Source organism: Aquarana catesbeiana, linkage group LG12, assembly GCF_042186555.1.
Source record: "Aquarana catesbeiana isolate 2022-GZ linkage group LG12, ASM4218655v1, whole genome shotgun sequence".
In the NCBI taxonomy this organism is placed as follows: Eukaryota; Metazoa; Chordata; class Amphibia; order Anura; family Ranidae; genus Aquarana; species Aquarana catesbeiana.
In genome coordinates, this window is record NC_133335.1 from 186,713,358 (window position 1) to 186,857,536 (window position 144,179).

At 44.4% G+C, this 144,179-nt stretch overlaps 1 protein-coding gene across 1 annotated transcript; it reads right to left on the minus strand.

Moving 5' to 3' along the window:
* Window positions 1–6,452: 6,452 nt before the first annotated feature.
* On the minus strand, window positions 6,453–8,189 carry LOC141113383 (zinc finger MYM-type protein 1-like). Its single transcript, XM_073606444.1, has one exon. The coding sequence runs from the start codon at window positions 8,187–8,189 to the stop codon at window positions 6,453–6,455; it is 1,737 nt and encodes a 578-aa protein (XP_073462545.1).
* Between the last annotated feature and the right edge of the window lie 135,990 nt (window positions 8,190–144,179).

A 144,179-nucleotide genomic window follows, 5' to 3' on the forward strand; every position in this document is an offset into this window, starting at 1 on the left:
CCACGCTCATGTGGCACAGTACCCAGGCAACAGCTTATATTAATTTCGAACAACAAAACAAAAATTTAAATAACCATATAATAAATTGCAAAATTCAAAGCATTGTGTGTACTACTCTTACTCTTTTATACTTACGTTTTGTAAAGGGCAAACAACGCAAACTGCACCAGTTTGAGAGGAAAATTAACAGGATGACAACCTTGTAAGGGAAGGAAGAAATTAGGTCTTACGTTCTATGCACTTTAACTTGGCAGAAAAGTCTTAATTTTTGAGTTCACACCTACTTGATTTAGACCTTGATGCTTAACGTACATATTTTCAACATGTCTTTTAAAAATAACCAAAGGAAAAGAAGCCATGGTTTCAACAGCCAAAAACAAGCCAAATGTAGGGCAACAGAACATTAGAAAAAGTCAACCTGAAAAAGAGTGAATCTTGATCTAAAATATGAAGATATGATGATGATAAATTAACAATATCTTACTATATTTCTTTTATTTGATTCTATCCATTTCTCTCCAAAGCTGTTTTCCAGCCAAACAGGCAGTGCAGAAGCCAAAAAACTTGCCATCCTTTAACCACTTGCCGACCGCCTAACGTATATATACGTCGGCAGAATGGCACGGGCAGGCAGAATCACGTACCTGTACGTGATCTGCCTCCTGCGGGCGGGGGGCCCGGTGCCAGCGGCGGTCGGCATTTGACTGGGAGCGTCGGGAGGCGAGGGGGAGACCATCCGATCGTGGCCCCCCCCTCGCGATCGCTCCCAGCCAATCTGAATCCTCCCCTGCCTGTGTGTAGTTTCACACAGGCAGAGGATGTGATGTCATCTCTCCTCGGCTCGGCAGTTTCCGTCCAGCGCCGAGGAGAGAAGACATGTAAGTGCACAACACACACAGTAGAACATGCCAGGCATACTTTACACCCCCGATCGCCCCCCAATCACCCCCCCCCCCGTCACAAACTGACAGCAAGCAGTATTTTTTTTTTTTTTTCTGATTACTGCATGGTGTCAGTTTGTGACAGTTACAGTGTTAGGGCAGTGAATATTACCCCCCTTTAGGTCTAGGATACCCCCCTAACCCCCCCTAATAAAGTTTTAACCCCTTGATCACCCCCTGTCACCAGTGTCACTAAGCGATCATTTTTCTGATCGCTGTATTAGTGTCGCTAGTTAGGAACGTAAATATTTAGGTTCGCCGTCAGCGTTTTATAGTGACAGGGACCCCCATATACTACCTAATAAATGTTTTAACCCCTTGATTGCCCCCTAGTTAACCCTTTCACCACTGATCACCGTATAACCGTTACGGGTGACGCTGGTTAGTTCGTTTATTTTTTATAGTGTCAGGGGACCCGCCGTTTATTACCTAATAAAGGTTTAGCCCCCTGATCGCCCGGCGGTGATATGCGTCGCCACAGGCAGCGTCAGATTAGCGCCAGTACCGCTAACACCCACGCACGCAGCATACGCCTCCCTTAGTGGTATAGTATCTGTACGGATCAATATCTGATCCGATCAGATCTATACTAGTGTCCCCAGCAGTTTAGGGTTCCCAAAAACACAGTGTTAGCGGGATCAGCCCAGATACCCGCTAGCACCTGCGTTCTTCCCCTCCGCCCGGCCCAGCCCAAGTGCAGTATCGATCGATCACTGTCACTTACAAAACACTAAACGCATAACTGCAGCGTTCGCAGAGTCAGGCCTGATCCCTGCGATCGCTAACAGTTTTCTTGGTAGCGTTTTGGTGAACTGGCAAGCACCAGCCCCAGGCAGCGTCAGGTTAGCGCCAGTACCGCTAACACCCACGCACGCACCGTACACCTCCCTTAGTGGTATAGTATCTGAACGCATCAATATCTGATCCGATCAGATCTATACTAGCGTCCCCAGCAGTTTAGGGTTCCCACAAACGCAGTGTTAGCGGGATCAGCCCAGATACCTGCTAGCACCTGCGTTTTGCCCCTCCGCCCGGCCCAGCCCAGCCCAGCCCACCCAAGTGCAGTATCGATCGATCACTGTCACTTACAAAACACTAAACGCATAACTGCAGCGTTCGCAGAGTCAGGCCTGATCCCTGCGATCGCTAACAGTTTTTTTGGTAGCGTTTTGGTGAACTGGCAAGCACCAGCAGCCTAGTACACCCCGGTCGTAGTCAAACCAGCACTGCAGTAACACTTGGTGACATGGCGAGTCCCATAAATGCAGTTCAAGCTGGTGAGGTGGCAAGCACAAGTAGTGTCCCGCTGCCACCAAGAAGACAAACACAGGCCCGTCGTGCCCATAGTGCCCTTCCTGCTGCATTCGCCAATCCTAATTGGGAACCCACCACTTCTGCAGCGCCCGTACTTCCCCCATTCACATCCCCAACCAAATGCAGTTGGCTGCATGAGAGGCATTTTCTTTATGTCCTCCCGAGTACCCCTACCCAACGAACCCCCCCAAAAAAGATGTCGTGTCTGCAGCAAGCACGGATATAGGTGTGACACTCGCTATCATTGTCCCTCCTGTCCTGACAATCCTGGTCTTTGCATTGGTGAATGTTTTGAACACTACCATTCACTAGTTGTGTATTAGCGTAGGGTACAGCACTGCACAGACTAGGCACACTTTCACAGGGTCTCCCAAGATGCCATCGCATTTTGAGAGACCCGAACCTGGAACCGGTTACAGTTATAAAAGTTAGTTACAAAAAAAAGTGTAAAAAAAAAAAACACAAACAAAAATATAAAATAAAAAAAAAATAGTTGTTGTTTTATTGTTCTCTCTCTCTATTCTCTCTCTATTGTTCTGCTCTTTTGTACTGTATTCTATTCTGCAATGTTTTATTGTTGTTATGTTTTATCATGTTTGCTTTTCAGATATGCAATTTTTTATACCTTACCGTTTACTGTGCTTTATTGTTAACCATTTTTTTGTCTTCAGGTACGCCATTCACGACTTTGAGTGGTTATACCAGAATGATGCCTGCAGGTTTAGGTATCATCTTGGTATCATTCTTTTGAGCCAGCGATTGGCTTTCATGTAAAAGCAATCCTAGCAGCTAATTAGCCTCTAGACTGCTTTTACAAGCAGTGGGAGGGAATGCCCCCCCCCCCCAACGTCTTCCGTGTTTTTCTCTGGCTCTCCTGTCTCAACAGGGAACCTGAGAATGCAGCCAGCTGCCGGTGATTCAGCCAGCTGACCATAGAGCTGATCAGAGACCAGAGTGGCTCCAAACATCTCTATGGCCTAAGAAACCGGAAGCTACGAGCATTTTATGACTTAGATTTCGCCGGATGTAAACAGCGCCATTGGGAAATTGGGAAAGCATTTTATCACACCGATCTTGGTGTGGTCAGATGCTTTGAGGGCAGAGGAGAAATCTAGGGTCTAATAGACCCCAATTTTTGCAAAAAAGAGTACCTGTCACTACCTATTGCTATGATAGGGGATATTTACATTCCCTGAGATAACAATAAAAATGATTTAAAAAAAAAAAAAAATGAAAGGAACAGTTTAAAAATAAGAAAAAAAAAAAAAAAAAAAAAAAAAAAAAAAAAAAGCACCCCTGTCCCCCCTGTCCTCGCGCAAGCGTCGGTCTGGCGTCAAATGTAAACAGCAATTGCACCATGCATGTGAGGTATCACCGCGAACGTCAGATCGAGGGCAGTAATTTTAGCAGTAGACCTCCTCTGTAAATCTAAAGTGGTAACCTGTAAAGGCTTTTAAAGGCTTTTAAAAATGTATTTAGTTTGTCGCCACTGCACGTTTGTGCGCAATTTTAAAGCATGTCATGTTTGGTATCCATGTACTCGGCCTAAGATCATCTTTTTTATTTCATCAAACATTTGGGCAATATAGTGTGTTTTAGTGCATTAAAATTTAAAAAAGTGTGTTTTTTCCCCAAAAAATGCGTTTGAAAAATCGCTGCGCAAATACTGTGTGAAAAAAAAAAATGAAACACCCACCATTTTAATCTGTAGGGCATTTGCTTTAAAAAAATATATAATGTTTGGGGGTTCAAAGTAATTTTCTTGCAAAAAAAAATTATTTTTTTATGTAATCAAAAAGTGTCAGAAAGGGCTTTGTCTTCGAGTGGTTAGAAGAGTGTGTGATGTGTGACATAAGCTTCTAGATGTTGTGCATAAAATGCCAGGACAGTTCAAAACCCCCCCAAATGACCCCATTTTGGAAAGTAGACACCCCAAGCTATTTGATGAGAGGTATAGTGAGTATTTTGCAGACCTCACTTTTTGTCACAAAGTTTTGAAAATTGAAAAAAAAATTTTTTTTTCTCGTCTTTCTTTATTTTCAAAAACAAATGAGAGCTGCAAAATACTCACCATGCCTCTCAGCAAATAGCTTGGGGTGTCTACTTTCCAAAATGGGGTCATTTGGGGGGGGTTTGTGCCACCTGGGCATTCCATGGCCTCCGAAACTGTGATAGGTAGTGAGGAGTAAAATCAAAAATGTACGCCCTTAGAAATCCTGAAGGCACTGATTGGTTTTCGGGGCCCCGTACGCGGCTAGGCTCCCAAAAAGTCCCACACATGTGGTATCCCCGTACTCAGGAGAAGCAGCTAAATGTATTTTGGGGTGCAATTCCACATATGCCCATGGCCTGTGTGAGCAATATATCATTTAGTGACAACTTTGTGCAAAAAAAAAAAAAAAAAAATTTGTCACTTTCCCGCAACTTGTGTCAAAATATAAAACATTCCATGGACTCAACATGCCTCAAAGCAAATAGCTTGGGGTGTCTACTTTCCAAAATGGGGTCATTTGGGGGGGTTTTATGCCATCTGGGCATTTTATGGCCTTCAAAACTGTGATAGGTAGTGAGGAGTAAAATCAAAAATGTACGCCCTTAGAAATCCTGAAGGCAGTGATTGGTTTTCGGGGTCCCGTACGTGGCTAGGCTCCCAAAAAGTCCCACACATGTGGTATCCCCATACTCAGGAGAAGCAGCTAAATGTATTTTGGGGTGCAATTCCACATATGCCCATGGCCTGTGTGAGCAATATATCATTTAGTGACAACTTTTTGTAATTTTTTTTTTTTTTGTCATTATTCAATCACTTGGGACAAAAAAAATGAATATTCAATGGGCTCAACATGCCTCTCAGCAAATTCCTTGGGGTGTCTACTTTCCAAAATGGGGTCATTTGTGGGGGTTTTGTACTGCCCTGCCATTTTAGCACCTCAAGAAACGACATAGGCAGTCATAAATTAAAGGCTGTGTAAATTCCAGAAAATGTACCCTAGTTTGTAGGCGCTATAACTTTTGCGCAAACCAATAAATATACACTTATTGACATTTTTTCTACCAAAGACATGTGGCCGAATACATTTTGGCCTAAATGTATGACTAAAATTGAGTTTATTGGATTTTTTTTAGAACAAAAAGTAGAAAATATCATTTTTTTTTTTAATTTTCGGTCTTTTTCCGTGTATAGCGCAAAAAATAAAAAACGGCAGAGGTGATCAAATACCATCAAAAGAAAGCTCTATTTGTGGGAAGAAAAGGACGCAAATTTCGTTTGGGTACAGCATTGCATGACCGCGCAATTAGCAGTTAAAGCGACGCAGTGCCGAATTGTAAAAAGTGCTCTGGTCAGGAAGGGGGTAAAACCTTCCGGGGCTGAAGTGGTTAATTTAATTGACTAGAAAAGGTGTCATTTGTCATCAAAAAGGAAGATTTAGATGGGTAAATGGGCAAGGTCTACACACACTTTACAAAAGAGTGTATGCAGAAAACTAATTTTGACTGGATTAAAAAAAAAATATTTGATTCACATAGGATGAAATTTTGCCTGATTTGCAATGCTCAAAGTGGGCACGTGGGGCAGCTGTGGACAGGTATGAAAAAGGAAAGTATCGGTTAACAAGCCAATTCAAGAACCGAGGCTAGTTAAACGAGTAAAGTGGAACTCTAGTCAACACAACAAAGTACAAAGCTGACATACATATAAACATTCAGACAAAATATTTGCCAAATACTTATAATTCAGTTCAGCCAGTTTTCAGTTTTACACATCAAAGCGATCTTAGAAAGCCAGCCAGGTTTGCACCATTGTACCTTTACTGCACACTCAAACATAAGCTGCCAATTCTACCATGTATTTATTCAAATATTTGCCTAAAGTTCCACTTTATTATTTGCCAAACTGGAACCAAAGGGTTCTATTTATAACATATTTCCCATGCTCCTCAGCTTCATCTAATAGTCAAAATACAATATTATATTTCATAAGTTTGACCTGAAAAACCAAAAAACAAAGAACATATCTTTTTGTGCCAAGTGGCAAAAAAGAAATGTTTTGACATTTTCAGAGGGTGAATGGCTCTGTGAATAGGTTATAAATAGACCCCATGGTTTAACCCAAAGAAGAAGGGCTATGGCTGGCAACAAAACCAAACATGAACTTTGAAAGCTCTTCCAACTTGTATACTCACAAAACACCACATCTTAGAAAACACGTCTGCGTGCCTTCAATTCTGCAAAAGTGTCCACAATGTGGTTTAGGTCCAGCTGTTTTGCTCTAGCATTTTCAATGCTTAGGATAGCAAGCCCAGAAAGCCTTTGCTCAGACATAGTGCTTCTGAGATAATTCTTTATTAGTTTTAGTTTTGAGAAGGATCTTTCTGCTGAGGCCACAGTCACAGGTAGTGTTAGGAATAAAAGCAATGCTGTGCACACATCTGGCAGATTTGATGAAAGAGCACTATTCTCAACTAAGAGCAAGTGTGCAAGATCCTTCACAGAGGACAATTTCTGAATGTCCTCTTTAAGTGCTGATCTAAAACTTAGAAGCTGACCAGCAAAAGTTGATGAGAGGTCTTTTTCATACTTTTGTTGTAGATTTGATGCAGCTTTAAACAAATCATCATCCGATGCTGATACTAGAACTGCAGGTTGAATTATTTCAAACCGCTGAACAACACAATTAAGTCCCTGGAACCTGTTTGACAACTGGTTTACTATTATGTCTAAACACCTATAGAAAACGTTGATTTTGAAACGTTCAAGGTCCTCTAATCTCTCATCAATACACAATGCGTCAAAATGCTTTTTGACAGTGCGAATTCGTTTTGCTTCAAATCTGGGGGTAATATTCCATTTTTGTGCAAGCAATACAGCATTATTTCTGGCTTCCCCAAAACTGCTTCTGAAATTGGATAGCTCATCCAAGGATGTCTTAATTAAATGAGAAGCTTTGGACAAGTCCATGCTCTCTGATTGGAGGAGTTTAGACAGAGAATTTATGCTTGAGAATATTTTGGTTTGTAGAACAATTAGAAATATAGTTTGGAAGGACTCTATTTTTTTTTTCAGCCCCATTGCCTCTTCTCTTTCACTTTTTTTGGTAGCTACAAGGGTAATTTTTGATAGCGCTTTAAGTACATCTACAAAACGAAAACGCAAGGCAAGCAGCGACTCATAGCGAGATGACCAGCGTGTGGGACACAATTTCTTCAGTGTAACAGAGGATTCACTGGTAAATGAAGACAGGATCTCCCACTGCTTTCCACTGTCCCCAAAAAAATTGTGTAAATGTTGAACCACACCCATGAAGTTTGAGACCTCCGTAATCTCTGCCACAGCATCTTGGAGGACAAAATTAAGATTGTGTGCTGCACAATGAACATAAAGTGCATTTTCCTCTCTCTGCAAAATTCGAGTCTGCACACCAGAATAGATTCCACTCATTGTGGCAGCACCATCATAGCCCTGACCATGGCACTTATCCAGAGAAATTCCTTTATCATCAATAAATGCAAGTATTTCTTTTTCTATACCTGCAGCACTTTGGTCATGAATAGCATGAAATCCAAGAAATGCCTCATGTATGTTAATTTGTTTTGCTCTCGTATTTGTATCTCTTTCAATAGAAACATATGGGAGCACCTGGCTCATTTGATCACATTTAGAGATATCCTGAGTAGTATCTATAATCAACGAGTAAAACTGTGCGTTTTGCACTTCAGACAAAATGTCATTCAGAACTTGCTTTGACAAAATATCTATAACTTCGTTTTTAATTTTTGGACTGAGGTATTTGACTTTTCCCTGTGGTAACTGTAGCAATTGCTTTAATATGGGATCATACTCAGCTAGCAGTTCAATTATTGCCAGGAAGTTTCCACTGTTGACTTCTCCTATTTTTTCTCTGTGGCCACGGAAGGCCATGTTATTCATAGCCATAGTCAAGGTGACATTCACTATTCTATTTAACCACTTCAGCCCCGGAAGGATTTACCCCCTTCCTGACCAGAGCACTTTTTACAATTTGGCACTGTGTCGCTTTAACTGCTAATTGCGCGGTCATGCAATGCTGTACCCAAACGAAATTTGCGTCCTTTTCTTCCCACAAATAGAGCTTTCTTTTGATGGTATTTGATCACCTCTGCCATTTTTATTTTTTGCGCTATACACGGAAAAAGACCGAAAATTTTGAAAAAAATTGATATTTTCTACTTTTTGTTCTAAAAAAAAAATCCAATAAACTCAATTTTAGTCATACATTTAGGCCAAAATGTATTCGGCCACATGTCTTTGGTAAAAAAAAATGTCAATAAGTGTATATTTATTGGTTTGCGCAAAAGTTATAGCGTCTACAAACTAGGGTACATTTTCTGGAATTTACACAGCCTTTAATTTATGACTGCCTATGTCGTTTCTTGAGGTGCTAAAATGGCAGGGCAGTACAAAACCCCCACAAATGACCCCATTTTGGAAAGTAGACACCCCAAGGAAATTGCTGAGAGGCATGTTGAGCCCATTGAATATTAATTTTTATTGTCCCAAGTGATTGAATAATGACAAAAAAAAAATACAAAAAGTTGTCACTAAATGATATATTGCTCACACAGGCCATGGGCATATGTGGAATTGCACCCCAAAATACATTTAGCTGCTTCTCCTGAGTATGGGGATACCACATGTGTGGGACTTTTTGGGAGCCTAGCCGCGTACGGGACCCCGAAAACCAATCACTGCCTTCAGGATTTCTAAGGGCGTACATTTTTGATTTTACTCCTCACTACCTATCACAGTTTTGAATGCCATAAAATGCCCAGATGGCATAAACCCCCCCCCCCCAAATGACCCCATTTTGGAAAGTAGACACCCCAAGCTATTTGCTTTGAGCCATGTTGAGTCCATGGAATGTTTTATATTTTGACACAAGTTGCGGGAAAGTGAAATTTTTTTTTTTTTTTTTGCACAAAGTTGTCACTTAATGATATATTGCTCACACAGGCCATGGGCATATGTGGAATTGCACCCCAAAATACATTTAGCTGCTTCTCCTGAGTATGGGGATACCACATCTGTGGGACTTTAGGAGTCTAGCCGCGTACGGGGCCCCGAAAACCAATCACCGCCTTCAGGATTTCTAAGGGCGTGAATTTTTGATTTCACTCTTCACTGCCTATCACAGTTTCGGAGGCCATGGAATGCCCAGGTGGCACAACCCCCCCCCCCAAATGACCTCATTTTGGAAAGTAGACACCCCAAGCTATTTGCTGAGAGGCATGGTGAGTATTTTGCAGCTCTCATTTGTCTTTGAAAATAAAGAAAGACAAGAAAAAAATTTTTTTTTTTTTTCCTTTTTTCAATTTTCAAAACTTTGTGACAAAAAGTGAGGTCTGCAAAATACTCACTATACCTCTCAGCAAATAGCTTGGGATGTCTACTTTCCAAAATGGGGTCATTTGGGGTTTTTTTTTTTTGCCACCTGGGCATTCCATGGCCTCCGAAACTGTGATAGGCAGTGAAGAGTGAAATCAAAAATTTACGCCCTTAGAAAGCCTGAAGGCGGTGCTTGGTTTTCGGGGTCCCGTGCGCGGCTAGGCTCCCAAAAAGTCCCACACATGTGGTATCCCCATACTCAGGAGAAGCAACAGAATGTATTTTGGGGTGTAATTTTACATATTCCCATGGCATGTTTGAGCAATATATCATTTAGTGACAACTTTGTGCAAAAAAAAAAAAAAAAAAAATTGTCTCTTTCCCGCAACTTGTGTCACAATATAAAATATTCCATGGACTCGACATGCCTCTCAGCAAATAGCTTGGGGTGTCTACTTTCCAAAATGGGGTCATTTGAGGGGGTTTTGAACTGTCCTGGCATTTTATGCACAACATTTAGAAGCTTATGTCACACATAACCCACTCTTCTAACCACTTGAATACAAAGCCCTTTCTGACACTTTTTGATTACATGAAAAAATTATTTTTTTTTGCAAGAAAATTACTTTGAACCCCCACACATTATATATTTTTTTAAAGCAAATGCCCTACAGATTAAAATGGTGGGTGTTTCATTTTTTTTTTTTTTTTTTCACACAGTATTTGCGCAGCGATTTTTCAAACGCATTTTTTGAGGAAAAAACACACTTTTTTAAATTTTAATGCACTAAAACACACTATATTGCCCAAATGTTTGATGGAATAAAAAAGATGATCTTAGGCCGAGTACATGGATACCAAACATGACATGCTTTAAAATTGCGCACAAACGTGCAGTGGCGACAAACTAAATACATTTTTAAAAGCCTTTAAAAGCCTTTACAGGTTACCACTTTAGATTTACAGAGGAGGTCTACTGCTAAAATTATTGCCCTCGATCTGACCTGCGCGGTGATACCTCACATGCATGGTGCAATTGCTGTTTACATTTGACGCCAGACCGACGCTTGCGTTCGCCTTTGCGCGAGAGCAGGGGGAACAGGGGTGCTTTTTTTTTTTTTTTTTTTCTCTTTATTATTTTTTTGCTTTTTTATCTTATTTTTAAACTGTTCCTTTCATATTTTTTTTTTTTTTTTAATCATTTTTATTGTTATCTCAGGGAATGTAAATATCCCCTATCATAGCAATAGGTGGTGACAGGCACTCTTTTTTGAAAAAATTGGGGTCTATTAGACCCTAGATTTCACCTCTGCCCTCAAAGCATCTGACCACACCAAGATCGGTGTGATTTAGGCTGGGTTCACACTGCTGCAGTGCGAATTTACCGCGATTTTACCGCGAATTTACCGCGATTTTACCGCGAATTTCAGGAGTTGGATATAGCTGCGATTGATAGTCTAGCCAATGGAATCATAATGTAAAAAAAAAAAGGGTCTTAACTTCCTGTGTACTTCCTGGTTTTTGTGGAGAGTAGTGTGGTGGAATTCGCACATATGTGAACCAATCAATGCGATTCAAGAACGATTTACATTGATGTCTATGGAGACTAAATTCGCAACGCAACGCAGTAAACTCGCACAGGACCTTTTTTTCACGCAGGTTATATTCGCAACGCGTCGATGTGAACGGCACTAATGTTAATCTATGTAATTTAAATGACTTGCGAATTTGAGCGATCGCAATGGCTCAAATTCGCAATAGAATTCGCAGCAGTGTGAACCCAGCCAAAATGCTTTCCCAATTTCCCAATGGCACTGTTTACATCCGTCAAAATCTAAGTCATAAAATGCTCGTAGCTTCTGGTTTCTTAGGCCATAGAGATGTTTGGAGCCACTCTGGTCTCTGATCAGCTCTATGGTCAGATGGCTGAATCACCGGCTGCATTCTCAGGTTCCCTGTTGAGACAGGAGAGCCAGAGAAAAACACGGAAGACGGTGGGGGGGGGGGGGGGATTCCCTCCCACTGCTTGTAAAAGCAGTCTAGAGGCTAATTAGCTGCTAGGATTGCTTTTACATGAAAGCCGACTGCTGGCTGAAAAGAATGATACCAAGATGATACCTTAACCTGCAGGCATCATTCTGGTATAACCACTCAAAGTCGTGAATGGCGTACCTGAAGACAAAAAAATGGTTAACAATAAAGCACAGTAAACGGTAAAGTATAAAAAATTGCAGACCTGAAAAACAAACATGATAATAAACATAACAATAAAACATTGCAGAATAGAATACAGTAAAAAAGAGCAGAACAATAGAGAGAGAGAACAATAAAACGACAACTATTTTTTTTATTTTATATTTTTGTATGTGTTTTTTTTTTTTTACACTTTTTTTTGTAACTAACTTTTATAACTGTAACCGGTTCCAGGTTCGGGTCTCTCAATGCGATGGCATCTTGGGAGACCCTGTGAAAGTGTGCCTAGCCTGTGCAATGCTGTACCCTGCGCTAATACTCAACTAGTGAATGGTAGCGTTCAAAACATTCACCAATGCAAAGACCAGGATTGTCAGGATTGGAGGGACAATAATACCGGGTGTCACGCCTACATCCGCGCTTGCTGCAGACACATCTTTTTTGGGGGGTTCGTTGGGTAGGGGTACTCGGGAGGACATAAAGAAAATGCAGCTGACTGCATTTGGTTGGGGATGTGAATGGGGGGAGTACGGGCGCTGCAGAAGTGGTGGGTTCCCAATTAGGATTGGCGAATGCAGCAGGAAGGGCATTATGGGCACGACGGGCCTGTGTTTGTCTTTTTGGTGGCAGCGGGACACTACTTGTGCTTGCCACCTCACCAGCTTGAACTGCATTTATGGGACTCGCCACGTCACCAAGTGTTACTGCAGTGCTGGTTTGACTACGACCGGGGTGTACTAGGCCGCTGGTGCTTGCCAGTTCCCCAAAACGCTACCAAAAAAACTGTTAGCGATCGCAGGGATTAGGCCTGACTCTGCGAACGCTGCAGTTATGCGTTTAGTGTTTTGCAAGTGACAGTGATCGATCGATACTGTACTTGGGTGGGCTGGGCTGGGCCGGGCAGAGGGGCAAAACGCAGGTGCTAGCAGGTATCTGGGCTGATCCCACTAACACTGCGTTTTTGGGAACCCTAAACTGCTGGGGACGCTAGTATAGATCTGATCGGATCAGGTATTGATCTGATCAGATACTATACCACTAAGGGAGGTGTACGGTGCGTGCGTGGGTGTTAGCGCGACTGGCGCTAACCTGACGCTGCCTGGGGCTGGTGCTTGCCAGTTCACCAAAACGCTACCAAAAAAACTGTTAGCGATCGCAGGGATCAGGCCTGACTCTGCAAACGCTGCAGTTATGCGTTTTGTAAGTGACAGTGATCGATCGATACTGCACTTGGGTGGGCTGGGCTGGGCCGGGCGGAGGGGCAAAACGCAGGTGCTAGCGGATATCTGGGCTGATCCCGCTAACACTGCGTTTTTGGGAACCCTAAACTGCTGGGGACGCTAGTATAGATCTGATCGGATCAGATATTGATCCGTTCAGATACTATACCACTAAGGGAGGCGTATGCTGCATGCGTGGGTGTTAGCGGTACTGGCGCTAATCTGACGCTGCCTGGGACGACGCATATCACCGCCGGGCGATCAGGGGGCTAAACCTTTATTCGGTAATAAACGGCGGGTGCCCTGACACTATGAAAAATAAACGAACTAACCAGCGTCACCCGTAACGGTTATACGGTGATCAGTGGTGAAAGGGTTAACTAGGGGGCAATCAAGGGGTTAAAACATTTATTAGATAGTATATGGGGGTCCCTGTCGCTATAAAATGCTGACGGCGAACCTAAATATTTACGTTCCTAACTAGTGTCACCAGCGACACTAATACAGCGATCAGAAAAATGATCGCTTAGTGACACTGGTGATAGGGGGTGATCAAGGGGTTAAAACTTTATTAGGGGGGGTTAGGGGGGTACCCTAGACCTAAAAGGGGGGTAACACTCACTGTCCTACCACAGTAACTGTCACTAACTGACACCCTGCAGTAATCAGAAAAAAAAAAATACTGCTTGGTGTCAGTGTTACAGGGAGGGGGGGGTGATTGGGGGGGGGATCGGGGGGCGATCGGGGGTGTTTTGTGTGCCTGGCATGTTCTACTGTGTGTGTGTGTTGGTGCACTTACATGTCTTCTCTCCTCGGCGGTAGAACGGAAACTGCCGAGCCGAGGAGAGATGACATCACATCCTCTGCCTGTGTGTACTATACACAGGCAGGGGATGTTCCTCATTGGCTGGGAGCGATCGCGAGGGGGGGGCCACGATCGGATGGTCTCCCCCTCGTCTCATCGCTCCTAGCCAAATGCCGACCGCCGCTGGCACCTGGGGGGGGGGGGTCCGATCGGGAAGGCAATCACGTATGGGTACGTGATTTTGCCTGCCCGTGCCATTCTGCTCACGTATATATGCGTGAGGCGGTCGGCAAGTGGTTAAAACATCTCTCCAAAAGTTTTTTTTCTTTTCTTAATTGTTTTTCGCTTTCCTCATCAATTGTTCCCTTTTTACGCCACTGATCATAGATTATGCAAGAATCTATATGAGTTTGAGATGTTTCATGAACCTGTATTTTTGTTGACAAGCCTTTCCATTTCTGTATCCCCTTTGCCCATGCTGGTTCAGAGCCTAGTTTTTTATGGTCACCAAATAACCAGCATGGTTCACAGTATGCAACATTTAATTTGGGGGAATAACAGAGCCAGGTAATGGGGAGTTTAAGTCCTGTTTTTGTTTTTTCATATTATTTTATTGAAAAACACCTCTGTTCCTCATCATTGTCTCTCTTAAAGGGCCCTGTAGGTCTGCAAGGACCATTTGTGATGATAAATCTCTTCACATGTGCATCTGTAATTGTAATGGGAAAGTTTTCCCTGTCTGTGACATATTTTGTAGATGCAATGTCAGTTAACATAGCTATGTCACTACTAGGCAAGTGAACATCGGCTGCTGCAAATGGCTCAGTTTCAGGATTATCTTTTTCAATATTCCCCATAGTAACACCACCTAACTCCTGGCTTGTACTTGGTTCGTTCAGGCTAAGTAGCAATTGCTCCTGTACTGGCATGTCAGTAATTGTGGGGTCAAGGCTTTCTGGGCTTGCCTCAGCAACTTTTTCTGCATCATGGTCTGCTGTAGAGCTCTGACCAACATTGGGCACATTAAAAAAATGTGTGATTTTTGGAAGTTTCTCCGTTTTGTAGGTGTCTTCCCTTTTCTTTTTACGCTTGTGAGCGCCACTTTGATGATGGTAACTGGACATTATGGCTGAAACTGGAAAATACAGTACAAGGAAAGACCCTTACTCCTCAATTACATAGTTAACAACAAAACAAAAACGCTGCCAATAAAATTCATTCATCAGTGACCGTCCGTGACCATGACTATTGTATAACAGATGACACTTGCTTACCCCCTTTTATCAACTACTCCCATCACTGCATAACCCAACCTTCTACCACAATAATTGAGACCACAACCATATGGAGTAAAATATTGGCCGTAGCAGCCAATAATCTTTATTAAAACTAGGGCTGAAACAACTAATCGATTAATCGACAACTAATCGATTATGAAATTAATCGATTACTATTTTCATAATCGATTAATCGGCCAGTAACATAATGGGGTTAAAAATAATAAAATTAGCCCTTTATAGTACAAAAAGAGCAAATAATCGCTACTGTAAATATTACTTTCACAGTTCTACAGTAAAAAAAATGAACCCCTTACAGTAGTGATCATTTGCTTTTTTTGTACTATAAAGGGCTCATTTTAGTTTTTTTTAACCCCATTATGTTACTAAACATTTTAGACCTGGTTTACATCTTTGTGTTTTTTGGTGCTTTTTTCAGAAACACACTACAATTCATTTAACATGGTTTTCTATGGGACACGTTCACAACTATACTTTTTTTCAGCCGCTGCGTATTTGGAAAGGGTCAGGGACTTTTTTTTTTTTTTTTTTTAAACGCAAAACGGTGCTTTTTTGGTTCAATATACTTCAATGGAGAAGCTGCAGAAAAGCATGTAATGCGTTTTTGCAGCAATTTGTATTTTTTAATCTGCCCAACAACAAATTGGCCAAAAAACTGTATTTCTCTTCTAATAGTGTATATATAGTATATCTCTTCTGTCTGTTATTCTCAGAGTGGATTTAATATTTTGCTCCGTAACCATATAGTTGGTTGTTTATATTTACCACTGCATAGAGATATTTAAGAATACATTGTTTTTTTTTTTAAAAACTTTACATACTAACTAAATTATACACCACACTTTTTTTTAAGGTTATTAACCGATTAATCGATTAATCGAAACAATAATCGACCAACTAATCGATTATGAAAATAATCGTTAGTTGCAGCCCTAATTAAAACATAAACCAATAATAATAATAATAATAATAATAATTTAACTCAACAGTAACATAATCCTGTAAACACCTGAAACATCCTTATTTCCTACAAAATCCCGTTGGTCTTTGCAGGGAAAAACCCCACCAAACTTAAAACTCCAAAACACTCAGGCACTGCGGTACTATACTAAAATTAGGCCTCTAGCTGACAAGCTAGCTCAGAGACAAACAACCAATAGCCCGCCGTGCCCCAATAACCAATTCAAGCTAAAACCCTTGTTAGCTGAAATCTCACCAACGGGCCTCATACTAGCGATGGGTCCCGATCTCTTAAATATCTGGGGTTTAATCCTTCGCCCGCAAAGACCAACATCACGCCACAGCACACACCAGGGTAACACCTTACCCTTGTGTGCCCTGCCACACCCTCAAAGCTCGTTGTATCCCATCTTGCAGGCCCAATGACCACAGATCAATCCCCACATCATTCAGGTGTACCCCATCGCTCTTCAAATATCTCCATGTATCTACCTCTAATTCCAGGTGCCGTATAGCCAGCCCTCCATTCCTCACTACAAAACTGCTAACCTCCTTGTTGACCTTCTTCCTGGCCCGGTTGATCTTAGCGACCGACCTGGCCATTCTCCAAGTTGTACGCGCCACAATGTCCGACCACACAATAAGCATGTGTGGAAAAGACATCCTGAGCTGCCAAAAATCGAACTTCATGTCTTTGACCAAGTCCAACATTGACCTTAACCCTAGATCATTACCCCCTACATGTAACAGCAACACGTCCGGCGCTCTGTCCAGGCGTGCAAACTTATTAACTTCTGCTGCCGTCCTACCCCACAGCATACCTGGCACCCCAAACCACCTAAGACACACTTCCTGCCTGGAAAACCCCAATTGTCTCCCATCCCTTCTGGCATCGCCTCTCCTGGCCCCCCAACACACATACGAGTGGCCCACTATCCACACCAGGCATTGTTGACGACCTGCAAAAGAACAAAACAAAAAAGACCCCCAATACATCAATAACTCCCACAAATTATAAACAATCACCACATATCTCAATGTATCCGCATTACATCTAACAAGATTATCAGTCTTTCCCATAATAATAGTATTTATTCTAATATATATATATATATATATATTTTTTTTTTTAAACAATCAATAACTGTGGGCGAACATAGGACCTAAACCGCCTGGATTCCCATCTCCCAATCCTCTTTACCGCTGCATCATCCAATCCCCACCGGACTGCTTCCGTAGCTGCCCCTATCCGAAATGAATGGGATGAAAACTTTTCACCCTCTAAACCTAATGCCCCCAAACATCTTTTGAAAATTGCATTAAATTGAAATCGTGATAAAAACAAGCCATCCTGGTGTCTTAAAAAGGGGGCTTCCCCCCCCCGGGCGTACAGCTACAAACTCACTCACCAATTTAACTGGGCACAAGGGAGAGCCAGGCAACGCAAAAACCTGCACGGTCTTACCCTTGCCCCGCTGATCCGTTTTTGACTTCCTAATTAATATGGACAACCTGTCCTCCCCACATCGAACGTCAGACTCCCCCAATCCCCCTTTTACTCTTTTTGAGGGACTAACCAACTCACTGATCCTAAATGCACCAAAGAACGCTAATGCGAATGCCGCCCTGAACAACACCACTTCATATCCAGTCGAGCAAACATTGCCCAAACATCCAACTAACTGACCCAACAACTGGAACGAAACAGGCCGCCTGGAGTCCCTCCCCGGCTTGGCCCGCCTATAACCCTTCATACCCTGCCTGACCCAAAAATCTTTCGTAAAGTCCGGCAAACCTTGAAATTTCAACCAAAACGCCAAACCTGCCAACTTCTTTTCCATCCCCGACACCGACAACCCATCTTCTAAATTTCTGGAAACGAAGTATAAAACTAACAACCGGAGATCATGTTCTTCCTGTCCTACCTGCACCTGTCTCAGCAGAGATACCCATTCCTGCCATACCCTGTTGTATGCAGCCCACGTCGTATCGCTCACCGACCGTTTTATCCAGTCTGTTAGTCCTCCAAGGCAATCTTCCACAGCCAGTCTGGACACGGGACACCTTCTTCCTCCGCCCCAGGCGCCAACTCCCGGAACCTGTCCCACTGAAAGCGAGACAGTGCATCAGCCACTACGTTTTCCACTCCTGGGAGGTGCACAGCATATATAAACACATTTAGCTGTAGGCATCTCAAGACCAGGTGTCTAAGTAACCTAATCACCGGCGGTGACGCTGCCGATACCTTATTAATCACCTGTACCACTCCCAAGTTGTCACCATGAAACCTAACTTTTAAATTCCTGAACAACTCACCCCATAACTCTACTGCTAACACCACCGGGAACAGTTCCAACAGGAGCATGTTCTTCAGCAGACCTGCCTCCTTCCACGACTGTGGCCATGGCCCCGCACTCCACTTACCCTGAAAAAAGGCTCCGAAACCAGCTGCCCCCGCCGCATCTGTAAACAACTCCAGATCAAAGTTGCTCACTGGCCCTGACATCCACAGCGCCCTGCCGTTGAACTTAGCCAGGAACGTGTGCCAAACCTTCAGATCATCCCTGTGAGCTTTCAACAAACGAATATAGTGTCTTGGCGAAACCACCCCCGACGTACTTGCAGACAGCCGCCTGCAAAATACTCTCCCCATAGGCAAAATTCGACACGCAAAGTTCAACTTACCTAGTAATGATTGTAACTCCCTTAGTTGAACTTTTTTCTTTCCGATTAGACCCCGAATTTCCTCCTGCAACGCCAACAACTTGTCCTCGGGTAGCCTACACTCCATCGCTTTTGTGTCTAGAATAATACCCAAAAAACTCAATTCCGTAGTTGGTCCTTCCGTCTTCTCCGGGGCCAGCGGTATGCCAAATTTTTCCGCAACATGTTCCAACGTCGCCAACAAGACCGCACAGACTGTCGATCCAGGGGGACCCACGCAGAGAAAATCGTCCAAGTAGTGGATGATAGAGTTCAATCCTGCGACGTCCCGAACTACCCACTCAATGAAGGAACTAAACTTTTCAAACAGAGCGCAGGATATCGAACACCCCATAGGTAAACAACGATCCACATAGAATTTGTCCTGCCAACAACAACCCAAAAAACGAAAACTCTCCGGATGCACCGGTAACAAAACGGAAGGCCGACTCTATGTCCGCCTTTGCCAACAACGCCCCCTGCCCATACTTTCTAACCCAAAATACCGCTGCATCAAAAGACGTGTAAGATACCGCACACTCCTCTGGGTCAATGGCGTCATTCACCGACCCCCCTTTTGGGTATGACAAGTGGTGTATCAACCTAAACTTATTAGGCTCCTTTTTCGGCACCACACCTAGCGGGGACACCACTAACTCCGGAATCGGTAATTCTGCAAAAGGGCCACTCATGCGGCCCAACCTAACTTCTTTTTGCAACTTTTCCCTAACCACGTCCCCATGCAGCAAAGCTGATTTCAAATTCCGAGCCAGCGGTGGTGTATCGACCAAGCGAGAAGGGATTCTAAACCCTTCTGAAAAACCCTGGGCTAACAACTCCGCTGCCACCTTGTCAGGGTACCTATCGAGGAAGGGCTCCATCCTTCCCACTTTCACCGGCGTTGTCCCCTTTTGCAACAGACTCGCCGGCGCGGCCCTTTCCATGTTTGAAACACCGCGACACCGGGTGTCCCCCCCCCCCCACAACCGGAGCATTCATGCTTGTACTTGCACGACCCTCCAAATCTACAGGACCCCTCATTAAATTGCCAACAAACCCCTTTCTTTCTTGTGGCCGACTGTCCGGAGTTGGCTGATCCACCGCCCCCCCCCTGAAAAAACTGACCCGTCGGCCTAGCCGAAGTCATGAGGCGCATCCATAGGCTGATGTCTTTATGATCCCACCTCAATGCTGGGCGAATGGCCCACCGCTGTCGGAATTGCTCATCGTAACGCAGCCATGCCGTGCCCCCGTAGACTCTGTAAGCTTCTCCCACGGCGTCCAAATAGCAAAACAATGCCGAACAGTGCTCAGGATTCTTCTCCCCTATCACACTGGCCATGATCGCGAAAGCCTGTAGCCAATTCGCAAACGTCCTGGGTATCAGCCTATACCTCCTTTTTTCCTCATCCTCTTTTTTATTATCCTCCGGCTTAACTCTATCCAAATTAAACTTCTCCAGGGGTAAGAGCGAAAAAATCTCTACATACTCCCCTTTCCAAATTTTTTCCCTCACGTCTAGCTTCAAATGCGCCCCTAGCGGCCCCTCAAAGCACACATACACCTCACATTTTGCAGCATCTGCTAAACGCACTAAGTCTTGTTTTTTCGCACCCTCGCCCGTTACCCCTTCGGATGTCTTGGGAACCTCCGCCTGTACTGCCACCCCCGCGACCACAGTCGCCGGCGCTGCTTGCTCCTCCATGGGCCTTGACGTAGTCCCGGTGTCTGGGACCGAGCCTTCTCGGCTCCCCCGCCCCTCCCCTGGGTCAACCCATGCCGCCGCCGGAGACTGACTCCCGCTTGGCCCTGGCTCAAACCTTTTCAATAACTCCTTCAAACCCGTTACAAACCCTTGTAGCCCTGCATCCACCTATGCGCGGTCTGCTACCTGCGTGGCCGGATTCACAGGCACGGTCATTACCGACCGCCCCGCTGAGCCCAACCCTCCCCCACTACCCCCCGCCCCCCCAACACACCCCACCACACATGTATCATTACAATTCTTCTTACCCCGCTGCCTGGGAGGAAGTCCACCAGCCGAGGGTCCCGTCTCCAGCGCCACCAACTCTTCTCGCTGCCCATCGCTGTCCGACTGCGACAGCTCACCTTCCGATCTGTATTCACCCATCTCTTCACCAATCACTGATGGCCCTCCAGCCGCTTCGTCACTGGATGCCGAGGATCTGCTGTGCCCTTCCCTCCTCCTCCGCGCTGAAGATCCGCCCGCCGATTTTTTGCTCGCCTTTCTTGGCCGAACGACCTCATCCGGGCAGTGCCGCCCGCAGCCACTGCCAGTGTCCCCCTCCTGCCTGTCTCTCCGCTTGGGGCCACCGGCCCTCGCACGTGAGTGACCGGCTGCCGCGGCCACGTTCTTCCTCCGCTGTAGACCCGCCCCTGCCGTATGGTGGCCTGGGGCCTGGCTATCCGAGCTTGAACCTTCTTCACCAGCATCCGCAAAAGGACTGCTGGCTCTCCTATCTGCTGTGTTGCTGTCACCGCCCTGGCCGATGCCCCCCCTTCCCACCGCCTGCACCGCCGTGCGCTTAACAGGCAGCCTTGCAACAGGCCGACCCGCCCTGCCCTGCTGTCCTGCATGTACCGATCGTGGGGGACGGGGACTGCTAGACTGTCCTCTTCTGTGCTGTGCCGCCTTCGCTTCTGTGTTGTGCCGCCGCCGTCTTCACGGGCGGCCATGCAGCAACCTGACCCACCTTCTCCCGCTGTTCCTCAGTCCCGCGTGCCATAGTATAAGGGAGGGTGGCCGTAGTATGACCCCCCCCCCGGTCCGTGTTGCTACCCGCTTCGCGGGAGGCCCAGAGACCGGCCTACCCGCACTCGTCCTAAGCCTCTGTGACTTCCCAGGGAGGGACCTCGTGACGTCGGGCGAGAAGCGAGTAGGCGGCCTGGATCGCCTGCCTCTCACAACTGCGCTCTCCCCTCCCAGGGCCGCTGAGTCCGACTCACCCAACGCCGCCACCAACCGACCCTCCAGCCATCCAGGCCCTCTGGACGCCGCCTCTGCCTTCAGTCGGGCAAACAGATCTTCCACCGCTGCCATGCTGCACGCTTGTTCCTCTCCACACAACTGAGCTGGGGCGGGATCTCTCACACAGCTCAATAAACTCTGCTCCACCCCCAACCCTAAACTAGCCAATCACACGCCCCCTTTTCAACTAACTTCTCCTTACCAAGTTCCCCTGTTAACCCTGTCATGCCCGCCCTACGCTTATTATTTTTGTATATTGCTCCGGGCTTCCTGTAACATCATTCCTCAGTGACCGTGACCAGTAACATCATTCATCAGAGACTGACTAGTAAATTCATTCATCAGTGACTGACTAGTAGCAGTACATTAATACTCAAAGACAAAACAGTCAGCGCAAAAACCATCAGATAAGAAAAGCTGCTGAACACTAAAGGCAAATATATAAGTCCTTTCATATAATACAGTAACAAATATAGTGCAGCGCTGAAATTACTAATCAATTATCATAAAAGTCCATAAATGAATAAAAAAACCAGAGAGTATAAACGGTGATGCAGGGTGCTTTCATGCAAATCCAAAGTGCTCTTAGATACGTGCTCCCCTCTCTTGCCAATCAAACCGCTCACCTTTTTGCTGTGACCCCTGAACTAACAGGAAGGTCTCATAAGCATTCACCACTTAATAGTGGTCAGGGTAATATCTTGACTGGAAAGCCGGAAACCTCTTCCTTAATATGACTTAAAAGATTTCATCCAAATTCGCATGAAATAAAGAAATAATATAGTGCTCTCTGTATAACTTAAAACAATTCCTTTTATTATAAGACAGGTACTCACATCTGTAGCACTATACCCAGTGCTAGGAAATAAGGCGCATGTAGTTTACAAGTGACAGTGAATGATAAGGCAGCTGCAGCGACGTAGTTTTATCCCGTTTAGACGTCGCTGCAGCTGCCTTATCATTCACTGTCACTTGTAAACTACATGCGCCTTATTTCCTAGCACTGGGTATAGTGCTACAGATGTGAGAACCTATAGTATACAGATGTGAGTACCTGTCTTATAATAAAAGGAATTGTTTTAAGTTATACAGAGAGCACTATAGTACATTAATACAGCAGTTACTATGACCAGTGCAAGACATTTACCCCCCTCCCCCTGCCATGCTACATATTAGAAAAATCACAGTTCATAATCATCACCATCAGTGACCATGATCAGCAGTGGCAGTACAGTAATTCATTAGAGACCGAGACCAGTACATTCATTCATCAGTGACCGTTAGGGCTGGGGAAAAAAAATCGATTTAAATCTTGAACTGAGTTGGAAGGTCATATCGATTCAAAATTTAAGCAAATCGATTTTTTTTAGATTTTTATTTTTTTCACAGCACCGGTCCTGAGGAGCTGCAGGCAGGAGTTTTTAGGCGAGGCCACAGCTTCGGCCTAGTCCGGGAGGCCGGACGCCGCGGACTAGGCCGAAGTAGTGGCCTCGCCTAAAAAATCCTGCCTGCAGCTCCTCAGGACCGGTGGGGTGTCCAAAAAAATAAATAAATTTGAATCGTGAATCGAGTTTTATTTTTTTAAATCGCAGTTTTTTGTTGTTTTTTTTTTAGAAAATTGCCCAGCCCTAGTGACCGTGACCAGTAAATGCATTCATCAGTGACCGTGAGGGGACCAGTACAATCATTTCTCAGGGACCATGAGGTGACCGGTACAATCATTTCTCAGGGACCGTGAGGTGACCAGTGCAATCATTTCTCAGGGACCGTGAGGTGACCAGTGCAATCATTCATCAGGGACCGTGACGTGACCAGTGCAATCATTCATCAGGGACCGTGACGTGACCAGTAAATCATTCATCAGTGACCGTGACCAGTAAATCATTCATCAGTGACCGTGACGTGACCAGTGAAATCATTTCTCAGGGACTGTGACGTGACCAGTGCAATCATTTCTCAGGGACCGTGACGTGACCAGTGCAATCATTTCTCAGGGACCATGAGGTGACCAGTACAATCATTTCTCAGGGACCATGAGGTGACCAGTGCAATCATTTCTCAGTGACGTGAGGTGACCAGTGCAATCATTTCTCAGTGACGTGAGGTGACCAGTAAATCATTCATCAGTGACCGTGACCAGTAAATCATTCATCAGTGACCGTGACGTGACCAGTAAATCATTCATCAGTGATCGTGACGTGACCAGTGCAATCATTTCTCAGGGACCATGAGGTGACCAGTGCAGCCTGCAGGACATTAATACAGCAGTTACTTGACTTCAGTGCAGGACATTTACCCCCCTCCCCCCACCATGCTGCATATTAGAGAACACAGACACTGAGACAGTTAGTTTATATTCCTCAGTCTGGCCGTATGGGATCACTGAATCATCTCAGATTAATTTAGCCATACCTCCCAACATTTTGAGATGGGAATGAGGGACACCTACTACCAAAACATATGTAGGCATAGGACACGCCCCCTGACACACCCCCTTAAAAGGAGAATTAACCAGAAAAAAAAAAAAAAAAAAAAAAAAAAAGGTCAATTAAATCCACAAGGGATTTTTGTTACCACTACTATTCCTTTATATTGGCTTTTAAAATGTACAAATGCAGCAATTTAGAAATTGGATGAAAGGTTTAGCACTGGGAAACACTTTTTGAAAGATAAAAAGTGCATTTTATATACATCTATATGGATCAGACCAAAATGAGGGACAAATGAGGAGGAATGAGGGACAGAGGGACATTGCTCCAAATCAGGGACAGTCCCTCCAAATCAGGGACAGTTGGGAGCTATGATTTAGCTGTGTGTGGATGGAGTGTACTGCTGCATTCTTTTACTTACCTGTGAAACGGTCGTGAATGATCTTCTCTCAGTCTGAATCTGTCTCTGGCGCTCTGCAATACAGTTGGTTGGTTCCTTCTCAGCGGCGCTGCCTGGCTCGGCTCCTCTTCGTTGCAGGCTCTCTCTCTCTGCAAGTCTGGACGCTTCTCCCTCCTCCGGCCAAGTGACGTCACGCGGCTCACGCCGCTGGGATGGGGATGCGTCGGCCGGTGTTCTAGCTTTTGTGCAGCACTATGGACAGACACAGGAGCTTGCCGATGCCACTCGGCAGCGGGCCCCCGGCTGAGGGAGCATGCCGGGGCCCCATAGCGACCGCGGGCCCCATAGCGACCGCGTGTGTCGCTATGGCGGTAGTTCCGCCACTGTACCTGAGCCCGTAATTCCCATGACGGTAACGAGCACACCAGCTCCGGCCGCTGTCTCGTGTCCTGATTGGATAGATTGATAGCAGCGCAACCATAAGCTCCTGCTGCTGTCAATCAAATCCAATGACGCAGGCCCCAGGGTGGCGGAGCCGAGTCCTGCTATCTATGTCTATGGACTCAGCAGCAGGACACGGGAGTGCTTTGGAGAGCGCTTCTCCGGCAGGACACTTGAGAAGAGGAGGAGCCAGGAACGCAGTGGAGGGACCCCAGAATAGGAGGATCGGGGCCACTCTGTGCAAAACCAACTGCACAGCGGAGGTAAGTATATGTTTGTTAATTTAAAAAAATAAAATAAACCTTTACAACCACTTTAACCACTTGCCGACCGCCTCACGCAGATATACTGCGGCAGAATGGCACGGGCAGGCAAAGTAACGTATGGGTATGTTACTTGCCTCTTGCGAGCGGGGGGGTCCTGTCGGACCCCCCCCCCGGTGCCCGAGGCGGTCGGCTTCTGTCCCCGAGCGATCAGAGGTGAGAAGGAGGCCATTCATTCGTGGCCACTGCATTGGTGACAGTTAGAAGTGGTAGGGCAGTTAGTATTGGCCCCCTTTAGGTCTGGGATACCCCCCTAACCCCCCCCTAATAAAGTTTTAATCTCTTGATCACCCCCCCGTCGCCAGTGTCACTAAGCGATCGTTTTTCTGATCGCTGTATTAGTGTCACTGGTGACGCTAATTAGGGAGGTAAATATATAGGTTCGCCGTCAGCGTTTTAGAGTGTCAGGGACCCCCATATATATTACCTAATAAAAGGTTTTAACCCCTTGATTGCCCCCTAGTTAACCCTTCCATCAGTGATCACCGTATAACTGTTACCGGTGATGCTGGTTAGTTAGTTTATTTTTTATAGTGTCAGGGCACCCGCCGTTTATTACCCAATAAAGGTTTAGCCCCCTGATCGCCCGGCGGTGATATAACTTAGGTTTTAGGGTCAGATAGGGTCTGCGTCGCCCCAGGCAGCGTCAGGTTAATGCCAGTACTGCTAACACCCACGCACGCAGCATACACCTCCCTTAGTGGTATAGTATCTGAACGGATCAATATCTGGTCTGATCAGATCTATACTAGCGTCCCCAGCAGTTTAGGGTTCCCAAAAACGCAGTGTTAGCAGGATCAGCCCAGATACCTGCTAGCACCTGCGTTTTGCCCCTCCACCCGGCCCAGCCCACCCAAATGCAGTATCGATCGATCACTGTCACTTACAAAACACACATAACTGCAGCGTGCGCAGAGTCAGGCCTGATCCCTGCGATCGCTAACAGTTTTTTTGGTAGCGTTTTGGTGAACTGGCAAGCACCAGCGGCCTAGTATACCCCGGTCGTAGTCAAACCAGCACTGCAGTAACACTTGGTGACGTGGCGAGTCCCATAAGTGCAGTTCAAGCTGGTGAGGTGGCAAGCACAAGTAGTGTCCCGCTGCCACCAAGAAGAAGACAAACACAGGCCCATCGTGTCCACAATGCTCTTCCTGCTGCATTCGCCAATCCTAATTGGGAACCCACCACTTCTGCAGCACCCGTACTTCCCCCATTCACATCCCCAACCAAATGCAGTCGGCTGCATGAGAGGCATTTTCTTTATGTCCTCCCGAGTACCCCTACCCAACGAACCCCCCCTACCAAAAAAAAAAAAGATGTCGTGTCTGCAGCAAGCGCGGATATAGGCGTGACACCCGCTATTATTGTCCCTCCTGTCCTGACAATCCTGGTCTTTGCATTGGTGAATGTTTTGAATGCTACCATACACTAGTTGAATATTAACGTAGGGTACAGCATTGCACAGACTAGGCACACTTTCACAGGGTCTCCCAAGATGCCATCGCATTTTGAGAGACCCGAACCTGGAACCGGTTACAGTTATAAAAGTTACAAAAAAAAAAAAAAAACAACACACACACAAAAAAAAAAAATATATAGAATAAAAAAAAAAAATTGTTGTTGTTTTATTGTTCGCTCTCTCTCTCTCCTCTCTATTGTTCTGCTCTTTTTTTACTGTATTCTATTCTGCAAGGTTTTATTGTTATTATGTTTTATCATGTTTGCTTTTCAGGTATGCAATTTTTTTTATACTTTACGGTTTACTGTGTTTTGTTGTTAACCATTTTTTTGTCTTCAGGTACGCCATTCAACTGCAGCGAGGATTTATTTATCTTGACAGCAACAGCGTTTGCTCCCACGATATATAAAGCAGTGACTTCAGTGGAGGTGATATATGCCGAAGCATGGGGGCAGCAAGGGCGGAGGAGCGATTTGCTCCTAACTTTTGGGGCAGATGCCCCCATGCTTCGGCATATATAAATGGTGCATGTATGCCCATCATTAGAAGTGGGTGGATGAAGGGAGGTATTCTAATGGTGGGCATACCCACCGATCAATCTCTTTTTCGTTCAGCCCACAAGCTGCATGGAAAAAAAAAAAAAAAAAAAAAATAGATTACAATATATGCCCATACCAGCATACTGGTATGTTGCTGGATTTTGAATGGTTATACCAGAATGACGCCTGCAGGTTTAGGTATCATCTTGGTATCATTCTTTTCAGCCAGCGGTCGGCTTTCATGTAAAAGCAATCCTAGTGGCTAATTAGCCTCTAGACTGCTTTTACAAGCAGTGGGAGGGAATGCCCCTACCGTCTTCCATGTTTTTCTCTGGCTCTCCTGTCCCAACAGGGAACCTGAGAATGCAGCCGGTGATTCAGCCAGCTGACCATAGAGCTGATCAGAGACCAGAGTGGCTCCAAACATCTCTATGGCCTAAGAAACCGGAAGCTACGAGCATTTCATGACTTAGATGTCGCCGCATGTAAACAGCGCCATTGGGAAAGCATTTTATCACACCGATCTTGGTGTGGTCAGATGCTTTGAGGGCAGAGGAGAGATCTAGGGTCTAATAGACCCCAATTTAAAAAAAAAAAAAGAGTACCTGTCACTACCTATTGCTGTCATAGGGGATATTTATATTCCCTGAGATAACAATAAAAATGATTAAAAAAAAAGGAAAGGAACAGTTTAAAAATAAGATAAGAAAAAAAATAATAAAGAAAAAGCACCCCTGTTCCCCCCCCCCCCTGCTCTCGTGCAAAGGCGAATGAAAGCGTCGGTCTGGAGTCAAATGTAAACAGCAATTGCACCATGCATGTGAGGTATCACCGCGAAGGTCAGATCGAGGGCAGTAATTTTAGCAGTAGACCTTCTTTGTAAATCTAAAGTGGTAACCTGTAAAGGCTTTTAAAAATGTATTTAGTTTGTCGCCACTGCACGTTTGTGAGCAATTTTAAAGCATGTCATGTTTGGTATCCATGTACTCGGCCTAAGATCATCTTTTTTATTTCATCAAACATTTGGGCAATATAGTGTGTTTTAGTGCATTAAAATTTTAAAAAGTGTGTTTTTTCCCAAAAAAAAAAAAAAAAAGCGTTTGAAAAATCGCTGCGCAAATACTGTGTGAAAAAAAAAAAAAAAAATGAAACGTCCACCATTTTAATCTGTAGGGCATTTGCTTTAAAAAAAAAAATATAATGTTTGGGGGTTCAAATCAATTTTCTTGCAAAAAAAAATAATTTTTTCATGTAAACAAAAAGTGTCAGAAAGGGCTTTGTCTTCAAGTGGTTAGAAGAGTGTGTGATGCGTGACATAAGCTTCTAAATGTTGTGCATAAAATGCCAGGACAGTTCAAAACCCCCCCAAATGACCCCATTTTGGAAAGTAGACACCCCAAGCTATTTGCTGAGAGGCATGTCGAGTCCATGGAATATTTTATATTGTGACACAAGTTGCGGGAAAAAGACAATTTTTTTTTTTGCACAAAGTTGTCACTAAATGATATATTGCTCAAACATACCATGGGAATATGTGAAATTACACCCCAAAATACATTCTGTTGCTTCTCCTGAGTACGGGGATACCACATGTGTGAGACTTTTTGGGAGCCTAGCCGCGTACGGGACCCTGAAAACCAAGCACCGCCTTCAGGCTTTCTAAGGGCGTAAAGTTTTGATTTCACTCTTCACTGCCTATCACAGTTTCGGAGGCCATGGAATGCCCAGGTGGCACAAACCCCCCCCCCCCCATGACCCTATTTTGGAAAGTAGACACCCCAAGCTATTTGCTGAGAGGTATAGTGAGTATTTTGCAGACCTCACTTTTTGTCACAAAGTTTTGAAAAAAAAAAAAATTTTCTCTCGTCTTTCTTCATTTTCAAAAACAAATGAGAGCTGAGCTGCACAATACTCACCATGCCTCTCAGCAAATAGCTTGGGGTGTCTACTTTCCAAAATGGGGTCATTTGGGGGAGGGGGGGGGTTGTGCCATCTTGGCATTTTATGGCCTTCGAAACTGTGGATAGGTAGTGAGGAGTGAATCAAAAATTTACGCCCTTAGAAATCCTGAAGGTAGTGATTGGTTTTCGGGGCCCCGTAAGCAGCTAGGCTCCCAAAAAGTCCCACACATGTGGTATCCCCATACTCAAGAGAAGCAGCTAAATGTATTTTGGGGTGCAATTTCTTATATGCCCTGTGACCAATATATCATTTAGTGACAACTTTTTGTAATTTAATTTTTTTTGTCATTATTCAATTACTTGGGACAAAAAAATGAATATTCAATGGGCTCAACATGCCTCTCAGCAATTTCCTTGGGGTTTCCACTTTCCAAAATGGGGTCATTGGGGGGGGGGGTTGTACTGCCATTTTAGCACCTCAAGAAATGACATAGGCAGTCATAAACGAAAAGCTGTGTAAATTCCAGAAAATGTACCCTAGTTTGTAGACGCTAGGCATGTGCATTTCGTTTCGTTCCGAATCGAAATTCGGACAAATTTTTCATTATTCGGAAATTCGGATGCATCCGAATTTCCGAATGACAAAAGTAAAGAATTTAAACGAATCCGAAAAAAAACGAATGAATTCGAATCGAATTCGAAAACATAATCAAATTAAAAAAAAATAGAAAACGTTTTTCTAAAAAAAACAATAAGGTAGAATATAAAATAATAAAGCAATAGAGTATGTATGTATGTATGTATGTATGTATGTATGTATGTATGTATGTATATATATTTTTTTTTTTTTTATTATTCTCTTCTATTGTTTTTTTATGCTTTTCTTTTCTATTATTTTATATTCTATAATAGTATTTTCAATTCAAATTCAAATTCATTCTATACGAAATTCGAATTTCGGAACATGGCTTCTGAAGTTTGAATTTCGTATAGAATGAATTCGAATTTGAATAGAAAAAATTAGAACAGAAAATAATAGAAATGTATAGACTATAAAAACAATAGAACAGAATAGAAGAAAATGTAATATATATATTATATTTTCTTCTATTATGTTCTATTGTTTTTCTAGTCTATTCTTTTCTATTCTATTCTAATCTTTTACATTCAAATTTGATTTCGGTCTATATGAAATTCGAATTTTGGAAGATGTTTATATATATATATATATATATAATTTTCTATTCTGTTTCATTGTTTTTCTATGCTATTCTTTTCTATTCTATTCTAAACTTTTCTATTCGAATTTGAATTCATTCTATACGAAATTCGAATTTCGGAAGATGGCTTCTGAAAGTGGAATTTCGTATAGAATGAATTCGAATTTGAATAGAAATGATTAGAATAGAAAATAATAGACTAGACAAACAATAGAACAGAACAGAATAAAATATAATATATATATATAATTTATTCTATTCTGTTCTATTGTTTTTCTAGTCTTTTCTCTTCTACTCTATTCCAATCTTTTCTATTCAAATTCGAATTCATTTTATAAGAAATTCAAATTTCGGAAGATGGTTTTATATATATATATATATATATATATATATATATATATATATATATATATATATATATATATATATATATATATATATAAAACATCTTCCAAAATTCGAATTTCATATAGACCGAAATCAAATTTGAATATAAAAGATGAGAATAGAATAGAAAAACAATAGAACAGAATAGAAGAAAATATAATATATATATATATATATATTATATTTTCTTCTATTCTGTTCTATTGTTTTTCTAGTCTATTCTTTTCTATTATTTTCTGTTCTAATCTTTTCTATTCAAATTCAAATTCATTCTATAAGAAATTCAAACTTCAGAAGCCATGTTCCGAAATTCAAATTTCGTATAGAATGAATTTGAATTGAAAAGACTATTATAGAATATAAAATAATAGAAAAGAAAAGCATAAAAAAACAATAGAAGAGAATAATACAAAAAAAATTACCGTATTTATAACACGCACAGGCGTATAACACGCACCCCAAGTTTAGGAGGGATTTTTAAGGAAAAAAAAACTTTTAGGAGGGAAGTTTAAGGGAAAAAAACATTTAAATGCCCATCATTGCAGCCTTCTCAGTGCAGCCTTGCCCCAGTGCAGCCTTGTCAGTGCAGCCTTGTCAGTGCAGCCTTGTCAGTGCAGCCTTCCCAGTGTCCATTGCAGCCTTATCCCAGTGCAGCCTTGCCCCAGTGCAGCCTTGCAGCTCGCAGTTTGAAAATCCTGTGATCCCCTGCGATCCTGAGCTTCAAAATCGCCGACCGCGATTTGAAAATGGTGCCGCCGGCGCCAAAATACACAGAGCCAGTCCTCGGCGGCTCTCGTTCACTTTTGGCTCCACTCGTAGTCCCGCCCGGGATGGGCGTGACTGTGAGCGGAGCTATCCGAACCTAGCCGAGTACACTCGGCTAGGTTCGGGCGGCGCTCGAGTGAAGCCGAAAGTGGCCGAGAAGAGCCGAGGACCGGCTCTGTGTATTTCAGCGCCATTTTCAAATCGCGGTCGGCGATTTTGAAGATCTGTCAGCTCAGGATCGCAAGGGATCGGCGTACAACACGCACCCATGATTTCCCTGATTTTAAGGGGAAAAAAGTGCGTGTTATATGCCGATAAATACGGTATATATATTTATATATATTTTTTTTATTTTTATTTTTTTTCTATGCTGGTCTATTGTTTTTCTATTCTTTTCTATTCTTTTCCATTTTATTCTAATCTTTTCTATTTGAATGTGAAATCATTCTATACGAAATTTGAATTTCCGAAAATGGTTATACAGAAACAGAATGAAATCGAATTCTAATAGAAAAGACTAGAACAGAAAAAAAAAATTTACACACACACACACACACACACACACACACACACACCTTCCGAAATTGGAATTTGGTACAGAATGAATTCAAATAGAAAAGATTAGAATAGAACAGAAAATAATATAAAAGAATAGCATAGAAAAACAATAGAACAGAATAGAAAAAAATATAAAATATTTCTTTCTATTCTGTTCTATTGTTTTTCTATTCTATTCTTTTCGAATTTGATTTCATTCTATTTCTATATAACTATTTTCTGAAATTCGAATTTTGTATAGAATGAATTTGAATTCAAATAGAAAAGATCAGAATATAATAGAAAAACAATAGAAAAAAATATTTATATATATATATATATATATATATATATATATATATATATATATATATATATATATATATATATATATATATATATATATAACCATCTTCCAAAATTCGAATTTCGTATAAAATTAATTTGAATAGAAAAGATTAAAATAGAGTAGAAAGAATAGACTAGAAAAACAATAGAACAGAAAAGAATAAGATATAATATATATATTATATTTTATTCTGTTCTATTGTTTTTCTAGTCTATTCTTTTCTATTCAAATTCGAATTCATTCTATACGAAATTCTAATTTTAGAAGCCATCTTCCGAAATTCGAGTTTCGCATAGAATTAATTCAAATTCGAATAGAAAAGTTTAGAATAGAATAGAAAAAAATAGCATAGAAAAACAATGGAACAGAATAGAAAAAAAATATAATATATATATTTAACCATCTTCCAAAATTGGAATTTGGTACAGAATGAATTCGAATTCAAATAGAAAAGCTTAGAATACAATATATTATATTTTTTTCTATTCTGATCTATTGTTTTTCTATGCTATTCTTTTATACTTTCTATTCTATCCTAATCTTTTCTATTGGAATTTTATTTCATTCTATACGAATTTCAAATTTTGCAAAATGGTTATATATAGTTTACTTTTTCAAATTCAGTTATTGTTTTTTTCGAATTTGATAGTTTTTTTCGAATGTGGTAGAATTTTTTCGAATGCGGTCGAATTTTTTCGAATTCGAATACGAAACGAAACGAATTCCGAAAACGAATGTAATGAATGCAATGAATTTAACTAAACGAATTAAGTTAAATAACGAATCGAAACGAAACTAAACTAAACAAATTTTTTTCATCCTGCACATGTCTAGTAGACGCTATAACTTTTGCGCAAACCAATAAATATACGCTTATTGACATTTTTACCAAAGACATGTGGCCGAATACATTTTGGCTCAAATGTATGACTAAAATTGAGTTTATTGGATATTAAAAGGAACCCCGCACCAAAATTAAAAAAAAATGGCGTGGGGGTCCCCCTCAAAATCCATACCAAACCCTTCAGGTCTGGTATGGATTTTAAGGGGAACCTCGTGCCAAAATTTAAAAAAAAAAAAAAAAAAAAAAAAGGAGTGGGGTCCCCCCAAAAATCCATACCCGACCCTTATCAGTGCATGCAACCTGGTAGACCGCAGAAAAGATAATGAACTTTTATCAATGAACTTTTATCTGTATTGCCGGAACTTGGGTCTTCTCGTCCGGCATCTTCCTCTGCGGCTTCTTCTTCCCCGCTTCGTTCTCTGGAGAGTCCAGACGAGCCGCCTCAATGGGAGGCTTGCGCTGTGTGACGCTTCTGTTCTTCTGACAGTTCTTATATAACTCAGGGCAGGGAATTCTCTATGGCTTTCCCCGTGGTCAGAGGGGGGCGGGGTCACCCGTTACGTAATCGGGTGACCCCGCCCCTCTGACACCATGGGGAAAGCTATAGTTCCTGAGCGTCAGAGGGGGTGGAGTCACCAGGTCGCCCCGCCCTCAGTTATATAAGAACTTTCAGAAGAACAGAAGCGTCACACAGCGCAATGCTCCCATTGAGGCGGATCGGGGACGAAGCAGGGAAGAAGAAGCCGAGGAAGATGTCGGATGAGAAGACTGGAGGAAGAAGCAGAGGACTGGAGCAAGAAGCAGAGGAAGATCAAGGAAGAAGCGGGAGAAGAACAAGATGGAGGAAGAAAACCGAATGAAGACCAGAAGAAGAAGCGGGGAAAGAAGAAGACATTAATAAAGGAATTGTCAAAAACCGTCTAACATTTTTGACACTTTTTGTGAAAATGGTAGGGGTACATTTGTACCCCATTACCATTTCACACGGGGGGGGATCTGGGGGTCCCCTTGTTAAAGGGGGCTTGCAGATTCTGTAAGCCCCCCGCAGACCAGGTTGTGGGGATGAGGCCCTTGTCCCCATCAACATGGGGACATCCTCCCCATGTTGAGGGCATGTGGCCTGGTACGGTTCAGGAGGGGGGGGCGCTCTCTTGCCCCCCCTTTTCCTGCGGCCTACCAGGTTGCATGCTCGGATAAGGGTCTGGTATGGATTTTTGGGGGGACCCCACTCCATTTTTTTTTTTTAATTTTGGCGCGAGGTTCCCCTTAAAATTCATACCAGACCTGAAGGTTTTGATATGGATTTTGAGGGGGACCCCCACGCCATTTTTTTTCAATTTTGGTGCAGGGTTCCCCTTAATATCCATACCAGACCTGAAGGCCCTGGTATGGAATTTAGGGGGACCGCCACGCTTTTTTTTTTTTTTTTTTTAATTTTGGTTCGGGGTTCCCTTGGGGGAATCCCGTGCCGTTTTTATCAATGAACTTTTATCTGTATTCCCGGAACCGACAATTCATTATACCCGCGAGTAGTTTTAAATGACTTTTTCCTTTAGAAATGTCATTTTGCTCTCAGACTGTTGTAAACCCGGGAAACATGCGCTATTTTACAGGCATACTATAGACACCCCCAGGTACGAAATTTAAAGGAATATTTAACTTTTATTGTTTCACTTTAAGCATTATGAAAATCACTGCTCCCGAAAAAACAGCCGTTTTTAAAACTTTTTTGCATTGATACATGTCCCCTGGGGCAGGACCCAGGTCCCCAAACATTTTTTCTGTCAATTTGCATATTAACCTTTAAAACTAGCACTTTTGATTTCTCCCATAGACTTTTAAAGGGTGTTCTGCGGATTTCCGTTGTAATGGAATTTGGATCCAAAATTCGTCAACGAAATTTCGTATAAAATTCGGAAGCATAGCAATTTGTATTTCGGATGCTTCCGAAAATAGGTTTTTTTGGAAATTTGTACGAATTTTCGATTCATACAAAACTAATCGCACATGTCTAATATGGAGCAAATCTTGGCATTAAAGACAGAGTGTAGGAAATAAAGATGTCTATACACAGTGTCTGTTAAATTGGGCAATCACCAGCTCACCACCCTATAACAGGAGACAAGGATGACTCTGATGAGGATGATGATGACTCTGATGAGGATGAATACAACTCCTCAACTGTATGGCTCAAGGAACGACCTCCGGCCTCTGCTGCATGGCTCACACCGATCTGATCACTCTGCAGGATGGATTGGATAGGAATGACCTCCGGGCCGTCACCGAACAGTACAAAGAGGCTGTCCACAGATTTCCTTCCAGATATTGGCTGGGTAAATCTGTTAAAAGTAGGCCGCAGCATCTGCAGCTCCTCAGTAGCAGATTCCCTGCTCACAGATCCAGCCCGGTCCCAAGAGAGCCCACCAGGCCCCAGCCTTGCTTCTTATAGTCCCTCCCAGCAATCTGCTCTTCTCCATCAGCCTGCTAGTAGTTGTAGTTTCACACCATGCAGCCAGTGGGCGAATCCCTTCCAGATGGACTACATGTCCCAAGATGTCTTGCTTCTTCCTCTAATCAAAGAGTCACAGAGCAGCTAAGCTGGAACACTAGGGGGAAACAACTCCTTGTTAACAGCATTACATAGCGTCTTCTGATTGCAGAAAATGTAAATGTAAGTATCCAGCTCCTGACTACATCTATAAACCTGAAATGATTCAAATTAAATTGACCCAAAACTATTATAGTTTTCATTTAGAGTGAACATATTTATCAGTTAGTATAAGTGTTCAAATATTTCTATAAATTCCCTGATACACTGATACACTTCCCTGATCCCTGATGCACTGATAAGCTGCACTGATGAGGAGGCACTTATAAGGCTGCACTGATGAGGAGGCATTGAGGGGTAGGGATGAGCCGAACACCCCCCGGTTCGGTTTGCAACAGAACATGCAAGTTTGTTCGAACACGCGAACACCAATAAAGTCTAAGTAGAAAAAAAGAGACCTCCACCATGACAAATGTAGAGTATGGTGGTCCCATCCCTGGTGCAATGGAACAAGAAAAAAGTACCCCCTGAATGGGATTTTAACAGACCATCAACTCTATGATAAAAAATATCTTTTAATGATATAGAGTAAAAAGATGTGTACCATCTACACATTACATAGGTACATCAAAACAAAAAACAAAACAGAAAATGCACAGTTACAGATCATCATATGTACTCTCCAAGGGGAGGTGTACCCTGATACCCGACTCGTTTCCAGTATTCTGATACCTTCATCAGGGGCTGAGAGTTGGGTATATTTACATATGATTTAATTCAAATGGAATGATTGCAGAGTACATATGATGATCTGTAATTGTGCATTTTCTGTTTTGTTTGATGTATCTATGTAATGTGTAGACGGTACATGTCTTTTTACTCTATATCATTAAAAGATATTTTTTATCATAGAGTTGGTGGTCTGTTAAAATCCCATTCAAGGGGTACTTTTTCTTGTTCCATTAAAGTCTATGGGACACGAACGTGAAAAATCAAAAGTGTTAATTTTAAAGGCTTATATGCAAGTTGTTGCCATAAAAAGCGTTTGGGGACCCGGCGGGTCCTGCCTCAGGGGACATGTATCAATGCAAAAAAGTAATCTAACACGGCTTGCAGCTGTAATGTATTGTCGGGTCCTGGCAATATAGATGAAAATCATTGAGAAAAACGGCAAGGGCCCCCCTCCCCCAGCCCATTACCAGGCTTTTTGGGTCTGGTATGGATATTAAGGGGAACCCCGCACCCAAATTAAAAAAAAAAAAAAGGCGTGGGGGGCCCCAGGCACTATATACTCTGAACAGAAGTATACAGTATATACTATACGGCCTGCCCTATATATTCTGCAGAAAATTGGGCCTTAGGTGTTGGTGGTACAGAACACTGTAACCCCTCACAGTTACTCTTTGTGGGTGCAGAAACGGGCCCTGCTGTGAAATATTACATCAAGAATTGTAATTACATGCCCCTGTTAAACAGACAATTGCTGGTGTTCTCTTTCTAATAATACTACAGGCAGGCGATTCAGCTAGCTGCAGTAATATATATATATATATATATATATATATATATATATATACACACACACACACACACACACACACACACACCCCAGCTTTGTGCAGCTACATCTCACTGCAGGCCATTCCTTGTGTACCTATTCCAATACATCAAAGACAATATGTAATATGTATGGAAGGCCAACAAGGAGAGGCAGACAGTCACAGGCCAATAAAAGAGGGCAAGCAGGCTCTGTGTCAAGTGGCAACAGTGCTAGTCGTGAACATGGTGCATTCTCATCAGCACGTGGCCGTGGGGCATGCTTGTCCTTTTTCTCGGCAGCTGGCCATGTTGAGCCACAACATGCCGAAGAGTTGGTAGAGTGGATGACCAAGCCGTCCTCATCCTCTGTCACCCAGGCTACCTTGGCTGCCAATTCAGGTGCCAAAGCGGCCTATTCCTTGGACTCAAGGTCATCATCAGTTACTCCTTCCCTAGCCCCACCGGAGGAGTCCCCCGAACTGTTCGACAACAGTGTTGGGTTTATGCTGCAGGAGGATGTGCAGCATTTTGAAGGCTCCGATGATGGTACCCAGCTTGAGTAAGGCAGTAACGTGAGCCCAGAAAGAGGGGTTGCCCAAGAAGGACAACAAACTGGCAGTCATGTTCCCCCAGCTGCAGCATACTGCCAGGTTTGCTCCAGTGACGAGGAGGGAGGGGATGATGAGCTCACTGACTCTACGTGGGTGCCTGATAGGAGAGAGAAGGAGGAGGCACAAATTCAACGAGGCAGGATGCCCTCCAGGGGCCAGCTTAAGGGCAGCCAACCGACTGCATAACACCGCAGAGCTCCGCAAATGCAGGGCGCTGGTGACTCCACGCGTTATTCCAAAAGTTCTTCTGTGTGGGCCTTTGAGACATGTGCAGCAGATCGCACCGTTGCTATTTGCAACATATGTCTGAAGCGTATCAAGTGTGGACTAGACAGCAAGCGCTTGGGCACCCCATGCTTAATCAGATATATGTCAAGCTCCCATGCAGCCCGTTGGCAACACTACCTAAAAGACCCACACCAAAAGAACAAGGCGGACCTCTCCTTGCTCCTCCTTATCAGCTGGGATCTCCAACCCCACTATACCTTCAGTCCTCTCAGAAACCTACACTGAGAGAAATGAAGGTGTAGAATTAGGTGTGCCACTGCCAAGTACTTGCGGGCAATCTGCTATCGGTACACCAACGTCCGATTCTAGCAGGCAGATTTTCCTACCTCAGTTGCTCCACCGGCAAAAGAAGTTCGCTTCCAGCCATCCACATGCCCAGCGGTTGAATGCTAGCTTGGCTAAATTGCTAGCACTTCAACTGCTGCCTTTTCAGTTGGTAGACTCTGCCCCCTTCCGTGAGTTTGTGGAATGTGTGGTACCTCAGTGGCAGGGTCCCAAACGCCACTTTTTTTCACAGAAGGCAATTCCGGCTCTCTACTAGCATGTGGAAGGCCATGTCCATGCCTCGCTGGACAGGGAGGTCAGCGGTAAGGTGCATATTACCGCTGACTCATGGTCCAGCAGGCATGGACAGGGACGTTACCCATCTTTCACCGTGCACTTGGTGACTCTGCTGGCAGCTGGGAAGAATGCAGGACAGGGTGCAGTAGTGTTGGAGGTTGTTCCGCCACCACGCCTCCAAAATTCTACTAGTGGTGATTCTGCCACACCTCTCCTCCACCCCCTCCTCTTCTTCTTTCTCCATGGTCTTCTCCTGTGCTGATTTGTCCTCAGAACTAGCGGTGCTCCGTAGGCGTTCAAGGGGCTACGCAAGCACACAGGCAAAAAGATGCCATGCGGTGCTTGAGCTGGTGTGCTTGGGGGACAGGAGCCACACTGGGGCAGAGATTCTGTCAGCTCTGCAGGGGCAGGCTCAGAGGTGGTTGACGCCACGCCAGCTTAAGGCAGGAATGGTGGTTTGCGACAATGGCACCAACCTCCTCTCCGCCCCCTGACAGGGACAACTGACCCATGTGCCCTGTTTGGCTCACGTCCTTAACTTGGTGGTGCAGCTGTTCTTGGGCAGGTACCCGGGCTTACAGGATGTCCTGAGGTAGGCCAGGAAAGTCTGTGTGCATTTCCGCCAGGCATATAATGCCAGTGACTGGTTGGCTGACCTCCAAAAGGAATTTAACCTGCCCAAGAACCGCCTTATCTGTGACATGCCCACCAGGTGGAACTCAACATTGGCCATGCTGCAGTGGCTGCACACGCAGCAGAGGGCCATCAATGAGTACCTGTGCGACTATGGCACCAGGACAGTCAGGGGAGCTTGGTTTTTTACCCACGTCAGTGGGCCATGATCAGGCATGCATGCACTGTCCTGTCACCATTTGAGGAGGCCACGAGGATGGTGAGCAGTGACAGTGCATGCATCAGTGACACTATCCCTCTTGTCCACCTTTTGGAGCACACGCTGTGTGGAATAATGGACAGGGCACTTGAGGCAGAACAGAGGCAGAAAGAGGAGGACTTCCTTACCTCTCAAGGCCCCCTTTGCCCGCCGATCACACAGGAAGAGGAGGATTGTGTCAGTATGGAGGTGGGGCCTATCACTCAGCATCAGCAGCAGTCTTCAAGGGATCATTTACAGTCCGAAGAAACCCATGGACTTGTACGTGGCTGGGAGGAGGTGGCTGCGGATCATGTCGTCCTTAGTGACCCAGAGGACTCCGGACCGAATGCCTCAGCAAACCTACGCTGCATGGCCTCCCTGATCCTGCAAAGCCTGCGGAAGGATCCTTGTATTCGTGGTATCAAGGAGGGGGGGGGGGGAATCATTACTGGCTGGCAATCCTCCTTGATCCACATTACAAAGGTAAGGTTGCGGACCTTAATCTTGCTGTCGCAGAGGGAGCAGAGGATGAAACATCTTTGGGAGGCCTTGCAGAAAGGTTTGTGCAACGCGTTTCCAGAGCCTGGGAGGTTACAATTTCCTGGTCCTCCTGGACAACGTGTTGCTGAGGCTTCGGTCAGTCACAGAAGGAGCGGTGGAGAAGGTGGCCGTCTGATGCGTTAAGACAATTTTTTAGTCCGCATCCCCAAGGTATGATCGGTTCTAGCAACCATCGCCAGCGTCTGATTCACATGGTGCAGAAATACCTAGGGGCAAGATCTGACTTGGACACCTTTCCCACCGAAAATCCTCTGGGTTACTGGGTCTTGAGGATGGATCACTGGCCAGAGCTTGCACAGTATGCAATTGAGCTACTGGCCTGTCCTGCATCCAGCGTTCTTTCGGGACGCACATTCAGTGCTGCTGGAGGCTTTGTAACCGATCACAGGGTGTGCCTGTCCACCAAATCAGTCAGTCAATCGGCTGACCTATTGCAAACGGAAGGAGACAACAAGAAGTGAGAGGAAATCTACCCCTAGGAAGGGAAATTCTCTCCTGTAAGAGTTCCTTGTTTCACTAAAAAACCCAAATTTTCAAAATCCAATTGTCATTGGGACAGAAAGTGAGGTGAAATCTTCTGAACAGGTGAACAGACAGCAAAACAAATGTTACAGGGATGTTAATCCTTCCCCATCTTTTCCAAAAAGCTTAAAAATAGATTTTTTTGGCTGGAGCTACATGGAAAGAATGTACCAGTTCAAAATTACAAACAGATTCTACTTAAGAACAAACCTACAGTCCCTGTCTTGTTTGCACCGCCTGTATACTGCTGTTCAGCATATATAGGGCCTGGGGGCCCAACACCTTTCCTATTTTTTATTTGGGTGTGGGGGTGTTTCAGTGATTTTCATCCATATTGCCATGACCAGACATGACATTAAAGCCGCAAGCAGTTTTAAATGACTTTTTTCCTTTAGAAATGTCATTTTGAGCAGGGAAGGTTCTAAACACGGGAAACACGTGCCCCCCCAGGAACGATATCTAAAGGAATATTTCACTTTTATTTTTTTCACTTTAAGCATCATTAAAGTCAGTGCTCCTGATAAAACTGCCTTTTTGAAAACTTTTTTTGTGTTGATACATGTCCCCTGGGGCAGGACCCAGGTCTCCAAACCCTTTTTAGGAAAACAAACTTGCATATTAGCTTTTAAAATTTGCACTTTTGATTTCTCACATTCGAGTCCCATAGACTTTAAATGGGATTCAAAAGTTTGCGCAAACTTTCGGTCCATTCAAATGTTCTGATGCGAACCTAACTGGGGGGTGTTCGGCTCATCCCTACTCAGCATAGGCAGTCTTCAAGGGATCCCACATCCAAAGAAAAATCAATCAGTTACAACAGGTGCTTGATAGCTGCTGTTGATCCAAGACTGATTCATTTTTATGAATGTGACCCTTTTAACGGAGTCTGTGGACAGGCACACTATGATCCGTTCCAAACCCTCCAGCAGCACTGAATGTGCGTTCAGAAAGAACGCTGGATGCAGAACAGGCCAGTAGCTCAATTGCATATTGAGCAAGTTCTGGCCAGTGGTCCATCCTCAAGACCCAGTAACCAAGTGGATGATCTGTTGGAAAGGTCTCCAAGTCTGCTCTTGCCCCTAGAAATTCCTGCACCATGTAATGCAGACGCTGGCGACGGTTGCTTGAACCGATCAGATCTTGGCGCTGAGGACTGAAAAATTGTCTAAAGGCATCGGTCAGCTGGCCACCTTCTCCACCACTCTTCCTCTGAACGAAGCCTCAGCAAAACGTTGTCCAGCATCAGGAAATTGTAACCTCTCAGGGTCTGGAAACGCATTGCACAAACCTTTCTTCATGGCCTCCTGAAGATGTTTCATCCTCTGCTCCCTCTGCGAAGGCAGGATGAGTTCTGCAACCTTACCCTTGTAACGTAGATCAAGAAGGGTTGCCAGCCAGTAATGATCCCTCTCATTGATACCACGAATCCTAGGGTCCTTTGGCAGGCTTTGCAGAATCAGGGAGGCCATGCAGCGTAAGTTTGCAGAGGCATTTGATTGAGTCGTCTGGGTCACTAAGGATCACATGATCCGTAACAACCTCCTCTCAGCCACATACAACTCCTTGGGTTTCTGGGGACTGAAAGCCATCCCTTGAAGACTGCTGCTGAGTGTTATCCTCCACGTCCATGCTGACACAATCCTCCTTCTCTTTTACCTGTGTGTTTGGTGGGCCCGCAGGAATACTATCTGGATAAAGAGGGCCTTGAGAGGTAAGGAAGTCATCCTTTTCTTCCCGCTGTTCTTCCTCAAGTGCCCTGTCCATTATTCCATGAAGCGTGTGCTCCAACAGAAAGACAAGAGGAACAGTATCACTGATGCATGCATTGTCGCTGCTCACCATCCTCATGGCCTCCTCAAATGGTGACAGGACAGTGCATGCATCCTTGATCAGTAACCACTGGCGTGGCGAAAGGAAGCCAAGCTTAATGAAAAGAAAAAGAGCGCACCAGCCTAGTGCATTATCCTTGACAGATTTATTAATTAAAAACAAGATAAAAACTACTCACAAAGGTCGAAGAAAAAAAAAAAAAAAAAAAAAAAAAAAAAAAAAAAAAAAAAAAAAAAATCGCATAGTATATGGCACAGAGGCAAATATTCCAGTGGTAGCAGTTTTCCAGGTCCCAGGAAGGAGGCATACGGACTACTGCTGGCTAACGCGTTTCGAAGGTTACCCTTCTTCATCCATAGTCCTCCTTGAACCCTTGGGACTTTCTAGCCAATACACCTGTGCGCAAGAGTATTTTTGCTTCTTTTTAAGAAGCCAAGCTTCCCTGACCTTGGCCTGGTGCCATACTCCCACAGGTACTCATTGATGGCCCTCTGCTGCGTGTGCAGCCACTGCAGCATTGCCAACGTTGATTTCCACCTGGTGGGCATGTCACAACTGAGGCCGTTGGTGGGCAGGTTTCATTCCCTTTGAATGTCAGCCAGCCGAGCACTGGCATTGTATGACCGGCGGAAATGAAAACAGACTTTTCTGGACTGCCTCAGGAGATCTTTTAAGCCTGGGTACCTGCTCAAGAACCACTGCACCACCAAATTCAGGACGTGTGCCAAACATGGGACATGGGTCAAGTGTCCCTGTCGGAGGGCGGATAGAAGGTTGGTGCCATTGTCGCATACAACCATTCCTGGCTGAAGCTGGCGTGGTTTCAACCACCTCTGAGCCCGCCCCTGCAGAGCTGACAGAATCTCTGCCCCAGTATGGCTCCTGTCATCTAAGCAGACCAACTCAAGCACTGCATGGCATCTTTTTGCATGAGTGCTTGGGTAGGCCCTTGAACGCTTATGGAGCACCGCTGGTTGGGGTGAAAGAGAGAGCTGTGGCAGAATCACCACTAGCATTTTGGAGGCATGGCGATGGAACAAGCTCCAACAATACTGAACCCTGTCCTACATCCTTCCCAGCTGCCAGCAGAGTTACCCAGTGTGCCGTGAAGGAAGGCAACGTCCCTGCACATGCCTGCTAGACCATGAGTCAGCGGTAATATGCAGCTAACTGCAGACCAACTTAAGCACTGCATGGCATTTTTTTGCCTGAGTGCTTGCGTAGGCCCTTGAATGCTTACAGACCACTGCTGGTTCAGAGGTCAAATCTGAAGAGGCCATAGGAGGAAGAAGAAGAGGGGGTGGAGGAGAGAGCTGTGATAGAATCACCACTAGAATTTTGGCAGAATAAGCTCCAATACTGAACCCTGTCCTGCATCCTTCCCAGCTGCCAGCAGAGTTACCCAGTGCGCTGTGAAGGAAAGGTAACGTCCCTGCCCATGCCTGCTAGACCATGAGCCAGCGGTAATATGCACCTTACTGCTGACCACCCTGTCCAACTAGGCCAAAATATTGCCTTCCACATGCCGGTAGAGAGCCATAATGGCCTTCAGTGAAAAGAAATGGTGTTTTGGAACCTGATACTGAGGTACAGCACATTCCACAAATTGATGAAAGGGGGCAGCGTCTACCAGCCGAAAAGGCAGCAGTTGCAGTGCTAGCAATTTAGCCAAGCTAGCATTCAGACGTTCAGACGCTGAGCACGTGGATGGCTGGGACAGAATTTCTTTTTACGGTTTAGCAACTGGGGTAGGGAAATTTGCCTGCTAAAAATCAGATGGAGGTGAACGGATAGCAGATTGGCTGCAAGTACTTGGGACACCTATTGCTATACCTTCATTCCTCTCAGTGCAGGTTTTTAAGAGGACTGGAGGTATAGTGGTGTTGGAGATCCCAGATGAGGAGCAAGGAGAAGTCTGCCTTTTTCTTTGATGTGGGTCTTCCAAGTGCTGTTGCCAACAGACTGCATGGGAGGTCATCATATGTCTGGTCAAGCATGTGGTCCCCAAGTGCCTGCTGTTCTGGCCACGCTTGATCCGCTTCAGACATAGGTTGCAAACAGCAATGGTGCGATCTGCACACGTGTCAAAAAAAGGCCACACCAAGGAACTTTTCAAAATCAGCGGGGAGTCAGCAGCACCCTGCACCTGCGGTGCTCTGCGTTGTGATGCAGTAGGGTGGCTGCCCTTAAGCTGCCCCCTAGAGGACATCCTGCCTCGTTGGAGTTGTGCCTCCTCCTCCTCTCTTCTATCAGGCACCCAAGTAGTGTCAGTGACCTCATCATCCCCTCTCTCCTCGTCACTGGAGCAAACTTGGCAGCATGCTGCGGCTGGGGGAACATGACTGCCAGTTTCTTGTCCTTCTTGGGCACCTCCTCTCTCTAGGCTCAAGTTACTCCCTTCCTCAACCTGGGAACCAACATCGGAGCCTTCTAATTGCTGTGCATCCTCCAGCAGCATGTACCATACACTGTGGTCGAATAGTTCGGGGGACTCCTCCGTGCATGATGGTGGGGCTACGGAAGGAGTGACTGTGGACAAGGACCCAGTGGCATAGTCAGCTTTGGCAGCTGCATTGGAAGCTGCATCTGGGTGACAGAGGATGACGACAACTTTGTTATCCACTCCATCAACTCTTCTGCATGTTCTGGCTCAATAACTTGGCCAGCAGCAGAAAAGAAGGACAAGCGTGCCCCATGGCCACCTGCAGAGGATGCACCATGTCCACGACCAGCACTGTTGACTGTAGACACAGAGCCTGCTTGCCCTCTTTTAGTGGCCTGTGAGCGTCTGCCTCTCGTTGGTGGCCTTCCGGACATGATGTATATTTTGTTTTGCAACACCACACTGCACTGTATTGTGTACTGTGTACACCACCAGAAAAGTAGTAGCAACTGCACTACGGCTGCACTGTATTGTGTACGCCACCAGAAGTGTAGTAGCAACTGCACCACGGAATGCACTGTAGATATAGGCTACACTGGATGCTGCAGAATATATATATATATATAGCGGCACAGCAATAGGAGTCGCTGGTTCGAATCCCAACCACAACACTACCTGCCTGGAGTTTGCATGTTCTCCCTGTGCCTGCGTGGGTTTCCTCCCACACTCCAAAGACATGCTGGTAGGTTAGGGACCTTACATTGTAAGCTCCTTGAGGGTACGGACTGATGTGAATGTACAATGTATATGTAAAGTGCTGCGTAAACTGAAGGCGCTATACAAGTACCTGAAATAAATAAAATATATATCAAATACACCACCTGAAATATATTATATATATATATATATATATATATATATATATATATATATATATATATATATATATATATATATATATATATATATATATATATTCATATTCGAAATAGTACACCACAGAATGCACTGTAGATATAGGCTACACTGGAAGCTGCAGAGTATATAATATATAGCAGATGGAAAGTATTCAGACCCCCTAAAATGTTTCACTCTGTTATATTGCAGCCATTTGCTAAAATCATTTAAGTTCATTTTTTTTCCTCATTAATGTACACACAGCACCCCATATTGACAGAAAAACACAGAATTGTTGACATTTTTGCAAATTTATTAAAAAAGAAAAACTGAAATTTCACATGGTCCTAAGTATTCAGAACCTTTGCTCAGTATTTAGTAGAAGCACCCTTTTGATCTAATACAGCCATGAATCTTTTTGGGAAAGATGCAACAAGTTTTTCACACCTGGATTTGGGGATCCTCTGCCATTCCTCCTTGCAGATCCTCTCCAGTTCTGTCAGGTTGGATGGTAAACGTTGGTGGACAGGGCTGCAGTGATGGTGGACTTTCTACAACTTTCTCCCATCTCCCGACTGCATCTCTTGAGCTCAGCCACAGTGATCTTTGGGTTCTTCTTTACCTCTCTCACCAAGGCTCTTCTCCCCCGATAGCTCAGTTTTGCCGGACAGCCAGCTCTAGGAAGGGTTCTGGTCGTCCCAAACATCACATTTAAGGATTATGGAGGCCACTGTGCTCTTAGGAACCTTAAGTGCAGCAGAAATTTTTTGTAACCTTGGCCAGATCTGTGCCTTGCCACAATTCTGTCTCTGAGCTCTTCAGGCAGTTCCTTTGACCTCATGATTCTCATTTGCTCTGACATGCACTGTGAGCTGTAAGGTCTTATATAGGCAGGTGTGTGGCTTTCCTAATCAAGTCCAATCAGTATAATCAAACACAGCTGAACTCAAATGAAGGTGTAGAACCATCTCAAGGATGATCAGAAGAAATGGACAGAACCCGAGTAAAATATATTAGTGTCACAGCAAAGGGTCTGAATACATAGGACCATGTGATATTTCAGTTTTTATTTTTTAATAAATCTGCAAAAATGTCAACAATTCTGTGTTTTTCTGTCAATATGGGGTGCTGTGTGTACATTAATGAGGAAAAAAAAAAAAAAAAAAAGAACTTAAATGATTTTAGCAAATGGCTGCAATATAACAAAGAGTGAAAAATTTAAGGGGGTCTGAATACTTTCCATCCCCACTGTGTGTGTGTGTGATAGATATATATATATATATATATATATATATATATATAATGGATTAGCATCAAATGTAGAGCTTGAAGGACACCACCAGCTTCTGGCTCCCTGGGACGCACACAGCTAACAGCCTCTTGCTGCACTGGCTCCCACGTGGAGCCCTCCTGACTCCTGGTACTCAGACTTCCTATCTGCCGGGTGGAGCCCGGAACCATGGCCAGGTTACTAATAAAAGCCCAGCACACACCTGACCAATCAGTATGCTGGCTGTTCTCAAAATCAGGACCCAGGACTAGGGATTTCATCCCACCCGAATCTCTCAGAAATCCCCGAGCTCCAGGTCCCAAAGTGGACTTTACAAAACACTGAGGAAACTGAAAGGCCAGTTTCCTCTTCATGGTACATGCTCCCTGGAGCCCCTCAACCCGTCTGGTTGAGAATTCTGGGTCACATCCATCCTCCTTCTAGACCCTGGCAGGGCAACGCTCTGCCACATATCCTCCCCCCGTTTCGACCCTGGAGGGGGCGTAACACACCAGCCAAACCTCTTCAAAATGGCACCTCTGTGCCAGTTACCACCAAGGGCCAAACCCAGTCTTATCAGGAGACTTTCCCTATGTCCCCCTGCTACATTAAAAAGCCCCCCTAGTGACTTTTTACGGGTGCGCTTCCAGAAACGCCATCTGCCCATTTTCCTTGGGGGTCACACCTTCAAACACTTTAACACTAAGGGACTTACCAAGGACTTGGATATTGTTCCTCAACCTTTTACTCTTTACTTCTAAAGTGGTCACATTTTTAAACACCTTTTTAGTCATAAGTGTGGGCACTTTTATTTGGGAATTAAACTCTTTTAATGACACCTTGTTAAGCTTTGGGCCAGTATCCTCAGACCTTTTACTCTTGCAACTTGGGAGGGTCCTGGACCGCTGGAAATCCCAGAATTCCCAGAATTACACCCCTGAACCTGTAGAGGGCTCAATTCTACTGCACCTATTCCCTCTTCTGTGTCTGTCATACCATTCATCTTCCTGTATTTTTTAAGATCAAGAGCAACCATGTCACCTTGACCATCAGGTCTTCCCTTATTTTTGCTGTTACCCATGGTAACCAAAACATTTATCAGTGTGTTGCACTTTTTCCTCATTGTCCAAAGTATCGCCACATTTATCAGAACTCTTTTCACCAGTGTTCTGCAAGGCAGTGTCTGGAGGAGAATCGCACAAAGCGGAGTGGTTGTCTACCATGGCAACGTCACCACCAGCTCCACTGCCACATGACGCTCCTCCAGCGACTGTCCTGAGACCTGATCCTCACTATCCAATTTCACCTTTGGATTGATGGCCCCAAAAACATTACATGTACTTGTGCCCTCTGGCACTTCCGCCCAGGATTTCTGTCCTGTCCAACAGTACTCCAGAGTGCATCTCATACAGAACCTCTGTATGACACCATCCAGCACACTGGGACAATTTTCCATAACAACAACGATTGCATTACGTGCTTCCAAAATTGCAGAGATTGAGATAGTACAGCCTGTAATATCCAGCTCCATTTATGCATACCCCATGGTACAAGTTCTCCAAACGCAGGAGAGGATGACAGGATATACACTCCAGCATTCTAATATTTCTCTCAGCAGATCTGTCATACAAAGGCAGTGTGATTCCACACCCAAGACCTTCCTGGGGTCCTTCATGTCTTTAGGGATGTGGAAAGACTCATTTACTGATGCCTTAGAGGTGGCGCTTCTTAAATGGGCTTCCTCCCCACTGGAGGTATCCAATGCAATAACCTGGTGCTCTCCTAGAGCGCAGCCAGGTGCGGGAGTCACCACAAAACTCTTAGTCTCAGTGTCAATGATCTGTTCCTTGTCTTCTCTATGGACATTAGTTTGGTATGCCACACCAATAACTCCTTTATGGGTTGTGGACACAACCTTTGCTACGCGCTCAATCTCTTTTAGCCCTTCCATTTCCTGAGGAATATTCTCTGCAACAGCAGCAAGTGAGCCCTGGTCCCTCCATTTAGCACAGCAGAAATGGGGTCCGCTCCATTGTTACACATTGAGACTTCTCTCAATAAAGCCAACAGACTTGTTGCCCATCTGTCCCAGTCTATTTTCTCTGGGCTCCCATCAGAGGTACTACGCAGTACCGCTCCAACTGCCAAAGGAGACACAGGACAGAGTGACTCCACAGCAGGCACACTGCACATATCACTTTTGTTTAAACGAACCCGTGGCAAAACATTTTTAAACACAGCAGGCTGCAATACCATAACTTCACCACCTTGCTCGGATGGCGCTTCACTAAACTCGCAAAGATCTTTGCTGTCAGATGCGACAGATCGCAGTAACCAATTATCACCACAAGTAATTTCAGACATTTTTGTTTTACTATTTGACACATTCCCATCACCAAGGTCAAGTAACCTCTTATCCATCAGAGCGGCACCACAGTTGTCCCAGGCAACCTCTGGCTCCAACACACAGAGCTCCCTTGAGGTTTCCAGGGACACCTCTGCAGCCTTATATACTGTTGCTAAGGGGAATAGCATATCCTGCTTAGCGATCACCCCTATCCCATTAAGCATCACATCATCATTATTAGTTAACTCAATACCAGTATGAACATACTCCTCAGTAAGTTTCACATCATCACATTCAATTTTAACACTTGCCTCCCCACTGGACAGGGCACTGCAGTGAGGCAAGTCCTTTTCTGCACCAATAGTGGATCTCCCCTCTGGGATCACTTCCACTTCAGTGTGAGCAGTCCCACAGTCAGTCTTTCCCATGACTTCAACATCAACAGTTTACCCATCCGAGTAACAGATCTTGCCATGTTCATTTGAGTACGTTGACTTTCTTTTACTGCACTTCTACTAGCCGACTCCCTCTGGTGGCCACGGGATGAAACTACAGCAGGCACAACAGGAATTTCCTCTCTGTTGCCAGGGGTGACTGCAAACATTGTAACACAGGAATCCGGGCTTGCAGGCAAAGAGTTAAACCCAGCAACAATATCAGCAGCTGTATTCCACAAACTGGGACAAGAAAAGATCCCATGCCCCAGTTGACCACATTCCTGGCATGTTACTTGGCGACTTTCTCCTGTTGCTAAGGGAGATGGCACTCTCCCAACATGCAGAATCTTACTGGCATCTTTATGAGGATGGTGGGGCACCTCTTCCCTGTAGCTCCTCATTCTCATTGGCACATGTTCTCTAGTTGCTAATGGAAATGGTGCTTTCCCAGCTGCACTTTTCTGGTTCTCCCAAACATGTAGACTTCTCTCTCTATGAAGCGGTGTCACTTTAAACTTGCCACGATCCTCTATAGGCAAAATCTTTGTCTTGCGGTCCTCCGACCTGACATCATAGGCGTTGCTATGGGCAACTGCACTCCTTTTAAACTTCTGGTAAGCCTGTTGCTCACTCCTGGCACTCAGAGCAGGCTTCTCAAACACAGATGCAGACCTTTGCTTTGCTAGGTAGCTTTGCACTGGAGCCTGGGACAAAGGGCACTTGGAGACTGGATGCCTCCACTCACTGCACCGCAAACAGCACACTTGGTTCCATATCTTGTCAGGGCTTCCCACACTGCATCTGCTTTCAAGATTAGGCCTCTGAACCTTGATAGCTGGCCTACTTGCACCAGCATTGCCAAGGGCAACAACATGCCCTTCCCCTTTAACTTGGTCCAGTGCTGCCAGGTGTCGCTTGCACCAATCTACTGCAGACTCAGACTTTGGTGGACTCTCCATACTTGCAGTCACCTGTTCAATCATTGCACCAGTGTTGCTAGGAACAACACCAGCCCTCTTTCTCCTTGGCAAACTCTGTTCAGGCATGTATGGGGTTCTCTCAGGTGGTAACAACCCCTCCAGCCACAGAGCTCTATCATCTCAGCCATCCTTGCTTCTTTTAGGCGATTTGATCGCCCCATACTCACAGTCGCTCCAGAAAACTCTGCACAGTTCAGCAATAAATTGGAGCACTGTCACCTTTCTTTTGCAGGTTCTCCTCACCTGCACACACAGATTATGCAGTCTCATGCATCAAAACACAGTTCATATACCAGATGAACTTACTTGATTGTAGGGATCTCAGATTGTGCCCACAGCACTTCTCCACCACGTGTAAAGGATTAGCATCAAATGTAGAGCTTGAAGGACACCGCCACTCGCTGGTTCTTCTTTTTAAGGGCTTTATTTGCCCATTTTTATTAAAAGAAAGTTTGACAAAGATATGTTTCCCTCGCAGGGGTTTCAGCATTCCTTTTCATCAACAAAACTACATTCAGCCTAGTTGGCTCTTACTTGTAGCACTGCAGCTCTGGCCTTACACTCCAGGCCCTTGTCTGTCTCATACAGACTGTTTCACCGACCACCTTGGTGCATACAGCTTTGAAGCCCTTCAACGGACACAGCTTCTGGCTCCCTGGACGCACACAGCTAACAGCCTCTTGCTGCACTGGCTCCCACGTGGAGCCCTCCTGACTCCTAGTACTCAGACTTCCTATCTGCCAGGTAGAGCCCGGAACCATGGCCAGGTTACTAATAAAAGCCCAGCACACACCTGACCAATCAGTATGCTGGCTGTTCTCAAAATCAGGACCCAGGACTAAGGATTTCATCCCACCCGGATGTCTCAGAAATCCCCGAGCTCCAGGTCCCAAAGTGGACTTTACAAAATACTGAGGAAACTGAAAGGCCAGTTTCCTCTTCATGGTACATGCTCCCTGGAGCCCCTCAACCCGTCTGGTTGAGAATTCTGGGTCACATCCTCCTTCTAGACCCTGGCAGGGCAACGCTCTGCCACAATATATATATATATATATATATATATATACATATATATATATACACTAGACTGTCTGTCTGTATATATATATATATATATATATATATATCAAATACACCGCCTAAAGTAGATTAGAAATAGTATACCACGGAATGCACTATAGAATGTAGATCTAGGCAGGCTACACTGACTGGATGCTGCAGAGTGTGTGTGTATATATATATATATATATATATATATATATATATATATATATATATACACATACTAGACTGAATATATATATATATATATATATATATATATATATATATATATATTCAATACACTGCCACTAACTGAATAACCTGCCTGCTTAATCTAAATCACACTAGCTCTGTGTTCATGCCAACAACACTACACAGGGCCGCCATGTGAGCAGCCTTATATAGTGTGGGGTGTGGACTTAGCCCCCCTGAGCCATGATTGGCCAAAGGCACCCTGCCTTTGGCCAATTCTGGCTCTCTTAGCAGAGGGCGCTGGGATTGGCCAAAGCATGCAGGTCAAGTGTATGCTTTGGCCAATCATCATACAGCAATGCACTGCGATATCGCAGTGCATTATGGGGCGTTCCACGGGTGCTCGATTTTCTTGCGAACTCCCCATAATGTTTGTTCTTCGGCAAACAGGCAAACACCCACTTATGTTCGACCCAAACATCGAGCTCATCCCTATTGATGGGCACTGATAGGCGGTACTGATGGGGCTGAACTGATAATCAGTGCAGTCAAGTTGAGAGGAGGAAGTACAGGGATTATAGCGGTGCCAAAAGATAAACAATTATACTTAAGTAAAAAACATGAATATTTTATTAACAAAATTCTTAAAAAATCAACAGAAGATTCACAAGGACAAGGTGTGCATAGTAACTAATACATTTAAAAACAATTTCGTAGCGAGATTTTACGAGGCTTGGCCTGAGAGGCGTAGCGGCCAATTCCGTAGATAGGCATTTAAAAGTCCGACATGTTTCGCCAGTGATGGCTTCCTCAGGGACAGATGTTTTATACCTATAATGCTACAATTCAATCTATAAAGTAAAATTGACAGAACAATTATATGATAATTGGCCAAAGGTTAAATCAAAGATGCATATGATTTAAATGGATAATTAAATATGTTTGCGAGCTGTCAGACATGAACCACAAGCACCGACCCAGAGTCCACCCCCGGAAACCCCACGCACATAGAGACGCTAACCCAGCCTTCCACCCGACCACCACAACCTAGCCCCCATAAGATGGTAAATGACTACCTGTAGGTCACCAGGGATAGGCGCAGCAAGCCCCTGGAGCAGCACCACAAACACAGGTTACAATAAATAGCTGCAGGGGGCAAATAGGAGGACCTGGCAGAATATATCCTATAAAGAAAAAAGCAACAAGTAAATCAATTATAGTGGGTCCCCAAGAGAGGTCTCCCCCATTAATGCAGCTCACCATCTCTCATATGAAATCACCGAGCCATCATCTGTTTCCTCAGCTCTCAGTCTGCAGTCACATACACAGCCCCGCCTCCGCCATCGGCATTGGATCAGCTCCTGTGATAGACAGAACACTGGTCCTATGCCAGTGGTGGAGGCGGGACTGTGTGTGTGACGTAGGTGCCGAGTGAGAGCCGAGTGGAGAGGAGATAACAGCTCGTGATTTCCGGCGGCACTCGTCTCCCTCCTTCCCCTCCGAGGTACGCTGTCGGCGTATAAAATGATTTTTCCCCTATTTTCAGGGCAGAAAAGTGCGTGTTATACACTGATAAATAAGGTAACTAGTCTCTATTCTTCAATCCCACTTGCCCTAGATCTGAGAGCCGTATCCGTTTTTCTGGCTAAATCAGGTCGGTTTTTCCTCGCCCTCCAAGAATTTATTTTGATGAGTTTGGAATTTTTACTTACCCATAATTTCTTTATGTTCGACGGGGACTACTACCTCCAAAAGTGTGTTGCCTCTATGGGAGTCAAGTTTTCCCCATCTTTAGCCAATCTCTACATAAGATGGTGGGAGAGGTCCTGCATTTTTGGACCAAGTAGTCCCCGTTAGAAAGATACCATGTTTTACGCCTCTAGTCTCTATAGAAAGCCTTCCATGGGTAATGATCTTGCGCAGTAATGAACTATCACATACATTAAAATATATGCAATAGTGATGCGCCAAAATAAAGTTCAAATGATGTGCAAAAATATTCTTGATGATTAAACTATGGGAGCATCCAGCCTTCAGGCTCCAAGCCATATGATACAATAAATCGCCACAGATGATGTGTCATCAGCTTCTCAAGACACATATATTAACTCCGATATCCAATAACAACCTCAGGACGCCAGGCTTCAAACTTACAGTGCCTTACAAAAGTATTCACCCCCCTTGGCTTTTTACCTATTTTGTTACATTACAGCCTTTAGTTCAATGTTTTTTTAATCTGAATTATATGTGATGGATCAGAACACAATACAAAGTCTAAGTTGGTGAAGTAAAATTAGAAAAATATATACATAAAACTATTTTTCAGAAATAAAAAACTGATAATTGGCATGTGCGTATGTATTCACCCCCTTTGTTATGAAGCCAATAAAAAACTCTGGTGCAACCAATTACCTTCAGAAGTCACATAATTAGTGAAATGATGTCCACCTGTGTGCAATCTAAGTGTCACATGATCTGTCATTACATATATACACACCTTTTTGAAAGGCCTCAGAGGCTGCAACACCTAAGCAAGAAGCACCACTAACCAAACACTGCCATGAAGACCAAGGAACTCTCCAAACAAGTCAGGGACAATGTTGTTGAGAAGTACAAGTCAGGGTTAGGTTATAAAAAAATATCCAAATCTTTGATAATCCCTAGGAGCACCATCAAATCTATCATAACCAAATGGAAAGAACATGGCACAACAGCAAACCTGCCAAGAGACGGCCACATACCAAAACTAATTGACCAGGCAAAGAGGGCATTAACCAGTGGCTGACCACCGCACGCCGATGTACGTTGGCACAATGGCACGGGCAGGCATAAGGGCTTACCTGCACGTCCCTGCCTGCCCGCAGGCGGGGGGTCCAATCAGACCCCCCCATGCCTGCGGCGGTCTGATTAGCTCCAGGAGTGATCCCTGCTGAGGGGGAGGCCACTGATTCATGGCCACCCCCTCGCGATCGCTCCTGGGGAATAGAATGCTTCCTCTGCTTCTGAACTGTAAACAGAAGCGAAGGAAGTGATGTCATCTCTCCTTGTGAAGCCTTTTCGTTCCGGCTTCCGAGGAGAGAAGACATCAAGTAAGTTTGCACCAACAATACACTTACAGTAGAACACGCAGGCACACTAATCACCCCCCGATCACCCCCCCTGCACCCCCTGTTACAGTGACACCAATAGCAGTTTTTTTTGTTTTTTTACTGATTACTGCATTGGTGTCATTTGTGACTGTTATATGTGGTAGGGCAGTTAGTGATAGGCCCCTTTAGGTCTAGGGTACCCCCCTAATAAAGGTTTAACCCCTTGATCACCCCCCAGTTAACCCCTGTCGCCAGTGTCACTAAGCGATCTTTTCTCTGATCACCGTATTAGTGTCACAGGTGACGCTAGTTAGGCAGGTAAGTATTTAGGTTCAGCGTCAGGTTTTTATAGCGTCAGGTACCCCCATATACTACCTAATAAAGGTTTCACCCCCTGATTGCCCACTAGTTAACCCTTTCACCAGTGATCATCGTATAACTGTTACGGGTGACGCTGGTTAGTTAGTTTGTTTTTTATAGTGTCAGGGCACCCGCCATTTATTACCTAATAAAGGTTTAACCCCCTGATCCCCCCGCGGGTGATATAAGTTAGGTTTTAGGGTCAGTTAGGGTCTGCATCGCCCCAGGCAGAGTCAGGTTAGTGCCAGTACCGCTAACACCCACGCACGCAGCATACACCTCCCTTAGTGGTATAGTATCTGAACGGATAAATATCTGATCTGATCAGATCTATACTAGCGTCCCCAGCAGTTTAGGGTTCCCAAAAACGCAGTGTTAGCGCCACAGGATCAGCCCAGATACCTGCTAGCACCTGCGTTTTGCCCCTCCGCCCAGCCCACCCAAGTGCAGTATCGATCGATCACTGTCACTTACAAAACACAACACACATAACTGCAGCATTTGCAGAGTCAGGCCTGATCCCTGCGATCGCTAACAGTTTTTTTGGTAGGGTTTTGATACAGTTGCTGACAGTCAGGAGCTTTTTTACCTGTGAGTCTCACTACTGTACCACTAAATTTAGAGCCCAAAATGGCAAATCGAAGGTACAGTAGTGAAGAGGCCTACACGTTTCTGAGCATGACAGATAGTGAAGTGGAAGTCACTCATGTGTCAGATTCAGGTTCAGAATACGAACCTGTAGACAGCAGCGGCTCCATGACAGATAGCTCTGACGACGGAGTTGTGGTCCCTGCCAAGGTCTTGCGTACCAGACCCCAATCTTCTTCTGCTGTTGAGGTGCAAGAACTGCAGGGCTCTCGTATGGAGCAGAGAAGTACTAGCGCCGCTATTCCTTCTGGTGAACTGGCAAGCATCAGCGGTCTAGTACACCCTGGTCGTACATCCAGCACTGCAGTAACACTTGGTGACGTGGCGAGTCCCATAAGTGCAGTTCAAGCTGGCGAGGTGGCAAGCACAAGTAGTGTCCCGCTGCCACCAAGAAGACAAAGACTGGCCCGTCGAGCCCATAGTGCCCTTCCTGCTGCATTCGTCAATCCTAATTGGGAACCCAATATAAAATATGTTGGTGCGCTTATCAAACTATCCCCATCAGGGCCGGTCCTGGACAGGGTGAACGGGGTGCAGTGCACCCGGGAGCCACAGAGGTGGGGGCACTGATGCGCCAGAGTGCTCTCCTCCTCCTCTCCATGTCCGTAGGCGGCTCTTTCCGCCTGTCACCGCAGCCGCCGCCGTCGCTGCGTCTCTTGCCGAAGCCCATCCCCCCTCCCTCCTCCTGTCAGAGGAGGAGAGCGGAGATAGCTGGAGATCGGAGCAGCTGTGTCTCTGTGTGCAGAGAGAACAGCCGTGCAGTGATGTCACGGGGGGGGCGGTCCGTGCCCGTGTTCCAGTTCTTCTCATCCTGTGTGTAAGTCCCGCCTGTTGCCCAAGCCTGACATGCTCTGTTCTCCACCCGGGCGGCGCGGCTGCACACTGTCCTCTCTTCTCCAGCTGCCGCCCGGGTATTTTTTAATTAGCTCAATGGAGGGGGGGCTGCTTTGTCAGGGGTCTATACTAATGAAGGGGGGGTTGTCCTGGGGGGTCTATACTAATGAAGGGGGGTTGTCCTGAGGGGTCTATACTAATGGAGGGGAGGGGTTTGTCCTGGGGGGGTCTATACTAATGAAGGGGGGTTATCCTGGGGGTCTATACTAATGAAGGGGGGGTCTATACTAATGAAGGGGGGGTTGTCCTAGGGGGGTCTATGCTAATGAAGGGGGGGTTATCCTGGGGGGTCTATACTAATGGAGGGGAGGAGTTTGTCCTGGGGGGTCTATACTAATGAAGGGGGGTTATCCTGGGGGGGTCTATACTAATGAAGGGGGGGTTGTCCTGGGGGGTCTATACTAATGGAGGGGAGGGGTTTGGGGGGTCTATACTAATGAAGGGGAGGTTATCCTGTGGGGTCTAAACTAATGAAGGGGGGGGGTTGTCCTGGGGGGTCTATACTAATGAAGGGGGGTTATCCTGGGGGGTATATACTATTGGAGGGGAGGGGTTTGTCCTGGGGGGGTCTTTTCTAATGAAGGGGGGTTGTCCTGGGGGGTCTATACTAATGAAGGGGGGGTTATCCTGGGGGGTCTATACTAATGAAGGGGGGTTGTCCTGGGGGGGTCTGTACTAATGGAGAGGGGGTTTGTCCTGGGGGGGTCTATACTAATGGAGGGGGGTGGTTTGTTCTAGGGGGTCTGTACTAATGGAGGGGGGTCTATACTAATGGAGGGGGGGGTTTGTCCTGGGGGGTCTATACTAATGAAGGGGGGGTTATCCTGGGGGGTCTATACTAATGAAGGGGGGTTATCCTGGGGGGTCTATACTAATGAAGGGGGGGGTTGTCCTGGGGGGTCTATATTAATGAAGGGGGGTTGTCCTGGGGGATCTATACTAATGGAGGGGAGGGGTTTGTCCTGGGGGGTCTATACTAATGAAGGGGGGGTTATCCTGGGGGTCTATACTAATGAAGGCAGGATTGTCCTGGGGGGTCTATACTAATGAAGGAGGGGGTTGTCCTGGGGGGTCTATACTAATGGAGGGGAGGGGTTTGTCCTGGGGGGTCTATACTAATGGAGGGGGGTGGTTTGTTCTAGGGGGTCTGTACTAATGGAGGGGGGTCTATACTAATGGAGGGGGGGTGGTTTGTCCTGGGGGGTCTATACTAATGAAGGGGGGGTTATCCTGGGGGGTCTATACTAATGAAGGGGGGTTATCCTGGGGGGTCTATACTAATGAAGGGGGGGGTTGTCCTGGGGGGTCTATATTAATGAAGGGGGGTTGTCCTGGGGGATCTATACTAATGGAGGGGAGGGGTTTGTCCTGGGGGGTCTATACTAATGAAGGGGGGTTATCCTGGGGGGTCTATACTAATGAAGGGGGGGTTGTCCTGGGGGGTCTATATTAATGAAGGGGGGTTGTCCTGGGGGATCTATACTAATGGAGGGGAGGGGTTTGTCCTGGGAGGTCTATACTAATGAAGGTGGGGTTATCCTGGGGGTCTATACTAATGAAGGCAGGATTGTCCTGGGGAGTCTATACTAATGAAGGAGGGGGTTGTCCTGGGGGGTCTATACTAATGGAGGGGAAGGGTTTGTCCTGGGGGGTCTATACTAATGGAGGGGGGGTGGTTTGTTCTAGGGGGTCTGTACTAATGGAGGGGGGTCTATACTAATGGAGGGGGGGTGGTTTGTCCTGGGGGGTCTATACTAATGAAGGGGGGGTTATCCTGGGGGGTCTATACTAATGAAGGGGGGTTATCCTGGGGGGTCTATACTAATGAAGGGGGGGGTTGTCCTGGGGGGTCTATATTAATGAAGGGGGGTTGTCCTGGGGGATCTATACTAATGGAGGGGAGGGGTTTGTCCTGGGGGGTCTATACTAATGAAGGGGGGGTTATCCTGGGGGGTCTATACTAATGAAGGCAGGATTGTCCTGGGGGGTCTATACTAATGAAGGAGGGGGTTGTCCTGGGGGGTCTATACTAATGGAGGGGAGGGGTTTGTCCTGGGGGGTCTATACTAATGAAGGGGGGGTTGTCCTGGGGGGTCTATACTAATGAAGGGGGGTTATCCTGGGGGGTCTATACTAATCGAGGGGAGGGGTTTGTCCTGGGGGGGTCTATTCTAATGAAGGGGGGGTTGTCCTGGTGGGGGGTCTATACTAATGAAGGGGGGGTTATCCTGGGGGGTCTATACTAATGAAGGGGGGGTTGTCCTGGGGGTCTATACTAATGAAGGGGGGTTGTCCTGGGGGGTCTGTACTAATGGAGAGGGGGTTTGTCCTGGGGGTCTATACTAATGGAGGGGGGTGGTTTGTTCTAGGGGGTCTGTACTAATGGAGGGGGGGTCTATACTAATGGAGGGGGGGTGGTTTGTCCTGGGGGGGTCTATACTAATGAAGGGGGTTTATCCTGGGGGGTCTATACTAATGAAGGGGGGGTTGTCCTAGGGGGTCTATACTAATGGAGGGGAGGGGTTTGTCCTGGGGGGGTCTATACTAATAAAGGGGGGTTATCCGGGGGGGTCTATACTAATGAAGTGGGGGGGTTGTCCTGGGGGGTCTATATTAATGAAGGGGGGGTTGTCCTGGGGGATCTATACTAATGGAGGGGAGGGGTTTGTCCTGGGGGGTCTATACTAATGAAGGGGGGTTATCCTGGGGGTGTATACTAATGAAGGGGGGTGTCCTGGGGGGTCTATACTAATGAAGGAAGGGGTTGTCCTGGGGGGTCTATACTAATGGAGGGAAGGGGTTTGTCCTGGGGGTCTATACTAATGAAGGGGGGTTGTCCTGGGGGGTCTATACTAATAAAGGGGGGGTTATCCTGGGGGGTCTATACTAATGGAGGGGAGGGGTTTGTCCTGGGGGGGTCTATTCTAATGAAGGGGGGGTTGTCCTAGGGGGGGTCTATACTAATGAAGGGGGGGTTATTCTGGGGGGTCTATACTAATGAAGGGGGGGTTGTTCTGGGGGTCTATACTAATGAAGGGGGGTTGTCCTGGGGGGTCTGTACTAATGGAGAGGGGGTTTGTCCTGGGAGTCTATACTAATGGAGGGGGGTGGTTTGTTCTAGGGGGTCTGTACTAATGGAGGGGGGGTCTATACTAATGGAGGGGGGGTGGTTTGTCCTGGGGGGTCTATACTAATGAAGGGGGGGTTATCCTGGGGGGTCTATACTAATGAAGGGGGGGTTGTCCTAGGGGGTCTATACTAATGGAGGGGAGGGGTTTGTCCTGGGGGGTCTATACTAATGAAGGGGGGTTATCCGGGGGGTCTATACTAATGAAGGGGGGGTTGTCCTGGGGGGTCTATACTAATGAAGGGGGGTTGTCCTGGGGGATCTATACTAATGGAGAGGAGGGGTTTGTCCTGGGGGTCTATACTAATGAAGGGGGGGTTGTCCTGGGGGTCTATACTAATGGAGGGGAGGGGTTTGTCCTGGGGGTCTATACTAATATAGGGGGGGTTATCCTGGGGGGGTCTATACTAATGAAGGGGGGGTTGTCGTGGGGGGTCTATACTAATGGAGGGGGGGGTTTGTCTTGGGGGGGTTTATACTAATGAAGGGGGGTTATCCTGGGGGGGTCTATACTAATGAAGGAGGGGGTTATCCTGGGGGGTCTATACTAATGGAGGGGAGGGGTTTGTCCTGGGGGGTCTATACTAATGAAGGGGGGAGGTTATCCTGGGGGGGTCTATACTAATGAAGGAGGGGTTGTCCTGGGGGTCTATACTAATGAAAGGGGGGTTATCCTGGGGGTCTATACTAATGGAGGGGAGGGTTTTGTCCTGGGGGGGTCTATTCTAATGAAGGGGGGGTTGTCCTGGGGGGGTCTGTACTAATGGAGAGGGGGTTTGTCCTGGGGGGTCTATACTAATGGAGGGGGGTGGTTTGTTCTAGGCGGTCTGTACTAATGGAGGGGGGTTTATACTAGTGGAGGGGGGGTGGTTTGTCCTGGGGGCGTCTGTACTAATGGAGGGGGGTTTGTCCTGGGGGGTCTGTACTAATGGAGGGGGGGTTTGTCCTGGGGGGTCTGTACTAATGGGCGAGGTTTGTCCTGGGGGGTCTGTACTAATGGTGGGGGGTTTGTCCTGGGGGTCTGTACTAATGTAGGGGCATGGTTTGTCTTGGGGGGTTTGTACTAATGGAGGGGGGTGATTTGTCCAGGGGGTCTGTACTAATGGAGGGGGGTGGTTTGTTCTGGGGGGTCTGTACTAATGGAGGGGGTGATTAGTCCTGGGGGGTCTGTACTAATGGAGGGGGTGGTTTGTCCTGGAGGGTCTGTACTAATGGAGGGGGGTGGTTTGTCCAGGGGGGTCTGTACTAATGGAGGGGGGTGGTTTGTTCTAGGGGGTCTGTACTAATGGAGGGGGGTGGTTTGTTCTGGGGGGTCTGTACTAATGGAGGGGGGTGGTTTGTTCTGGGGCTCTGTACTAATGGAGGGGGGTGGTTAGTCCTTGGGGGTCTGTACTAATGGAGGGGGGTGGTTTGTTTTGGGGGGTCTGTACTAATGGAGGGGGGTGGTTAGTCCTGGGGGGTCTGTACTAATGGAGGGGAGTGGTTTGTTCTGGGGGTCTGTACTAATGGAGGGGGGTGGTTAGTCCTGGGGGGTCTGTACTAATGGAGGGGGGTGGTTAGTCCTGGGGGGTCTGTACTAATGGAGGGGGGTGGTTTGTTCTGGGGGGTCTGTACTAATGGAGGGGGGTGGTTAGTCCTGGGGGGTCTGTACTAATGGAGGGGGTGGTTTGTCCTGGGGGGTCTGTACTAATGGAGGGGGGTGGTTTGTCCCAGGGGGTCTGTACTAATGGAGAGGGGGTGGTTTGTCCCGGGGGTCTGTACTAATGGAGGGGGTGGTTTGTCCCAGGGGTCTGTACTAATGGAGGGAGGTGGTTTGTTTTGGGGGGTCTGTACTAATGGAGGGGGATGGTTTGTTCTGAGGGGTCTGTACTAATGGAGGGGGGGGTGGTTTGTTCAGGGGGGGTCTGTACTAATGGAGGAGGGGTGGTTCTGTACTAATGTAGGGGGGGTGGTTTGTTCTGGGGGATCTGTACTCATGGAGGGGGGGTGGGTTGTCCTGAGGGGGGTCTGTACTAATGGAGGGGTGGTTGGTTTGTCCTGAGGGGGGTCTATACTGATAGAGGGGGGTGTTTTGTCCTGGGGGGGTTTATACTGATGGGGGGTCTGTACTGAGGAAGGGATTTATAGTTAGTGGGGGGTCTGCACTGACGGAGGGGAGTCCATACTTAGTGGAGGGGGGGTCCATACTTAGTGGAGGGGGGTCTGTACTGAGGGGCGACTATAGTTGGTGGAGGGGGGGTGATACCATGTTTTACTGCACCGGGTGACACCCCTCTCCCTCTCCTCTTCGCGCGCGCTGCTGTACTAGTAGGCGGCGCACTATGTTTCTTCCCCCCGCCTTCATATCGGCCAGGGAAGAAAAAAAAATGGAGCAAAGAAGAGGATTGTGGGACATGTAGTCCCGAGGACTGGCAGCCCCACTGTAACACGGAAACTGCAGCCCACACAGCATGCTCAGCTGAATGGGAGAGAGAGAGCCAGGAGCCCGGGAAAGCTTTTAGGGAAGTACACCCAGGACTCCAGAGGGAGAGGTCAGTACTGAGAGAACACCATCAGAGAGAGAACCCTGCTGCCCTGCGCCACCAGAGGGAAAGCCACACAGCCTAGCGCCATCCCTGGCGGAGAAAGGAATGGAGTCATTGCCAGAATACAGATCTAGGTGCTACTCAGCGGACTCACCACGGGCAATTCAGAGTGAGCTGACTCCTGATCAGAGGAACCGTTGTTGCTGTATCGCTGGGTTAGGTGAGAGGGCCGATTGGCCATTATCTACTGACGTCCATAGGAACTGCAGTCTCTGACCATCTCTTGTATCATGTCTGCAGTCTCTGATCATCTCCTGTATTAAATCTCCAGTCTCTGACCATCTCCTGTATTATATCTCCAGTCTCTGACCATCTCCTGTACTATGTCTGCAGTCTCTGACCATCTCCTGTAGTATGTCTGCAGTCTCTGACCATCTCCTGTATTATGTCTGCAGTCTCTGACCATCTCCTGTATTATATCTCCAGTCTCTGACCATCTCCTGTACTATGTCTGCAGTCTCTAATCATCTCCTGTATTATATATCCAGTCTCTGACCATCTCCTGTAGTATGTCTGCAGTCTCTGACCATCTCCTGTAGTATGTCTGCAGTCTCTGACAATCTCCTGTAGTATGTCTGCAGTCTCTGATCATCTCCTGTACTATGTCTGCAGTCTCTGATCATCTCCTGTATTATGTCTGCAGTCTCTGACCATCTCCTGTATTATATCTCCAGTCTCTGACCATCTCCTGCAGTATGTCTGCAGTCTCTGACTATCTCCTGTAGTATGTCTGCAGTCTCTGACCATCTCCTGTAGTATGTCTGCAGTCTCTGACCATCTCCTGTACTATGTCTACAGTCTCTGATCATCTCCTGTACTATGTCTGCAGTCTCTGACCATCTCTTGTAACATGTCTGCAGTCTCTGATCATCTCCTGTATTATGTCTGCAGTCTCTGATCATCTCCTGTATTATGTCTGCAGTCTCTGATCATCTCCTGTATTATGTCTACAGTCTCTGATCATCTCCTGTATTATGTCTGCAGTCTCTCATCATCTCCTGTACAATGTCTGCAGTCTCTGATCATCTCCTGTATTATGTCTGCAGTCTCTGATCATCTCCTGTACTATGTCTACAGTTTCTGACCGTCTCCTGTACTATGTCTGCAGTCTCTGATCATCTCCTCTATTATGTCTGTAGTCTCTGACCGTCTCCTGTATTATGTCTGCAGTCTCTGATCATCTCCTGTACTATATCTGCAGTCTCTGATCATCTCCTGTACTATGTCTGCAGTCTCTGATCGTCTCCTGTACTATGTCTGCAGTCTCTGATCATCTCCTGTACCATGTCTGCAGTCTCTGACCGTCTCCTGTATTATGTCTGCAGTCTCTGACCGTTTCCTGTATTATGTCTGCAGTCTCTGATCATCTCCTGTATTATGTCTGCAGTCTCTGATCATCTCCTGTATTATGTCTGCAGTCTCTAATAATCTCCTGTACTATGTCGGGGGGCTCTTTCTAACAGACTCTCTAACAGAAGCCCTCTCTGTGTGCATCAGAGAGACTCCCCTCCAGGTCTCATTAGTGTACTCTCTTCCTGTATTTTCTTTATTGTTAAAAGATCATGGGAAGATCCTAGGGTAATGGAGACTTCTTAGGGGAGCATCTCTGTGTTTGAGTTGTTGCCATAGTAACATTTGTAAAGGGGAGGAGTTGGTAAGATGACCACACCCACGTTGGGGCGCCAGAAATATTTCTGCACCCAGGCATCTGTTACCCTAGGATCGGCCCTGATCCCCATCTGTTGGAGTGGTGCTTATATATAAAATCCTAAACCATAAAACACCCTGATATAATCAGTAAAGTGAATAGGTGCAAATAAATATAGCAATCAATAAAGTGAATAAATGCAAATAGATGCATCAAAAACATATAAGGGATCACACATCCCTAGATATATGTAGATGGGAAAAAAAAAAAAAAAGCAATAAGTAGTGTCTGTTTGTGTTAATCCAGCTGAGGTCTGAATGTCCAATCACTTGCCATTGATGAACTTGCTTGTATTTTAATTCTCACAGATCACAGTTGCATGATGAATTACATTTGAAAGGTGATGATTCACATAAAGATAGAAGAAAACCATCATTGTGCAGTGTTTTTAAATGCTACAAGACTGGGCAAACAATGTAATCCACTCACATATTTGCAGTAGCTGAATCGCTTTTGTTATAATGGTCAGACAGCTTCACCACTCATACAGCTATCGCTGTGTTTGCCGAACACTATGCAAAGACGTCACTGACTCCTTCTCCCCACGTGTATCATCACATGTCACGTGACTTTCTCAAGAGTACCCTTGAACCCACCACTTCTGTAGCACCCGTACTTCCCCCATTCACTGGCCAACCCGGCATTCAGGTAGATTTTACGTCACTTGATTTTTATTCGCTGTTTTTCACTTAAGATCTCTATAGATCTATTGTGGACCAAAGCAATTTGTATGCTGGTCAATACATCGCCACTAATTCCCAGTCCTCCCTTGCCAGAGATTGGAAACCAATTACGGTTTTCGAATTTAAGATCTTTCTGGGCCTATCCCTCCTCATGGGGAGGGATAGGCCCAGAAAGAAGGGAATGAAAAGCGGCTTTCAAATCCCTGGACCACCACATCAGCTGCATGGGCACTGACAGCTCATCACCCACAGAGAAACGAGTGTTGTTAACCAGGTGGTGGTGAAGCATAGGCGTCGACACCGTCTTTGAAAACGTCCTATGATGAAACGCGTAAGGCGGAGCCACGCTCACACGTCATACCCGGAAGTGGACGCTGGAACGCAAGCTGGGACGCATGCTCGCAGATCGCTGCTGGTCCCTTCCTTGCACACAGCGTTGTCTGTTTCATTATTACTTACACTGTGGCTTGTATCTTTTGGACTTTCTTTGCTTATATGGAATAAACAACTTGACATACTTCACGAAGGCAGCCCCTTGTGTTTCTCTTTTCTCTGGATCCCTGGAGAGTTTAACAGATTAAGGTGGTACACTGCTGGAGTAGCAAGGTCATATTAGAGCACATATTTTCCCTGGAACAGTCGTAAGGATCACACAGAGCAGAGGAATGGAAGCATTTTTGGAGTGAACATCATCCGCCCTGAGGCACCCACTTTTGTCGCTTGGTACCACTGCAGGGGTGATTATCTCTGGTGAGCGGGGTAGCAATGGGGGGCGAGCACTTCAAGTCACCTTATGAAAAATCGCACAGAAGTCACTGCGGTGTACCCTCTAGGGTGAAATAAACAGCATTTACAGTTGAACTCTGTTCTCCCCACCTGGTTAACAACACTCGTTTCTGCATGGATTATATAAAAAAAACTTTTTAGAATTTAATTATATCACTTGGTACAAACAAAAGAAATTGGAATCAATTGTATACATCTTTTTATTTACTGTAATTTATGCACAGGGAATGGTTTAATTGTATTATAATTTAGTTTGTCACTCAGAAGGACATCTCACGTTTCACACAGAAGGACACCTTACGTTTCACAAGCGCCATACTGTCCCAATATTTTTGAATATTGGGGTCAAACACAACCCTATTCAATTCTTTGCATATATTATGGAAGGGGCAACATGGACATCACACTGATAATAATATGCACACATACTTTTTCACTATCTAATCATTTTTTTCTTGGTGCCATTCTGTCCCAATATTTTTGAACTCTGGGGTTAAATTCTTAATTTTTTTTTTTTTCTATTTTGCACAGTCCTTTGTTCGCACTGTTCACCATAATTTTTTCACTCATTTATTATATATTCCACTTTGGATGACACTTTTATCCCGCTGGGGGGACTCATTTTATTTAGCAGCTTCTAAAGTACTGATGTTTTTGAATTTTTGTTTATCTCCAAATATATGGTCCACTCTGGTTTAGACCGTATTATGTTTTGATATTGGTGGAGCTTTTATGCATCGGAGTCATCTGGATTCAGATTGGATCTTGTGACATTTTCACCCGTTACTTAATAACAATATAGTGGGCAGCGCCATTTTCATTCTCATCTTACTTATTTACTATTGAATGTCCAATCACTTGCCTTTGATGAACTTGCTTGTATTTTAATTCTCACAGATCACAGTTGCATGATGAATTACATTTGAAAGGTGATGATTCACATAAAGATAGAAGAAAACCATCATTGTGCAGTGTTTTTAAATGCTACAAGACTGGGCAAACAATGTAATCCACTCACATATTTGCAGTAGCTGAATCGCTTTTGTTATAATGGTCAGACAGCTTCACCACTCATACAGCTATCACTGTGTTTGCCGAACACTATGCAAAGACGTCACTGACTCCTTCTCCCCACGTGTATCATCACATGTCACGTGACTTTCTCAAGAGTACCCTTGAACCCACCACTTCTGTAGCACCCGTACTTCCCCCATTCACTGGCCAACCCGGCATTCAGGTAGAAACAGTTGATTTTACGTCACTTGATTTTTATTCGCTGTTTTTCACTGAAGATCTCTATAGATCTATTGTGGACCAAAGCAATTTGTATGCTGGTCAATACATCGCCACTAATTCCCAGTCCTCCCTTGCCAGAGATTGGAAACCAATTACGGTTTTCGAATTTAAGATCTTTCTGGGCCTATCCCTCCTCATGGGGATAATTAAAAAGAGTGAGTTGCGGTCAAATTGGTCCACTGACCCAATTGACCATATGCCTGTGTTCTCTGCTTCCATGGCCAGGGCACGATACCAGCAGATCTTGCGGTTCATGCACTTCAACAACAATTAACTCTGTTGTCCTCGTGGAGACCCTGGATACGATCGGCTCTACAAAATTCGGCCCCTCATAAACCACTTCAACTAATGTTTTGCAGACTTTACTCCCCATCAAGTTGTCTGCATTAATGAGTCCCTGATTACATTTTTTGGCCGCTTGACATTCAAACAGTATCTTCCCAGCAAGCGTGCCAGATACGGGGTCAAGATGTATAAGCTCTGTGACAGGGCCACAGGCTATACATGTAGTTTTATGGTTTACGAGGGAAAAGATAGTCACGTAGAGCCGACAAACTGCCCTGACTACATAGGAAGCACTGGCAAGATTGTGTGGGACTTGGTGCCAACCTTATTCGGAAAGGGGTACCACTTGTACGTGGACAATTATTACACAAGCGTGCCACTTTTTAGTCACTTGTTTGATCATCAGATTGGAGCATGTGGCACCGTACGATCTAATCGCCGGGGCTTTCCCTAGCGGCTTTTAGATTCCCGTCTTAGGCTGGAGGAGAGAGCCTGCTTGAAGTATAATAATTTGCTCGCTATGAAGTGGAGGAATAATAAGAATGTTTTCGTTCTTACCTCCCTTCATGCAGACACGACGGTCCAAATTACTACGGCGACTGGTGTTGTGGAGAAACCTCTCTGTGTCCATAAATATCACCAAAATATGGGAGGGGTGGACCTCAACGACCAGTTGTTGGCGCCGTACCTAGTTGCCCGTAAGGCCAGGCGCTGGTATAAAAAAGTGTCTGTATACTTATTTCAATTGACTTTGCTGAACGCTCATGTGCTATACAGAGCTTCAGGACGGACTGGATCCTTCCTTAAATTCCAGGAAGAGATCGTCAGAGCCCTTCTGTTTCCAGACGGTGCTCCACCTCACCTTTCCAATCCAAATGCAGTAAGCCGGCTGCATGAGAGGCATTTTTCTTATGTCCTCCCGAGTACCCCTACCCAACGAGCCCCCCAAAGAAAATGTTGTGTCTGTAGAAAATGTGGAAATAGGCGTGACACCCGTTATTGTCCCTCCTGTCCTGACAATCCTGGTCTTTGCATTGGTGAATGTTTTGAGCGCTACCATACACTAGTTGAGTTTTAGCATAGGGTACAGCATTGAACAGACTAGGCACACTTTCACAGGGTCTCCCAAGATGCCATTGCATTTTAAGAGACCCGAACCTGGAACCGGTTACAGTTACAACAGTTACAGTTACAAAAAAAAAGTGTAAAAAAAATAAAAAACACAAAAAAATAAAATAAAAAAAACAAAAATAGTTGTTGTTTTATTGTTCTCTCTCTCTCTATTCTCTCTCTATTGTTCTGCTCTTTTTTACTGTATTCTATTCTGCAATGTTTTATTGTTCTTATATTTTATCATGTTTGCTTTTCAGGTATGTAATTTTTTTATACTTTATTGTTTACTGTGTTTTATTGTTAACCATTTTTTTGTTTTCAGGTACGCCATTCAGCTGCAGCACGGATTTATTTATCTTGAAAGCAACAGCGTTTGCTGCCACAATATATAAAGCTGTGACTCCAGAGCTGTCGGAGGTGATTTCACCACCATAGTTAAAAAAAAGAGCATATATGCCGAAGCATGGGGGCAGCAGGGGAGGAGGAGCGATTTGCTCCTAACTTTTGGGGCAGATGCCCCCATGCTTCGGCATATATATATTTTAGGCACGGGTTGCGTTAAAAAATGTTTTATTTTTTACTATTTTTTTTTGTATTTGCTTTGCAGGTATGGTATGTCTTACTGTTATACTGTAATGTTACTTTGTTTTATTGTTAACCATCATTTGCTTAGCGGGTACGCCATTCAGCTGCAGTGCGGATTTATTTATCTTGACAGCAACAGCGTTTGCTCCCACGATACATAAAGCTGTGACTCCAGCACTGTCGGAGGTGATTTCACCACCACAGTTAAAAAAAGAGCATATATGCCGAAGCATGGGGGCAGCAGGGGCGGAGGAGCGATTTGCTCCTAACTTTTGGGGTGGATGCCCCCATGCTTTGGCATATATAAATGGTGCTTGTATGCCCATCATTAGAAGTGGGTGGATGAAGGGAGGTATTCTAATTGTGGGCATAGCCACCGATCAATCTCTTTTTTTTCATGCAGCCCACAGGCTGCATGAAAAAAAAAGATTACAATATATGCCCAACAAGGACCAGCAACGTACTGGTATGTTGCTGGGACTTTGAGTGGTTATACCAGAATGATGCCTGCAGGTTTAGGTATTATCTTGGTATCATTCTTTTCAGCCAGCGGTCGGCTTTCATGTAAAAGCAATCCTAGTGGCTAATTAGCCTCTAGACTGCTTTTACAAGCAGTGGGAGGGAATGCCCCCCCCCCCCACTGTGTTCCATGGTTTTCTCTGGCTCTCCTGTCCCAACAGGGAACCTGAGAATGCAACCGGTGGTTCCGCCAGCTGACCATAGAGCTGATCAGAGACCAGAATGGCTCCAATCATCTTTATGGCCTAAGAAACCAGAAGCTACGAGCATTTCATGACTTAGATTTCGCCGGATGTAAACAGCGCCATTGGGAAATTGGGAAAGCATTTTATCACACCAATCTTGGTGTGGTCAGATGCTTTGAGGGCAGAGGAGAGATCTTTTCAAAAAAGAGTACCTGTCACTACCTATTGCTATTCTAGGGGATATTTACATTCCCCGACATAACTTTAAAAATGATTAAAAAAAAATGAAAGCAACAGTTTAAAAATAAGATCAAAAAGAAAAAAAAAAAAAGAGCACCCCTGTCCCCCCCTGCTCTCGCGCAAAGGTGAACGCAAGCGTTGGTCTGGCGTCAAATGTAAACAGCAATTACACCATGCATGTGAGGTATCACCGCGAAGGTCAGATCGAGGGCAGTAATTTTAGCAGAAGACCTCCTCTGTAAATCTAAAGTGGTAACCTGTAAAGGCTTTTAAAAATGTATGTAGTTTGTCGCCACTGCACGTTTGTGCGCAATTTTAAAGTATGTCATGTTTGGTATCCATGTACTCAGCCTAAGATCACCTTTTTTATTTCATCAAACATTTGGGCAATATAGTGTGTTTTCGTGCATTAAATTAAAAAAGTGTGTTTTTTCCCAAAAAAATGCGTTTGAAAAATTGCTGCGCAAATACTGTGTGAAAAAATGACACACCCACCATTTTAATCTGTAGGGCCTTTGCTTTAAAAAAAACATATAATGTTTGGGGCTTCAAAGTAATTTTCTTGCAAAAAAAAAATATTTTTTCAAATTTTTAAACAAATATTGTCAGAAAGGGCTTTGTCTTCAAGTGGTTAGAAGAGTGGGTGATGTGTGACATAAGCTTCTAAATGTTGTGCATAAAATGCCAGGACAGTTCAAACCCCCCCCCAAATGACCTCATTTTGGAAAGTAGACACCCCAAGCTATTTGCTGAGAGGCATGTCGAGTCCATGGAATATTTTATATTGTGACACAAGTTGCGGGAAAAAGACAAACTTTTTTTTTTTTTTTCACAAAGTTGTCACTAAATGATATATTGCTCAAACATGCTATGCGAATATGTGAAATTACACCCCAAAATACATTCTGTTGCTTCTCCTGAGTACGGGGATACCACATGTGTAGGACTTTTTGGGGAAAAAAAAAGTTTGTCATTTTCCCGCAAATTGTGGCAAAATATTCCATGAACTCAACATGCCTCTCAGCAAATAGCTTGGGGTGTCTACTTTCCAAAATGGGGTCATTTGGGGGGGTTTGAACTGTCATTGTCAAATGTCATTGTCAACTGTCAAATGTATATCATTTAGTGACAACTTTTTGTAATTTTTTTTTTTTGTCATTATTCAATCACTTGGGACAAAAAAAAATTAATATTCAATGGGCTCAACATGCCTCTCAGCAATTTCCTTGGGGTGTCTACTTTCCAAAATGGGGTCATTTGGGGGGGTTTGTACTGCCCTGCCATTTTAGCACCTCAAGAAATGAGATAGGCAGTCATAAACTAAAAGCTGTGTAAATTCCAGAAAATGTACCCTAGTTTGTAGACGCTATAATTTCTGCGCAAACCAATAAATATACGCTTATTGACATTTTTTTTACTAAAGACATGTGGCTGAATACATTTTGGACTAAATGTATGACTAAAATTGAGTTTATTGTATTTTTTTATAACAAAAAGTAGAAAAATTTGTTTTTTTTCAAAATTTTCGGTCTTTTTCCGTTTATAGCGCAAAACTTAAAAATGGCAAAGGTGATCAAATACCATCAAAAGAAAGCTCTATTTGTGGGAAGAAAAGGACGCAAATTTTGTTTGGGTACAGCATTGCATGACCGAGCAATTAGCAGTTAAAGTGACGCAGTGCCAAATTGTAAAAAGTGCTCTGGTCAGGAAGGGGGTAAATCCTTCCAGGGCTGAAGTGGTTAAGGGGAAACATGTAAATGTGTTGGAATGGCCTAGTCAAAGCCCAGCCCTGAATCCAATAGAAAATCTGTGGTCAGACTTAAAGATTGCTGTTCACAAGCGCAAACCATCCAACTTAAAGGAGCTGGAGCAGGGTGAATACTTTTGCAAGGCACTGTGTTTATATATATATATATATATATATATATATATATATATATATATATATATATATATATATATATATATATATATATATTTATATATTTAAACCAGACTTCAGACATTGTCAGATTTGGCACTGAAGAACAGGGGCTGCCTCTCAAAATGCACAAGCAATATTGAACACATAAGAGGTCTTTCTGCCCTATAGGATATGTGTTGCTGATCTGGAGATAGTTGGCTCTTGGTCCTATGTTTGTTCAAGCACATTGTGAGTATGTCATTTGTTTATATTTAGCAATAAACTGTGTATTATGGTAATGCATTAGACTAGTGCGTCCTTTTTGTTTTGTAGTGCTGAATATGAAGGAATACCCATAGTCCCAAAAGGGCCGGAAAGCTTGTAAGCGCTGCAACTAAAAAAAGTGAAGAGCCTGCCCCTAGTACCACATTCCAGCACAAAAGATAGAGTGTACAAATTATTTACTTTGTTGTTTATTCCAGAGGAGTTACATGGTACTGGGGGAAGGAAATAGGCATTAGCTGTTCTATCATTTATTAATATCTCTCTGACAAATATACAACATGATGACTTGTATTACAGTGGGAATGCAGTATATGTACAGCCAAAACTTATATTTTTATATATGTATTTTTATTAAATTCTACAAAATTTAACAAAGGAACAGGTTTACAATGTCATTTCAGCAAAGACAATAATGGTCATAGTAGATCAAGATAAAGGTAAAATGAAAGCAGAACATTGGCAAAGCATACAGTCTGCTGGTGAGCAACAATTATGAGAAATCCACAAAATGGTCTGCTCGGGAAGCAATAAAATCCAGAAGCGGCTCTCTAATTAGGCAAATTAGGCGGTTGCCTTAGGCCTCGCCCCCACAGGGGCCTCACGGCCACCTAATTTGCCCATACTGCAAACCTCGATGATTCGCCAGTATCGTCCTGCCCTATGATCCATTCTAGGCATGTGCATTTCGTTTCGTTCCGAATCGAAATTCGGACTAATTTTTCATTATTCAGAAATTCGGATGCATCCGAATTTCCGAATGACAAAAGTAAAGAATTTAAACGAATCTGAAAAAAAACGAATGAATTCGAATCGAATTCGAAAACATATTCGAAAACATAATCAAATTAAAAAAAAATAGAAAACGTTTTTCTAAAAAAAACAATAAGGTAGAATATAAAATAATAAAGCAACAGAATATGTATATATATATATATATATATATATATATATATATATATATATATATATATATATATATATATATATATATATATATATATATATATATATATATATATAATTTTTTTTTATTATTCTCTTCTATTGTTTTTTTATGCTTTTCTTTTCTATTATTTTATATTCTATAATAGTATTTTCAATTCAAATTCAAATTCATTCTATACGAAATTCGAATTTCGGAACATGGCTTCTGAAGTTTGAATTTCGTATAGAATGAATTCGAATTTGAATAGAAAAAATTAGAACAGAAAATAATAGAAATGTATAGACTATAAAAACAATAGAACAGAATAGAAGAAAATGTAATATATATATTATATTTTCTTCTATTATGTTCTATTGTTTTTCTAGTCTATTCTTTTCTATTATTTTCTATTCTATTCTAATCTTTTACATTCAAATTTGATTTCGGTCTATATGAAATTCGAATTTTGGAAGATGTTTATATATATATATATAATTTTCTATTCTGTTTCATTGTTTTTCTATGCTATTCTTTTCTATTCTATTCTAAACTTTTCTATTCGAATTTGAATTCATTCTATACGAAATTCGAATTTCGGAAGATGGCTTCTGAAAGTGGAATTTCGTATAGAATGAATTCGAATTTGAATAGAAAAGATTGGAATAGAAAATAATAGACTAGACAAACAATAGAACAGAACAGAATAAAATATAATATATATATATAATTTATTCTATTCTGTTCTATTGTTTTTCTAGTCTTTTCTCTTCTACTCTATTCTAATCTTTTCTATTCAAATTCGAATTCATTTTATAAGAAATTCAAATTTCGGAAGATGGTTTTATATATATATATATATATATATATATATATGTATATATGTGTGTGTGTATATGTATAATATATATATATGTATAATATATATATATATATATATATATATATATATATATATATATATATATATATATATATATATAAAACCATCTTCCGAAATTTGAATTTCTTATAAAATGAATTCGAATTTGAATAGAAAAGATTAGAACAGAGTAGAAGAGAAAAGACTAGAAAAACAATAGAACAGAATACAAAAAATTATATATATTATATTTTATTCTGTTCTATTGTTTGTCTAGTCTATTATTTTCTATTCTAATCTTTTCTATTCAAATTCGAATTCATTCTATACGAAATTCCACTTTCAGAAGCCATCTTCCGAAATTCGAATTTCGTATAGAATGAATTCAAATTCGAATAGAAAAGTTTAGAATAGAATAGAAAAGAATAGCATAAAAAAACAATGAAACAGAATAGAAAATTTTATATATATATATATATATATATATATATATATATATATATATATATATATATATATATATATATAAAACATCTTCCAAAATTCGAATTTCATATAGACCGAAATCAAATTTGAATATAAAAGATGAGAATAGAATAGAAAAGAATAGACTAGAAAAACAATAGAACAGAATAGAAGAAAATATAATATATAATATATATATATATTATATTTTCTTCTATTCTGTTCTATTGTTTTTCTAGTCTATTCTTTTCTATTATTTTCTGTTCTAATCTTTTCTATTCAAATTCGAATTCATTCTATAAGAAATTCAAACTTCAGAAGCCATGTTCCGAAATTCAAATTTCGTATAGAATGAATTTGAATTGAAAAGACTATTATAGAATATAAAATAATAGAAAAGAAAAGCATAAAAAAACAATAGAAGAGAATAATACAAAAAAAATTACCGTATTTATAACACGCACAGGCGTATAACACGCACCCCAAGTTTAGGAGGGATTTTTAAGGAAAAAAAAACTTTTAGGAGGGAAGATTAAGGGAAAAAAACTTACATTTAAATGCCCATCATTGCAGCCTTCTCAGTGCAGCCTTGCCCCAGTGCAGCCATGTCAGTGCAGCCTTGTCAGTGCAGCCTTGTCAGTGCAGCCTTGTCAGTGCAGCCTTCCCAGTGTCCATTGCAGCCTTATCCCAGTGCAGCCTTGCCCCAGTGCAGCCTTGCCACAGTGCAGCCTTGCAGCTCGCAGTTTGAAAATCCTGTGATCCCCTGCGATCCTGAGCTTCAAAATCGCCGACCGCGATTTGAAAATGGTGCCGCCGGCGCCAAAATACACAGAGCCAGTCCTCGGCTCTTCTCGGCGGCTCTCGTTCACTTTCGGCTCCACTCGTTGTCCCGCCCGGGATGGGCGTGACTGTGAGCGGAGCTATCCGAACCTAGCCGAGTACACTCGGCTAGGTTCGGGCGGCGCTCGAGTGAAGCCGAAAGTGGCCGAGAAGAGCCGAGGACCGGCTCTGTGTATTTCAGCGCCATTTTCAAATCGCGGTCGGCGATTTTGAAGATCTGTCAGCTCAGGATCGCAAGGGATCGGCGTATAACACGCACCCATGATTTCCCTGATTTTAAGGGGAAAAAAGTGCGTGTTATATGCCGATAAATACGGTATATATATTTATATATATTTTTTTTATTTTTATTTTTTTTCTATGCTGGTCTATTGTTTTTCTATTCTTTTCTATTCTTTTCTATTTTATTCTAATCTTTTCTATTTGAATGTGAAATCTTTCTATACGAAATTTGAATTTCCGAAAATGGTTATACAGAAACAGAATGAAATAGAATGAAATCGAATTCTAATAGAAAAGACTAGAACAGAAAAACAATAGAACAGAATAGAAAAAAAAAAAAAAATATATATATATATATATATATATATATATATACACACACACATCTTCCGAAATTGGAATTTGGTACAGAATGAATTCAAATAGAAAAGATTAGAATAGAACAGAAAATAATATAAAAGAATAGCATAGAAAAACAATAGAACAGAATAGAAAAAAATATAAAATATTTCTTTCTATTCTGTTCTATTGTTTTTCTATTCTATTCTTTTCGAATTTGATTTCATGCTATTTCTATATAACTATTTTCTGAAATTCGAATTTTGTATAGAATGAATTTGAATTCAAATAGAAAAGATCAGAATATAATAGAAAATAATAGAAAAACAATAGAACAGAATAGAAAAAATATTTTATATATATATATATATATATATATATATATATATATATATATATATATATATATATATATATAAAACCATCTTCCAAAATACGAATTTCGTATAAAATTAATTTGAATAGAAAAGATTAAAATAGAGTAGAAAGAATAGACTAGAAAAACAATAGAACAGAAAAGAATAAGATATAATATATATATTATATTTTATTCTGTTCTGTTCTATTGTTTTTTTAGTCTATTCTTTTCTATTCAAATTCGAATTCATTCTATACGAAATTCTAATTTTAGAAGCCATCTTCCGAAATTCGAGTTTCGCATAGAATTAATTCAAATTCGAATAGAAAAGTTTAGAATAGAATAGAAAAGAATAGCATAGAAAAACAATGGAACAGAATAGAAAAAAAATATAATATATATATTTAACCATCTTCCAAAATTGGAATTTGGTACAGAATGAATTCGAATTCAAATAGAAAAGCTTAGAATACAATATATTATATTTTTTTCTATTCTGATCTATTGTTTTTCTATGCTATTCTTTTATACTTTCTATTCTATCCTAATCTTTTCTATTGGAATTTTATTTCATTCTATACGAATTTCAAATTTTGCAAAATGGTTATATATAGTTTACTTTTTCAAATTCAGTTATTGTTTTTTTCGAATTTTATAGTTTTTTTCGAATGTGGTAGAAATTTTTCGAATTTGACAGTTTTTTTCGAATGTGGTAGAATGTTTTCGAATTTGACAGTTTTTTTCGAATGTGGTAGAATTTTTTCGAATTTGACAGTTTTTTTCGAATGTGGTAGAATTTTTTCGAATTTGATAGTTTTTTCGAATGTGGTAGAATTTTTTTCGAATTTGACAGTTTTTTTCGAATGTGGTAGAATTTTTTCGAATTTGATAGTTTTTTTCGAATGTGGTAGAATTTTTTCGAATTTAATAGTTTTTTTCGAATGTGGTAGAATTTTTTCGAATTTGACAGTTTTTTTCGAATGTGTTAGAATTTTTTCGAATTTGATAGTTTTTTCGAATACGGTCGAATTTTTTCGAATGCGGTCGAATTTTTTCGAATGCGGTCGAATTTTTTTCGAATTCGAATACGAAACGAAACGAATTCCGAAAACGAATGTAATGAATGCAATGAATTTAACTAAACGAATTAAGTTAAATAACGAATCGAAACGAAACTAAACTAAATGAATTTTTTCATCCTGCACATGTCTAATCGCAGCGCGCAAGAGAAGTTTTAGAGAGGTAAGACTCAGGCAATATTCTCCCTATACAAACTTCAGTGTAATGTTCTACAAAACTTGTTCCTTTTCCTCTAATTATGTTCTATAGCTTGTATTGTTTAGTTAAAAGCATGTCTAGTGGTTTTAGGAACTAAACTGCACGTGAGTGAACTATATATTGAAGACTAACTGAGCAGCATACGTAGACTCTGAAATGGCTGCTTTGTATGAATAAGGGCCCTTTCATATGGACGTTCAGTCTAAATCCACCTGTCTGTTTATTAGACGGATCCTGAAGGTCTAGTAGTTAACAAATGTAAATGCACATCCAAGTCAGTTTATGTCCTGACTTGGACAAAAACCTCAATAAAGATTGGAAAATACAATGTCTCCCTCTCATGCCTTCAAAGGGTAACTCCACTTTCATGGAGAAAAAAATAGCAAATAAAAAAATATATAATATAGCATATACAATTGTGACACAATTGTAATTGACAGTGATATTGCAAGGAAATGTTATTAAAAATTACCTTTCCTTTTCAATCTGCAGCCCTGTAATTTTCTGTAAAATGCAAAGCAATATGTGTACAGAACGCCCCCTAGAAACATAATTTCCTGCTTGTGTGATTGGCTCACAGATTTTCCCAGACGTCTACACTAAGATACAAGTCAGATTTCCGGCATCCCCTGCAACAAAAATTTTATATTTGGTGAGATACTCCCAATAGGAAATCACGTCTAAAGGGATGCAGTTTTTCTCATTAGAGCCCTAAAGCAGCAGCAGGTTGTTGCTAATTATGAAACCACCCCCATTAGACTCACTTAGCACAGGGGCACAGAGGAACAAACAGTGATTTCTGCAGAATAACAAAAGGTAGGAATCAGCAACAAAGTTTGTTATAATCCTTACAATGTACATAGATCACCCGGAGGTGAATGTTTTTTTCTCAACAAAAGTGGAGTTACGCTTTAAGTCCATTTATATTCAGCTGAGGATGACAGACTGAGGACTGGACACATGTGTAAAGACTGACTACATCTGCTGCAGATTGATAGTGGGTTACACCTGCAAGGAGTTTGTTAAATTTCCTTTTTTAGCATGGCATTCCTCCATTCCTCCAGCTACATAGATGCCAGCAGCTTGAATTATTAATTCACTTCTGCAAAATGTATAAAGTCCAAATTTAATTTTATCCAGACGCTTGTATTTGAAAAGCCTCTGTGTTTCAGGGGTTCAAAGGGTCCCCTTTATCAGTGTAAAAAATGCACTGTTTGTTTGGGGGTGTCCCTATTCTAATGAAGGACGACTAGGTCTTAAAATAAGTTTTGGGTTTATTTTCAAATAGGGAGTTCGGGAAAAGGGAATGAGGTGATCGGGGACAAAAGGGGTCTCGTCTTGTCTAACACTCATCCATCCTCACTGAATATCTCACACACCCCAAGGCCTCTTGTCTAGCCTGAGACCCACCCTGTGATGGGTACCAGCAAATCAAGTCCTTGATCCTTTTGTGGAAGACATCTTGACCCAAAAGGTCATAAAGTTCATTCTTATCCTAGGCTCAGAGCTGAGTTTCTTTTGAGCACATGACCACACAAGATGTCCTCATCCCTCCCCCTCCAGGAGGCATGCTGTCATTCTGGCCAGGTTTGGGCGGTAGTCTCAGCAGGGAGCATCGATAGTTTCAAAAAACTATTAGATAAGCACCTGAACGATCGCAAAATACAGGGATATACAATGTAATACTGACATATAATCACACACATAGGTTGTAATTGATGGGCTTGTGTCTTTTTTCAACCTCACCTACTATGTAACCCCTGCAGGGGTCCTGGTTTTCAGGATGAGCATCCACTCCTTCCACCTTCAGGAACCATACTCTCCCAGTATGAGGGCAGTAAATAGTCTTAGGAGTCCTACTGGTCAAAAAAGAATGTCCTCTTTAATGTTGTTCAATATACAGTCCTAATTGGTCTCTGGAGAAGCCACATTTAGTTCATGTCCTCGCTGGATTTATATAAATTTTTAGCAAATATTACAATCAGACTTGGTACTTTTAAATGAAGTGTGTAATGAACTGATGCAATTGGAAGGATCCTGATAGAGTATTAGTATGATAAGTAATGGGCATGTGAAGGGAGCATACTAATTATCCCTCAGGATGACTACAGGCACCCAGCACATACTTCATGCAACAATACAAATCCCTGATGATGGGGGGCCCTTTGAATGCCCCAAGAACACTGGCTTTTCATGCTGCAAGAGTCAGAATAATATTTAAAAATCTGGACCTTGTACGATCTGCTCTTGTGCGTTCCTCCTTGCACAGCAAGATCCTATTCAAGCGAAGAGTCCTTCCTTCAAGCCACCACTCCTAGGAAAGGTGCTTAAGGATAATTATTTCCTCTATACTGCTTAAGACTTGACTAAAAAAAACCATAATGATGTAAGAGATAATCAATTCCTCTATACTATATTAGACCTGCTGAAAACACTTAAGAGAGCCAGCGCCCCACAAATTCCCTTTACTTCCCAGAAACAGTACCATGAGTCAAGCCATTAATTCATCAAGCCTGCCCATTAACATACTGACAAGGGGAGTTCCACTCTGCATTGTTTTCCTTTATGTTACATTATAGAGTCTAGGAGAGAAATTAAAAGACAGTGAGTGATTTAGTCTACCAACAGTCCACTTTTTATAACTGAATACCAGGTTTGGGTGTATTGTCATTTTTTTAAGGCAAAATAAAGCATGCTAAGCACAGTAACTCGGCAGTAACCAGTTGGCAGTCATCTTACACTAGTGTAAGTCGGTACACTATAATAAAGCCTAGCTTACACGTGTGGCCAGGGGAGGATGGTAAAAATAGTTGGTTAAGCTGCGGTTTTATGGTACCCCCCTCGACCACTCAGTTAACCTTTCACAGCCCCTGACTGGTACACATGCAAAAATGAAACTCTCTGTAGTACTGCCACCGAACATGACCCATTCAAAAGAATATGGTCACAGCACAATCAAGAGTAACGCAAGTGGTTGCACCATGGCAGTGTGGGGTTTTCAGGATTAAAACAGGCAGTGAATAGGCAACATATCACCTCCCACCCTGCACAGCAAATCGCTTCTCAGAGGGGTTTCCTGGGCTGCAATGTGTAAACTAGCCCTTAAGAATGTTCTCCATTTTCTTCATGTCAATAATTTGCTTTTGTAAGCTTTTTGTTAAAGAAGTTATGTTCACAGGGGTGCATGCGCGGACCGCTCCAAGATGGCCGCTTAAGCCAGGAGCTCCACGCTACCTTAACCACCCAGCGCACCTAGCGGGGGATCGAGGGCCCCGGGTGGCTGTGATACCTACCCCATCCGCCGGCAGAACGACTGGGGCACACACTCATGTTCGCGGGATCTGTTCTGTCTCTGGGACAGATAGCTAAACCCTCTTATCCCAATAACTTCAGATACCATATTTCTTTGATCTCAGTTTTATTAGAACAAGCCAGGTGAAACTACAAAATAACAGAAATAGACTTCAATAAGTACAATATCACATACAATACAGCATACATTGCAGAAATAACGATATACAGTACAAGATGAGATAATAAAAACTTACTTTTTAAGTTCTCTAAGGGGTGATGACAATAGATTGAGAAAGACATGTCTTGCTTCCTGCAATGTGTTGAAAAGAATGGTGGCTGGTTCACTTCCTGTTAGGATTCTACCCAGAATTCCCTGCTTGCTGACAACTTCCTTAATTACACATACATTAAAACAAATAAACAGAACTGCAACAATACCAAAAAGGAACGCTAGATGGAGCCTGCACACCACATATGATTGTCTTAAGTAAATTACACATTTTGCATGTAAATTCAACAACACAGGTACAAATAAGGTACAAATAATCAGCAAGACATGTGGTGGACAGAACAGGATTATTTAGAAGAGACCTGGAGCCGCATAATTCAGGGCCGTTACGGAGCGGGCCGAATCCAAGATGGCGGGCGCCATGCAGCCACATGCGCCGAACACTGTGGAGATCCCTGGAGACAGGCAATCCTATGCCTCCGTGACCCGCACCCCCCCTCCTGGGACCCCCGTGAGTACCTTGATGTCCATGGCTCACTCCCCAGCCTCCACAGAATCCCTTATTGAACAATCGATGGAGGAACTCCTGCACTCTCCCCTTGGGCCTACATCACCTCACAATGGAATTAGGCCTGTCCTGACAGACATTACCCCCCACACAATGCTTTCAGCCCCGATCTTTTCTCCCAACTGTCAGCACTACTGGAAAAAGGCTTAGCTCAGACTGCAGCCAAAATTGCAGGAGATATAAGAGAGGATTTCCAGATCCTAGGCACCAGGATGGAAGCTATTGAAAATAAACTTGACCAAACAATTTTGAAAACCAGACAGAACTCTGACCACATCCAGGTGCTACAAGATCAATTGGATACTGCATTATCCCGGATCGATGACCTGGAGAACAGATCCAGGAGGGAAAACTTTAGAATCAGGGGGCTCCCAGAATCGATCACTGACACCATATCTGTGGAGCAAGACTTTCTCAGACAACTGATCCCTGACATTTCATCGCACAAATTGGAGATCGATCGTGCTCACAGAACTCTAGGACCCCCTAGGAAAGATGGCACACCCAGGGATATCATGGTAAAACTCCACTACTTCTCGGTGAAGGAAGAGATAATGAAGAAGTGCAGATATCAACACCCCCTCATGTGCCAAGGGCACGCCATTCAAGTGTTTGCAGATATTTCACCGACCACGATACAAAAAAGGAGAGCCCTGAAACCCCTACTTATCATTTTGTCTCAGCGTGATATTAAATATAGGTGGGCCTTCCCCTTTGCACTGAAGTTTGACTATAAAGGCAAGACGCACTCCTTTCAGAGCTTCCAAGAAGGTGAACGACTCCTACTAGATCTTCCCCTCATCTCACAAGAAGCAGCGATGGACCTCATTATCTCCCCTGCAGGATCAACCAAGCGCCCCTCTCCAGCGAGCCCTCTGACGAATGTTTGGGACAAACCTAAATTCAAACGATCCAAGGAAACCAGACCTCCATGACACTCCGAGTCAAGCTTATTGGTAACACTCTAAATGGACTTCCTCCTTAGTCTCCCTCCCGAGTTCCAGGAGACACTGGGGCGGGCAACCCCCTACTCTTACCTGAACAGTTCATTCATTTTTAAAGATTTTTATTTGACTTTTTTTCTTTCTCATTTTTCTGGCCATATCCTCGTTAAATCCTATGTATGCCTCTCCACTATGCTCTATTGTCACAGTCCAAGCAGCAACTTGAAGCCTACTTTTCATTTTTCTTTTTTCCAGGCTCCAGTTTGAGTTTACAGAAGCTAATGTTGTTGTTCTGTTGTTATCTCATACTCAATGTTTATTTGCTCTGTACACAGTTATGGCCCTGTCTCACTGGGGCGGGGGCCTGAGCCTCTCTCCTGTTTTCCTCTCGGGAGGGGGGAGAAGGCTGCCAGGGAATGGGCTCCCGGGGCCTCCTGACCCTCCAAATTAAGTTGCTGTTTTTTTTTTTTCATTTAGCAGTTAATTCAAAGGTGCGCCGAGGTTGGGGCAGTGATGCTGCGCCTCCCCCTACCCCACAGATTTGGTTACACCTTCTCCCTGGGTTAGGTGTCCACCCTGTCAGCAAGGAATGGACGTAATTACTATGTTGTTGAGCAGTGGGTTTCAATCCACGCTGCTCACTCAGGCCCCTAAACGATCTAAAAATAATGACTAAAATCATGGCCGATCGCCCAGTGTCCTTCATTGGAACTTATATTCACAAAGACCAAGTAGGGTTCATCCCCTGAAGGCAAGGCCCCAACCAAATCAGAAGAGCAGTGGATGTAGTTTCTATCTTACAATCTGGGTGGGATGGTGGTCATGTTCAAGCCGGTACGCTGCTGTCGTTAGACCTGCAAAAGGCATTGCATGACAGGACCTCTTTAATGTGAGATCTGGGGTCAAAAAGACCTCAGATCTCACATTTACACTTAAATGCAATAAAAAAGATGCATCAGGCACTACAGCTAAGCCTGTAACTACAGGGTTCCCAAACCCCCAGGCTGCGAACCGGTACCGGTCCATGGCCTGTCAGACGCCGGGCCGCACTGCCCCTGGGAGGAGAGAGGCTGCTTGTTTCTGCTGTGTCAGATCCTGTGAGCCGGGTCACCTCCTGTGAGATCAGCACATCAGCGGTGCATTCAATTCTCACAAGAAGGGGAGCCCTATTGTCAACTGCGCATGTGCGGATTGTAGAGTCAACTCCTTGAGAATCTAATGCCTGCTGATCTGGCTGAGTCTGTAGCACTGGGGAGCAGCTGCATAGCTATACATTGAGAGGTTTTACTGGAAAGAGAAAACTGCATCTAGTGGCAGGCTACGGGTGGCAAGTGACACGCAGCATCTGGTGGCAGGCTACAGGTGGCAAGTGACATGCAGCATCTTAAGGCAGGCTACAAGTGGCAAGTGACACGCAGCATCTGAAGGCAGGCTACAGGTGGCAAGTGAAATGCAGCAACTGGTGGCAGGCGACAGTGGCAAGTGACACGCTACATCTGGTGGCAGGCGACAGTAGCAAGTGACACACCCGGTGGTAGGCTATGGGTGGCAAGTGACACGCAGCATCTGGTGGCAGGCGACAGTGTCAAGTGACACGCCTGGTGGTAGGCTATGGGTGACAAGTGACACTTTGCCTCTGGTGGCAGGTGACGATGGCAAGTGACACGCATCTAGTAGCAGGCGACGGTGGCAAGTGACAATCCGCATCTGGTAGCAAGCGAAGGTGGCAAGTGACACACTGAAGCTGGTAGCAGGCCCCGATGGCAAGTGACACTCTGTATCTGGTGGCAGACGATGGTGGCAAGTGACACGCTGCATCTGGTGGCAGGCAACGATGCCAGGTGACATGCTGCATCTGGTGCCAGGCAGCGATGGCAAGTGACATGCTGCACCTGGTGACAGGTAACAGTGGCAAGTGACATGCTGCTTCTGGTGGCAAGCGACGGTGGCAAGTGACACACTCAGGGCTCCCACTGATTCTGCATTATGGTGAGTTGAACTATTTCATTATATATTACAATGTAGTAAAAGAAATAATATGATTCAATCATCCGGACACCACATCGAGCATGGTGAAATTTGGTGCCAAAAAGGTTGGGGTCCGCTGACTAAGTACATACAGAGCCGCTAAGTTTAAACACCACCAGCCTGGATTCTCTTCCCTCCACTTCTCCCAGCACTCTCAGTCAGTGTGCTCCAATGCTGCCCTTAAAAGGATGTCTACAGGGTGGAGGCAGGGCTGCCATCTGCCGCTGACAAGTGCTGGCTGAATGGGAGCTCATTGCCTGAGTTCCTGCTGGGAGGGATGCTAGCTGCAGGAGTTCATTCTAAGAGGGGTGGAGGGAGAATTGAGGCCAGCGGTGTATCAACTTAGCAGCGCTGTATGTATTTAGAGAGGCGGATGTGTGGGGGGAGGTAAGTTGGCAGGATTTTGTAAAATGTCAGGACGGACTTGTGTGCAGGGACTCGAGGAGGGGGATTGAGATGGCAGGGAGGGGTGAGAGCAATGTCGGCAGGATTGTGGGAGGCCAGTACTGCTGCTGTGTGCCTGTAGCCAGCATTCGTTGCTCCATGCATGCCACTGCTCAGTGGCCTGTGTAGTGCTGAAGCAATGACTTAGGACCATATACTTTGCTGCCATCTGCACTCCTCTCCCTGCACTAACCATCCACCACCATACAGTCCGCACTCCTCTCCCTCCACATACTACCCACCGCCATATACTCTGCACTGCTCTCCTGTATATACTACTCATTACCATACACTCCACACTCCTCTCCTGTACATACTACCCACCACTATACACTCTGTACCCCTCTATCTGCACATACTACCCACCACCATACACTCCATACCCCTCTCCTGTACCTCCTACCCACCGCCATACACTCCTGCACTCCTCTCCTGCACATACTACCCACCGCCATACACTCCGCACTCCTCTCCTGCACATACTACCCACCACTATACACTCCGCACCCCTCTCCTGTATATACTACCCACCGCCATACACTCCGCATTCCTCTCCTGTACATGCTACCCAACACCATACACTCCTCACCCCTCTCCTGTATATACTACCCACCGCCATACACTCCGCACTTCTTTCCTGCACATGCTACCCACCACCACACACTCCACACTCCTCTCCTTTATATACTACCCACCACCATACACTATTCTCTACTCTCCCGTCACATACTACCCACTATCGTACACTCGGCACTGTACATTACCTATTTAACATTACTGCATTCTGCTCAATATAAACATCTCAGACACTATTAACCACACCCCTTTAAGCCACACCCAATATTTAGCTCAACCACACCCGCTGTTCATTGCGGCACGCACAGCGCCACATTTTTAATTTTCTCCGCGGCTAGGGCCCACTTTTAATCTTGCACATGGGCCCACTGATTTCATGATATGCCCCTGCTCCAATACTAACTAGCCTGTAGAGGAAAGATGTCTATACTTAATCTCAGGTTGTTCTGGTCCTGTCACGTGATCTCTCTCAGCTGGGTACAGGGGAGAGGAGAGAGCAAAGACAATGGCTGCAAAGCCTGGGCAGTGATGTCACCCATAGATTTACTATGAGGCATCCATTGCCCGCTGTCCGTACTTTTACCTGGTGTTGGGAGTCGATCACATGAGTGGACTGAAGTGCCCTGAGAAAAAGTAGGTATAGACATCTTTCTTCTACAGGCTAGTTAGCAGTGGCGGCTGGTGCTTTATTTTTTGGCGGGGGGGGTGGCAAACAAACCCTCCACCCCCCTTCCATTTGGTCGGTCGATCAATCAAACCCCCCACCCCCCGTCGCTCCACCCACCAGCCCTGCATTTACCCCATCTAGGTCGTGGGCATCTTCGACTCCTTCTTGCGTGTCCTTTTCCTCGCGGATTCCTCCTCAGCTGTTTCACCCTGCATATGCTCCTCCTCAGCTTCTTCACATCAGCTTCATCCTGCGTCTCCTCCTGCTCGGTGGCTTCCTCCTCGGCAGCCAATACGATCGCTTTTCCTCCTGGCCAATTTGGTCTTAAGACATGCTTTTTGATTGGCCAGGAGGAGAATCAGGAAGACAATAGCAAATATGAATTTGGTGATAGGATATACTCATAGCTTGTAAATACAAATCTAACTAAATATAATGAGCTCCAATACCTGTTAATATAAATGTTTCTAATTTCTGGGAACATGATTTATAAAGTACAAACATACCTTATGTCTTCTTTTAGAGATTACAGTCCCTATATAAGTCCACAGTCACCTGAGATCTCGACACACATCCCAGGAGGCTTCAGGACTAGTCTTACAGCCAACCGCCATTGTGTTTTGGAATGTTTTGTAAGACAGTACCGGTAATGATAAAACAGCCTTTACCAACCTACATCTTTATGCTCTGAATTTGGTTTAGTCAATCGCAGCGCACAAGAGAAGTTTTAGAGAGGTAAGACTCAGGCAATATTCTCCCTATACAAACTTCAGTGTAATGTTCTACAAAACTTGTTCCTTTTCCTCTAATATGTTCTATAGCTTGTATTGTTTAGTTAAAAACATGTCTAGTGGTTTTAGGAACTAAACTGCATGTGAGTGAACTATATATTGAAGACTAACTGAGCAGCATATGTAGAATCTAAAATGGCTGCTTTGTATGAATAAGGGCCCTTTCATATGGGCGTTCAGTCTAAATCCACCTGTCTGTTTATTAGACGGATCCTGACTGTCTAGGAGTTAACAAATGTAAATGCACATCCAAGTCAGTTTATGTCCTGACTTGGACAAAAACCTCAATAAAGATTGGAAAATACAATGTCTCCCTCTCATGCCTTCAAAGGGTAACTCCACTTTCATGGAGAAAAAAATAGCAAATAAAAAAAAATATAATATAGCATATACAATTGTGACACAATTGTAATTGACAGTGATATTGCAAGGAAATGTTATTAAAAATTACCTTTCCTTTTCAATCTGCAGCCCTGTAATTTTCTGTAAAATGCAAAGCAATATGTCTACCTGGAGGTGTTCTGTACACAGAATGTGTACAGAACGCCCCCTAGAAACATAATTTCCTGCTTGTGTGATTGGCTCACCGATTTTCCCAGAAGTCTACACTAAGATACAAGTCAGATTTCCGGCATCCCCTGCAACAAAAATTTAATTTTTGGTGAGATACTCCCAAACAGAAATCACGTCTAAAGGGATGCAGTTTTCCTCATTAGAGCCCTAAAGCAGCAGCAGGTGGTTGCTAATTGTGAAATCAATCCCATTAGACTCACTTAGCACAGGGGCACAGAGAAACAAACGGTGATTTCTGCAGAATAACAAAAGGTAGGAATCTGCAACAAAGTTTGTTATAATACTTATAATGTACATAGATCACCCATAGGTGAATGTTTTTTTCTCAACAAAAGTGGAGTTACGCTTTAAGTCCATTTATATTCAGCTGACGATGACAGACTGAGGACTGGACACATGTGTGAAGATTGACTACATCTGCTGCAGATTGATAGTGGGTTAAACCTGCAAGGAGTTTGTTAAATTTCCTTTTTCAGCATGGCATTCCTCCATTCCTCCAGCTACATAGATGCCAGCAGCTTGAATGATTAATTCACTTCTGCAGAATGTATAAAGTCCCAATTTAATTTTATCCAGACGCTTGTATTATAAAAGCCTCTGTGTTTCAGGGGTTCAAAGGGTCCCCTTTATCAGTGTAAAAAATGCACTGTTTGTTTGGGGGTGTCTCTATTCTAATGAAGGACAACTAGGTCTTAAAATAAGTTTTGGGTTTATTTACAAAAAGGGGTGTAAATACATTACAGTTACAAATAAGGAGTTCGGGAAAAGGGAATGAGGTGATACGGGACGAAAGGGGTCTCGTCTTGTCTAACACTCATCCATCCTCACTGAATCTCTCACACACCCCAAGGCCTCTTGTCTAGCCTGAGACCCACCCTGTGAAGGGTCCCAGCAAATCAAGTCCTTGATCCTTTGTGGAAGACATCTTGACCCAAAGGGTCCTAGGCTCAGAGCTGAGTTTCTTTTGAGCACATGACCACACAAGATGTCCTCATCCCTCCCCCTCCAAGAGCCATGCTGTCATTCTGGCCAGGTTTGGGCGGTGGTCTCAGCGGGGAGCATCGATAGTTTCAAAAAACTATTAGATAAGCACCTGAATGACTGCAAAATACAGGGATATACAATGTAATACTGACATATAATCACACACATAGGTTAGACTTGAAGGACTTGTGTCTTTTTTCAACCTCACCTACTATGTAACTATGTAACCCCTGCAGGGGTCCTGGTTTTCAGAATGAGCATCCACACTTTCCACCTTCAGGAACGATACTTTCCCAGTGTGAGGGCAGGACCTGCTGAAAACACTTAAGAGAGCCAGCGCCCCGCAAATTCCCTTTACTTCCCAGAAACAGTACCATGAGTCAGGCCATTAATTCATCAAGCCTGCCCATTAACATACTGACAAGGGGAGTTCCACTCTGCATTGTTTTCCTTTATGTTACATTATAGAGTCTAGGAGAGAAATTAAAAGACAGTGAGTGATTTAGTCCACCAACAGTCCACTATTCAAAACTGAATACCAGTTTTGGGTGTATTGTCACTTTTTTAGGGCAAAATAAAGCATGCTAAGCACAGTAACTTGGCAGTAACCAGTTGGCAGTCATCTTACACTAGTGTAAGTCGGTGCACTATAATAAGGCCTAGCTTACACGTGTGGTCAGGGGAGGACGGTAAAAATAGGTGGTTAACCTGCGGTTTTATGGTACCCCCCTCAACCACCCAGTTAACCTTTCACAGCCTCTGACTGGTACACACGCAAAAATGAAACCTCTGTAGTACTGCCACCGAACATGACCCATTCAAAAGAATATGGTCATAGCACAACCATGAGCAATGCATGTGGTTGCACCATGGTAGTGTGGTGTTTTCAGGATTAAAACAGGCAGTGAAGAGGCAACATATCACCTCCCACCCTGCACAGCAAATCGCTTCTCAGAGGGGTTTCCTGGGCTGCAATGTGTAAACTAGCCCTTAAGAATTTGTTAAAGAAGTTATGTTCACAGGGGCGCATGCGCGGACCGCTCCAAGATGGCCGCTTAAGCCAGGAGCTCTGCGCTGCCTTAACCACCCGGCGCACCTAGCGGGGGAACCGGGGCCCCGGGGGCCGTGATACCTACCCCATCCGCCGGCGGAATGACTGGGGCACACACTTATGTCCACGGGATCATTAAGAAGAGACCTGGAGCGACAATTCAGGGCCGTTACGGAGCGGGCCGAATCCGAGATGGCGGGCACCATGCAGCAACATGCGCCGAACACTGAGGAGATCTCTGGTGGCAGGCAATCCTATGCCTCCGTGACCCGCACCCACCCTCCTGGGACCCCCGTGAGTACCTTGATGTCCATGGCTCACTCCCCAGCCTCCACAGAATCCATTATTGAACAATCGATGGAGGAACTCCTGCACTCTCCCCTTGAGCCTACATCACCCCACAATGCAATCAGGCCTGTCCTGACAGACATTACCCCCCACACAATGCTTTCAGCCCCTGATCTTTTATCCCAACTGTCAGCACTACTGGAAAAAGGCTTAGCTCCGACTGCAGCCAAAATTACAGGAGATATAAGGGAGGACTTCCAGATCCCAGGCACCAGGATGGAAGCTATTGAAAATAAACTTGACCAAACGATTTAGAAAACCAGACAGAACTCTGACCACATCCAGGTGCTACAAGATCAATTGGATACTGCATTATCCCGGATCAATGACCTGGAGAACAGATCCAGAAGGGAAAATTTTAGAATCAGGGGGCTCCCAGAATCGATCACTGACACCATATCTGTGGTGCGAGACTTTCTCAGACAGTTGATCCCTGACATTTCATCGCACAAATTGGAGATCGATCGTGCTCACAGAACTCTAGGACCCCCCAGGAAAGATGGCACACCCAGGGATATCATGGTAAAACTCCACTACTTCTCGGTGAAGGAAGAGATAATGAAGAAGTGCCGATATCAACACCCCCTCATATGCCGAGGGCACGCCATTCAAGTGTTTGCAGATATTTCACCGACCACAATACAAAAAAGGAGAGCCCTGAAACCCCTACTTACCATTTTGTCTCAGCGTGATATTAAATGTATAAAAAAAGGTCCAGATGGCCAAATGCTGCGCTAGAAGTATACTTAAAATAAACTGAATCAAAAAATATAATCAAAAAGTAAAAAAGCAGCTAGCACCAAGAGTCTACAATACAAAACCCAAAATCATATAATATAAATGAGTGCAGCACTAAGATCATTAAATGAGAATTTTTTTTTTTACCAAAAGTTGACATAATGAAATGGTGAAAACAAGCTAAAAACAGAAAACTAAGGTGGAGGTATTAACTCCAAAAATATTATTCGGTGTTCTATTAAATAATATTGTGAATATTGAATCACCTGATATTAAACCAATCAAATTATAATATAAAGTAAATACATCAAATAAAGAATATGTGTATACACATATACAAAGTGAAAATATTAATCCTCAGCCGTGGGTTAATATACTCCAAATATACTTAACTTAGGATAAATAAGTGATGTGAATCTGATAATTATAAGTGAAAACATAAAAAACATATGTGATAAAAATTAAATGAGTCCCATAGATCTTGCAAGAAGGAAAATTAGCCAGTGAAGGTTGCAACCAACAGATGGTGAAAAGAAGGATCCTTCATCCAGTGAAACGGAACACCCGAAGTGAGTAAGTATTCTCCTTACCAGCTAAAAAGACCAATAAGTTGGTCTCACCGAACCCCAGCGAATTCGGTCTCCCAAAAACCTATAGGACATCCAAGGCTGCTGAATCTGTATCCCAAAAACCTTTAGGACATCCAGGGCTGCTGAATCGGTGTCACTCAAGCATCAGGGCAGGCCAGAGAGCTTTCTTTGTTTCCCAGGAGAGCTCTACCTTTGACTAAAAAGGCAAGACGCACTCCTTTCACAGCTTCCAAGAAGGTGAACGACTCCTACTAGATCTTCGCCTCATCTCACAAGAAGCAGCAATGGACCTCACTAACTCCCCTGCAGGGACAAACCTAAATTCAAACAATCCAAGGAAACCAGACCTCCATGACACTCCGAGCCAAGCTTTTTGCTAACACTCTAAATGGACTTCCTCCTTAGTTTCCCTCCCGAGTTCCAGGAGACACTGGGGCGGGCAACCCCCTACTCTTACCTGAACAGTTCATTCATTTTTAAAGATTTTTATTTGACTTTTTTCTTTCTCGATTTTCTGGCCATATCCTCATTAAATCCTATGTATGCCTCTCCGCTATGCTGTATTGTCACAGTCCAAGCAGCAACTTGAAGCCTATTTGGGACTTTTCATTTTTCTTTTTTCCAGGCTCCAGTTTGAGTTTACAGAAGCTAATGTTGTTTTTCTGTTGTTATCTCATACTCAATACTCCCTGGGGCGGGTTCCTGGGGGGCCCGAGCCTCCCTCCTGTTTTTCTCTCGGGAGCGGGCCGCCAGGGGATGGGCTCCTGGGGCCTCCTGACCCCCCAAATTGAGATGCTGTTTTTTTTTTCATTTAGCAGTTAATTCAAAGGTGTGCCGAGGTCGGGGCAGTGATGCCGTGCCTCCCTCTACCCCACGGATTTGGTTACACCTCCTCCCTAGGTTAGGTGTCCACCCTGTCAGCAGGGAATGGACGTAATTACTATGTTGTTGAGCAGTGGGTTTCAATCCACTCGCTGCTCACTCAGGCCCCTAAAGGGCTTGGGCCCCCCTCCTTCCCTTCCCCCTTCTTCCTCCTTATCCATTCTATTCTAACTATTCTTTCTCTTGCAGTCAGCTGTCGGACCTTTGGCTAACATCCTTCCCACAGAAAGCTACCGATCTCCATTCTTGTGAAGCCTCCAGATCAACATAGATACCTCCACCAGGTAAGTGACGATGGATTGGAATTGCTCCCGACCCTCCTGCTCCATGGCCAGTTCTGAACCACCACGTACTCCATTAAGAGTAGCAACCCATAATGCCCAGGGTTTAAACTCACCCTCTAAACGTAGGAAGGTATTGGACTATATGAAATCACGCGAATTAGATGTCCTATTCCTACAGGAAACCCACTTCCTGATCCGGTACAAGCCCACTTTCATGCACGCCCAGTTCCCCCTCTTTTTTCTGGCAAACGCAGAAGATAAAACCAGAGGGGTAGCTGTTCTCATTTCAAAGAACTGCATATTCTTTCTGCAGTCGGAGTGGCGGGACCCAGAGGGGAGATATATTCTAATCACAAAGGCACAATTGATGGTCGTCTCTACTCCTTCGTGTCCTATTACGCCACCAACTCAGGACAACTGAGATTTTTCAGTAATCTGTTCAAGACACTGGGTCCCCTGTTAGAGGGCTCCATAATTCTCGGTGGGGACTCAAATGTAGCCTTCAATCAGGGCTTAGACAAATCCAAACCTCCCCATGCACAAACCATCCGCCCAAACAGGAGTAGCTCCAAGATCGCTAAACTGATACATCAGCAGGGCCTCACAGACATCTGGAGAGAACTAAACCCGACCAAAAAGGATTACACACACTTCTCCCATGCGCATCAGTCTTATGCCAGAATAGACCACCTATTGGTCTCGAATAGCCTAATTCCCTCGGCTCAAAAAGCACTAATCATAGACACGGTCTGGTCTGATCATTCCATGATGAGCATAGCGATAAACAACCAAACCCCTCAAGCCAAATCTCCCTAATGCGATTAAATGAAATGATTCTCTCGGACCCTATTAGAAAAATAGAAATTGAAAAGGCCATCTCTGAATATTTTTTATTGAATGACACTGCCAACATGTCGGCGGAGAACCTATGGGTGGCGCATAAGGCGGACATAAGAAGCAAAATAATCCAAGTAGCATCCCAAATTAAAAGAGCTAAAAAGGTCGACATTGAGAATCTGGAAAAGACTTTCAAGACACTCTGCCTGGAGCACAGGAGAGATCCACGCCGAGTCCCCATGTCCCGCCTTGATACAGCTCGCCTCGAACTTAACCTAGCACTAACAGCTAATGCAGAAAGAAGTATTAGATGGCAAGGGGCAAAATACTACCATCAGAAGGACAGGCCTGGGTCTCTCTTGGCCTCCAAACTTACACTGCACGGCTGCACATACACCTTCCCCAGAATAAAAATAGCTGGCCAACCACCCACGGCAAACCCCCCCAAAATAATGGAAGCCTTTCACAAATTCTACGCTAACCTATACAGCGAACAAAGGGCAAAAATATCCCCTGATCTACCTAAATTCCTAGAAAATCTACCTACGCCCACCCTATCGGAGGAACATAGAGACAGGCTCAAAGCCCCAGTCACTACGGAGGAAGTTATAGAGGTGATTAAAAACTTAAAGAAAAACTCGTCCCCGGGTCCAGACAGGTCCACTTTTGATCTTGCACATGGGCCCACTGATTTCATGATATGCCCCTGCTCCTATACTAACTAGCCTGTAAATTGAGGTTGTCAAGCATATCAACACATGCAATAAAAAACTAAAATTAAAAACATGAATCATGTAATGGTTTGTATCTATAAAAACATGAAATTCATATAGCATAAAGGAAGTGTTCATAAATGAATCAAAATACAAAGCTCCTAAATTCGTATACACATCCATTAACAGTTATAAAAATCAATAATGTACAATTTTTTTATAGAGTATTCCATATGTCTATAAGTTTCTCGGGTCTAGCCTGCTTCTTCAGGATGAGGATAACCCACATAACAGAGTGTATCTTTTCACTATTCATGGAGCAGGCACGTATACAAATAAAAATCTCTCAAAATCACTTAAAGTTTACATAAATCACATGAACCACATGCCACTTGGTATAGACTTGAGCCATGTACTTCTCAGTCCACCAAGAGAAGGGATACCTCTTCTCCTGGGTGAAAGAACTCTGTGGATCTTAGCCAGCCCAGACCCAGCTTGGTGGAAAGGGTTGGGGACATATGTATAGTGCTGCCCTCTTGAGGGTCGAAATTTATATCAGTACCCCCCTGGTTTGCCCTCACCCTGTGAGTCCTCTGCCACCCCTGACATACATGTTCTTTTTTCCAAATGACAAAAAGAAGGAAGTAAACACACCAGAATGGGTTAAACCAGTAGCTCGTTAACTTAATGAAATGAAAGAGAAATTTACACTTTAAACTGCTATTTCCTGTAGGAATGTTATCAGTACTAAATGACAACCACCTCTCAGGTTTAAACATTTAACAATGAATACTACAATTTGTCACTTTGTACACAACGCGCATTCAATGCCTATGTGCTCAGACTACAGGAGAGCAGAGGAATGGCCCTTATGAGTGGCTGACCTCTCTCTACTGCTCCTACACACATAAATTCAGAACACTAGATAACAAGTTATAACTTTAGCAAAGAAAAAACTGTATTAGAATTCAACCTGCTCTTTCAGAGATTTCTTATTTTATAGCTCTAGGAGCTCAGTAAAGCAAATACCCAAAGTGAGGAGGGAGGTGAAAAGTAGTCCTGTATCGCTGTGTGGCAGTCCAGTTGATCTTCAGCTAGCCCTTGATGCTTAATTGCATGCAAGGAGTTTTTGAATGACAAACCAAAACAAACTGAATCAATAAGTTGTGAATGAACAACAAACAATCTTCCCGTGTAAAGCATATTATAACTGGATTCACAGTGATCACTGACTTAAAGCTATTGCTCTCAGTGGAACTATAAGTAGCAGCAGGACAATAGGAAGTAAAGATGTCTGTATATAGTGTCTGATGTTTGGTTTAGATCCTTGGCACTAAAGATGATAAATTGTGCAAGAGACAATGATGTCTATAAAGCTCACCACACTGGAACAAGAGATGATAAAGATGATGATGAGGATGATGATGGCTCTCCCTCAGAAATGTGGCTCAAGGTATGGTGTCCGGCCTCTGCCGCACCACGCTACGGCTCACCCGAATCTGGTATTACTGCAGGATGAATGGAACAAGAGCGGCCTCCAGGTCCATGTCCCTCCAGATATCTGCTGGATAGTCCTGCTGGTGCAGACCGCGACTCAGCTGCAGCTCACACTATCACAGAATCCCTGCACACAGATCCACGCCGGGTCCCAAGAGAGCATGCCAGACCTCAATCCATCCCTCTTATAGCCTCTCCCAGCAGTCTGTTCTTCTCCATCAGCCAGCTGGTAGTTGTAGTTCCTGATGATTCAGCCAGAGGGCAAATCCCATCCATACGGACTACATATCCCAAGATGCTTTATCTGCCTCGTCTCTGAATAAGAAGGTAACCGGTCAGCAATACACTCAACACTAGTGGGAAATGGCTCCCCCTGTAGCAACGTCACACAGTGTCTCCTGATTGCAGGAATATGTACAGTGCCTTGCAAAAGTATTCACCCACCTTGGCTTTTTACCTATTTTGTTACATTACAGCCTTTAGTTCAATGTTTTTTTAATCGGAATTATATGTTATGGATCAGAACAAAATAGTCTATATTGGTGAAGTAAAATTAGAAAAATATATACATAAAACTATTTTTAAGAAATAAAAAACTGATAATTGGCATGTGCGTATGTATTCACCCTCTTTGTTATGACGCCCATAAAAAGCTCTGGTGCAACCAATTACCTTCAGAAGTTACATAATTAGTGAAATGATGTCCACCTGTGTGCAATCTAAGTGTCCCATGTTCCGTCATTACATATACACACCTTTTTGAAAGGCCCCAGAGGCTGCAACACCTAAGCAAGAGGCACCACTAGCCAAATACTGCCATGAAGACCAAGGAACTCCTCCAAACATGTAAGGGACAATGTTGTTGAGAAGTACAAGTCAGGGTTAGGCTATAAAAAAATATCCAAATCTTTGATGATCCCTAGGAGCACCATCAAATCTATCATAACCAAATGGAAAGAACATGGCACAACAGCAAACCTGCCAACAGACGGCCACACACCAAAACTCACGGACCGGGCAAGGAGGGCATTAATCAGAGAGGCAGCACAGAGACTAAGGTAACCCTGGAGGAGCTGCAGAGTTCCACAGCAGAGACTGGAGTATCTGTGCATAGGATGACAATAAGCCGTACGTTCCATAGAGTTGGGCTTTATGGCAGGGTGGCCAGAAGAAAGCCATTACTTTCAGCAAAAAACAAAATGGCACGTTTTGAATTTGAGAAAAGGCATGTGGAAGACTCCCAAAATGTATGGAGGAAGGTACTCTGGTCTGATGAGATTAAAATTTAACTTTTTGGGCTTCATAGAAAACACTATGTCTGGCGCAAACCTAACACATCACATCACCCAAAGAATACCATCCCCACAGTGAAACATGGTGGTGGTAACATCATGCTGTGGGGATGTTTTTCAGCGGTCGGGACTAGGAAACTGGTCAGGGTTGAGGGCAAGATGGATGGTGCTAAATACAAGGATATTCTTGAGCAAAACCTGTACCACTCTGTGTGTGATTTGAAGTTAGGACGGAGGTTCACCTTCCAGCAGGACCATAATCCCAAACACACTGCTAAAGCAAAACTTGAGTGGTTTAAGGGGAAACATGTAAATATGTTGGAATGGCCTAGTCAAAGCCCAGACCTCGATCCAATAGAAAATCTGTGGTCAGACTTAAAGATTGCTGTTCACAAGTGCAAACCATCCAACTTGAAGGAGCTGGAGCAGTTTTGCGAGGAGGAATGGGCAAAAATCCCAGTGGTAAGATGTGGCAAGCTCATAGAGACTTATCCAAAGCGACTTGGAGCTGTGATAGCAGCAAAATGTGGCTCTACAAAGTATTGACTTTAGGGGGGTGAATAGTTATGCACATTGACTTTTTCTGTTATTTTGTCCTATTTGTCGTTTGCGTCACAATAATAAAAAAAAACATCTTCAAAGTTGTGGGCATGTTCTGTAAATTAAATGATGCAAATCCTCAAACAATCCATGTTAATTCCAGGTTGTAAGGCAACAAAACACGAAAATGCCAAGGGGGTGTATACTTTATATATATATATATATATATATATATATATATATATATATATATAGTATAACAATATAACAATATACAAGATAAAGTGACTTTTAACCCCTTCCCGACCACCACACACCGATATACGTCGGCAGAATGGCACTGGTGGGCAAAAGAGCATACAGGTACGTCCCCTTTAAAATGCAGCATTGTGGGCGCCCGCCGCGTTCTCCGTGACCATGTGTCCCATGGACTCAATGTCTGCCGGGTGCCTGCGATTGTGTCACGGAGCTGAGGAACGAGGAGATGCCTTTGTAAACAAGTGACATGACAGAGATCACTGCTCCCTATCATCGGGAGCAGTGATCGCTGTCATGTGAGTAGTAGCCCACCCCCCCACAGTTAGAATCACCCCCTAGGACACACTTAACCCCTTGATCGCCACATAGTGTTTAACCCCTTCCCTGCCAGTGTCATTTACACAGTAATCAGTGCATTTTTATAGCACTGATCACTGTATAAATGAGAATGGTCCCAAAATAGTGTCAAAAGTGTTCGATGTGTCCGCCATAATATCACAGTCATGATAAAAATCTCAGATCGCCGCCATTACTAATAAAAAAAAATAATAATAAAAATGCAATAAAACTATCTCCTATTTTGTAGACGCTATAACTTTTATGCAAACCAATCAATATACGCTTATTGCAATATTTTTTTTACCACAAATATCTAGAAGAATACATATCAGCCTAAACTGAGGAAAAAAAATTTTTTTTATATTTTTTGGGGGGATATTTATTATAGCAAAAAGTAAAAAATATTGTTTTTTTTTTTCAAAATTGTCTTTTTTTTTTTGTTTATAGCGCAAAAAATAATAACCGCAGAGGTGATCAAATACCACCAATAGAAAGCTCTATTTGTGGGAAAAAAAGGACGTCAATTTTGTTTGGGTGCAACGTCGCATGACCGCGCAATTGTCAGTTAAAGCGACACAGTGCCGAATCGCAAAAAGTGCTCTGGTCAGGAAGGTGGTAAATCCTCCCGGGGCTGAAGTGGTTAGAGATCAAGAAGCTTATCATCATAAACTTATAAAAGTTTCTAAGTATCTAAGCAACATAAAATTCTATAATTAATTTCACATCATACATATAGAAGTGTAAATTATTCAAAAGGCGGGTTTATAAATAAAATCCTAATTTAAACCAGGTGCCTGCTTGACTTTTAGAGATTGTATTCATCGAGTTTTACGCCTATGGATTAACTTGTCAGAATCATCACCCCTTAGCTCTACATGTATATGAACAAAGGCCCTAAATCTGATCCATAATTTATCATAATTATGATTCAACCCGACATGTATACTGAGTGGGTTCAATAATTTACAATTTTCAATAAAATAAATGTGATTTCATAATATGACGAAACTGACGTGTTTCTTCACCTTTAAAGCACCACGACGGCATTGTTTGAAATAAATAATCCTTTTCGCTTGTCAGGAAACGTAATACTTAGGTTTGAATTTACAACCATTTGGTAATATAACTGTTTCATCATCGATAATCCAAGGACCTTGGCTTCACCGCCATTCTGATAAGTCTTATTTTAGTACTTTTTTTTTTTACTATACCCTCTCTTTAGTAACATTATTATTCGGGAATTTGACTTTTTCCTAAAAGCCAGTCTTGTCTGAAAAGGTACTAAAGACAATATTGGACATGAACAAAAATAACATATATGAGGCAGTCTGTTACTAGCATTAACAATTCTTTTCTGGTGCCAATCCAGATGATAACCATGTTGTCTATGTACCCATGCCATGCCAGGTTGTGGCACAAGTACATAGAGAACAAGTTTTATCAGAAAATACTTGATGTTTCCACTCTCCCAGTACAGGTTTGTATATGACGGGACACAACAAGTCCACTTTGTAATGCCCTACACCTGGAAGTAATTGGGACCAAAAAATGAACACATTGTCAAAATGACAAATGCATTGCATGGACAGTTGTGCCCTTTCTTTAGGAAAACTCAACCATTTTAATCCCTATAGTATGAAGGAAACTGCAATATGGGGCTTCAATATATATGGCCACTAATAAAGTGAGACCCGTAGGAGAGAATAGACGGAGGGGATGCATGACTATGGGAGGAACAGGGGTCAGGGAGCGGTCAGTCAGGTCAGTGGTGGGGCATAAGTTCAGCTCTTACCTGATTGGAGGTAGAAGTCAGTGGGGGCTGGATCCAGAGGTTGGGGTCTGGTGTAGGGGGTGGATTCTGCATCATTCGGAGAAGTTTGGAGAGGAGACATCTTCCTGGGACATCCGTGCTGGTCACCTGCAGGTAGACAGACAGGGAGATGAGTAAGTTAGAGGCCTTGTTAGCTCAGGTCAGGGCCGCAGCAGTTGAACGGGGCCCTCAGTGGCCGCAGCAGCAGCTGGCTGATGTACTTGGGGGGTCAGGATCTTCAGCTTCACCTGTCCCTTCTTCCCCGGGGAGGAAACGAGCCAGAAAGGTGCGCCCGCCGGAGCGCCTTAGCCCGTCTCCTGTCCCTAGGGCTCCACAGGCGAGAAGGAGCCCCTGTTCCAGGGACCCTCCAGGGCTTACTATGGGGCTGCCTGCCAATGCCTCCTTGGTGGGCCCTGGGAGGAATCCTACCCCACGGCGCTCTTCTAATGCTCGCAGCACAGGCCGGAGCGTGCGGCAGCCCTCCCCCTCCCCCCCCCGTGTGGATGTCCTGTGTGGGAGGGCTGCTCAGCGGGGGAGACGCAGCGGTATGCGCAGTGGGGGGCGTCCCTGCCCCTCAGCTGTCCGGAGAGAGGATGATGCCCAGGCTTCAGGGATACTCACTGGGGGGGTACCGTTATCGTCCCCCACCAGCCGCCGACACAGGGCTCCGGAGCGTTCGGCTCCCTCTGCCGCTGCTGCGCAGAGCGGTGCTCAGCTAGAGAAGATTACTGTCACGGGCAGCGGTGGGGTGGGAGCGCCCTCTGCTGGTTCGCCATCCACATCACAGGCGGGACGTCACAGCAGGATGAGTGAGAAGGCCCAGGCTGGGGGACACGCCCCCTTAAAGAGACAGCGCGTCCCTGCTACAGCTGGGGGTACTACTGTGCCCAGCAGTTCTTCCATGGACAGAACAGAGCCCAGGGCAGAAGAGGAGGCTTCCAGGTGCCCTGAGGTGGAGCCGCTCGAGCAAAGGAGGCAGGGGACGTCGCCGCGGCAAGATTCTTCGGCCGAGTCCGGTGAGATCACCAGCGCGGATGAAGACGATCGGTCGGTCGGGAGGCGTCCTGCTTTGCGGAGCCAGCTGGGATCCGGACGAACGGCTAGTCGAGTGGCGGTGCGGCTGCAGCCTGGTAAGTCGCCAATTTTACCTTTACATACCAGTCAGGTGGGGGGGGTTAATTTGGGGGTTTCTTCGGAGGTTAGTTCAGTGTCAGGAGTGGCGGGAGGAGCGTCGGGTGCTGCGCCGGTTTTGTCCGCATTTTTTGCAGGTTTCCGGGAGTTATTGGCTCGTTTTGATCCGGCGGGGTCTTCTTCAGCATCTCAGGGGCCCGTTGGGGCATGGGCTCCCGCTGCCGTTGGTGTGGACTCTGTTGTTCCTCCCACCCCCACCTCAGCAGGGCCGCTTGCAGTTGCGGCATCCGGGGCGGTGGGGTCCGCCGGGGTTTGCGTGACGTCTGCGTCACAGACGGAGGTGACTGGGGCGGACGCGAATAAAGGGAAGGAGTCCTCTGAGGATAAGGTGCGGTTGGCAGATGCGGCGAAGTGCGAGATTTATGTGTGCTTTGAGGGCCCACTGGGGGTACATCTAAAGCAAGAGGTACGCGAAAAGATCTGGAAAGGGGAATATGTTGAAATATTCTCTCTTTTGCCGTTAGAAAAATTTAATATCGACAAGGGCAAGGCGGACGAAAGCAAGAAGGAGGAGGAGGAGAAGCGACGCTGGAGGCTTATTCCTCGCACCTTTGGGAATTGGCTCCAGGCGTTTGCCATTTTGGCTAGCGTAATTGGCGAAAAAGCACCAGAGAATTGTTCTCCGCTTTTTTGTTATCTGGATGCCATTGGGGAGGCTTATCGAACTTATGGGGGAATTGCTTGGCTGCGCTATGACGAGCAGTTCCGCCAGCGCAAGGCTTTGCGTCCGGGCTTGCGCTGGGACCACAAGGACATTGGGCTTTGGATGAAGCTTATGTCACAGGCGAGGGTTTCGGGACAGCCCTTTCTCGGAGGGGCCGGCGGTTCGGGTGCCGCTGGACAGTCGGCCACACAGCGAAAGGGAATTTGCTGGCAGTTTAACGAGGGGTTGTGCCGTTTTGGCGCAAACTGTCGTTTCCGACACGAGTGCTCTGGTTGCGGGGGCTCCCACAGTTATGCCAAGTGTTTCAAAAAAGGAAAGTCCCAACCCGTTGAGTCGGCCTCAAAAAGGGAGGACACCAGTAAACCTTCCCGAGATGGTACCGTATCTAGATAGATATCCGCGAAGGGAGGCGGCAAGTTTTTTGGCTGATGGTTTTGCCCATGGTTTTCAGATCCCGTGTTCGGGACCTGTGGCCCCGTCCCCGCTGGCTCAAAACTTGAAATCAACGCGCCAATTTCCCCAGGTTGTTTCGGATAAACTGGCAAAAGAGGTGGAACTTGGGAGAATGGCCGGACCATTCGCTCAACCCCCCGTTTCGTCTTTACACGTTTCTCCCCTTGGGGTGGTACCCAAAAGGGAACCCAACAAATTCCGGTTGATTCATCATTTGTCGTATCCGAAGGGGACTTCGGTAAATGATGCCATTTCTCCGGAGCTGTCTTCGGTGTCTTACACCTCCTTTGATGCCGCGGTCGGTTGGGTTCAAAGGTTTGGCCAGGGTTCATTGATGGCGAAGACGGATATAGAATCCGCCTTTCGTCTGCTGCCAGTACATCCGGACAGTCAGCATTTGCTGGGCTGCTGTTGGGAAGGGCAGTTTTACATGGACCGTTGTTTGCCGATGGGCTGTTCCATCTCTTGCGCATATTTTGAAGTGTTTAGCACCTTCGTGGAATGGGTAGTTAGGGAAGAGACTCAGTTGAGGTCGGTGCTGCACTATCTCGACGATTTTCTTTGCATCGGCCCCCCGGATTCTTCAGTTTGTTCAGTGCTGTTGCACACTTTGGAATCTATTGCGTCACGTTTTGGAATTCCTTTGGCGCCGGGGAAGACGGAAGGTCCTTCCACAGTCATGCAGTTTTTGGGCATTGTCATTGACACGCGTCTGATGGAATGTCGTCTCCCGAACGACAAACTGGAGGACTTGCGTCAAGGGGTGGCGGAGGCGGAGGCGGCGAGGAAGGTTAGGCTTAGGCAATTGCAGTCGTTATTGGGTAAGCTTAATTTCGCCTGCCGCATCATGCCTATGGGACGCATCTTTAGTCGTCGCTTATGTGCTGCCACTGCGGGTGTACTGAAGCCGCATCACTTCATCAGGCTTTCGCGTGAGCTGAAGGCTGATTTGAGGGTTTGGGGTGAGTTTTTGTCCACATACAATGGCAGGTCTTTATGGATGGCTCCGGTTGTGGCAGCATCTGACCTTGATATTTTCACTGACGCAGCAGGGAGTTCTGGTTTTGGGGCTTTCTGCCAGGGGGCTTGGTGCGCGGCGATGTGGCCAGAAGAATGGAGTTCGGCGGGGTTCTTACGTAATTTAGTGTTACTGGAACTATTTCCGATTGTGGTGGCGGTTGAAATCTGGGGCTACAAATTTCGGGATAGGCGGATCTGTTTTTACTGTGACAATTTGGGGGTGGTGGAGGTTATAACGAACTTGTCCGCTTCTTCTCCGCCGGTGGTGCGCTTGTTACAGCACCTGGTTTTAAAGTGTTTAAGTTTGAACTGTTTTGTACAAGCTGTTCATGTTCCGGGGGTTTTGAATTCCATTGCCGATTCTTTGTCTCGTTTCGTGGGAGAGGTTCCGGAGGTTGGCGCCGGAGTCGGAGCAACTGGGGGTTCCTTGTCCCGACAGGCTGTGGAGACTGGCATTGGAGTAGCTGCGGAGCTGCTACGTCGATCGGTGACTGAGGGTACGTGGGCGGCGTACTCGTCGGTATGGGGTGAGTGGTCTACCCTGGTAAGTTCGGTTGGGGGGGTGTTTCATCGCGTGATCACGTGGCTTTGTTGCTGTATTTTATTGGGACGGGATTTACACAAGGCAAGTCAGTGTCCACAATGAACAAGAGTTTAGCTGCCTTAGCTTTTCTCTTTCGGATGCAGGGCCTGGTGGATATGACAAAGGATTTTAGGGTGCGTCAGGCCATGAAGGGGTTTCGGCGGGGGAGAGTACTGCCAGATACGAGGCGCCCGGTCTCGTTTGAGTTGCTTCAAGAGTTGGTGGAGCTGTTGCCCGGGGTTTGTACGTCTGTTTATGAGGTGAGTCTGTTCAATGTGGCTTTTGCGTTAGCATTTTTTGGAGCGTTGCGCATTGGGGAACTAGTTAGCAAGAACAGGTGTGGAGTAGGGGGGTTAAGTTTGAAGGACGTAACCCTGTCTGGGGATTGTGTTCGGATTCATATTGGCAAGTCTAAAACTGATCAATTGGGAAAAGGGGTTTCCGTGTCGTTGTTTCGGGTGCTGCCGGAATCGGTTTGCCCGGTTTCTTCGGTGCAACGATATCTTGGGGTTAGGGGGTGGAGGTCGGGAACCTTTTTGATGCACAAGGATGGCTCATCCTTGTCGCGTTTTCAATTTTTGTCAGTTTTTCGACGTTGTTTGGAAAAGGCGGGCAGGGAGGTTTCCCAGTTTAATACTCACTCCTTTCGTGTGGGGGCAGCAACAGAAGCGGCTAGGTGGGGTTTGGGTTCGCAGGTAGTGAGACGTATAGGGAGGTGGGAGTCTGATCGTTTTAGGATTTATGTTCGCCCTCATTTGCTTTGAAGTTGCATTGAGTATGCGGGTGTGGTTCTATGTTCCTTTTTTGTGTTTCTTTCAGATCTTCCTCCTGGCCTGGTCTGGATTCTGGGGGATTCATACGTGTTCTGGGGGGCTGTTAGGGCTGATGTACGTCCTGAAGGGAGGCAACTGGGCATTTCTCGGAGTGAGGCTGTCTTAAATTGGTTGGGTATTCGTGGAATGATGTGGGGCCAGGTCCTTCCTGAATTTCACTATTTTTCCAGAATTGACAGGCCCCCAGATGTTCTAGTTTTACAGGCAGGGGGCAATGATTTAGGGGTGCGGGCTGCCAGGGATCTGGTGAGGGATATCAAATTTGATATTTTGCGCCTGCTACGGGATTTTCCCGGCTGCATTATTGTGTGGTCAGATATTGTGGCAAGAAAAGTGTGGCGGTTCGCCCGCTCCGTAGGCAGGGTGAACAAAGCCAGAATTAAGTTGAATAGGGAGGTTGGGAGGTTTGTGGCCCGGCTCGGGGGCATAGTAGTTCGACACAGGGAGCTGGAGGATCAGTCTGTTCGCTATTGGCGAGACGACGGTGTTCACTTAAATGCAGTGGGCATAGATATATGGTCCTTGGATCTTCAGGAGGGTGTGGCAAGGGCGTTGCAGGTGTGGAGGGATTCGCTTGAATGAGGTTTTCAATCAAGCTCACGTGGCGGTTCAAGGGGTCTTTGGGTGTCAGTACAAATTTTACATGGTCACAGGAGTAGTGGGGCCCATCTAAGGATGGCGCTTACATTTGTTAGCGGTGGTTCTCCCAGGAGATAAATCCCCTGGGGGAGGGGAATATGGAAGTAGTTGTGTTGTCCGAGTGTCCTCGAGCCTGTTGGGGTACAGCTGAGGATATAGACCGTTTACAGTTATAAAGTGTGCCTTTTTTAAGACACCCAAAGACCTCTTGCTGTTGTACATTATTTTGTTATTAAGGGTATGTGTTAAATTTTTTCATGTTTTTTGTTATTTATTATTTGGTTAATAAAATTGGCTGCTGTGGCCTTATAAAACCCATGTCACGCAGTCTGTGTCTTTAATTTAATGGTAAGACCCAAGGTTGACGAATCCTTTAGTCAAGTGAGACCCGTAGGAGAGAATAGACTGAGGGGATGCATGACTATGGGAGGAACAGGGGTCAGGGAACGGTCAGTCAGGTCAGTGGTGGGGCATAAGTTCAGCTCTTACCTGATTGGAGGTAGAAGTCAGTGGGGGCTGGATCCAGAGGTTGGGGTCTGGTGTAGGGGGTGGATTCTGCATCATTCGGAGAAGTTTGGAGAGGAGACATCTTCCCACCCTCCCGCCCTGGTGTTAGGAGTCAGCAGGCTGGATAGGTATGGGTTGTATTGGTATTTTAGGAATACGGGTGAAGGTGTTTGTGTGATTCAACCTTATTTTCAAAAAAAAAAAAAAAAAAAAAAAAAAAGAATAATAAAAACAATAAATAAATGAGGAATAAATTAAAAAAAAAAAAAAAAAAAAATATAACTCATGTTGTCTACGGTAAAAATGTAATGTTGTGGTGTATTTTCGAACTTGTCACAGCAGTTGGCGGTTCAAGGGGTCTTTGGGTGTCAGTACAAATTTTACATGGTCACAGGAGTAGTGGGGCCCATCTAAGGATGGCGCTTACATTTGTTAGCGGTGGTTCTCCCAGGAGATAAATCCCCTGGGGGAGGGGAATATGGAAGTAGTTGTGTTGTCCGAGTGTCCTCGAGCCTGTTGGGGTACAGCTGAGGATATAGACCGTTTACAGTTATAAAGTGTGCCTTTTTTAAGACACCCAAAGACCTCTTGCTGTTGTACATTATTTTGTTATTAAGGGTATGTGTTAAATTTTTTCATGTTTTTTGTTATTTATTATTTGGTTAATAAAATTGGCTGCTGTGGCCTTATAAAACCCATGTCACGCAGTCTGTGTCTTTAATTTAATGGTAAGACCCAAGGTTGACGAATCCTTTAGTCAAGCACCTGGGGAACTATTATTCGATTAAAGGACTTTTCCATCTTTCACATAAAATAGTATACTTGTCACATATGGTCTCAAATAATCATCAACAAGTTGACTTGCATGTTACGGTTTACATTCCACCTCTGAAATGATTGCCTAGGTGTAGCACAGACCCCAGACCGGGCTGGCTGTTTGTTTCCAGGTTTGATTCCATGATGAGCACATGGCAGCCAGGCACACCATAGTTCAGTCACAGAAGTAGGAAAACAAGCCTTGCATGTCTTTTTTGCAGTTTATTTGGCATGGGTGAGCCTTGAGATATTCCAAAACTAGTAGAAATGCAACAGAGGACATTTACCGTATAACTATTCTGTTTCTTTAGGGTGCCACCACTCATAAATTCAGAAGTTAAGAACTTTAGTGCAGGGGACCCCTCGGTAGAGGTATGACCAGAGCAGTGGCGGCTGGTGGTATATTTTTATATTTCTTTGGGGGGGCGGCAAACAATGCACCCACAGCAGCCCCCCTGTCAGTCGCCAGGTCACCTCCCCCCGGTCGGTCGGTCGGTTCACTGGCCCCGCCTCTGGCTCTAATCACCTGCTTAAAAAAAAAACCCCACTTGATATCCATGTGTCACTTCCATGTCCAGCGCCCGTATGTAGATTGGGGGGGTGGCACCCTATATGGACGGGCCACCATTGGAATACTGTCAAGAAAACTGTAGTGGGCTCTCCCAAAGGTGGTATGGACAGTCTCTAGGATCCTCAAGGCTAGTACACACTGTGGCCCGGGTACTGTAATACTTCCTGAAGTACCAGCCCACATCTGTACTGGATGTACTGGATGCCTATGGCCTTGATCCTCTGCAACACTTCCTGCACTGCTTCAGGGTGCTCTGGATGAGGGTCCCCGGACTCCAGCTGGGACTGGGACCAAAAAAAAGTATTTCTTCTGCCCTGTAGCTGACAGCCCAGGGGCCTCAGCTCTAAGGTTGACTATCCTTCCCCAGTGTTGTTCTAGGCCCCAAACTATTTATACCCCTCTCAGCTCCCTTCTGGTCACTGTCCTGACCAGGGACTGGCTGAAACTGTATGAATCAGGTCAGGATCTGCCTCTCCTACTCATTATATTCCAGAACTCAGTGGAAAGCAAGAGGAAGTAGCTGAACCTGCACCAACAGAACCCAGAACAGCCAAAAGCAATTGAGTACTGCTCCCCTGCTACAGGGAAGCCAAAAACTAAATTTACCTCAACTATAGCAACCTAACTAGGAGGGTATTACATAGGCAATACGCAGAATGTGGGTATTCAAGGGTACTTACTAAGCATATATTGCGTTGTATCTTGATCAATAAGGGCAGCTAAATATGCTCCATGAACAATCTCAATGAATTTGTTCTTTCACCATTTCCCTTAGAATTGGTCTCTTGGGAAATTGTGTTCATATTATGTATTGTGCATAACTACCACCTTGTTCCCTTTATTTGGTTTAATTACTATATAATGATTTTTTGGTAAATTAGAGACTGTTTTATTGTGTGACTATGTCAGATTAAAAGGCCCTTTATTGTCTAAGGATAGTTGCTAAACAACATGTTACTAGAGAAATTGAGCAACTATTTCTAGACGATAAAATTCTTTGTAATCTGACTCACAATATCAGTATAATATCTTGATCAATAACTGTGGGCAAATTTGTTTGACCAGTGTAGATAAAATGTCCAACCCTCATACGACTGCCACCATTATCATACTCCAAACCTGCCCCACTTATCATTACCTATGATTAACGAGACCACATTTGAGCTGGAGTATAACTGGCCATAGCAGCCTTTTTATTCACAAATATTCAATATATAAAACAGTTTTAACCATAACAAAACCCCCAAATATCAGTTGCTCCCCCCGGTAGTCATTGACTGTGTCAGGGCTAGGCTCAGCCCTTCCTTCTCTGAGCTGGCCGCTCAGCTGTCGGCTAATTGCCAGCTCCTTTCTCTCCACAGTGACTCAGCTGTTGATGATCTGCTTGTCAGTCCTGGCTACTTAAAGCTATCCAGCTCACTTCATCTCTGACTTCACCTTTGGTCACATCTCAGAGACTTTCTCCTGCATTCCTGTTGAAGTCTTGCTTGGCTGACGTCCCTTCTGGCTCCTGATCCTGCTTGCTGTACTACTACGTTGATCTCTGGCTCTCTGACATTGGCATTGGCTGACTACTATGTATTGACTATGCTTTCTCTGTTTGCCTTTTTATTATTATTAAACAAGTGTGATTAACTGTACTTCTGTCTCGGTCTGATTCATGGTTTCTGACAGACTGCACTTCCCAAAATAACTCTGTTCCACTTCCAAACTGCAGGCCTTTTTCCATATTAGGCCTCCAGCCATGTCACACCAGCTCGGAGACAAACCCATTACCCGCAGTGCCACCATTACCATCTTCCAGTTAACCCGTGTTAACTGAATACACCATGGGCCCATACCACCGATGGGTCCCCCACACTTCCATCTTGTAGGTTATCTTGTCACCATCAAAGACCACCACCGCCATTTCACTGTTGCCATGACATGTCCTGTTGCACCACCTGAAATTAAGAAGAATTAACACACAAAAACACAGGGATGGTGGGTGGGAAACTGCTCCTCTGAAACAGCCCCCTGCAGTGTTGCCAAACTAAACCCCACCTATTCCTACTTCTCCCCCCACTTCTGCACTATTTTTTTTTAAAGTGGTTGTAAACCCTTTTAAAAAAAACAACCTGCAAGACAAAGGCATAATGAGCTAGTCTGCATAGCAGACTAGCTCATTATGAATAACTTACCTGAGATCGATGCCCCCGCCGGTGGCCGACATCTCCCTGGGGGGTTACTTCTGGGTATCAAGGCTCCGGCTCTGTGACTGGCCAAAGCCGCTATTACGTCACTCCCGTGCATGCGCGTGGGAGCCGCCAGTAATGGCACAGTGCAACTGAAGCAACATCACGTACATGCCATTGCTTCAGTTTGCTTAAGTGTGCATGTGCCGATGACGTCGGCACATGCAAATACAGGGATATCTCCTAAACCTTGCAGGTTTAGGAGATATCCAGTGTAGCTACAGGTAAGTCTAATTATAGGCTTGCCTGTAGTATAAAGTGGTTGTAAAGGGTTTACAACCACTTTAACCCTTGCTGTTCCCTTATCACTCTCGTCATGCTGGGCCTCTGCTAGTTCTTTTCAATCCTCTTGCTCCAGGCCTCTCTTTATGAACAATCATAATGAATTTTTTGTTGAAATCTTTCACCTATTTTATCAGAATTAGTCTATACAATTTTTTTAATAATGCAAATCTCTTAGCAACGTGTTCATATTGTGCATTGTATATACTGTAACTACCACATTGCCCCTTAATTTGGTGGTTTCATTACTACATGATGTTTTCTGTAAGGGAGCTTGATATTGTGTCATAATGAAAAGCCTGCTAATTTTTATATAGCCACTTGCCCTCCTGAAGATTTACCCCCCTTCATGACCGGGCCATTTTTTGCTACACTGTGTTATTTTAACTGACAGTTGCGTGTTCATGCAACGCTGCACCAAAATGACATGTCAGATATAATAAAATATTTACAAAAATGTGAGGGGTGTACTCACTTTTGTGAGATACTGTGTGTGTGTGTATATATATATATATATATATATATATATATATATACTAGGCTGTATATTTGTATAAAATACACTGCCTGCATGCCACTTACTAACCTGCCTAATCGTTCTTCATTCATAATTACACTATATACAGCCGCAGAGTAAGCAGCCTTATATAGTGTGGTGCATTGACTTAGCCCCCTTGAGCCATGATTGGCCACAGGCACTCTGCCTTTGGGCAATTATGGCTCTCTCAGCAGAGAGCACTGTGATTGGCCAAAGCATGCAGGTCAGGTGCATGCTTTGGCCAATCATAAGACACCAATGCACTGCAATCTCACAGTGCATTATGGGGCGTTCCGCAGCGCTCAAATTTGCCGCAAATGCCCCATAATGTTCGGTATTCGCCAAACGGGCGAACACCCGATGTTCGAGTCAAATTTACGTTCCACTCGAACATCAGGCTTATCCCTAACTTACTAAGCATCTAAAAAATGTCAACCCCAAAACTCGTTAACTATGGAACAGGACCACCAAATATGGTGGTGAATACCTATGCCTTTGCAGTCTCTAAAACAATTGGTGGAGTAGGAGGGGAAATCTTGTGATCCTTGATAGGACCAGGTGCCACCTAGTAAGGACTTTGTAATTGGCTTCCAGGGCCAGTATATTTAGAGTTGAAGGTTAAGTTGATTGCCATATATCTGTCCAATCTTCAGGGTCTAATGAAATAATTGGATCTGTGGTCCAACGATTAGCATATGCAGGGAGGGAGGAATTGGGTGGGGAATTCAGATGACCCAATTTTATTTACTTTTGAAGTCTGGGTATTTTTTGTTTTAGTTTATTGTTTTTTTTTTTATTATTTGATTTTTTTTCATTTGGCTGTTATTCCTTCTGTTTTGCAAGATTTTTATTTATGCTATTCTTTAAGGAATTTCTCCAAATTCCTGTCTAGTGAAAGCGTTGCCAAAACTGGATTAGTTATAGAAATCACACATGCAGTCCTTATTATAGAGATCCCATTTGCAGTGCTTAGTTCGGAGAGGAGGAACAAGACATAATAGAAGCTCTAATCCTTTCCTACTAATGGAAAAAGTAGTCAAATGTTTTTGACTTGACAAACATTTCAATATGGACTCTCACTCTCTCATACTGGTCACTGGAAGTTCAACATGGCACCTCATGGCAAAGAACTTTCTGAGGATCTGAAAAAAAGAATTGTTGCTGTACATAAAGATGGCATAGGCTATAAGAAGATTGCCAAGACCCTGAAACTGAGCTGCAGCACATTGACCAAGACCATACAGTGGTTTAACGGGACAGGTTCCTCTCAGAACAGGCCTCGCCATAGTCGACCAAAGAAGTTGAGTGCACATGCTCAGCGTCATATCCAGCGGTTGTCTTTGGGAAATAGACATATGAGTGCTGCCAGCATTCCTGCAGAGGTTGAAGGGGTGAGGGGTCAGCCTGTCAGTGCTCAGACCATACGCTGCACACTGCATCAAATTTGTCTGCATGTCTGTCATCCCAGAAGGAAGCCTCTTCTAAAGATGATGCACAAGAAAGCCCCCAAACAGTTTGCTGAAGACAAGCAGGCTAAGCAGGGCCGGATTTGTCACAAGGCCACTGAGGCCAGGCCTCGGGGCGGCAGTGGTGCAGGGGCGGAGTCACTTCTGCGGCGACTTCGCGGCCGCCCCCCCTTTCAGGCAGCCCATTAAAGCCTATTAGGGGCACTGGCACCGATGTCCATAGAAAAGATGGCCGCGAGCCGACCACGCAACTGCGCATGCGCCGTTCCGAAGCCGGCCGGGCTCGGGAAAGCTTGTATGCGCTTGGCCAGGCGGCACATGCGCAGTAGGGTGATTGCGCCACCCGGCGCCATTTTTGAAAAAATCGTAGGTAGTAATGTTAGCGGTGCGGCAGCGGGGGAGAGAGATGACATCTCTCATTGCCCGCACCGCTGTTCCTCCATCTGATGGCAGGCAGCATGGCAAATGACATCCCCAGCTGGTGGCAGGCAGCGTGGCAAGTGACATCCCCATCTGGTGGCAGGCATAGTGGCAAGTGACATCCCCATCTGGTGGCAGGCAGCGTGGCAAGTGACATCCCCATCTGGTGGCAGGCAGCGTGGCAAGTGACATCCCCATCTGGTGGCAGGCAGCGTGGCAAGTGACATCCACAGCTGGGGGCAGGCAGCGTGGCAAGTGACATCCCCATCTGGTGGCAGGCATAGTGGCAAGTGACCTACCCTATCTGGTGGCAGGCAGCGTGGCAAGTGACATCCCCATCTGGTGGCAGGCAGCGTGGCAAGTGACATCCACAGCTGGTGACAGGCAGTGTGGCAAGTGACATGCCAATCTGGTGGCAGGCATAGTGGCAAGTGACCTCCCCTATTTGGTGGCAGGCAGCGTGGCAAGTGACATCCCCATCTGGTGGCAGGCAGAGTAGCAAGTGACATCCCTATCTGGTGGCAGGCAGCGTGGCAAGTAACATCCCCAGCTGGTGGCAGGCAGCATGGTAAGTGACATCTCCATCTGGTGGCAGGCATAGTGGCAAGTGACATCCCCATCTGGTGGCAGGCATAGTGGCAAGTGACATCTCCATCTGGTGGCAAGCATAGTGGCAAGTGACATCCCCATCTGGTGGCAGGCAGTGTGGCAAGTGACATCTCCATCTGGTGGCAGGCAGCATGTCAAATGACAAGAGATGGTGGCAAGTGACACACTCAGGGCCCCCAATGATTCTGCATTATGGTGAGTTGAACTATTTTATTTTATATTACAATGTAATGATATAAATAATGTTTTTCAATCATCCTGACACCATACCAACCATGGTGCTGGGGATGATTGAAGCACTAACACCAGCCATTGCCCTGAAAAATTGCCCACAAAAATCCTTACCCCTTGCGCGTTTACCCTGAAGTATTTTCAGTCTGTACAATTAAAGCCAGTTATTTTCAGTGTTCTCATGTGTGGAGATATGTTTTTAATTGATCTATTGTAGCAGTCATTGATAAAGGACGTGAATGGTGGTGTGTGTGTGGGGGGGGGGCATTGAAGGACTCGGCCTTGGGGTGGCAAAGGGAGTAAATCCAGGCCTGAGGCTAAGGGCATGGATTACTGGAACCATGTCCTGCTGTCTGATGAGACCAAGATAAACTTATTTGGTTTAGATGGTGTCAAGCGCGTGTGGCAGCAACCAGGTGAGGAGTGGGTCTTGCCTACAGTCAAGCATGGTGGTGGAAGTGTCATGGTCTGGGGCTGCATGAGTGCTGCCAGCACTGGGAAGCTACAGTTCATTGAGGGAACCATCAATGCAACATGTACTGTGACATACTGAAGCAAAGCACGATTCCCTCCCAGCATGAGACTGGGCCAGCATGAGACTGGGCCGCAGGGCAGTATTCCAACATGATAATGACCCCAAACACAACTCCAAGACGAGCACTGCCTTGATAAAGAAGCTGAGGGTAAAGGTGATGGACTGGCCAAGCATGTCTCCAGACCTAAATCCTATTGAGCATCTGTGGGGCATTTTCAAACGGAAGGTGGAAAAGCGCAAGGTCTCTAACATCCACCAGCTCCATGATGTTATCATGAAGGAGTGGAAGAGGACTCCAGTGGCAACCTGTGAAGCTCTGGTGAACTTCATGCCCAAGAGGGTTAAGGCAGTGCTGGAAAATAATGGTGACAACACAAAATATTGACACTTTGGGCCCAATTTGGACATTTTCACTAAAGGGTGTACTCACTTTTGTTGCCAGTGGTTTAGACATTAATGGCTGTGTGTTGAGTTATTTTGAGGGGACAGCAAATTTACACTGTTATACAAGCTGTACACTCACTACTTTATATTATAGCAAAGTGTCATTTCTTCAGTGTTGTCACATGAAAAGACATAATAAAATATTTACAAAAATGTGAGGGGCGTACTCCCTTTTGTGAGATACTGTATAGCACAATCATCAGGTTTTAGCAATTCCTTGTTAGTTTCACATTGGGAGGTGACTAGTTATAGCACTCATACTTTCAGGATCGTAAAAGTTAGCTGACTAACACCCAGTAATTACAGTACAGTACTTTCTTCTCAGAAAAAAGGCAGTCAAAACTGTCTGGGAGTTCCCCATTCTATAATGTAAGATGTGTATATGTGTGTATATATATATATATATATATATATATATATATATATATATACTGGTCTTAGGGACTGATTTACTAGTGTGTGTTCGCTTCAATCACCCAATCAACTGAAAAAGAAAAATAATTAAATGTTTTTGACAAGGTCCACTTCACACTTTAGTAATTTGCGTCACTTCACACACTTAGTAAATAAAGCCCAGAAGCAATAATAGTTTTGACTATCAGGATCATTTTGCAATTCCCCAAGGATGCATGCAGTTGGTCCAACATAGTGAACATTCTTGCAGGTTGCTTTAGAAGCTGTCTCCTTTGCAACCCCAGTTGTAGTATACATTGCTGTAATGAACATGCAGCAGTGAATGCATATAGAATTAGATACCTGTATGTCGTACTCTACTCAATAATCCACAACAAGCTCCCTGGGTGATGAATGATTCACTTTTATCTTTCAAACCGATCCTCAGTGAAATTAAAGAAGCTACTATGGAATACTTTAGACTTAATGCAGGTTCGGTCTCATCCCCAATAACATTTATGGGAGGCTTATAAAGCGGTCATCCGGGGTCGCGTAATTCGAATAGCGTCCCAGCGCAAGAGGGAAAGAGTTCAGGCCCGACGTAAGTTAGAACAGACATTAGAGGATTGCTCGACGGCCTTTAAATTATCCCCCACCCCTGCCAACCGCAGAGCTTTAGACAAAGCCTGTACCGACTTGGATTTATGCCTGACAGATGAGGCGGACCGCACCTTACGTTGGGCCCGCCAGAAATGGTATTCTAAGGCAAACAAACCAAATGCACAGTTGGCTAACAGACTGCGAACCTTTATCCCGAAATTTACTCCCATATACCTGCGCACCCGTCATAATATCCTTACGGGAAACCCTCAGCGGATTTTGGAAGAATTCCATTACCACCTTACTAAACTCTACTTCCCCCTAAATCATTCTTCAACACAGGGCCTGAATGGTTTTTTAAGTAAATTATCTTTACCTTCCCTATCGGATCCCCATATCTCCCTAATGGACCGAGATATACAGGTCTCTGAGATTCTTCAGTGCATTAAGGAACTGAAAGTGGGCAAAAGGCCAGGTCCGGACGGCTTCACTGCTTTGTATTATCAAAAATTTGCAGAGGTCCTGGCCCCACACCTAGCGACTATGTATAACTCGGTCAAAGGAGGTCATTCATTTTCGCCGGACTTGCTAACTGCCAACATAGTGATGATCCCTAAGCCAGACAAAGATCACTCTTCTGGGCAAATTTTCGGCCAATCTCTTTAATCAACATTGACATGAAGATATTGACGAAAATTCTGGCCAACCATTTGAATCCCTTCCTACTGCGCCTAATAAAAAAAGACCAGGTGGGATTTGTTCCCCGCAGTCAGGCAAGTGACGCCATTCGACGACTCCTCCAGATCCAACATATAGTGCATGAAAGGTCCCTGGGTACAATGTTTCTTTCATTAGATGTTAACAAAGCTTTCGACACCTTATCCTGGCCCTATTTGACACAGGTCCTTACACATTACGGTTTTGGCACCTCCTTTTTGGGTTGGGTCTCAGCAATATATCAATCCCCTCAGGCTAAAGTGCGGTATTATGGTTATGAATCGCCTACTTTCCCGATTAAAAGGGGAACACGGCAGGGGTGCCCGCTCTCCCCCCTCCTATTTATACTAGCACTTGAACCCCTGGCGGAGGCCATACGCTCTCACCCAGATATCTCAGGAGTAGAAATAGCAGGCACCGCACACAAGTTGTCCCTGTTTGCGGATGACATTTTATTAACCATTACTCAACCCAGAATCTCCCTCCCCAACTTATTCTATCTCTTAGACACTTTCGCCTCGTTTTCGGGCCTTTCAGTTAATCCGGCTAAATCTAAAGTGATGTCTATTAACCTTCGGCCTCCGGTAGTAGAAGCCTTGCAGTCGGCATTTTCGTTTCAGTGGTTATCCTCTTTACCCTATTTGGGTATTAAACTTACCCAGAAATATTCGGGATTATATCAGGCGAATTTTCCTCCGCTTTTTTGAAAGCTGGAGGCTATGCTGGCCTCTTGGTCCACACTCCCGATTCGTGGTTTGGCAGAATAGCGTCGGTACGCATGACATACCTCCCTAAATTGCTCTATTATTTTAGAGTTTTGCCAGTTCAAGTGCCTCCCCATATTATTCGAATACACCAACGTAAAATTATGCAATTTATATGGGGCAACAAGAGGCCCAGGATCAAGAGACAAGTGTTTACGCGCGCAGAGTCAATGGTGGCCTTTCAGTTCCTAACTTGCAAGCATACTATATAGCAGCGGGCATTGCCCCATTATCTCACCTTCATGCAAAGCAACAAATGCCACTATGGGCCACCATTGATTTGGTCAACGCACACCCAACACCTCTAGCTTCTCTTCCTTGGCTTCCCAAAGCTCATCGCCCCCCTACCATAGGTCCCTGTTTGGCTCATTCCCTCAAATTATGGGATGGGGTTAAATACTCAGCAGGCCTAATTTCTCCTCATCTCCCGTTACTCCGTCTCCTCCACTGTTCTTTATTTCAACCAGGTTGTGATAATCCGCTGCAATTTAAGTGGTGGTCCGTTAATGGCTTCATAGATATCCATTCCTTTTTCACCCCAACCAAGATCATCTCTTTCGCGGCCTTACGTTCTTTACATGAAATCCCCCTTAGGGAGCATTACAGTTACTTGCAATTTAGACATTTTCTCAGACAACTTATAACATCCCATTCTGCTCCCTTTGTCATGACACCATTTGAAAGCCTTTGTAGATCACGCCCCCAATCCTCGGGTTTGATTTCTCTAATATATACCGCAATAATTAACTCTAAGACAACACCATTGAGACCCTACCAACTCCAATGGGAGGCTGAGTTCGGGAAACAATTAGACCCGGAGGACTGGCATAGAATGACTACTGCGCTATCTAATTGTTCCAAGAATGTTCTCTTTTTAGAGAATGCGTATAAAGTCTTCTATAGATGGTATTATACTCCGGCTAAATTAGCAAGTTTCATCCCATCTTACTCCCCCCTATGTTTTCGCGGGTGCTCACAGGAGGGCACAATGGCGCATATTTGGTGGACCTGTCCCAGGGTCTGCAGACTATGGGTTAGACTATATGCACTATTACGTAATCTTTTTAATACTAACATAAAGCGGGATCCTTTTGAAGCCCTTTTATGGAAACCAATTGCGGAACTTCTTCATCCTGAACATCAGTTAGCAGCACAGATTTTCACTGCAACTAAACTTACCATAGCAAGAGCCTGGAAAACCCCGAACCTTAGTTTTGAAGCAGTTAAAAATACCGTGAATGATATCATGGTAAATGAGAAACTTACGGCCATATTGCTGGACAAACACGATAAGTTCCTCAGGATATGGCAACCCTGGGTGAATTACAATCGCCCATCAAGATTTGACCTAACGCTCCTTTCCTTATAATAAGCCTTCGTTCCCCCCACCCCAGGGTCCTTCCTTCCTTTCTCTTCTTTCTACCACCCTCCTTTTTCTACTTTCAATTTCTCTCTCCTTCTCTTTATTCAGGCCCTCGGGCTTAATTCTACAACGATCAGAAAATAATATAACAAACAAATTATTGCATTCAGAGGTATTTTATCCTCTCTGAGGTTATTCAATTTAATCTGAATTTATTACTGGTTCTTTATATTTTTTTTATTTTATATTTTTATTTTTATTCTGCTTTTTTTTTTATATATTTCTTCATGTAAAGTTATGTATTGCAACAACATTTTGCATTGTATTTTTTAGTTATTTATGTTTGTTTGCAATCATATTACTACGTACTGATATCAAACCGCTATGCCAGAATACGCGGCCTGTAGCTATCCCTTGGTATGCCGTCTGGTCTCAGCATTGAATCGCCTGTGTCCAGGCTTAAATCTTTGATCAATAGCTCCACCCGCTGGATGTCGGCAGCCTTATACCAGTTAATTCATGATGTATCCATCACTGTTTTGCACTTTTCTGTTGATATATATTTTCAATAAAATCTTTTGTACAAGAATTAGATACCTTTATGGAAAATAATTTCTATCACTAAGGTGACCCTTGAGGAACATAAAACCAGCTTAGCTAAATTCAAGCTTTGCACCGTGTTATCTATTTCACAGTGCAACAACCCATGAAGAGCATTGCTGTCCTGATGAAAACCCCACTCCGGACATGAGAAAAAAATGACCTTTGCAGTGGACCCCTCCAAATTTCAAGGGTTAAATGCTCTTTAAGTCTAGTGGTAGAGGAAAAAATCTGTAATATTTACCTTATTCCTCTCTCTCTTGATCTCTAGCACTCTCCTTAGGCCTTAGGTGTTGGTGGTACCAGAACACTGTAAGCCCTCACAGTTACTCTTGTTGGGTGCAAGAATGGGCCCTGCTGTGAAATATTATATAAGAATTGTAATTACATGTCCCTGCTAAACAGGGGCAGAAATATTGGGCCTTGGGTGGTGGTGGTGCCACAACACTGTAACCCCTTTAGATACTCGTGTTGGGCACAGGAACGGGCCCTGTTGTGAAATATTATATTAAAAGTTGTAATTACATGCCCCTGTTAAACAGGGGCAGAAAAATTGGGCCTTGGGTGGTGGTGGTGCTACAACACTGTAACCCCTCACAGATACTCTTGTTGGGCACAGGAACAGTCCCTGGTGTGAAACATGACTGCCAGTTTCTTGCCCTTCTGTGGCACCCCCTCTCTCTAGGCTCACGCTACTCCCTTCCTCAACCTTGGAACCAACATCGGAGCCTTCAAATCGCTGCGCATCCTCCAGCAGCATATAACTGACACTGTAGTCGAATAATTCTGGGAACTCCTCCATGCACGATGGTGGGGCTACAGAAAGAGTGACTGTGGACAAGGAGCCAGTGGAATAGGCCGCTTTGGCAGCTGCGTTGGAAGGCAAACTACTCTGAGCTTGGGTGACAGAGGAGGAGGAGGATGAGGACTGCTCTCGTTATCCACTCCACCAACTCTTCTGCATGTTGTGGTTCAATAACATGGCCAGCAGCAGTAAAAAAGGACAAGCATGACCCACGTCCACCTGCAGAGAATGCACCATGTCCACGACCACCACTGTTGGCTGTAGACACAGAGGCTGCTTGCCCTCTTTTAGTGGCCTGTGAGTGTCTAGTTCTCTTTGGTGGCCTTCCGAACATGATGTATTTTTTTGTTTTGCAACACCACACTACACTGTATTAGATACTGTGTACACCTCCTGAAGTGTATTAGAAAGTGTACAATGGCTGCACTGTACTGAATACTGTGTACACCACCAGAAGTGTAGTAGGAACTGTACAAACTATATTAGATACTGTGTACACCGTCTGAAGTGTATTAGAAACTGTACACACTGTATTAGATACTGTGTACATCGCCTGCACTGTATTAGCAACTGTACAACGGCTGCACTGTATTATATACTGTGTACACCACTAGAAGTGTATTGGAAACTGTACACACTGTATTAGATACTGTGTACGCTGCCAGCACTGTATTAGCAACTGTACAATGGCTGTACTGTATTATATACTGTGTACACCACCAGAAGTGTATTAGAAACTGTACACACTGTATTAGATACTGTGTACACTGCCTGCACTGTATTAGGAACTGTACAACGGCTGCACTGTATTGTATACTGTGTACACCACAAGAAGTGTAGTAGAAACTGTACACACTGTATTAGATACTGTGTACACCGCCTGCACAGTATTAGCAACTGTACATCACGGAATGCACTGTAGATATAGGCTACACTGAATGCAGAGTATATATATATATATATATATATATATATATATATATATATATATATATATATTAATACACCGCCTGAAGTGTATTAGAAACAGTACACCACTGAGTGCACTGTAGATATAGGCTACACTCGATGCAGAGTATATATTTATGGTCGTGGCCCTATGACCGAGAGAGATGTGGATCACATAAACACTTGACAAGACCTACAACATAAATAGACCTGAAGTGTGCCTTGGTGGTCTGGTCGGTATGCCAAGAAAAGTTGTCTGCAAGATTTATTTTTATGTATAACTGGCTGCCCTTCTTAGTTACAAGTTTTCACGCAAGTTGTCATTTTAGTTTTTTTTTACAAATATTTCAATTAGAAATCTAAATCAGATTTTTGTGCAGTACTAATTTTTGTCCATTAACCGTTGAAAGAATTTTTTTTTTCATTATGAACTGTTATTTTATCTTATGAGTTGATATTATGGGGTTGATTTACTAAAGGGAAAAAGACTGTGCACTTTGCAAAGTGCAGTTGCCCTCTGCAAGAGCAGTTGCTCCAGAGCTTAGTAAATGAGCAGAAGCTCTGCTGACTTCCATCATTCAATCATGTGCAAGCAAAAATGCTGTTTTTTTTATTTTCCTTGCACAGGATTGGGTACTCTTTGCAAAGTCAAGCCTTACCTCATTTACTAAGTTCTGGAGCAATTGCACCTGCAGAGGGCAACTGCACCCTGCAAAGTGCACAGTCTATTTGCTTTTAGTAAATCAACCCCTATAACCTCTGATGGCCCTTTTTCCCACTTTCCTCAATAGATTAAAACTCACAGCACAATGTCCAAGGACAGCCGTTGCCCACCAGCTTCCATATACATCCATTCGATGTATATTTATTCATTACAGTGAGCATACCTCTGTAGACTTCCTCATCTTCTGCATTCCCTCTTTTGTGTTTTTGGTACTCTAGCACACAACCTTATACTCTTAGCATCTTTACTCACGTTATTGTTTCTGACATAGATCCATATGCATACCCATACTCATTCAATTTCATATATTCCCCTATAGCCAATATGTCTTGCAAGATTTAGGGGTGACACCTTGGTTCACATCCTCCTTTCATCCCTTTGCCATGCCTGCCCAGCGTCCTGCCTTGGTCCTCCTTGCTGTGGTCTCCGTCCCTTCAGCTCCCGGGGGAGATGTTTTCCCGCTGACCCTCGTTTGGGATCGGACTCTGAAGCCAATTGTCTAACCAGTAAGTATGGGATTACCATTTTCGGCCTCATACTCTTGTCCCAATCATAACCTATACTTCAACACATATGTAAATTGTTTTTTTACAGACACCAGATGTACACATCAGCCCCTGATGATGCGAGTAGAGCTCGCGAAACGCGTCGGGTTAGAGATGTATCATGTATATCTGTACTATGTATACTTTGTGATATTATATCATTATGGCTATGTTTTAGAGGACTATTATGCTATGTTGCTTGTTTCATAATTGCTATTTATGATCATGTTTTATATTGGATGATGTTCATACTAATAAAATTGTTATCCTTTTTAAGCATTTTTGTTGACCTTATGACCACCATGGACACCTCACTCAAAGTCCCACGGGCGACTGTTCGGTTCTGCATATAGTTTAGGGATGGAGGTGTTCCATGTTATGGAGCAGCTTGTAGACTTCCCTTTTTTCTGACTTTACCCAGGTGGAAGACACCTAAATGCCCTGGTCTATTGCTGCCCCCAGATCTTTTGGCCAATATATATATTTTTTACCATCCACAACATACTTTTGGTTTCCTTTTGCTTGCTGGTGGACCTTGGCTCCCCTGCACTGCTCCCTTGTTATGGGCATGGCGGCTCATTTATCCCCGGGAGCTGCGATGCACAAATGGGGATTTCTCTCCCCTGCTGTCTCTCTCCCCCCTCCCTCCCCTTCGGGATAAGGGGGGGGGGGGGCGAAGCCACCATGTGCATCGGCGTCATGCTTCTTTGCCCGATGGGAGACTTCCGCTTCTCAGCGGCGTCCCCATCTCCATGGCAATGCATATCATCATAGGCTGGGGGCGGAGATCGCGATTGCGTCCTGCCGTCCTTCGGCGGGCGCATTGCGGTTCTTCCCCTTCACTGCCAGTTTGTATGACGTTAGGGGCAGAGGCCGCGGCGGATGTCCGGGTATTTAGGCGGGGGTTCAGGCATGGCACACTCTTTCCTCTTGGTTCCTTCACGCATTGGCTAGAGATTTCTCCACACTGGTAAGTTATAACTTATATACCTTATACTTATACATGCGATCCTTCAGCACTTTCCAGTCCATTTTATATGCACACTGCGGTATAGCAATCCCTATACATTTTTTGTTATACATCATCCCATTTGTTTACATCTCCCTTTTTTCTTTCATTCCAGCCCAATTTTTCCTTTTATCATCACTTCACCACTTCTATATTCTGCCACACTACCTCTTTTTTCTCCCATTCATTATTATTTTCATTTTTCTTTTACCTCCCCCCACATTTTCTTTTACTTTCTCCGTACAAATCCCCCCCATTTTTCTTTTCCCATATCTTGCAAGGAATCCCCATACTTGATATTGTTTGTATTCATTTACACAATTTCAGTCTGTAATGACAACTTTAGACCCATTATCATTCGATGTATATTTATTCATTACAGTGAGCATACCTCTGTAGACTTCCTCATCTTCTGCATTCTCTCTTTTGTGTTTTTGGTACTCTAGCACACAACCTTATACTCTTAGGATCTTTACTCACGTTATTGTTTCTGACATAGATCCATATGCATACCCATACTCATTCAATTTCATATATTCCCCTATAGCCAATATGTCTTGCAAGATTTAGGGGTGACACCTTGGTTCACATCCTCCTTTCATCCCTTTGCCATGCCTGCCCAGCGTCCTGCCTTGGTCCTCCTTGCTGTGGTCTCCGTCCCTTCAGCTCCCGGGGGAGATGTTTTCCCGCTGACCCTCGTTTGGGATCGGACTCTGAAGCCAATTGTCTAACCAGTAAGTATGGGATTACCATTTTCGGCCTCATACTCTTGTCCCAATCATAACCTATACTTCAACACATATGTAAATTGTTTTTTTACAGACACCAGATGTACACATCAGCCCCTGATGATGCGAGTAGAGCTCGCGAAACGCGTCGGGTTAGAGATGTATCATGTATATCTGTACTATGTATACTTTGTGATATTATATCATTATGGCTATGTTTTAGAGGACTATTATGCTATGTTGCTTGTTTCATAATTGCTATTTATGATCATGTTTTATATTGGATGATGTTCATACTAATAAAATTGTTATCCTTTTTAAGCATTTTTGTTGACCTTATGACCACCATGGACACCTCACTCAAAGTCCCACGGGCGACTGTTCGGTTCTGCATATAGTTTAGGGATGGAGGTGTTCCATGTTAGGGAGCAGCTTGTAGACTTCCCTTTTTTCTGACTTTACCCAGGTGGAAGACACCTAAATGCCCTGGTCTATTGCTGCCCCCAGATCTTTTGGCCAATATATATATTTTTTACCATCCACAACATACTTTTGGTTTCCTTTTGCTTGCTGGTGGACCTTGGCTCCCCTGCACTGCTCCCTTGTTATGGGCATGGCGGCTCATTTATCCCCGGGAGCTGCGATGCACGAATGGGGATTTCTCTCCCCTGCTGTCTCTCTCCCCCCCTCCCTCCCCTTCGGGATAAGGGGGGGGGGGGCGAAGCCACCATGTGCATCGGCGTCATGCTTCTTTGCCCGATGGGAGACTTCCGCTTCTCAGCGGCGTCCCCATCTCCATGGCAATGCATATCATCATAGGCTGGGGGCGGAGATCGCGATTGCGTCCTGCCGTCCTTCGGCGGGCGCATTGCGGTTCCTCCCCTTCACTGCCAGTTTGTATGACGTTAGGGGCGGAGGCCGCGGCGGATGTCCGGGTATTTAGGCGGGGGTTCAGGCATGGCACACTCTTTCCTCTTGGTTCCTTCACGCATTGGCTAGAGATTTCTCCACACTGGTAAGTTATAACTTATATACCTTATACTTATACATGCGATCCTTCAGCACTTTCCAGTCCATTTTATATGCACACTGCGGTATAGCAATCCCTATACATTTTTTGTTATACATCATCCCATTTGTTTACATCTCCCTTTTTTCTTTCATTCCAGCCCAATTTTTCCTTTTATCATCACTTCACCACTTCTATATTCTGCCACACTACCTCTTTTTTCTCCCATTCATTATTATTTTCATTTTTCTTTTACCTCCCCCCACATTTTCTTTTACTTTCTCCGTACAAATCCCCCCCATTTTTCTTTTCCCATATCTTGCAAGGAATTCCCATACTTGATATTGTTTGTATTCATTTACACAATTTCAGTCTGTAATGACAACTTTAGACCCATTATCATTCGATGTATATTTATTCATTACAGTGAGCATACCTCTGTAGACTTCCTCATCTTCTGCATTCCCTCTTTTGTGTTTTTGGTACTCTAGCACACAACCTTATACTCTTAGGATCTTTACTCACGTTATTGTTTCTGACATAGATCCATATGCATACCCATACTCATTCAATTTCATATATTCCCCTATAGCCAATATGTCTTGCAAGATTTAGGGGTGACACCTTGGTTCACATCCTCCTTTCATCCCTTTGCCATGCCTGCCCAGCGTCCTGCCTTGGTCCTCCTTGCTGTGGTCTCCGTCCCTTCAGCTCCCGGGGGAGATGTTTTCCCGCTGACCCTCGTTTGGGATCGGACTCTGAAGCCAATTGTCTAACCAGTAAGTATGGGATTACCATTTTCGGCCTCATACTCTTGTCCCAATCATAACCTATACTTTAACACATATGTAAATTGTTTTTTTACAGACACCAGATGTACACATCAGCCCCTGATGATGGGAGTAGAGCTCGCGAAACGCGTCGGGTTAGAGATGTATCATGTATATCTGTACTATGTATACTTTGTGATATTATATCATTATGGCTATGTTTTAGAGGACTATTATGCTATGTTGCTTGTTTCATAATTGCTATTTATGATCATGTTTTATATTGGATGATGTTCATACTAATAAAATTGTTATCCTTTTTAAGCATTTTTGTTGACCTTATGACCACCATGGACACCTCACTCAAAGTCCCACGGGCGACTGTTCGGTTCTGCATATAGTTTAGGGATGGAGGTGTTCCATGTTAGGGAGCAGCTTGTAGACTTCCCTTTTTTCTGACTTTACCCAGGTGGAAGACACCTAAATGCCCTGGTCTATTGCTGCCCCCAGATCTTTTGGCCAATATATATATTTTTTACCATCCACAACATACTTTTGGTTTCCTTTTGCTTGCTGGTGGACCTTGGCTCCCCTGCACTGCTCCCTTGTTATGGGCATGGCGGCTCATTTATCCCCGGGAGCTGCGATGCACGAATGGGGATTTCTCTCCCCTGCTGTCTCTCTCCCCCTCCCTCCCCTTCGGGATAAGGGGGGGGGGGCGAAGCCACCATGTGCATCGGCGTCATGCTTCTTTGCCCGATGGGAGACTTCCGCTTCTCAGCGGCGTCCCCATCTCCATGGCAATGCATATCATCATAGGCTGGGGGCGGAGATCGCGATTGCGTCCTGCCGTCCTTCGGCGGGCGCATTGCGGTTCCTCCCCTTCACTGCCAGTTTGTATGACGTTAGGGGCGGAGGCCGCGGCGGATGTCCGGGTATTTAGGCATGGGTCCAGGCATGGCACACTCTTTCCTCTTGGTTCCTTCACGCATTGGCTAGAGATTTCTCCACACTGGTAAGTTATAACTTATATACCTTATACTTATACATGCGATCCTTCAGCACTTTCCAGTCCATTTTATATGCACACTGCGGTATAGCAATCCCTATACATTTTTTGTTATACATCATCCCATTTGTTTACATCTCCCTTTTTTCTTTCATTCCAGCCCAATTTTTCCTTTTATCATCACTTCACCACTTCTATATTCTGCCACACTACCTCTTTTTTCTCCCATTCATTATTATTTTCATTTTTCTTTTACCTCCCCCCACATTTTCTTTTACTTTCTCTGTACAAATCCCCCCCATTTTTCTTTTCCCATATCTTGCAAGGAATCCCCATACTTGATATTGTTTGTATTCATTTACACAATTTCAGTCTGTAATGACAACTTTAGACCCATTATCATTCGATGTATATTTATTCATTACAGTGAGCATACGTCTGTAGACTTCCTCATCTTCTGCATTCCCTCTTTTGTGTTTTTGGTACTCTAGCACACAACCTTATACTCTTAGGATCTTTACTCACGTTATTGTTTCTGACATAGATCCATATGCATACCCATACTCATTCAATTTCATATATTCCCCTATAGCCAATATGTCTTGCAAGATTTAGGGGTGACACCTTGGTTCACATCCTCCTTTCATCCCTTTGCCATGCCTGCCCAGCGTCCTGCCTTGGTCCTCCTTGCTGTGGTCTCCGTCCCTTCAGCTCCCGGGGGAGATGTTTTCCCGCTGACCCTCGTTTGGGATCGGACTCTGAAGCCAATTGTCTAACCAGTAAGTATGGGATTACCATTTTCGGCCTCATACTCTTGTCCCAATCATAACCTATACTTCAACACATATGTAAATTGTTTTTTTACAGACACCAGATGTACACATCAGCCCCTGATGATGCGAGTAGAGCTCGCGAAACGCGTCGGGTTAGAGATGTATCATGTATATCTGTACTATGTATACTTTGTGATATTATATCATTATGGCTATGTTTTAGAGGACTATTATGCTATGTTGCTTGTTTCATAATTGCTATTTATGATCATGTTTTATATTGGATGATGTTCATACTAATAAAATTGTTATCCTTTTTAAGCATTTTTGTTGACCTTATGACCACCATGGACACCTCACTCAAAGTCCCATGGGCGACTGTTCAGTTCTGCACCAGCTTCCAAGCAACACTCTTCAGCAATAAAAGGACCCTTCTTGCCTCTGCAAACATTTATCTCCTCCCCAACCACCATCTGGGCAACCCTCTCCCAGGGATTCGCTGAGGTGAGATAAACATTCATAACTTCAGTGGCTGACCCTCCTCTATAAGCTCTATAAGTCATTCCCTCCAGCAAATGTCTTTTAGCTCAGATTCCTCCAGGCCCTCCACCAGGCACATGCTCGGGCCTAGCAACAGCTCTCAGTCAGTACACAAGCTGCCTTCCAGGGACAGCAACCCCAGGAGAAAAGACCCCTGAACAGGCCTCCTTAAACATTTATCTACTCCACAGCCACCTTCCAGGCTCCCCCTCCCAGGGATTGGCTGAGGCCAGATAAATATTCATAACTTCAGTGGCTGACCCTACTACTCCATCTCTGAAAGCTTCTTCCAATAGCAGACAGAAGCAATCTACCACCAAGCTTAAGGAAACCTGCCCAGACTTAGTAAATCAATTGCCACCCCACTGAGAACAGCAGAACCAAAAAAGCTAAATTTAGCTTGACTAGAGCAGGGCGCTACAGTGTGACTGGCAAGTCATGTCAATTCCTGCAAGGGCATGAAACTGTTTACACATGTCATGTATTTGCAAATACCAACGAATATCTAACTTTATCAGGAAAACCTGTTCGTATCAGTGTTGTTTTTTTTTTCCATTTATTACCAACACCATACAACTGTTTGAGGTTACTGTATTTCATAAATATCTGTGCAACTTCCTTCATGTGACATCAGAATGACACAGTAGGTCTCATATTGCCTTGATTTACCTTTTAATAGCCTGTGTTGTGTCAGGTCAATGAACAGAATTAAACTTTACAATTTGGTTTCTCATATCTCTATGGGACTCTACTGGTAATTCATATTCTGAATAATATAATAGGAGGGACTGGAATACGCAAAATGGGCATGGGAATGCAAAACTCATAGGTGGGAAGCAATAAAATTGGGAATTATAGTGGGAATATCTTGCTGTTGCAGTATCCAAGATATATAAGAAGACTTATGTCGCGTACACACGATTGGACATTCTGACAACAAAACCGTGTATTTTTTTCTGACGGATGTTGGCTTAAACTTGTCTTGCATACACACTGTTGCACAAATGTTGTCAGAAATTCCGATCGCCAAGAATGTGCTGACGTACAACAAGTACGACAGCACTATAAAAGGGAAGTTCAATAGCCAATGCACCACCCTTTGGGCTCCTTCTGCTAATCTTTTGTTAGTAGAAGTTTGGTGAGAGACGAATCGCGCTTTTCAGCCTTGTGCTTTTCAGTTTATTACTGCTCTTCAGTTTGTGCTTGTGGGTTCGTATCTGTTTTTCAGTGCATGTAGTCAGTTTGTTTCTGTTTTTCAGTGCTTTCTTATCCGCTCGTTTCTGATTTTCAGCTCGCTCTTCTCAGGCCTTTCTGATTTTCAGTGCGTTCTGTTAGTTCGTTCTGACCAGCCGACCATTTTGAAGCCATGTTGCGGTTACGTACACGTCATAGAGTTCGTGCTATGCAGGGCCTTGGTGTTGGGGTTCTTACTTTGACCCAAGCCCAGTCCATGAACAGGGTGGGGAGGAGTTCATGGACGAAGAATTGGTTGCTCCAGCGTGACCAATTCTCCCATATGCAATTGTTGCAGAATATCCAGGAGAATAATTCTGATGATTTCAGGAATTATCTCCGGATGACAGACCCTGTTTTTCACCGTCTGTTGGCTTTGCTGTCCCCTTATATTATGAACCAGGACACCTGCATGCGGCAAGCCATCACTCCGAAACAAAGGCTAGTCGCCACCTTGTGGTACTTGGCGATGGGAAGAAGTCTGCAGGACATCAAGTTCTCGACAGGCATCTCCCCCCCAGGCTCTGGGGATCATTATTCCAGAGATTTGTTCTGCCATCATTCAGGTCCTGCAGAAGGACTATATCAAGGTAAGTTTTATCCTTTAACATCACATTCTATGTATTTAATGTTTGCTAATCTATTGGATTTTTTTCATCATTCCCTAATTACCATGATTGTAACATGCTGTGAATGTCCTCTTTGTCCTCATGCATGCTGGAAGCTTTTAAACTTCCTTTTTTGTCCTTCATGCATATTTGCCTTTACTAACCTCCCCAGCATGCTATCCTGGGCCCATACACACCTAGCCTAGCCACTTAACAATGTATTTTGTCAGCTCCATAGTAGTGTTTTACCCTAAACACCCCCTAAAATGTGTACAAATGTTATTGTTGTCCTTAAATTCAGGCAGAGTGCAAGAGGCTTTTTTTTGGGGGGGCCCAAACTCATTTGGAACCCCCCCAACCGCTAAGTCAACCGATACCAATCCTCTATCTGCTGACTTAGCCAAACCCATACACACTAAACCTACCTCTTTTGTGGTCAGATTTATGGATAAATTCACCAAAGCATGTAGTGCAAGGGCCTGCCTGAATACTTTCAAATGCTACTGTTTAAAGTTTTGTTCTCCTACATACTTTATAGGTAAGAATGTAAAAATGTGCTTCAATTTGGACAGTGTGTATTCATATTTTTGGATTATGACACTTCTTACCTGTTCAGTGGGCTGCCAATAGTGTAATAAGGATGGGCTGGCCAAAGTAACACACATTATTTATGCATTCAGCTCCCAATGAAGTGGAGAGGGTTACCTGTCCAAAACACCCCCCCTAAAATTTTTACAATGGGCCATCAGAGGGGGTGAGGAATCTGATAAGTGGACCACATACTTTTGTCTTTAAACACTAATTTCAATAAATGTTATAATTATGTTGGCTAAGAATGTTTGTGTCTAATCTGCTTGCAATGTTATGTGCAAAAGTACTAATTATTTTTTTTCTTGTTTGACTCCACAGTTTCCTTCAAACCCACAGGAATGACAGACTGTGGCCTCCCAGTTTGCGCAGCAGTGGGACTTTCCTAACCGCAGAGGGGCAATCGATGGGAAACATATCTATATCATCCCATCCTCCCAACTCGGGGTCATACTATTATAATTATAAGGGGTTTAACAGTATTGTGATTAGGGATGTTGTGGAAAATGTTATATTAATGTGTTGTCATAAATCTCCCAGTGTCTGATCAACCACAGCCCGTTCTAAAGAACTGACTGGAGCAGTCCGACGCTGGCTGAGACCTGTTAGGTAATGGAAAACTTCCTGGTGTTTGGAGGGAGGTGTTTGCGGAGAGAGGACATGTCCGCCAGCAAAAGGGCCCCTGTGCAATGCACAGAACGATCGTCTGGTGGGGATGCGTTCGCTCTGCAAAGACATTATCGGTTTAGAGGTGTTTTGCTCTTGTCGCCCCTGGTATGCCTGATCAACATGTTTGGGGTGCCATGACCTACACCTGCAGATAATCTCTCATCCATGCACAAGGAACTTTAGTCATCGTCATTTAGTATATTGTATCATGTCCTGTAGTCATTGTTCATTGGTTGTTTTGTATTCTGTTGTTAAATCCTTATATGGTCACTTACATCCTGTGAGGTCATATCCTGTGAAGGAAACGATTGACTGTTGGGGCCAGGGCTTCCTGTTTGTGATTGCTTTTGTGGTCTTTTGAATAAAGGAGGCAGACAGAGCTGTAAAGGCCAGTCTTGCTGAGATGAGAATGTAAGAACCATGTGTTTTGTCTTGTTGGATGGCTGGGGCACACACCAGAGGATGGATACGATCAAAAGGTGAGATGCATTGCATTTATTTCATTAGACGAAATTGCTATTATGATTAGAAACAGGAGATTTGGCTGTGTGCTTTGCGTACAACCAAATTTCGATAACAGCATGGCGAGCCAGAACGTAGGAGTGAACAGAACCTCCTTCAGAATCGGATCATTAAGATGTGCTGGGGAGGGTCTGCTTCGCAAAAAGAACACATTTTTCGTCTTTTGAAATAATGCTGGAAGTTTGGTCGTATGTCTGGTGTGTGTGTGTGTGTGTGTGTGTGTGATTTGTATCTCGAATCTTTGTGTAAGGAGACTGTGTGTGTGTGTATGTGTGCCTGCTTGCGTGTGTGTGTGTGTGTGTGTGATTTGTACCTCGAATCTTTGTGTAAGGAGACTGTGTGTGTGTGCCTGCTTGCGTGTGTGTGTGTGTGTGATTTGTATCTCGAATCTTTGTGTAAGGAGACTGTGTGTGTGTGTGTGTGTGTGCCTGATGCTGTGTAACAAGTTTATAATGCAGATGTTTGAAATAGAAATGTATGAATTGATAATATTTGCAGCCTACAATGTGTGTGTGTGTGTGGCTGAGTAGTTTTGTAAGTAGCTGAACCTGTTTGTAAAGATGAGTTTAGTGAAGGGGCAGGCATTGTTGTTTTTGTATTGAAAGGGGCTACGCCCTGGGGGAAGGGAACTATAATGTTCTGAACAGACATTGCAAGCATTCACTGTCTGTATCTTTCAATGTTTTGGTTCCTGTGAAAGCTGTGAACTGAGTTTGAGTGTATGTTTCAGCCGTGTAATTGTGGGTTATGTAGCTTGGTTGTTTCATTGGATAGCATGTGTTCCGAAGTTGTGCTTTTTGTAACTTTAACACTTTTAGATGTTTGTCTAAGCGTTCATTTAGTATCTCAAATGTGTAAGTTTTTGGGGAGACATTTTTGGTTTTGGCAGGAAATTGGTTTTTGTCTGCTACTTCCTTTTGTTCTCTTGTTGTTGTTGTCTACCATGTGACTACGGTTGGCCATTTTCTTTTCCTTTGTGTGTGAACTTTGAAATGTTTATCCATCTTGGTCAGTTTTGGCGGGAAAATGCACCATTTTGTTGGGGTCTGGCCTTTGTTGTGGTCACCATGTGCATCGGCGGCCATTTTGAAGACCTGTGAGCTCCCCCTGGAGCTGCTCCATTGTGTATTCATTTGTGTGTGCAAAGCCATGTGCTTTAAGCTACAATCTGGCTTTTAGGCACCATTTTGTGAATTATTGGTTTTAAGTTGAAATGCCTGTCGCATATCCAAGTGCCCATGCATTGTTGGGACATCACAATAGGAGCTGTTTACACACTGTGGGGGTCTCAGGTTTCTAGGTAATAACATGGGGGGAGTTCTAACTCTCAGAGTCAAATAGTGTATTGTTTAAGAAATCCTGGTTTGTCTTGTCATTTGTTAATGTCGGCCATTTTTCTGTAGTCCGGGTTTCATTCACCATTTTGCCATGGACCGATTTTCGATTGCTGCAACTGCCTTTTTGTTTCTGCTGATTTTAGTCTTGAGCGAAATATCTCTGGGTTTGTACTGAATTCCATTTCCAGTAGAATCATTTAGGTTTTTATTCCAGTTGTTTTAAAGAAGTTTATGTTTCTAGTGAAGATTTCTAATGTCTTGATAGCTTCATATTTTTTTCTATTTGAGGCTTCCCCTCCCCCTCCCTCTTCCTACTCAGGTGTGCAACAGGAAGTTGGTGGGAGGGGCTTGGTGTCTTTTGACTTGTGTTTGGAAGGACGAAATCATTTTTTATTTTTAAATTAAATTAAGGTTTATACTGTGATACAGTTTTGGGTAGAGAGCAAACAGGAGGCATCCAAGTTATTGTTGTAATATCGAGGTACAGAGAGAAGCCATAAGATTGTTTTGAATAGTGGAGGATTTCATGGTGCTTTGTAGTTTGTCTGACAACACATTTATAGGGCTGCCAATAACCGGTTGTAGAGCATGTAAATGTGAGGATTAGTACGCTAGCATACCGGGAGGCCGTGTAAAATAATCGGAGAACGCCGGGTGCCAGTACTGTAAAAATAGTCACTAAGCAGTACTGATCCGAAAACTAGTGCAAGGGTGCCCTGGACGCAGGGACCGTCATAAGCGATTCGAATCGTCATGGGTAATGTTGGTCCATGCGTTTGGAGAAAAAAAATGAGGCTCCACACCAGTCAGACAGCTGCACTTCACATGAGATCTGTGTCTGGGGCTCCGGACATGAGACCCCTTAAAGTTTGGCAGATAGTGTCAGAGGGTACAGTAAGGTGTACTCCTTTGGAAGGTACTTTTGATGTCTGGAGGTACGAGACCCCAGAATAAAAATACCTTGGAAGTAGTTCAGCTGTGGCTTCAGAAATCTGTAATGTTGAGTGAGTTGATGGATGTGTAGTACACATTTGTGTGATTAAAATACACAGGCCTGTTTTTGAATTTTGTGTGGCTGGTCCATGCAAAGATTTCGAAATGCTCTCGTGCCTTTCAAATTGTATTCTTTTCTATCGCTAAAAGAATGAAGGCAGCATTCCATCTGTTCGTTTTTATTTTTAATTTTTTCGTTTTTGGGAACTATGAAATATCTCCCCCACATTTGTATCTAAATGTTTGTCTTTGTTTCAATGTTTGTATGTGGTAACAAGATGTTTGAACCTCCCGTGACAGCCCTCTTGCGTGTCGCGGCTGTTGTATTTTAGGAAAAAAAACAAAAAAAACAAAACGTGAAAGTAAGATTTACAGAGGGTTTAGTTATTATCGGTTTTGTGGAATGTCAGTGACAATTTACCAATGTACACGAATGTTGTATTGTTTACCATTCTTTGAAGGATAGAGTAATAACTTTTGTTTATAAGTATCTTTTCAGGTCCAGTTTCTGGAAGTGTGTGTACAGGTGTATAAGAAGGTAAAAGTATCATAGGCTATTTCACTGTTTTATTCTGCACCATTCTAAACCCTACATGTCTTCCTCCAGTTTGTAATGAGGAGGGAAGAAAAGGGGGGATGAGAGTGGTGAGAATAACACATTTTCAAACCAACAATACTAACCTTTGTAATTCTAACCAAGTTTGTGCCAAGACTGTCTTTCTTTGATAGAATTTGAATCAGCAAGCAGCAGTCTGGTGAAGTAGGCTCCCATCCCAGATGCTAAGAACCTTTTTGTCACTAGTTCCAGGTATTACACCCCGGATGGTAAGCCACGCACAGGTTATGCAGTGACCACAGTCCCGATGTCTGGGTTATTGTCATATGAGGTTTGTTTGAAGGTCAACCAAAAACAGAATTGTACTTTCCTCATTAGCTGTCACCTACATTCTCAGCTGATGGGGTGGGTGCAATCACTGTAACATGAACTTCAAAAGGTCCACCACAGGGTTCACAAGTCAATCCTGGACCCTGACACAATAACCAGTTTACATTCTTTCCAACCAGGTGACTGGGTCATTATAAAGAAGCTTGAGGGATGAGACCACACCAGCCACTGCAAGAAGCGGATCAACCACAAAGAGTAGAGGAGTATCTTTGTTCATTTATATTTTTTTGTTTAATAAATTTTGGCAAGGGTAACGATGGAAAGCATCCCAACTAGCTAAGAAAGAGAACAGGACACATGGTCGGGTATTAGTGCCCCAGCGATGACGGCGATACATGCTATATGTGACGTTCATATTGGTGTGAGGAGTTTTGACAAACTAGTAAAATCCAAACAGACACCTGTCAAAAGAACTTAACAACAAAACATTTCTAGAGGGTAAAATTAGTTATAATTTTAACAATAGCTCTGGTTCTTGCCGCTTTGGTATCGGGATAACGAGGTAGCCCACAAGTGTGCTACAACTGAAGTTTGGTATTAATGCGGATCTACAGCTTTATAAGGTAATTTCCCGTAAGGCAAGAGGTTCATGTGTGCTGGTGAAACTCATTCCAGCATCTTATGTCGTGGCCGATCGTGAGGATCTGATGGAGTGAGAGAAGGTAAGAATGGCAGGGACAGCTGGAAGGGAATTGCTTGTACACGGTGGGGGCTTGAGCTTATGAAACACTTGAACAATTTCTCATCCATTGAGGATGAGATGTTTTCATGTAACTGTTGAAGCTACAAGGAAGTTCCCACAGTCCAAGGGGGTTTCTGGGAATTCATAAGTAAAGATTGTTATATCTGGATCAGGGATAGTAGTGACAAAGTTCAGGCCCATATGGATAAGGTTTAGATCCCTGCAAGGCAAAGCCAGAGCTATACCTAGTGAAGGTTGGAATCCTTTTTAAGGGTTTGGGAATCGTTGGAGATTTAATTTTTATCTTGCAGCGGATCATAGTGAAGGAAGTAGGGGTATATATACTCATGTTGTTTTTGTTTCTATTCCTTCTATATGCCATGATGAGGTGCTCCTGTTGCCTGATTGGACGCATGACCAGAGCCTGAGCAGATGACCACATCTTCCCTGATGAGACGCCCCGAAGCCCGACCCACGTACAAGACAGAGGATCCCATACCGACCGGCGACTACTACAGCTCACCACGTCATCTCCAACAGAGTCTACATGTCAAGCCGTGTTTTACTTTTTATGGACTAAGAAGAAGATCAGGATTCATCGAGGGACACATGGGATCATATGACAAGAGGAGGGACTGTTGTGGAAAATGTTATATTAATGTGTTGTCATAAATCTCCCAGTGTCTGATCAACCACAGCCCGTTCTAAAGAACTGACTGGAGCAGTCCGACGCTGGCTGAGACCTGTTAGGTAATGGAAAACTTCCTGGTGTTTGGAGGGAGGTGTTTGCGGAGAGAGGACATGTCCGCCAGCAAAAGGGCCCCTGTGCAATGCACAGAACGATCGTCTGGTGGGGATGCGTTCGCTCTGCAAAGACATTATCGGTTTAGAGGTGTTTTGCTCTTGTCGCCCCTGGTATGCCTGATCAACATGTTTGGGGTGCCATGACCTACACCTGCAGATAATCTCTCATCCATGCACAAGGAACTTTAGTCATCGTCATTTAGTATATTGTATCATGTCCTGTAGTCATTGTTCATTGGTTGTTTTGTATTCTGTTGTTAAATCCTTATATGGTCACTTACATCCTGTGAGGTCATATCCTGTGAAGGAAACGATTGGCTGTTGGGGCCAGGGCTTCCTGTTTGTGATTGCTTTTGTGGTCTTTTGAATAAAGGAGGCAGACAGAGCTGTAAAGGCCAGTCTTGCTGAGATGAGAATGTAAGAACCATGTGTTTTGTCTTGTTGGATGGCTGGGGCACACACCAGAGGATGGATACGATCAAAAGGTGAGATGCATTGCATTTATTTCATTAGACGAAATTGCTATTATGATTATGCTTTGTATGCTTTGCGTACAACCAAATTTCGATAACAGGGATGAGCTTCGAGTTCGAGTCGAACTCATGTTCGACCCGAACATCGGCTGTTCGCCAGTTCGCCGAACAGCGAACAATTTGGGGTGTTTGCGGCAAATTTGAAAGCCGCATAGATAAAAGTCTATGGGAGAAATCAAAAGTGCTAATTTTAAAAGCTTATATGCATGGTATTGTCATAAAAAGTGTTTGGGGACCAGAGTCCTGCCCCAGGGGACATGTATCAATGCAATAAGAAGTTTTAAAAACAGCCTTTTTTTTGGGAGCAGTGATTTTAATAATGCTTAAAGTGAAACAATAGAAGTGTAATGTGACAGACCTAGCCGGGAAAGAGACTTTTGGACTGTATGCTAGCCTCTTGCCGATCGATCGGGGGGCCCTTGCATTTGGGGGAACGGTGCTCTTTGTGAGCTGTATGCCTGGGGACCCTTGAGGTGGTATTACTGTGGATTTGGGTCCTGGTCCCCCAGGACACACAGACTCTGAGGACCCTGGATTTGCCATATTGGAATAGTGGCTGATTCATAATGCTGGGACAGATACTGTTAGGAGATGCTGATGTAAATTCCAACACCTGTCTGTCTATTGTCTGCTAAAATGTGTATTGTAAATAAGTCTACTATGGGATCTAAGAGTCATTAGATCCCCATTGTTATTTGTGTTAATTAACTCTGCTATTGTGTGAAGAAGAGTCTATGTTGATTGTGATAATGTTGATTGGATTTTCTGAACTACAAGACGGCCAGTCTGGCCTAACGGTCATGTCTGAGTCATCTAGGCTGTCTAAAAGGATTAGTTAATTAGCTCATGTTAATTAGGTTAATTAGGTTACAGCTGTATTGTTAGAGTAATATGAACAGGAGGTCTGCACCTCCACTTTGAGTGTATAAAAGCCTGTATTTTGCAATAAAGGATTCCTGTTTGAACTTACATACAGCCTGCCTGGTGTTTGTTCTGAGCTATCACAACTGGACTAGAACGGCACAGAGCTGTAGTTCTAGTCCCGGAGCATCGGATGACCGAACCATCAGACGTTGCAATCGGATTCAATAGCTGCAGAGGAGTGTCGGGAGAGTGGAACCGAGCGAGCAAGGGGCTCGTTACATTGGTTGGCACCTGTGGGATTTGCTTTCCAGTTACTTGGACATTCCAAACCAGCCTGCAGGAGAGCCACGCTGAAAGACTTACTTGAGAGCCATGGAGGGAATGGTGGGATCGTGCTTCCTTGCCGTGAACACATCCAAACCATCACCTGGATCCAAGGTAGCAGGATAGCAGGAGAGGAGAAATACCAGCCACCATGGATGAGGAATTCAGAAGGAGGTTGCGAGAGAAGGAGATACAGCACAGAGGACCAGTATCAGAGCAGGTCCTGCTAGGATGGTTTGATTCTATCCGCTGTGAACTCTGGAAGGAAGTGCTAGCCTGTGAGCAGCGACACCAGGGAAAAGTTCTCCCCTCCATTCATGCGAGGTACTGGTCGCTGTATGAAGTGCGAATGCTGTTTTTGGGGGAACAGCCGAACCAGGAGTGGACAGCCGAGTTAAGCAGGCTGATCTGGGCAGAAATGCGGTTGGACGAGAGCTACAGAGCCCTCCAGTGGTATGTAGCCCAAGTGTGCCCATGGACAGCGGATGACAGCCCCACGGAAGGCTTTGACTAAGATGGCCTGGGATTGTTATACTGGAGGCTGTCCAGGGACCCTGACTTTGGAAGTGATCGGGAGTGGCGTTTGGAGGAAATAATGGAGCACAGAGAGCGGAGACTGAATGTCTCAGAAGTTCACTGGGCACTGGAAGATTTGGAGTTTCTGGCCATTCGGGAATGGGAGTTGGAGATCGCCAACAAACAGCTGTTAGACTCTGCTCAGCAGCAGGGTGGTGCTCCCTTTGCCTGGGACTATCATGAAATACCAGTTGACAACTATGAAATCCTGGCTGAAGAGTTGACAATGTGGCAGAGTAACGGTGAGCTTTGCCAACCTGCAACCGCAGCTATGGAGGCGGAGGTCTTATGGTGGATGCAGCAAGTGCTGACTGACCTTGATGAACCTGTTTCTGCATTGGATGATCTTGGATGGAGGAATGTGCTTGTCCAGCAGAATGCCAGAGAATCGGCAGTGGAAAATCTGAAGATTGCCATCCCCAAACCTGAAGTGCTGACAACAGGGCAGAGCTCTGCTAACCTCTGCCCAGCACTGATAGCATCTTCTGGGTTCCACGGAGAGGAGATGGTGAACCTTTATCCCCAGACACCAGTTGCAGAGACAGGGGATTTGATAGACTTTTCTGCTGAGGAAGAACAACCTGGTGAGCTTCCAGCAGAAGAGGAGCTGTTATTAGGGCCAAACTTCACTATGCTCTGCCCAGCACCAACAGAAGTATCTGTGAAGTTACAAGGAACTTCCCCAGCTGAAGCGCTAGCAACCGGACAGAGGGTCCAAAATCTCTGCCCTACACCTGCGGCGGTTCCGGAGGCCCAGGGTGAGAAGGAGGTGGTCACTTCCCAGCAGCAGATCAGGATACAGGGGGAGAAGGGAGAGGAGGTGTTCATCGTCCCTCCCCAACAGTTAACCGGAGCAGATAGTGTGGGGTTTCTCCAGGGAGAAGGGCCAGTCCAGGCCTCTCCCCAGCGGCAGATATGTTCTCTGAGAGAGGCAGAGGTTGGCTGGGTGAGTAATGCTTTGTTTGGAACAATTTGTTTGGGGTACTGTGTGGGTACAGGCATTAGAGGACTGGAACTACTGACTAACTTTGGAGTCAACCCGTCTGGGGTCTCCTCCTGTGTTAGTCTCCTGTCGAAAGGGGGGAAATGTGACAGACCTAGCCGGGAAAGAGACTTTTGGAGGGGACTGTATGCTAGCCTCTTGCCGATCGATCGGGGGCCCTTGCATTTGGGGGAACGGTGCTCTTTGTGAGCTGTATGCCTGCGGACCCTTGAGGTGGTATTACTGTGGATTCGGGTCCTGGTCCCCCAGGACACACAGACTCTGGGGACCCTGGATTTGCCATATTGGAATAGTGGCTGATTCATAATGCTGGGACAGATACTGTTAGGAGATGCTGATGTAAATTCCAACACCTGTCTGTCTATTGTCTGCTAAAATGTGTATTGTAAATAAGTCTACTATGGGATCTAAGAGTCATTAGATCCCATTGTTATTTGTGTTAATTAACTCTGCTATTGTGTGAAGAAGAGTCTATGTTGATTGTGATAATGTTGATTGGATTTTCTGAACTACAAGACGGCCCAGTCTGGCCTAACGGTCATGTCTGAGTCATCTAGGTTGTCTAAAGGGATTAGTTAATTAGCTCATGTTAATTAGGTTACAGCTGTATTTTTAGAGTAATATGAGCAGGAGGTCTGCACCTCCACTTTGAGTGTATAAAAGCCTGTATTTTGCAAAAAAGGATTCCTGTTTGAACTTACATACAGCCTGAGCTATCACAACTGGACTAGAACGGCACAGAGCTGTAGTTCTAGTCCCGGAGCATCGGATGACCGAACCATCAGACGTTGTAATCGGATTCAATAGCTGCAGAGGAGTGTCGGGAGAGTGGAACCGAGCGAGCAAGGGGCTCGTTACATGTAATATTCCTTTAAATTTCGTACCTGGGGGTGTCTATAATATGCCTGTAAAGGGGCGCATGTTTAGAACAGTCTGACAGCAAAATGACATTTCAAAGGAAAAAAAGTCATTTAAAACTACTCGCGGCTATAATGAATTGTCGGTCCGACAATACACATAAAAGTTCATTGATAAAAATGGCATGGGATTTCCCCACAGGGGAACCCCGAACCAAAACAGAAAAAATGCGTGGGGGCCCCCCTAAATTCCATACCAGGCCCTTCAGGTCTGGTATGGATATTAAGGGGAACTCCGCGCCAAAATTTAAAAAAAAATGGCGTGGGGGTCCCCCTCAAAATCCATACCGGACCCTTCAGGTCTGGTATGGATTTTAAGGGGAACCCCGCTCCAAAATTTAAAAAAAATGGCGTGGGGTCCCCCCCAAAAAATTGGGAGGGTCTGCGGGTGGGGGGCTTATCGGAACCCCAACCCCCTCTGACAACACGGTGAAAGCCACAGGGAACTCCCATGAATTCCCCGTGTGTCAGAGGAGGGTGGGGTCACCGAGTGGCCCCACCCTCCATTATATAAGAAATGTCAGAAGAAGCGAAGCATCACATGGCAGAAGACTCCCACTGAGGCGGATCTTGCGGACGGAGCGGAGAAGAAGCCTGGAGAAAGATGCGGGACGAGAAGAGCGGAGGAAGAAGAAGATGGAGAAGAAGAAGATGAAGAAGAAGATGGAGGAAGGAGAAGAACACTGAAAGAACACCAAAAGAAAGAAGATGGAAGAAGAAGCTGAAAGAAGAAGAAATTAATAAAGGACTTGTCAAAAACCGTCTCTTGTGTTTTTTAACCTTTTTGACACTTTTTTTGTGAAATGGTAGGGGTACATTTGTACCCAATTACCAATTCACACAGGGGTGGGCAGGATATGGGGGTCCCCTTGTTAAAGGGGTCTTCCAAATTCCGATAAGCCCCCCGCCCGCAGACCCCCACAACCACCGGGCAAGGGTTGTGGGGATGAGGCCCTTCTCCCCATCAACATAGGGACAAGCTGCTTTGGGGGGCTACCTCAAAGCACCCTCCCAATGTTGGGGGCATGTGGCCAGGTACGGTTCAGGGGGGCACTCTCTAATCCTCTCCTTTTTTCCTACGGCCTGCCAGGTTGCATGCTCGGATAAGGGTCTAGTATGGATTTTTGGGGGGACCTCATGCCATTTTTTAAAAAATTTTGGGGCGGGGTTCCCCTTAATATCCATACCAGACCTGAAGGGCCTGGTATGGAATTTAGGGGGACCCCCATGCCATTTTTTTAAAATTTTGGTTCGGGGTTCCCCTGTGGGAAAATCCCTTGCCGTTTTTATTAATGAACTTTTATGTGTATTGTTGGACCGACAATTCATTATAGCCGCGAGTAGTTTTAAATGACTTTTTTTCCTTTGAAATGTCATTTTGCTGTCAGACTGTTCTAAACATGAGAAACATGCACCCCTTTACAGGCATACTATAGACACCCCCAGGTACGAAATTTCAAGGAATATTACACTTTTATTGTTTCACTTTAAGCATTATTAAAATCACTGCTCCCGAAAAAACGGCCATTTTTAAAACTTCTTTTTCTATTGATACATGTCTCCTGGGGCAGGACCCAGGTCCCCAAACACTTTTTATGACAATCATTTGCATATAAGCCTTTAAAATGAGCACCTTTGATTATTCATATTCGTGTCCCATAGACTTCAACGGTGTTCACACGTTCTAACAAATTTTTTGCCTGTTCGCATGTTCTGATGCGAACCGGTGTTCGGCTCATCCCTAATTGTGATGTTGGCGGTGGTGTCAGCGACATACAAGTTTTTGTATGTGGACGTGTGGAAGAATGGCTGGATGTTGGATGGTGGAGTCATCAGTCAGACGGAGTTCTGCAAACGGCTCCAGAATGGCAGCTTGGGCTTGCCACCTGCAGAAGACAACGTGGCTGGTCTTTTGTTTGTTTTTGTTGCTGATGAAGCATTTGGGCTAGGAGAACATCTGATGAGACCATTTACCATGAGGACCCTCACCCCAGACCAAAGAGTTTTTAACTACCAGCTGGCTAGAACCAGAAGAGTGGTGGAGAATGCTTTCAGCATAATGGCCAGCCGGTTCTGCCTATTTCTAACACCAATCCACATGGCGAAATATAAACTCAACCATATTGTGCTTGCCTGCTGCATTCTGCACAATTTTCTACGTAAAAATGCTATGTGACCTTAGTTGGTCCTGATTTCCTGATCAATCAACCCTGATGGCACTTGAAGCTTACGTCCTGGCTTGCCCCCCTAAAGCGCCCGTGAAGTCAGACAAAAATATCTGGAGTACTTTGCGGGTGGGGGGGCATTGATATGCCAGCAAATGTGTGAAACATTTTTAAAATACATTTTTTTTAAATGAACTATTTCATTTGATTTACTGCTTGTGTTTCTTGTATCTGTCTTCTAGGCTCTATAATGGGCTTTTCTTTTTGGCCATTTTCTTCAATATGCAAACGTAATTTATTTGATACATGAGGTGACAATCTCTTCTTCAGCTAACTTTTATGTCTGCTACACACACATTGTTTTTGTTGTTAATGTATGTAATGCATTAATGATAAAAATATTCATCCTTTTCAGCACCATGAATTAATTGTTTTGAGTCCCTAAAATGGCCTGATTAGGGCCAATTTTAGAGCACTGTGGGGGTTATTTACTAAAGGCAAATTCACTTTGCACTACAAGTGCAGTGAAACTGCACTTGTAGTGCAGAGTGGATTTGCCTTTAGTAAATAACCCCCATTGTCCCTAAACTACAGCAACTTACTCTAAAAACTGATATTGAGCATTGAAATAAGAAGCCACACATTGTTGAGTATAAAACATTTTACTCCGTGCACATTCACATGTGCGTTAAAAAAGGGTTTTTGACCCCCGTTTTCGGCTTGATCGAACGGGGAGACCCCCCTGCACACTCCGCGCCCGCTCCGGTGTATTAGGAGGGCATGATGACCCGAGGACAGAAAGGAGAAGGCTCCAGGATGGATCCTCAAAATGGCGCCGCTCCGCCGTCCACACAGAAACGTGACAAGCTGAAGGAGGGACAGCACAAGCAGCAGAAAGGCTCTAAGGATGGCTCCGCTGATCACCCTAAGGATATGAGGTACTATGCTCAAAAACTGTCTGAAAAATCAGGCCTGGCTGCAGCACAGTCACTAAGTGAATGCCCTGACTTTAATGACACTGAGGAGGAAGAATGTGTAAGAGAACAGGGAGCAGGGGCCATGTTGACACAGGGAGAGGTCAGTGACGCTATAGCTGATGAGCTTGAGGAACATGAGGAGGAGGAGGGGAGTGAACAGCCCACACTGGCAGACATTTTAAAAGCAGTTAATAAATGTACAGCCTCTGTAAACAATCTACAAGTACGATTTGGTGGCCTCAAGGAGGAGGTCAGTCTCATTAGACAAGATATTCAGAAAATCCGAGAGCGTACCACTGCAGCAGAAAGTAGAATAAGTGAGCTTGAAGATAAACTTCCTACACTGATTAGAGAATCCCAATCCACCACACGCCTAGCAAGAGCTACGGATACCTGCGCTGAGGATTTTGAAAACCGTCTCAGGCGCAATAACGTGCGCATAGTGGGCTTACCGGAGAAGGTGGAGGGCCGTGACCCCACGCAATTCATAGAACAATGGATGGCTGAACTATTCGGCAAGGAGGCTCTCACTCATTTGTATGCGGTGGAAAGAGCTCACAGAATACCCACCAGACCTCTCCCGCCAGGAAACCCCCCCGCCCAATACTGGCCCGTCTCTTGAATTATAGAGACAGGGAAATTATCCTGAAATTAGCCAGAGAAAAGAAAAATATCCAGTACAATGGCACGCGGATTTCATTCTACCCAGATTTCTCGGCTGCAGTCCAGAAGAATCGTGCGCGGTTCTCGGAAATTAAAAAACGCCTGCAGAGAGTACAAGCCTCTTTGCAATGCTTTATCCTGCGAAACTCAGAGTTACACTAAGGGGCAGAGCACACTTCTTTGAGCATCCGGCGGAGGCCGCAGACTGGCTAGATGCTAATGAAAATGAGCTCCGTCAGGATAGGAGACCAGAAGCGGAGATAGATTGACATCCCTAACAAAGGCTCAGGAGTCTTTCCTTTTCTCTTCCCCTCGGATGAGGGTA

Excerpts from the sequence above, each read along its gene's own strand:
- LOC141113383 (XM_073606444.1), bottom strand. The coding sequence starts at position 8,189 with ATGGCTATGAATAACATGGCCTTCCGTGGCCACAGAGAAAAAATAGGA.